The 130,887-nt window shown below is 38.8% G+C and overlaps 1 protein-coding gene across 1 annotated transcript; it reads right to left on the bottom strand.

Annotated features, from left to right (window-relative positions):
• Positions 1–61,272: 61,272 nt before the first annotated feature.
• Positions 61,273–126,851, bottom strand: LOC131053735 (uncharacterized). The gene is made up of 6 exons (XM_057988371.2): positions 126,697–126,851; positions 126,492–126,600; positions 62,933–64,814; positions 62,293–62,592; positions 61,900–62,159; positions 61,273–61,799 (listed from the first exon to the last, which is right to left on the bottom strand). Exons 1-6 carry the CDS (start codon positions 126,791–126,793, stop codon positions 61,541–61,543), a joined length of 2,907 nt encoding a protein of 968 aa, XP_057844354.2. The 5' UTR covers positions 126,794–126,851; the 3' UTR covers positions 61,273–61,540.
• Between the last annotated feature and the right edge of the window lie 4,036 nt (positions 126,852–130,887).

Genomic DNA, 130,887 nt, shown 5'->3' with positions numbered 1-130,887 from the left:
GAATGCCATAATATAGTCCATGAAGAAGAACTGGAAGAACATCAGAACGTACAAACATGAAAGTACAAGCAAATACAAAGGGTGTGCAAACCAGAGCACACACATATGAGAAAGGTATGAAGGCAAAACAAAGTAAAACATCAAACCCCCATGGCACTTTATATCATAGTGTGAGTACAATATGGCACAAAAATGATGTGCAAGATCTCATAATACATGTGCAATATAGAGGCACTTTATCTCAATGCGTTTGCAAAATAATAAGTGCTTACAATGAAAGCTCATAATGTCAAAAAATAGACACAAGATTAGAAATACATGAAGATCAATCAAAAACGAGTCATCCCATGCAAACGAGAAGATTCCACGAGCTCATATGTCCAAGTAATTCACTAGACTGTGAAAACACAAAAAATGAATAAAATGTACCTAGAATAAAATATGGAAAAAGTGCATGGACGGCTGTGTAGAGCTCTGAAACACAGTCCCAACATCACTGGAATCGCAAAAACAGAGAAATGGGTGAAAAGTTGTGAGCTCAGGATTAAAAATAACACCTTTGACTTCAAATGGTTGTAGAATGTACCACCAACAAAAACAAGTGATGAGACCCACATCACTAGAAAGTTGGCGAAACCACCTTTTCGACAATATCTTGTTTGCCCAATTTTGACTCCATATGACAAAGTTATGGCCAAAAGAAAAAAACCCTCTCTTTTAGGGCACAAAGAGGATCAAAGAGGCCATGCATGCTGACTGTATCGTTGACGTCATCAGAATATGCTGAAAAAATTCCCTTTTGCCGAAAAAAATCCTCACTAGAAAACATTGCCAAAAAAATATGTCGCCGGAAAAAATATTATGTCAAAAAAAGTTGGCAGCCAACAAAATTTGGCAAGTGGTCGGAAAAAGGTCATGGGTGTCGAAGGAGCGGCACGGTGGCGATCCGGTGACGGTTGGGCCACAAAAGAGTGGGGCGGGTGGGCAAATATCATCGACCTGCTATAGGTTCCATGGTTGCAGGTTGTACAACTGTAGTCTACGCAGACCTGCAAGGGCCGCTGACCCCCCTTTTGTTTGTAAGAAAAAAAACTTTTAAAATAAAGTTTTTTTTAATTGCTTTTTTCTTAAGTTTTTAAAATTTTTCTAGGAAAAATAAACCAGAAAGAAAAATTTTAAAATACCAATTTTTTTCGAAGCGCGTGCACAAGGGGTTGTACGACCATATAAGCAAAAAACATTTGCCTCAGAGGTCAACTACTCGGATTTCGACAATTTGACAGTCAATCTCAGGGTTTTTGGCTATTGCAGATGCAATGGTGAGGTTCGTTTGGGCTTAAAATGCCTCAAAATTGCAGGTACCCTCTAGATCTGGAAACACACAAAATCTTCAAACCCTCTCAGATCTAGCACCGTGAAGCCAAAATTGACAAACCATAGGTCAATCTTGACTAACTCAAGCATTGCAGACACAATGGAGAGGTAAAAATTGACTGAAAATGCACAAAAAACTCCTCTTTCAAGATAGGATCCCTCAAAAGATGAACAGGAAGCAGCAAATCTGAAGCTCTGATACCATGTTAAAGTTGTGAAATACAACCTCATAGAACCTAGTGAACACCTGCATGCAAATAACCTGTCATGTACAAGAGATACTGAAACACAAACAAGGTGCTCTGAAAGCCTGAAGCAAAAAACAATATGCAATAATAATAATTAGTGTAATGATTACAAAGGGATCAATCCTTATAAAAGGAGATCAAAACCTAAAAGTAAAAACCCTAGGATGAGTAATTAATAATTAATAATGAATTAATTATTAATGTACCTAAGTTTAGCTTAAGTGAAAAATAAAGTAAAAGGTGACTTAATTATTGAATCGAGATGATTTAATTAATTAAGTAAATAACCTTATTACTCCAACAATGATATTTTGGTTGTAAAAGTGTATAGTCTATAAAAAGAATTTAATAAAAATATTTATTATAAAATTAATTTTTATCATTAAAATTAGTTTAGTTGTATCAATGTAGTAGCTTTTTATGAGATCTTGAAAATTGATTGAAATTTATTTTTTGATCAATTACAACAAAAAAATATTTAAAGATCTTATAACAACACTAATTAAAGTTCCAAAATTTTACGAGTATTTAATTTACCAAAGACAATATAATTGACTCTTAATATATATTTTTAAAGTCCCCCTTCCAATTTTATTTGCATTGCAACCTATCCATCTCTTTATGATGGAATATACATATAAATTTATTTATTTATTTTGATATCATGAGATAACCTAGCGACCCAATTGGGTAACCCAACCACACATTACCTTAGTCTTACTTTTTTCCTTGAATTTTGGGGTATGTAGGGGGCAAGCTAAGGTGAGAATAACTCGATGGATGACTAAGCGAACGCAAACAAACCAGCTATACATTACCTCAGTCTTACTATTTTCCTCGAATTATGGGGTATGGAGGGGGTGAGCTGAGGTGAAAATAACTTGATGGATGACTAAGCGAGCTCAAACAACCCAACTGACAAGAGTTGAACCTTGGATCTACATGAGAAGAACCCAAAGCCTTGACACAACCTTAGCAATTGTTTGAGGTATGAGATGAAGCCTAAATTTAAATTTAAATATAAATTAAATACATCCCAAATATGTTTCATTATACCACCTAATTAACTAACTAACTGTTAATTCTATTTTTTTCCTAGATTGTGTTTTTACACTTTAAATGTGTCCTATGAAATGGATGTAAAAACCATAAAATGATATGAATATGTAAATAAATTAGCATACCTATATTTAAAGAAATATATGTAGAAGATGCTAAGAGATGTCCTTAAATCATTTATAACTTATCAACTTAATTAAACCATTTGAATAAGCAAGAATGTGTAAATATGCAAAATTAAATGAGAATTTGGGTGATTGTGAACTACATTAATATGGAGAAGAAGGATGTAGGCACATTGACATCCACATCTTGTTGTGTATTCTAGGAGGTTAGGAGTCTTAGAGGATAGTTGTGTTCTCAACTCAACTTTCATTTTGTAAATATACTTTAATATTGAAATTTTGATAATTAATGAGAAAGTAATTTGCAACATCGAAGCTTTATTTATGCCTAATATTTGAAGTTTGAAATTTGTATTAAGATACGATTATTAAGGTAAGATCATAATAGTCAATATTTTTCTTTTTATTTGATTCAAGAGGTTGGACTTTTCATATTGTATTTATTTCCCTATTCACTTGTTACCATACAATCCTTTGTAATGGTTCAATAATTATTTCAAATTTATTGCAAATTAAACTTTGAAAATATCCTTAATGTGTGCTTTGTATAAATTTAGTACTTTGTAGCTTTCAAGTTACAATTTTTTTTTGTTACAAATTAAAAGTGATTCTAAGGTATTATTATTATGCTAGGATCACAATAGTGAATATTTTTCTTTTTATTTGAAGTATAGAGTAAGATATTCAACTATTTAGTAAATAAGATTGCAAATAATTATATATTTATTTAATATTTACTAGTTGCCTATGAGGGCAATGTTTTCAATTTATAAAGTTAGAGATGTCACAAAGGGCGTCAACTAATCTTGGTTCCTTCCTTTTATAGAGAAGGAAATCATGGTCTTCCTCGTCTCACACATGTAGACAAATTTGTTTCTCGTGTTTCTTAAGAAGCTCAAATAAACGCGATTGTCTATCTTGTTGGTTCCTCCAAGTGATTTCCTAAAACCCTCTAAAGATTAGTCATGTCTCATTCTGAAAGGCTTTAGATTAGTTGCCAACAAATAAAAAGCAACCATAAAACCACCTTCCTCTACACTTTAGGTTCTACAAGACCAAGGGGGATTGCCTTTTGACAATACCAATTGATTTCCTCAATCAACTAGCGTTGTATTGTATGGCATAGATGCTCTCACACAATTAAACCAAGAAAAGATACAATGTACTTATACTCTAGCTCAAATTCTTGGACAAAAGCTTTGATGGCTCTAAGAACATAGTTAAAGATAGCTTAAGAAAACATAAAAACATGTGTACGATTTATCATTTTGCTTGTGATTTAGAACATTAGATACAAAACTCTTTGGATCGATGTCTTTCTAGGGATACAGAGTCAATTCATAAAATGCAAATGAACTCTATTAGCAAATTCACTACTAACCTGTGGATTCCAAACAAAAATGTATTACATTAACACCCCTACCTATGATATAAATCTGAATATACCACTCCACCTCTACCACACTAGAAACCATAGGAAAATCACCCTCTCTAAAACATTCGATAGTCTCATCACAATGAAGCCTTTCAACAAACTAGAAGCACTCAATCATTCTACAACGTGCAAATTACCTCACCATGAAGTTTCTAGAAACCCTGAGAAAATTGGAAACAACAAAGAGAAAAGCAACCACCCCCTCATTACCTTCAATAATAAACTTAGATTGACCTAAATTGACACAACCCCTTATTTTTTAAAATCCAAAACCTCATAACAAAAAAGCCACAACTGACCTCATTATTATTGATCGAAGAGTCAATCTTTATGAAAAGAAAAAATACCTTTTCTTAGCCCCCTAAATTGATCTCTCTCAACAATAATAGTTATATATTACTCCCTAATAGCCTCACATCCCTGCATCTTCAAATTAGCCTCCAAAAGTATATCAAGGAGCAGTTCAACCTCTTGCTTGGCCCATTCACTAGTCCAATTCTCCAGAGGAAGCCCAATATCAAAACCACCATCATCTACACATCCAAAACAACAACACACTCTTCCAAAACAACATCTATGAAAGAGAAAGTCATACTAGTCATGGCTGCAACATCTATTGACATCATGGAAGTAAAAACCTCCTTGTCAATCCATTTGCACATCCTATCGACCACCATAGCAAGCACTGCATTAAAATCTCCATCTTTTATGTTTGAATCACCATCCTCCTCATGAGAATCTACAACGCAGGAATTAGCCGCATCAGATGCGGCTAGAGTCTATGCGACTGCCACTCTTGTTTACATCCTTAGGTTCAATGCTTTGTTAGTTCAATTATTACATGCTAGAAATGCCTTGTAGCTTTAATGGTTATCTAGATTATGCAATTCTTCTCCTGGGTAATTTCAAAAAAGGGACATAATTTATATATCAATGACTGTATTGTATTGTATTGTTAATGAATTTCATATGTTCCCATATTTCTATCACTCCTTTCTTGTAGGAGAGCACCCTACGAGAATCTATTTCTCAAAGTTCTTTGAAATAGATCTCATTAAACAATAGTCTCTATTGAATGCTAAAGAATATTGTCAAATATTTATTTTATTTAATTATGATAATGGACTTAAGAATTTCTAGTTTGCTAATGAACTTACATTGTGAAACACATATATGTTGTATACTCTTGTGATTATATTTAAATATTGGCTAGAAAAGTCATATTTTGGGCCCACAAATCATGTTTTTGATTAAGTAAAAATAGGTTTTAAGGGACCCGAAACCCAATTACATTCAAAAGATATTCAAGAAGGAAACAAAACAAGACAGCTGCAAAAAACCAGCAAAAAAACCAGCAGCAGAGAAAAGGACAGCAAGAGGCCAGCAAGAGATTTACCCCAAGCCCAACATTACAAGACAATTAATAATTCTTCATAGTTTCCTCTGCATTCTGCACCAAGAGCATCATTGCCTTGGCTGCTTCCCTCAGGTTGTTGCTTTCCTATCCAATCTGACTCTCTTTCATTTTCATGTCCTTCTCAGCAGTAGTCTGCCTAGTTCTACGCCTAGGGTTCTGGTGGGTTGGGCTGGAAGTTGGAGCATCTTCTATAATTACCAGGTTCTTCTCCTGGTTTTTCTTTTCCAGATGATCTACCAGCACGTTCATATTCTGGGAAGAAAATTTAAGGACCTGGAGGCTGTGGTTCATAAGGCTTTTCAATGCTTTCTCATTACGGGCAATCTGGATGTTGACGTTGACATTGTCCTCCTCCACCTGTTCTTTCATAGTTCTAATAACGTCCTCCAAATGTTTCAGGTCGCCTTTTATCAAATCTTTCTCCAGCCAGTCCTCCATCTCCATTTCCTCCTCCGCTTCACTGTTTTTCATTTCCTCGTTCTGTTTCCCAGAGTCAAACATCTTAATCAGCTTATTGATCTTATCTTCTAGCTCCCTTTGCTTACCCTACATACTGGTGATGTTTTCAACAACCCATTTCTGGAAATTGAAGAATTCAAGGGTGCAGTTGCGGGCAGTGTCCAGGATGGTATCCGCAGAGTCCTTGCTTTGTTCAATCTCCTCAGCATTAGGGTTGTCACCCTCCTTAGGATTCAGAGCCTCATTCTCGCTTTCCGAACCCTTAGGGTTAGAGTGAGGGTTCTCAGAAATACCCTCTTCCTCCCCTTCACCATAGTTCTCATCCTTGTTTGGCTCCATTTCAGTATTAGTGTCCTTATCCTTTCCCTCTTCTTCATCACAATGCACCTCCTTTTCTTCGTGCTCTGTTTCAACTTTCCTTTTTTTATGGGTAGGGGTGCTGGGCTGATCCCCATTCGAATCAGAGTCTTTGCAATTCTCAGATATATGAGCGTTGAAGATCAAAGGATCATCCTTGGTTGCCCTAGCCTTATCCTTAATATGTTCATATATAAGCAGAATGAGCCCCTGGTGAGCTAAAGGGTAGGAACTAGGCTTTTTAGCATAGTCGGCAAGGCTCTCGTTTAGAGAGGATGCTAAATAAAAGGGCAAGGATATTTTAGCCCCATGACAGAAATGGTTTAGGATAGCAAAATGGTAGTTATAAATTTTTGTAAATCTGCCATCCACAATCAAATATTCCATTAAAGCCCTAAGAACTTTTTGTCAGAAAGGCTTTACTTGCTGGGGGGTGTAGTAGGATATGTTGTCCTTCTTCACAAGGTTGACCTTCTCATCCTCCATCTTCGGGAAATTTTTGAAAGCCTCAACCGCATACTTCCGATCCCTATAGAATTTTGTCCCCTCCATCTTGAGTCTCGTGACCTCTGCAATCAAGTTTTCATCGATTTGCCAAATCTCCCCAAACAGGGTAGCTCTGTTGTTACTCCAACTTTTAGCTAAACCATAAGACACAAAGTTTCTGCTTCCATGAAGCTTTTCCATATAATTAGTGAAGCCGTGTCTGTGGAGCCTTCTCCAAACCTTTCTTTCGCTCTTCCAATTCTCGCAACCTAGAGGCTCGTTCCTGTTTAGGTTGCCGCCCATTCTAATTTCCAAGTAAAGATACCCTCTGCTGCAATTCTCAATCCACAGATAAAACTTTGAAAACTTGTTATTTCTAGATTCCCCGTGTAATGACTCTTTCGTAGTTTTGAAGTTGCTACTCATGTCCACACAAACCCAACTATTATTATTATAATCTTTCGCACACATATGATCTTGGTTATGATGTCGAGGAACACTCATAATCTGATAGTTAATCCGCCCCCAAAATCTATCCTTGGAACTCGTTCCCCAGAAATAAATCATGAAATTAACTTGATCCATTGATGCGATCAAAGTATAATTGCTCTTTAATCTCCCGTTTGATGTGAGTTTCTCCAATGTATTTGACATCCTTCTCCAAATTAACCCCTTCATTGGCTAGGATATCTGCAACCTTATTGCCCTCTCTAAAGGTATGAGTTATACTAATGCTAACATAGTTATTTAGAATATCTTTAGCATTTTTAATTAAATTGGTAATATTCCAGGAAACAGAACTAGTACCTTTGAGGGCTTGAATGATGTTTAAAGAGTCCCCTTCAATCCAATTTTTTTTTATTTTGAATTCCTGAGCTAGTTGGAGGCTCTTTAGCATTGCCAGAGCTTCAACCACATGGTTATTTTGGGTCCCAAAAGGAGAAGCAAAAGCAGCAATGCAAATTCCTTGAGCATTTCTAATAAATCCTCCTCCACCAACCTTTCCAAGGTTCCCTTTAGCCGCCCCATCAAAATTAACCTTTATCCAGTCATAATCAGGAAACATCCATACAATGTTATCTCTCTTCTTCTTATTTTCCGATCTGTAGACCTTATGCATTAGGTTCCATTTAGTAAGGATGTATTTTTCCATATCATTCATATATGTAGTAGACCATTGTTGATTATTCTTGTGAGGAATGTTGATGTTCTCCTTTATAGCCCTGCATATTTTTTCAAAGACCACCTGAGTATTACACTTAACTTCCTTGAATATCCTATTATTCCGTTCTTTCCAAATATCCCAACATATCATAGGGAGGGTCAAAGACCAAAGGTTCTTGATGATTTGGCATTTGGTAGGAAAATTCCATTGCCAGATGATATCCTTGATGCTCTTGTTCATGACCCAGTTAATTTTCCATTTTTTCCACATTTTGCACCAAATATCCCAGGTAAAGGAGCAGTGGAAAAATAGGTGATCAACTGATTCCCCCTCCTTCCGGCAAAGCTCACATCTATTAGGGAATTTGAAACCCCTTTGGATTAAATTGTCAAGAGTAAGGGTGCTATTATTAGAAGCAAGCCAAAAGAAAATGTTGACTTTAGGGATCAAAATGTTGTTCTAAACTTTACTCCAAATGGGATTGCTGGTTTGAGAGAATGTGTTTTTATAGGCAGAAGAACCGTAAATTCACCCTTAGGATCACTTTTCCAGAGGAAAACATCATCATAGCCTTTGTTAGGGGAAAAGGACAACAACTCCTTCTAGAGAGAGGAAAATCCCACAAACCATGTTTCTTGGGGACATTACTTTGAGATTTTTTTGTCATATGTTCGTACTAAGAAAATGAAGATGTCTTGTAAACGTCCCTCACCATCTCTAAATTTATTTTCTTATCTACCCAAAAATGTGAGAATAGTCAAACATTCATAAGATGATTAGAGATATCAACGACATCCCATGAACGGCTAGTTATTTTAATATTTTTTGTGGGTCCGCATAACACACTTAACCCTAAAATATAAAAGAAATCTCACTTTCATTTTCATTCATTTTTATGTGCCAAAATTATGATAAGAGAAAAATAATCGTTTTGAACAAAGCTTGAAGATATAATTGAAGACATCAAAACAAGGGCTAGATCAGTGAGAAGTGAACAATAAGATAACAAAACAAGTAAAAGATATAAATAGCGCTCATTACTTGCTCCTTTCTCACCCCACCAGCCGCTTTTACTTCCCCTCCATCTGATCTTCATTTCGATCATGCAACCCTCTTCCCTTGAGCCAACAAGGAACCCTAAGATTTCCTCCAACCCCCCTTTTGTGAATAGTAGGCCCATGTAATTGTAGGGTTAATTAATCAACTTGCTAGCCCTCCTCTAATTATAGTTGATGGGATTCTTTCATTTATTTATATTATTTTCAAGTAGAGAACATAAAATGGAAGAAAAAAATGTTATTGTTTCAACTTCATTTGGGTGTTAATCCACAAAACCCATTTGAGTGCCCTTCCCTAATCTTAAAAACTTATGCAATTTCTCACTTTAATTAATTAAAAAACATATATATCTTTAATTTTTTGACATTGTTAAACAAAGACAAAGACAAAAAAATTTGGAAGCAATAGAGCGTAGTTGTATCATATTTGCAAGGCAATTTTAAAGAGAGATGGTATATTCTCATTTCTTGAGCATTACAAGGGATGGGTTTTAGGTGTGTCTAAATATAAAGACGATGAAAAGGTAGAGTTAATAGATTTCACATGGAGGTAGAAGCAAGACCTAAGAGTGTGTCAATACCATTATAGTATGCACAAATAACCACATCTATGCCAACCATGGTTTCTAGTGGTAGTGGTGATTTTTCTATGAGAGAGAAGCAAAAGACATTTGCAAGTATGTTCAATATGCAAGCATTGGATGTTGTAGAGTCATCAATTACCAATGTTTTCTATGTTGATGCCATCCCATTCACGTGGCATATTTTCTTTACTTCAAACAAATGTTCAAATTAGTAGTTTTTTGTTGTCCCTCATTGACCTCCCTTTCCCAAATAATATGAACTATGAACAACCCTCCATGAGAAAGAATATTCTAAGGTGAGTTTAGTGATGGAGGGCATGAGATACACTTGGATTAGGATGGGTTGATCTATTTCCATGGATAAGTGGACCAATATTAGACATTAGTCACACATCAACATTGTAGTTGTGCAAGTACTTCTTATTTCTTAAGCTATTAATTGTTCAAGGAAGCACAAGGATGCAAATTTATAATTTTATACTTCAAAAGATATATCATTGAAGCAATTGAAATCTCAAATGTTGTAAAAGTGATCACTAATTCAACACGTGCAAACAAATTAGTTGGTATAATAGTGAAGGGTGCTTACAAGAATATCATTTGGACCCCATGTTTTGTTATGCATTGCACAACACATTGAAAGACAAAAGAAGATAGATGAGTGAGTGGTGACAAAAGCTAGAGATATTCAAATGTTCATTTGCAATCCCCACACCTCACTTACTCACTTTAGGACATTTTTGGAAAAAAAAAATCAAGCAAAAGGAGATTTTATGTTAGTAAATTTCGAGTGGAGTAGAAAGCTTACTAACACTATTGAAGGAAAAATTATCAAAAAAAATCCCTTGATGACAATTGGTGATCCACTGAGGTGAAAAATTGTTGGTTTTTTATAAACTATTGAATTTGATAATAAATTATTGAGTTTATTAGTAAATTATTATTTTTTCATTTCTAAATTTTTAAATTGTCATTTGACTTTGAGTTGTATTTTTTTTAAGTTGTTTGAAAATTTGTTTGCTCCATCTCATATGTTGTAGATGTCATTAGATATGCTAATATGTACTCTCTCATCTTTAAGATATTTATGATATATTTAACATGCCTTAGTAGATGAAGCAAGCTATATGCAATAGTGATCCTAATTTGGGATTACATGAGCAACATATTAAATGTTATGATCACTCCTTTTCATATGATAGTCTTTGATCTAAATTTCAAATGGCATGCACAAAAGGTTAAGAGGACACCTCCTTAAGTTGATAAAGAGTTAAATAAGGGTTAATGAAGGCTCTTTGAAAGATGTATTTGAGGAGTTGGCCATACTTTTCTCACAATGGCTTGCTTTTACTATTCATTTATTCAAACAAATGCATTTAGTGAGGAGTTGGCTATTTGGGGAGTTGGCCATATTTTGCTCACAATAAATTGCCTTTACTATTCTTTTTGTCAAAAAATGCATTTAGTGAGGAGTTGGCTAAACTTAACTCGCAATGGCTTGCCTGTACTAATCTTTAATGTCCTATATTCAACAAACTAGAGATAAAGATAGAGCTACATTAGAAATCGACCATATTGTATGGTAAACATGATATGTCAAGGATACCATGTTGTCAATTCCGTTACAACAATAAGGCATTGGTCCACATACCTCATCGACTCAATTAAAAGGAATGTGCTTCTCTAAACAAGTGGAGAAGTTGGTGTCCACGCGTAGTGGTTTGCAACTTCAATAACGTTAAACTTGAAGCATTGACAAACTCTAGCTTTATAGTAGGATGTTAACATCGAACATGTCACCTAAGTTGATGAGGAGGCAAAAGAGGTATTGTTTGGGGTTCCATTGGACAAGGCAACCCCTCATAGTGACAAAGACTCATAGCCAACTCTTGATGCAATGTGGATAGATGTTGATTAAGGGCAACAAAATATTTTCTTTGACTTTGACATAATTTTGTAACTTGAACTTGTATCTTTTGGGCATTTTGTTGTATTTTTCAGTTTTAAATATTATATTAATGTATTATATGTACATTTATAATAAATTACGAAAGCAATTAAATTATGACATTTGTTAATGTGTTCAACTATCAAGTGACCTCTCAATTTAATTTTAGGGGAGAGGAGCCAGAACATGCACGAGGTCCGGAATGTGATATAGTTTGTGCGCTATCTAGGGCCCATGGTTGAGCGCCTAACTTGCTGAAACATGTCATAACCATCCTCAAAATATACAAATATTCAAATCAATAAACTTCCCACTAAAAACGCAACACATTTTAGTAACAAAGTGTTTCCATTACTAGTTAAATATAAAACACATAGAGAGTATTGTAATCGGTCAAACAAGTTGGACTGTTAATAACATGACCTCGACTGCCCACATGCACAATCCAACGTGCCAAAAAGTGGGTTGAATTATCAAAAATTAAGTGTCTTTATAAAAGCATAACCATAGAAAATATGTCACATTTACAGACCCCAACACCGACTAAATGAACAAAAACAATATCCTCATATTTCCACTCGTGCACACATGGACCCCAAAATGGTCCATCAAATAGCACCTAAATAGACGTTTAGGTCCATGTGTGCACAATGAAACGTGACAACATTAACACAGTTGCCAACCCTTCGTGCCATCTGTCTAGCTCGAACAATCATGTTGTGGTCACTTCATCGTGTGCATATTGGTCATGTCACAACCACTCCCACCTGCATCCACGACAAGAAATGTTTAAGGCCAGCATAATCCATACAAAATCAATCAAGTCGGGCTTAAATGAATTGCCTCTACAAATTTAATGGAGATTCAAATTTCAAATTCGAAACAATATAGACATTAAAGATGGCACCACAACATGTTTGTATAAAAAAGACAAGGTCTCATCTCATTGCAGTCATAAAGAAAGACACAAGAAGCATTGCAACAAGGGAAAGACACAACAAGCATTGAAGACGAGAAAACAAACACACCAAGCAAAGGATCTTGACCAAAAAGGCACAACACATCGAAGAGGACCAACAAGACAAAGGAGTAAGCAGACCCGAAGTGTTTTCTGAGTATTAATCTTCTTACTGACCTACATGTTCACAATCCTTCTTTACTGACCCTTGAATGAAAAATCATTTTGTCCATTCACTTTCGCAGTCGACTTTGTTCAAATAAATTGTTATGTTTATGTTTAAAAAATATACTATTACAAATCTTATCAAGAAAATGTGGAAAAAACCATCGTCATACGCCCGCACACCTTCAATTCTTCGAGACCATTCACCCAGAAGTCTCGCAAACTTTATTTTGGCTAGGGTGGTCACTGCTCTTCACAATCTTTCCCACCTGGACCTCTCTCTACCTCTGTTCCATGCCCATCAGGGCCAAACTCGTTCTCACATAGTAATTGTTCCAACAATATCCATCTCACATCCGCTTCCGCCCTTCTTGTCTCTCGGTCCTCCCCAATTCTGCATCTAATAAAGGGAAAGATGGTACTAAATCCACCATAGTTGGCCCCATTTAGAAGATCAAAACCAATACCTAGGATTGTTGTGAGGAGAAAACCATGGAGGCCATCAAGCCATTCCTCCCCCACGCATGCCTTCATCAGCCACTCTACCTTATCCGGCCTCTTCCCAATCTGCAGCCCCCATGCTACGATATCCACATTTGTGCGATACTTGTGACATGTTTGCATGAAGCAATCCCCAAGGAACATCTTCGAAGCAGTCAAAAATTTATCCTCATGGTACTTGAATATGGATTCAAACCTTTTATCAGATATGTTGCCAAGAAAAGCCAGCCGCTACTTCACTATGTAAAGGGTGAACGTGGCTTCCATTTTTCCTGCAACTTCCCAATAACCACCCGTCCACTATAGAGAAAAAGAAACCTACCAAAACTATCCATAAAATGCCTTCTTCACCCCTTTAAACTCTACCGACTTCTAAATTTAATGGTGACTTAAATGCTTTCGTTAAATGGTGGTGACCAAAATATAACATATCTCTTCGACTCAATGCGCACTTCCCATTTTGATTTTCCAAACACCACCTCATCCCATTACCACATGGAATTAATCGTCATATGCATTGTAATTTACAAAAGGACTTTGTATTTGTTATGATTTATGGGATTATTATTCCCTCACTCAATGTCTGTCATTTATGAAGCAACTAATATTGTCCCTTCGTAATTCTCATGTGTACACAATTAATTCCCATGCGAACACATTTACTTGGTTGTCTCCTATAGGGGAGAGGAGCCAAAACGTGCACACCCTACATTTGGGGGTCCACATGGCTACCACCTTTGACCGCTGGCTAGGTAGACAGTTGAGTTGGCTGCCCCAAATCAATATACATAATACATATGCATATACAAAATATAATATACATATATGTTATACACACACGCACATATACATATATGAACATGTGTACATACACAAACTTATTTACATACATGTATGTGCATACATAATTACAAACTTGTCTTTATATTTAAGTGTACATACATATATGTATTTGGGGTATATGTATATATACTTATATGTATATATACATGTAGACACATAAATTTGTTCACTTAAATTAAATAAATATTTGGTATTTATTTTATTATTTAACCATCAGTCAATAATTAATTAAATTGATATTTAATTAATTCATCTTAAACCTCTTCTTCTATTAATTAAATAAATTATTCAATTTATTTAAATTAATTTTTTTTTCACTAAAAGGGTAAAAACTTTATTGAGAATCAGAAACAAGCATTACAAAAAAGAATCAGAGCCTCGAGGCCCCAAAGAAGAACTACCAACCTAGCCACAGGTCAACCAGCTTCAAAGCCATCCATGTTTTCAGTGAGAATCTTCTGCAATTCTTGACAGTAATCCCCAGAGAGATGCTCCCAGCCTTCCACTTTCCACTCACTATCATGTTCTGATGCCCACTTGGCCAAACAGTCAGCCACTCCATTCCATTCGCGAGGAATATGGATGAAGGACACCTGCTCTATTAAAGAGCTAATTTGGAGAATCTGCTGAACAATTCCTGCCAACTGCCACTGAATCCCACTCACCTTCTGATCAGACAACAAGTTAACAACAATTTGTGAATCTGATTCACAAATCACCTTCCTAAAACCCCACACCAAAGCCCGCTCAAGTGCATAAATAATCACAAAACCCTCCATAAAATTATTAGACTGACACCCTTTATGCACCGAAAAGAAGAAAACAACCTCCCCCCTGCTATTCCTGCCAACACCCCCTATTCTAGCAGGGCTTGGGTTACCCCTAGATGAGCCATCAATGTTGATCTTGATATACTCATCCTGAGGGGGTATCCACCTTCCAACCCTTTGCACCTTCTTCATAGCTCGTCTACCTTTCCTGACACAAGCAGAGGCAGGAGACAACTCCTGCAAGCCAAGCCTACTCACAATATCCGCCTCATCTCTACCCAATGGGAAATTCACCTCATATTTAGCTTCCACTGTCTCCCAAATCATAGCAGTGATCCTATTCCAAACTTGTTGAAAAAATAGTTTGGCCTCCCGAAAGATCCTCCTATTCCTTTCGAGCCAGATCTGCCACAGAATGAAGATGGGCCCAATATACCAGACCGTCTGGAGGAAGGAGAATGGAATAGGAGGTCTGCCCAAACTGCTCCAAAACTCCACTAGAGAATCTGCATGGACACAAGGATGCTTCCACACCCCCCACCAATAGTGCTAGATAAGCATTGAGAAGGGGCATCCGAAGAACAGGTGTGAGGAGTCTTCCTCTCCATTACCACACAAAACACAAATAGAAGGCCCCAAGAATCCCTGCTTGCAGATATTGTCCCAAGTTAGACATCTATTCCAAGCCAAAGTCCAAGCAAAGCAATTACACTTCGGCCAAGAAGCATTATTCCACACCTGTTTCCACCAGTTTACTTCTACTCCCTCAAGTCTTTGACTCAACAATTCCCAGTAACCATTAGCCACAGAAAAGACGCCCTTAAGATTTGGAGACCAAGCAAGCCCATCCCTACCCTTAAGGGAGCTACAGTGTCTATTCGCTAAAATGCCTTGCAACTCTGCACACTCTTCCTCCATCCCAACAACCAGCCATTCATTAGGAGTCTTCCACCTCTCCAAATCCAACCAACTGCACCTATAGACAGCCTTAAAGTCACTCACCCTTGACCACCCAGCTTCCAAGAACCTCTGGCCCAGGTTTCCAAGGTTAGGAAACTGATCAAGGATGGGAGGGTATCCATCCCAAGAATCATTCCAGAAAAGAACCTCTTCCCCCCTTCTGCAAATCCAAAAAAGCCCTACCTTAATGAGAGAAGCCCCCCTCTTGAGAGTGTACCAGATCGATGAGCCCTTTCCTTCAAGCGGATATCTAGGGATTTCCTCCATCAGGATCCTCTGCATATATTTGTTGGCCAAAATCCTGGCCCAACCTCGGTCCTGCTCAACACACCACCTCCAGTACAATTTAGCTGCAAGTGCTTCCCCAAAAAGAATATACTGCCTTAACCCAAGCCCCCCGGACTCCTTTGGGCTACATACCAGGTCCCAATTGACCAGACTCCATTTGGAAGAGGTGAGATTACCTGCCCATAAGAATTTCCTAGCCGGAGAGTCCCAACCCTTCAAGAACCACTTAGGAGCTACCTGAAGCATACATCGATAGATCGAAAGAGCCTAAACAACCGGCTGAATCAGTAGAACCCTCCCCGCAAAGGACAACCATCTATGAGTCTAGTGTTCAACCTTGGAGCGGAATTTATCCAAGATCCTCTGCCACGACTCCCCAGGGGGGTTGCCAGGAGAAATAGGGATACCCAAATACGTCAAGGGCAGGGAGCCAACTTGGAATCTCAAGATAAGAGCAATCCTCCTCTGAATAGACTCAGGAGTGTTGAAAAAGAGGATAGAAGATTTATCCTCATTGATCATCTGGCCAGATGCTGCAAGATAAACATCTAAGACCTTACGCAGATTCGTAGCTTCGTTGATCCAAGCTAGCCCCATAAGAGTTGTATCATCCACAAACTGCAAGTGAGACTATGGCTACAAGTCATTACCCCATCTCCAACCCTGAATAGAAACCTGGTCCACATTATGCTTAATCAGCGTCCCTAGACCCTCAGCAAGAAGAATGAATAAATAAGGGGAGAGGGGATCTCCCTGGCGGAGATCCCTAGAAGCACCGAACAACTCAGTATGGTATCCATTGATAAGCACAGAGGAAGAGGTGGACGTAACACAACTCATAAGCCACTGGATCCACTCGTCTGCAAAACCAAAAGCCCTGAGGATCTTCTAAAGGAAATACCACTGAATTCTATCGTACGCCTTAGCCATATCCAGCTTGATAAACATAGCTTTTTCCTTAGAGGTTGCCATAGAATGAATGGTCTCCGTAGCAATGACCACCCCATCCAGAATTTGGCACCCTTCCACAAACCCACTCTGCTCCTCAAAAATAACATTCCCCAAGCACTTCTTCAATCTATCCACTATCAGCTTAGAGATGATCTTATAAATCACATTGCAGAGGGAGATCGGGCGAAACTGGCCTAACCAGTCGACCCCTGCACACTTGGGGATTAGAGCAATGAAGGTTGCATTCAATGCCCTAAGCATCTGTTTATTCCTCTGGGACTCCCGGACTACTTCCAATAAATCCAGCTTAATTATATCCCAGAACTCTTGAAAGAATTCAATCGAGAACCCATCCGGTCTAGGAGCCTTTCCTTTCCTCATGTGGAAGACAATCCTCTCAAGTTCTTCCAGAAAAATAGGACACAAAAGTTGCTCATTCATCTCCCTCGAGACAAGAGAAGGGATGCAATCCAGAACCAGATTCTCCTCCACTGTTTCCCCCTGAGAGTCCTCCCTAAAGAGGGACTGAAAAAACTAGGGAGACTCCCTAGACATCTCCTGCAAGGATAAGCACTGCTCACCTCTGTCATTAACCAGACTAGGAATGAAATTTCCGTGTCTTCTTGCTTTCACTGAGTTGAAGAAGAAAGCAGTGTTCTTGTCCCCCTCTTTCAGCCAGTCAATACGAGCTCTTTGCTTCCAATATATTTCTTCCTGAAGCTCCCATTCCTCTACCATCTTGATAGCCCTGTCTTCCTCTCTAAGCAGTTCCTCAGACAACCCATGCTCCCTAATTTCACTGGTGATCTCATTCAGTGCAATTTGAGCAGCTTTCTTCTCTTGAAAAATGTTCTCGAAACCTTGACGGTTCCACTATTTAAGCTTAAACTTAACAAATTGCAGCTGCTTGGCAAAAGAGTACATGGCAGTGCCAAAGGCCAGCCTCTCTTTCCTCCACCAGTCCGCAACAAGAACCTGCAAAGAAGTGTCCCGAAGCTACATAAGTTGGAATTTAGATGAAGGCGAATGGGCTACTCGAGCCAAAGACAAAACCAGCTTGATGGGCCAGTGATCCGACCCTCTCCAGTCAAGAATCTCATAACTTGTGGACCACCCCTCGCCGATCCAAAAACAGGAAACCAGAAAATGATCCAATCGTTCAGCAATCCAATTCTCTCCCACCCTCCTGTTGTTCCAAGTGAACAAACCATTGCTAGGCTTGATGTCAATCAGTTGTAGAAAGGATATACTATCCTGGAAAAGGAAAGAAGAAGGTTCCAACTGCATAACACCCCCCTTCTTTTCACTCAAATCTAGGATGGCATTGAAGTCTTTTGCCATAATCCAAGGATGAAAAGGGGCCAACCTTCGCATACCTGAAACATGAGACCATAATCTTTGCTTACCTTGAAAATCAGTGGGAGCATAGATATTCGAAAACAAGATGAATTCCCCAGTCTCAAGACTAGATAACACCCCGGATAATGAGGATCTGGAGGCAACCCACCAGACAGGGCGGACCCTTAAAGGGTTCCAAAGACAGACCACCCCTCCTGAGGAACCAGCTGCCCCAACACACTGACACTCACCTCGCCCCCATAGCTTTGGCACGAGACCCATCATACTCTCCACTGAAAGTTTAGTTTCTTGCAAGAAAAGGACATCAGGTGAATGATTCCTAATCAAATCCCGAACAACTTTTTGTCTAGGGCCGTTGTTCAAGCCCCTTACATTCCATGAAAGCACAATCATTTAGGAGGGTTGGAAAAGTGTGAATCCAAAGTCTTCACTGACCCTGAGTCAACCAAATTCTCCCCCATCAATTTGATCTTATCCAAATCCTTCTTTCTGCCAACCTTTGAGCTCTTCTCTGAAGCACTTTTCTTAATATCCCTCTGATGTAGACCCAGGTGAATGACTGACTTATTACTTTTAGCCCCAACCGCTTCCAATTTCAAAGCTATCGGAGAACCCTCCCCCTCAGCCAGGTTCACCTCAATACCAGGAGCCAGGCCCAATTGAAGCCCTACTATCTGGTCCATCTCCATATGCTGGCTTCCAACCACTAGTAGGGCCTGGGAAGATTCCTCCATTACACTTTCCAACACCCCTCCTGATGCACCCTGATCTAGAGGGGTTAACCCCGAATTAACTTCCTGATGGCTCAGGTTATCCAAGGCCTCAAATCTGTTAAAGTTATTCTCCTCACGTCTCTCCTGTAAGGGTCTCTTTTGTCCTTTGTTCCTGTTCTTTGTCTTAATTGAGACAAAACCATCAGCACCCTCTACCACACTCGACATGGCAACTTTCCCTTTCTCAACCCTATCAAGGCTCGGTTTTGACTGCTGAGGTTGTCGCACTACCGGTTTGTATCTAGGACACTTACGCTATAAATGACCATACTCATGACACAGACGACAACGAAATGGTAAAGTCTCGTAATCTAGCTGTTGAACCCATGAATAAGAGCCTGCACACATATCTATAGCATCTGGAAAGGGTTTACTAAGATCTATTTCAACACAGATACGTGCAAAGGTCATTACCTTTCTCCCTAGAGTTTGCAATGAGGATCCCACTGGCCTCCCAAGCAGAGCAACGAGCATCCATAGCACATCCTCCCGACAACATTCCACTGGAAGACGTGGTAACCGAACCCACACCGGAACCCTATTTGGGAGCTCCTCTTAGGATTAAACCCCGCATGCCAAGGTTTGATGAATAATCCCACCTGGTTGTGAAAATATGGACCTCCTTCAAAGACCCTATTGCGATCCTCCATACAATTGAACGCAACCATGAAATAGTTATTTGCCAAAAGCATAATCTCCATTTTGCCTTCCGGTGCCCATGTCCGTTGCGCCCAGTTTTCCAAAAATTGCAATGAAACCCTCATTCCCAAAAACATGCATTATAGCGAGTGATTTGAAAAGTATTCAATGTCTTTAGCTATTATCTCAGAAGGGATGATCAGCTTCGGCCTCTCACTGCACCTCTCCAGGCAACCATTAATTTTCACCATGCGAGAGCTACCAGCACTCCCAGATCCCGAATCAGAAGAGAATAGGTTATTGTTAAACATCTTCACATTTTGAAATGGGGGTTTTGAGCCCACCGCAGCACGGAAATCCATGGCTGGAACCGCCTGCGAGGCTTCCCCACCCAAAGTCGCCATCGGGGCACAAAAAATAAAAATAAATAACAAGGACAATGGCTGAGGGCCCACACCCCAAAGGTCTCCTCATGGGGGCTCGACACCCAAGGCCCCTCCCCTCACCCGCACCACCAAAGAACGGCCCGCCTAAAATCCCAATCACCCAAGATAGCCTTGGCCACAACAGCAGAAACCCCACCCCCGCGCAACCTTCACACCTCCCGACGACCACCCCCACAACCACCACCGAGCCCTACCAGCCCCTTCCTCCACCGTCTTCCCCCGACACCCTGCACTTCCCCCCCGCGCGAATCTACACCAGCACCGCCTGCGAGCTAGGGCCGCGAAACTCTAGCTCGGCCTCCTGCATGCACCCGCATGAACGCCATCTTCATTTTTTCAGGACTCTTTTGGCATAGTTAGATGCTACACTTTAGTTCAATTATAATTGTAATCATTTTGTAATAGCATGTAAGGCAGTCAATTTATTTAAATTAATTCACTAAACCATACTCTAACAATTAATTAAATAACTAAAGCATATTTGTTTAATTAACCCCTCTCCACATTGAAAATAAATAAATATTTATTTAAAAACTCTAAAACCCTCCCACTTGCATTTTCCTACAAATGCAAGTTGCACCAATAAATAGATTTTATTTCTAAATAAAATCCTATTTTCTCTCACCCACTTGCATCCTAAACCCCTTCTAGATTCTTCTAATCCATTTCAAATTAGCCTAATCCCCCTCCCTAATTATTGTCACATTCCTAAGCAAAGAGAAGTCACTTCTCAAAGCCTCTAAAGTCTTTGAAATGCATTGAAGGTTTTTTATCCTTCAACAAGTTAACCCCCAAAATCTTCTAAACCATTTATGACTCTTACATAACCATTTATGGCTCTTACATAACCATTAATGGTTAACTCAACTCACCCACATGGTTAGAGGCTTTTCTTCTAACTCAACCCTCATTTAACTCATGGGTATCTTCAAGCATTCATTGATTTGACCATGGTTATCTCCGCTAACTCTTGCACAAGAATTTATCCATTGGATAAAGGCATTATTCATTGGATAAAAGATTTATTCACTAACTCAAGCCTAACCAAACCCTCCCAAGGTAACCTTCATGTCATCTCAAACATTTAATGCTTCTTCCCTCTTCTCTCAAGCCATCTCATGTTGACACTTGTCATCATGGGATTGGGTTGAAAGCCATCACATGGATCATAAACCCATCAATCCTGGCCCTTGTTAAAATTACTCAATCTTGCCCATCCATTGCCCTATTTCCCCTATAAATAGAGCTCTTATTCTTCTTTTTTGAAAGGAGAAGTCTTTGTGCATCAAACTTATAGTCATTTTAGAGAGCATTAAGAAACATTTGCATTGTTATTATACTAAGATTCTTATAGACTAATTAGGAGCTTTCTGATAGTAAATCATTCACACTTGCATAAGCATTTGTATTCATTTTCACAACCATCTTGAATCTTCATAAGACATCCATGAATAGTGCAAAAAGTTGAGAGCTACACTCATGTGGGACTTGGAGAGGAAAGGAACAAGGGAGGAGTATCTATGAGCATTTTGAGGAGCATCTTAGGGGGTCTTCTTTCTCTTTTTCGTTTATGTATGCCTCTTGTTGTTTTCTTTATATCTCTCTTAATGTGCATGTTAAGGTTCTTAGGTTCATTTGCATTTGGTTTTGGTTGTGACTAACATATTAATGTTTGAACTATGCCTTGTGCCCCTTTTAGTGTGCATCATTTGGTGAACCCGACGTGAATCAAACACGCAACCTTCTGATTATTCAGTCTAACTTTTTTTGTGATTTTCTTATAATTTTCACACACAAGTTGCACTTTAGCACTTTCGTCTTGCATTTTGGCGCTCTTGTCAAAAGATTTTTAGCGCTTTGGTTCGAGTTTTAGCACTTTCACTATAGTTTTAGCACTTTAGTTATAGTTATAGCACTTTCGCTCATTTATTAACGTTGTTGTAATAATCTAGCGCTTTTGCGCTCTCTGTTTATTAGTTTTTTTAATTTTGTCAAACCCTTTTAAATTAGCGCTTTTGTTAATAGCTTAGCGTTGTTATTTGTTTTGCGCTTTTGTAAGTACTTCGGTGTTGTTGTCTGAAGTAGCGCTTTTGTAATAGAGAGCTCCAAAAAAAAAAATTGTAATCAAAAAATTAAACTTAGGCTTGTGGAAGCCCACTAAAAGATTTGACATTTCACTAACTTTTCTTCTTGCAGGTCACTAACAATTTCTTGCAGGATTGGAGGAGTTAGAATTAAGAGTTTGATTTCTTTCTAGCTTTTCAAGTTGAGTAAAAAGAATTCATTTTCCTTTGGTTTAAAAAGAGTCTCATCTTTCATTTTGGGCTAAAAATCAACCACATCTTCATTTGGGCTTAAAAAGAATCTCATTGTAAGGTAAAAAGAACAACAAATCAAACACTTTGCTTTCTTGCAAGTTAGAGAAAAACATTTCAATTTGGGCTTAAAAAGAACAACAATCTTTCATTTCTTGCAATGGTAAAATTCACAATCAACCTTTTATTTGCAAGTTAAAAAGAACAAACAACTTGTTCATTTATTTGCAAAAGCGATTTTCTTTTAAGCAAACATACTTTCATTTTGTTGACCATGATTTTACTTTTCTAGTTAGAAAACAAATTGCTTTGTGGAATAAAAAGAACATCATGTCTGTTGGAGCAACATCTCCAAATAGAAAATAGATCATATTGCAATAAAAAGGTTAAAAAGAACAAGTGTTTTTCATGTTTGGCACGCTTGTGCAAATCTGTAGAGTGGTCTCATTTTTAACACACACTATCCTCTCTCTTGGCTCTTGTGGTCCTAGGTGCAAGAGAAAAGTGTTAGTAATGCTCTAAATTTTCTATTTTTAAGAGAGGCTTGCCAAGAGACACATCACACTTGGGAACGACCTTGCACGGTAAATCCTTCGAGCCATTATAGAAATCAGGTGAGAACGAAAGTTGTAGCCTTAGGTGTAGTTGTTCCTACAGTGTAACTTGCCAAAAGGACATATGGGCCCCACCACAAGTTACAAGGCTCTTAAGTGAGTCACTACAGAATGAACTTACGTCCAAAGACATCGAACATTACTAGACACCTCTTATTTTAGAAGCTCACCCATTCTATTGATTGAGGATATTTGTGAACATTTCAGTGCAAGAGCATAGATGGTTTTGCTCCCAAGATACTCACCATACATATTTCCTTGAGTAGAAACAAGAATTTTTGAAAGGCTACTTGTAGCTTAATGAAAGTGGTGACTCCCCCATCATAGGGATCATCTATCTATTATGCTCGTGCAAGACTTAGTATATCACATCCTTACCTTCCACGACGGGATACATAAGGTATGTAGTACCAAAGTCGAAGAAATATCAAGATGTGCACTGAAAATATCGCAACTAGCCATGACCTTAGGGATAAAAAATGTTTGAGTTGTCTTCGTCTTGTTTAAGACTAGTAAAAATTTGGGCCAACTTTGGGCTTTGGGAACATAAAATACATTTCTAAGGGTCAAAAAGTTCATGATTGGGTTGATTTAGACCCACACTTGTTGCGCCTTTATTGAAAAAGGGCAAGATTATATGCTTGTGTGCTTGTTGTGTTTTCTTGTCAAAGGATTCAAAACAAATTGAAAAAAAGTATCCATACAACAAATCTACATCAACATTGCCAACAAATCTACATCAACATTGCAAAACAAATCTACATCCAACATTGACAAACAAATCTACATGAACACTTGATACAAAGTATCATTTTGTATGACCATCACTCATATCCTAAGAAAAAGGAGTCTTCATCAAAAGACCAAACTGAAGAAGAGACAAATTGGTTCAAAGGCTTTTATCAAGAAAAGGAAATTTTTTTATATCAATAGACTACTCTTTCTCTCACATAGAGTATTCTTGCGTCATATGCACTTGTACCTTCAGAGAAAATCCAATGAATTTGACAAAGAGCCTTTGAGAAATAGAGCTTTCACTCAGTATAGAGCTTTTGATTATCCACAAGAACAAAGGGGGCAAGATCAATCCTGCTTTCTTTCCTCAAATCTGTATCACATACAACAAAGCTCGAGGGGAACCACCAACCCCTGTAAGAGAGGAAGAATTAGAAACCCCCTTCATAATGGAATAATTTTATTGAGACACATATCATACCCACTTTCACATTCAAACATCGCAAATTCACTCAACTCTCAACACAAAGAGGTCTTGTCCTTAGTCCTTTCAGATATTGCTTAAACAAACCAACAAATCACTTTTAGGGTGTCTCTACATCTAGGATCAATCATCCTACGAGGCATTTCTACACATCTAGATAGGTTAAAACTAGTTTATGAGTGCATCCTCTTATTACTAGGTAGCTTGGATTGTAACACATCTCAAACCTTGCTATACCTCATCGCATCAAATTGTTGAAAAATACAAAAGCAATTCACAAAGAACTCTGTTGACAATCCAACCTTTAGTATTAGAGATCTATCTTCCACCAAACATTTCACAAAAACTTGTCTTCCATCAAACATTTCATCACCACCTCATAGTCATTTTCACAAACGTCAACTTTAAAAACCATGGCTCAAACAAGATCAATGAGAAATCGACAACCAGAAATTGAAGAGGAAGAAAACCTCAACTATTTTCATGTGGCCTTTGGAGGAGGCACTAATGATGAAGAACCCAACACTTCAACTCCAGAAGATATATAAAGAGCACAACATAATCCCAAATTCAACAGACTCTTTGATGAAATTCTTAGAAACAATGCCAATGCTCATTTCTTGAAACTCGCTCAAGAGGGTGCCAAACTACCCTCCAATTTTGATACAACACAATTATGACAAACATCCGAGCAACATAGCCATCACAATGATAGAAGAGGTAGAGAATACTTCTGCTATGACCCTAATCATCAAGGAAATCCTCCACCTCCTCCTCCTTCAGAAATTGACATGTTGAGACAACAAGTGGAAAATCTCGCCCAACAACTGAATAGTGGTATGAAGACCAATCGGTTCTCACTTAACGACATTTATCCCTATCCATTTGATAGGAACATGCTTATGCCACCTTTTCCCCAAGGGTTCAAAACACCCAAATTTGAAAAATATAGAGGCAAGGGAGATCTTAGGGACCATGTACGAGAATTTCACTCAGCTTATTTATAGGTGGCCTATGAGGACACATATCTGATGCACCTCTTTCCTCAAAGTTTGGGAGGCACAACCACACAATGGTTTTCATGATTGCCAGGTGGCATTAGAACATTTGAAGAACCGGTCCAAACATTCATAGCTCATTATGCACACAACATAGAATGTGACGTCACCATGGCAGATTTGTGCAACACAAAACAAAAACCAGGGGAGTTGTTCTTGACTTTCCTACAACGGTGGAGACAATTGTCTAGCAGATGCTCTCTTCATCTACCTGAGCATGAATTAGTGGAAATTTTCATTTCCAACTTAAATGATGAAATAGAATTTCATTTGGAAATGAAGGGCATAGAATCCTTTGAAGAAATGATCACTCAAGGGCTCAAATGTGAAAGAGCCCTCATAAAAAAGGGACTTATCAAAATTTATAATGAACCCAAAGATGGTCCTCGTCCACATTATAATAGCAGCAAACCAAAATTTTGGAACAAAAACAAGAACGTTGTCAATGACGGGATAGTGGACACAAGAATAGTAAAGATTGCACAGCCTGTGGTCAAGTTTGCAGGACAAAATCCCCCTCCTAACAACAACACCATCAATAATCCACAAAAACAAGGTTGCAATACACAACAAGAGGAACCAAAACAAAAGCAACAAAACTACAAGCCAAAACATACATATACACCCTTAGGGGAACCTATTGAAATGGTCTTACACCAATTAATATCCTCAAATCTTGTGACCTTACCAAAAAATCCAATTATGAGCCTCAAGTCAAGCCTCCATGGTGGCAAGATCATGAACATTGTGAATTTCACCAAGGAAGAGGGCATAAAACAAGCAACTGCCATCGGCTAAAAGATCTTGTTCAGGATCTTATCGATAGAGGAGAAATCAAAATTGAGGGACATGACCCAAAAACATCTAATGATGATCTTTTAATGTTCAAGACTCCACTTCCATCACATGATCAAAGGGGTCCTTCCACCTCAGGGAGAAACACAGATACCACAACCAATTACACACAAGTTGCATACAATTATACTGTGAATCACCTTTATGATGCAAATGAACAAGTTGCAACTCTTACCATAAAATATCCAGATCCTATAGGCAATAATGTTACGCATCGTAGCAAGATTACTATTTGAGCGACACTATAAGGAACGACACCCCTCCCCAAATAATATACCCCTCACATAAAACAATCTTGGATCAAGCTCTCCAAGAAGCGTTCATCCCCGCCAACCTCAACACAGATCAGTTTCAAGCCATGGTTGGTAGTCTAAAGTCATCACCATGTCTCACTTTTATCGAAAGTGACAACACATCCTTCCAACAACCCCATAATTCATCCCTCCATATTGAAGGATTCGTAAACCAACATAGAATCAAGCGAGTCTTGATTGACAATGGAGCCAACTTAAACATATGCACCTTGCAGTTAGTCACAACATTGGGTTATGCAATAGAATCAGTGGATGTCAGCAAAAAGATAACCATCAAAGCATATGATGATGCAAAACGTTCTTCCAGAGGAGCTGTTATATTACCCATCAGGGTTGGGCCTGTGGTGAAGCATATAGTTTTCAAGTTCTAGACCTTCCTTTGCCATACAATCTCTTGTTAGGGAGACCTTGGATACATGTCATGCAAGTAGTCCCATCTACCTATCACCAATGTATCAATTTTCCACATAATGAGGTAGAAATTACAACCCTCAACGATGCTAATCCATTTACATATTGTAATAATATTCACCATCAGCTAGAGATCACCATACCCAACAACAGAGAAGTTATCCCTTCCTCATCATATGTTAATCCAACCTCTCTTTCTACCTTAACAACCTCTACACCTAAACAAGAGAAATTGAAAATGAAAATGGCCGAGGAAGGTCCCGGGGAATATAATCTTAGCCAACTCTTTTGTGTTGGGAAGTTACTCACATTCCCTAAAACAAATGGCAAATCCCAAGGTTTACTTCAAATACCACTGGCCAAAATAACTTGCACTTTGGCACAATTCACCCCTGGTAAAAGTCAAGAGGAGGAAACCATGGATGAACACCTAGCAGAATGGATCTACATAGACCCTCCCAATAAAGAAAGCTCGAAGGCTAAGCTCCCCACTAGCAAATATGGCAAATGCTTCACTATAATGCAAAGAATGGGCTATGATTGCCATAGTGCTTTGGGATCTTACAAACAAGGATGACAAGAGCCCTTACAACCGGAGTTGAAACCAAGAGATAAAACTGGAGTAGGTTTTCAAAGAGAATATCTTCCCAAGCTTTGATTCAAAGGAAAACCTAGCAAACTCGCGTATCAACCAATTGCTCCAAGGATGCAATCTTTGACTATATCTGCAGCACCAACGACCCCATCAACAACATCAACAACACCAGCAACACCAACAACACCAACAACCCCACCTCCAAAAGTACATAAGCTAGTAACTAATGCACTATTCAATTCAAAAGACATCCCATCTTGGTACAATAATTAGATGCTAGAGAGTGATTCTGAGACAGACTCACATGAGCGGGAGTGGGATTCAGTGCATTTAAATACTTTAGACGAAGAAGAAACATCACCTCCCCCACCTTGTAAGGATATCCTAGTTTATGGAGAAGCATGTATTAAAAAAAATTGGGTTCTTGAGCTAGAAGCAACTTCCACAGGCCCTACGTCAAATCCCACACCTGAATCTGACAAGGAGAGTACCATCGATGAACTTCACGCCTCCATATTAACCCTCACTAATGCCTCCCATGAACTCAACTTAATCGATGAAGTAATGCCTATCATTCATCCCAAACTCATTGAATGGAACCAACGAAATCCCCCATTCCTTCACCATTTCCAAAACGATGAGGCACTCATAGACTTTCTGGAACTACAGGATAACATAGCAAACAGGGATCATAAAGCTGGGTTTGACATTGAACTTAACAGTACAACATACTTTGGGGCAGATGCCAAACCTTTCAGCTACAAAAATATTATAATAAAGCATGGATCTTCTAGTGAAAACCACACAATGGCCCTTTTTGATCCCAAAAGAGTAAAAACAAAGAGCGTATCCAAAGGTGAAAACCTCTCTGAGGCGCTTAAGGATGAAAGGTTTGACATCCTCCCCTTTAGTATGAATTAGGAGAGATCAACCATCCTAATAGAAGAAACAAAAGAATTCAATGTGGGGGCCCCTGAGACTCCTTACAAGAAACATTTGGCATCTCTATTAACTTTTGAAGAATAGCCAAAATTTGTGGAATTCTTCCAGAAACGCCAAATCAACTTTGCATGGTCTTATGCAGACATGCCTGGCTTAGATCTAGATTTGGTCATGCATCACCTAACTGTAGCAAAAGGAGCTAAACCTGTCAAACAAAAGTTCAGACAGATGCACCCACAAATTGTCGTTCTTGTCAAGGCTGAACTTAAAAAGCTCTTGGATGTTGGTTTCATCAAACCAGTTGATTATGCAGAGTGGATCTCCAATATTGTACCTATTGGTAAACCTAATGGGGGAATCTGTATCTGTACGGATTTAAGAGATTTAAACAAAGCATGTCCTAAAGATGACTTTCCCTTACCAAACATCGACATGATTGTTGATCTAACAACAGGTCATGTGATACTTTCTCTTATGGATGGCTTTTTAGGGTACAACCAGATTAAAATTTCTCCAAAGGATCAACACAAAACTGTTTTCACATGTCTGTGGGGAACATATTGTTGGAATGTGATGCCATTTGGTCTAAAGAATGCAGGGGCAACATATCAAAGAGACATGACTACCATCTTCCATGACATGATGCACACCATAATGGAAGATTATGTGGATGATTTACTAGCTAAATCATTAACAAGAGAGGGTCATCTTGTAGTACTAGATAAAATATTCAACAGATTAGAACAATACCACATCTATCTCAATCAAAAGAAATGTGTCTTTGGAGTAACTTCTGGGAAGCTCTTAGGATGCATTGTCTCAAGTAAAGGCATTGAGGTAGATCCTGTGAAAGTCAAGGCAATCATGGACATGACACCTCCAAATAATATCAGTCAATTGAGGACATTACAAGGGCAGCTAATATCCATTCGACGGTTCATTGCACAATTGGCTGATAAATGTCATCCCTTCACCCATCTGTTACATAAAAATATCTGCTTTCAATGGGACGCAAAATGCCAGCAATAATTCCAAATGCTTAAAGACTACCTAATGAATACACCATTGTTGATCCCACCAGATCCAAGCAGACCTCTATTGTTATACATTTTAGCTACAACCACGACATTGAGAGTATTGCTTGCACAATATAATACAAAAGGAAAAGAATGTGTTGTCTACTACATCTCTCAAACACTGGTAGGCTATGAACTCAATTACACGCCTATTGAGCAAGCTTGCCTAGCAGTTATCTTCGCAGCCACCAAATTAAGGCACTACATGCTAATGCACAAGGTACAACTTATTGCCAAGATAGATCCACTCAAGTACCTACTTAGCAAGGCAACATTGACAGGTCGCTTGGCCAAATGGGTTATGATCTTGAGTGAATTTGATATTGAGTATGTGGACCGCAAAGATATCAAGGGATAGGTTATTGCAGATCAGTTGGTTGATGCACCACTCAAAGGCGACCACCCTCTTATTTCCAAATTTCTGGATGAAGAAATTTTCATGATCATAGCTACACAACCCTAGAAGCTATATTTTGATGGCTCATACACTAGACATGGCTTGGGGGTAGGTATTCTTTTTATCACACCTCAAGGTGACAGCATCCCAAAGTCCTACAGACTCACTTTCCCATGCACAAATAATATAGCAGAATATGAGGCCTTGACCATAAGACTTCGATTGGCCACACAATGGAATCTAAAAGAGTTACAAGTATATGGAGATTCCCAGCTAGTCATCCAACAAGTCACTGATGAATACCAAACAAAGGATGATAAGCTCATGTTGTACAAAAGGATGGTAGATAGTTTCAAAGAATCATTTACAACTATCACATTTGAGAAAGTACCAAGAGATCATAATTGAGCTACCGACGCAATGGCTACAATTGCATCTCTCCGGGATCTTCCACCAAATTTGAAACGCTATGAGTTCTTAGTGGAACAACTTTGGATCCCCGCTTATGATATCCCTGAATCTGAAATGATATGTCACCTTACCAGTTCTGACTCCCCATGGTACAGTGAGTTTTTCACTTACTTACATGACCACACACTTCCCCCTAACCAATCAAACAACCAACGAAAAACCTTTGTCTGCCAAACTGCTACATACACCATCATTGTCGAAACCCTATACAGACGAAGTCTTGATGGTACTCTCCTTTGATGTTTGGAACAAGGTGAGATAACAAAAGCCTTGGAAGAGGTACATGAAGGAATTTGCGGGGCTCACTCAAGCGGTCCTTCACTAGCAAAGAAAATCATCCGAGCCAGATACTATTGGTCTTCCATGGAGAAGGAGTCCTACTGCTTTGTTAGAAAGTACAAGAAGTGCCAAGTTCACAGAGATCTGATACATGCCCCACCTCAGGAATTACAACCTATCACAACACCATGGCCCTTTGTCAATAGGGACTTGACCTTGTGGGTAAAATCTATCCATCTTCATCCAACGGTCATAAATTTATCATTACCGCTATAGAGTACTTCACCAAGTGGATAGAAGCCGTTCCACTCACCCAAGTCACCGGCAAGCAGATCACCTCATTCATTCTCAATTACATCATCTGTCGGTATGGTGTACCCATGTCCATCATCACTGATAATGGGATTCCTTTCAAAAATCAAGATGTTCGTGAACTCTGTGAGAAGTTTCATATCCAATACCATTTTTCCACCCCATATTACCCACAAGGCAATGGTCAAGCCAAAGCATCCAACAAGAATATATTGAGGATCCTCAAAAAGATAGTCAATAACATTGGTCATGATTGGCACATTCGTTTGAATTCAACACTATGGGTATATCGAACTATCATTCGAACCCCTACATGCACAACCCCCTACTCACTGGTTTATGGACCATAAACCATCTTACCTATTGAGGTTGAAATACCATCTCTACGGGTCTCCTTGCACAATCTGATAGATGATGAAGAATATCGAGTCTCACATCTTTAGGACTTGGAACTGCTTGATGAAAAACGACAAGCTGCCTACAACCACCTAAAAGCCTATCAACAGTGCATGAGAAGAAGCTAGAATCATCAGGTCAAACCTTGCACATTTGAAGTAGGAGATCTTATTCTCAGGGAGAATCCTCACAATCAACCGAACAAAGAACACCAGGGCAAATTTGAATCCAATTGGCTGGGTCCATATGTCATCACTACCGTCTTCAGTTCTGGGGCATATCAGTTAGCAACTTCAAAAGGAGAACCACTAGCAGATCCGATCAACAACGTGCATCTCAAAAAGTTTCATACATAAGATGTGCAGAGCATTAGGCTCATCCAATATCAAAAAATACCAAAAACATTCAGAAAATAGTCTTGAACAAAATACAAAAATACAAAAATACAAAAAATAAAGAAAATAGTAAAGAAAAATCATTCATCCAAACGGTGAAAACCACTCCAGTGGCACCTTGGATAAGTACGGTGGTGAAAACCTGGTAAATAGGCACCATTTGTAAAGGCTATGGCTCCATTGTCTTTCAGACTTGTTGCGATCACATCCATTACATCCGTCATTTATACCATGATTTGTTATTGATCTGCAATTAGGGTTATTACTTCATGTGTCCCACGTCACACTTTCATAGCGACATCTAACTGAGGGCAAATGTTCTTAAACCTACTAATGGAAGTGGATTCTCCATTGCTTGTGATTCAATTCGTTTCTCATTCAAAATGTCTTGAAATAAATACCAAAAACATTCACAACATTCAAAAAACCCAAAACCATGACAAAAACATTAAAATCCATCAAAAACATTACAATGTATATTATTCCTTGTACATACACATCGCAAAAGACACAAAAAAAACATTTTGAGCTACTCAAACAATGACCACCTATCAAATCGACCAACCAATCAAAACATTTGCACACAACCGTCTTCACAAAGATATATCATTCCTCACAAACAAGACATGGTAACATTTTCTTTGACAAGAAAATTTTGTTTGGCTGATAAGTACTTGGTTGATTTATTATTTGTTTATTTATATTAGGTTCCTACGCTACTCCAGGATATCCACAAGTGATTAGATTAGTCGAGATGGTTCCTGATATCTTTTTCTTTGTTTGTTGTCTACGGATTGTTCCAATGAAGTTCTGGGGCATATACTAATGGTGTCTACATGGGAAGTTCACTAAGCTACGCGATCCTATGCAAAAATACAGTCATGGATCACTATGGCTTACTGACTACAGAGTATACCTCGACCATTTGTACATGAACTAGAATGGAGGGGAACTTTCCTTGTTTGCGATGTTTGTTTACAAGTGAAACGTTCAACCTTGGTTTCTGCTACCTCGGCCAAGATCGATACTACCATGCTCGATGATGAAAATTAAGCATTGTGCCATGGATCGCCATTTTATCTTATCTATTTATATTGCATTCTATTGAATTCCATCCATCCATAAATCCATATCGATGCATATAATTCATACATAGTCATGACAATGGATACTCTCTTTTTCGATCTTCTTCCATAGGAATGAGTCCTAAAGTCCTACATACCTTCTATCTAACATTCAACCACCCCCCCTCACCCTCCCCATCTCGGTCATCAACATCACATAACCTACATCGTGTTCCATTAAACCAATCAAGCCATGTTCATCACCGTCCATCTCTAACAGAAGGGGCTGCATAACCTATGTTACCTAGGTCATCCTATAAGCAAAGCAAGTTACTCTGTCTACACAGGTTCATTGACTCACGCACACCTAGACTATAAATAGATACTTTTTTATCAAGTATCTTCAGGTCTCAACACATAATCAATTATGGCAATCCTAGACTACAACAGGCATTTACATCAATTGCCTAGTCTCAATAGGTACGCTAAGTCCAGCAAACGCCACACACAAACTAAAATGAAAACAATATCAATTGATCAATCAATAAAACACAATCAAAATAGACAATTACATCAATTGTCTAAGTCTCAATGAGTATTTTTCTTTAGATACCTTGACTTCATCGGGCAATTACATCAATTTATCTAAGTCTCATCAAGTCATTTTGACTCACTTACTCAAACTTTATCCTTTTGAAGCGAACAACTGACATCAATTGTCACGCTTTGACTCAGCCGGGGCAATTCAACTGATTGCACCAGATTATCCAACCAATTTTGATCAATTGTACAACATCAATCAAAAGCACAAACCCTACATTTGCACCGTATCTCTTGCATGACCTAAGAGTACTTCAGAGGCTTGCCATTTCTCCGTATTCACTTCGTCTTCTCCCATTCTTTCACCATTATTTCTAGTTTCTTCTATTTTACCTCCCCCTAAATTCTTTCTCTTTTTCGAGAGATCGCCCAATTTTTCAAAAAAAATCGGCCCATCTCTTGAGGGGGCATACCACCCACTAAATTAACATTTCTGGGGCATATTTCTCATACCTATCTTTCTTTATTTGAAACGACGCGATAATTTGCACCATCTCAAAGAGGGGCAAATGTAGACACATAGATTTGTCCACTTAATTAAATGAATATTTAGTAATTATTTGATTATTTAACCAGCAATCAACAGTTAATTAAATTGATATTTAATTAATTTTATTTTTTTTGATCGATAAAAGGCCGAAGCCAAAATTTATTTCTTTTATAATAAATATTACATCTCCATTCAGTGTGGGCACCGGTAGGAAAGAATGGAGAAAAGAAAACCTCCGGTCTAGCCCAGATCCCTTATGGGATCAGATATCATAAACAACTGTAATTTTTACAATTCCTCATCTGAGGATGGAGGCTGTCTTTTATAGATATTTTAGTTTCTTTCTATACATAGATTCTTGCAAATCTTTTCCCGGTTGGATCCATCCTCTCAGTTTTGGCGAAATCTCTTATACTTCGAGCTTTATCTTTTGTCCTGTATCCCGAATCTGCAAAACCTTATTGCATCTTACCCTGCCAGACTATTAGAAGCATAGTAAACATAATAACTTGCAACAATCATTCAATGATTATTAACATCTTTTCTATCTTATGTAGGAGGATTATAGCCTGGATATCCCTTAGCTTGAAACCATCTTAACCTTTTGGGTCTCAATTTAAGAGATTATCCAGGCTACAATTCTGCCTACACTAATGAAAAGGATCAATTTCTGTCAGTTCCTTAATTACTTCTAACTCTGCAGACATCTAATTCACCAAAAACATAAATATATTCATATGCATATGTATGTATATTGATATGCCTATATGCGAGTTAGTCTAGCATTGAGTCGGACAGTATTGTCATGAATATATACAGATGCACACAGATATATATATGTATGGAAAAAGGAATGAAATAACACAAGAGCAAAGAGCCTATCCAGATGCAGAACATATATAGTTCCTTCTATATATCTGTATACCTATCTGAACATATCCTCTTCTACCCTCCACAATACATCTAAAAAACATGCAACCCATACCTCAGATGTTTGTAAGAGCCCGAATGAACCTCATACTGTAAATAAAGGGCACCTCAAAAACCCTCGAAGATGTCAAACACTATGGCATACTATAAAAACCTCTTATACCATATAACCAACGTAGCTGTAACCAAAGATATCTGTCTCGTGTTTAAACAAAAGGCTTATATCCTATGCTATAATGATAACCAACACTATCCGATACATAGAATAAGGGTCTTAAGTGCCAAATTTCAAAAAACCAGTAATCTTAGCACGGAGACACATAACCTGTCAGTCCCCAATTGTCATTGGAAGGCATAATAGATTCCTCATAGATGTCAATTCCCTCGCTGTCTTGACCCAGTCTACTCGCTTTGGAGGGGAGACCTGCATGAGCCAGAGCAGGGATACCAGGCTACTTCCAATCTCCTCTCTTCTCGCCTGAAACATCCCTAATTCACCCACACACAGAATTGGGTGTCTAGGGACAGGTGAGGAGAGAAATATACAAACAGATATATGAATGTTCAAATACGGATAGATATAAATATATCTATATATATATACATATATATATTGTTTCTGTATATATATATATATATATATATATATATATATATATATATATCTGTGTGTGTGTGTGTGTGTGTAATTGTGTATGTGTCTATTTACACCCCCACACACACACATATATAGATATATATGAGTATATATATATATGAATATATATATACATATATACATATATATATATATATATATATATATATATATATATATGTATATATTTATATATATATGAATACATTATATATCATGAATCAAACCTTAAATACTCGAAGATAAATACATATGTGATTATATATATATATATATATATGTGAGTATATATATATATATATGTATATATATATATATATCTGAAGCTTAATATACCTATTATGCTGATATAAGGAAACGGTGACAGCACCTCCTAGAACTTATAAATGAGGGGCTTGGAGAGGAATAAGATGGAGGAGTGACACGGCCATCCCCCTAATTTAATCCGAAGGAATTCCCTTCCTATAGACATACGAATTGCCATCTGCCCCTAAATTGGCTAACTTGTCTGCTATAGTATTACCTTCCCTATAAATATGTTTAACTGAAGTTTCCTCAAAGTATTTGATCAAATCCAGGATACTTTTTAATTCTGCTTTCAGTTTCCAGTTTGACACTTCTCTAGTCCTGACTGCATTTATAGTTAAGGTCGAATCACCTTCAATTTCCAGATTTTTAATCTTGAGTGACTTAGCTATGATCAATCCCTCCCTCAACGCTGTAAACTCAACCATGTTGTTTGTAGCCTCACCAATGGGTTTATTAATACTAGCTATTAATGCTCCGTTATCTTGGTGAATAGCACACCCTATACCTGCTACACCAGGGTTCCCACGGGAAGCACCATCAAAGTTTAGCTTAGCCCAGCCCTTTCGGGGGGGTTCCCATTTTGTTAGCTTCCTATCTATCTCAGCCTGTCTACCTCCAATCCCAATAAACGGGGGAATTATCAAACCCATCCATTTAGAACGAAGTATCTCATCCCATCTGGTTAAATTAATAGACTTTTCCTGTGTATGTCTTAGTCTATTATTAACTTTTTCCACAATTGTTACCTCGATCTTATTTAGAAGAGATTCTACCCTCAATTTTGATTCTTTAAAGATTCGCCTGTTTCTCTCCTTCCATATTTCCCATATGAGGATTGCCGGTGCTATTGTCCACACTAAATGATATATATCCTTTGTGTGAGGAGGTTGCCAACTAAGCAGCCATTCTGAAATGTCCCTAGGTCTCGGTGTCTGCCAACCTAGGCTTGAGCAAAGCCAATCCCAACATCTTTGGCTGAAACTACATTTGAGAAGCAGATGATCCGCATTTTCTTCCTCTGATTCACATAGAGGGCATCTCGATGGACCTGCGAATCCTAATTTTGAGAACCAATCTGTGGTAAGAATCCTTTTTTGGGAAGCTGCCCATGAGAAGATTCCTGCTTTGGGGAGACCAATGTTATTCCAGCATAGGCTAATCAGAATATTAGGATTGGTTACAGCTCGTCTAAGTTTTAAAAGTGAATATCCTTCTTTGGCTTTATAAATGCCCGATGAACTACCCGCCCATATTATCCTGTCTTTCCCACTATGTAATGGTAAATGCCTATGCCTCAAATTATTCCAGAGGATATCCTTGTCTGCATTTGTCAAGTTCAGCTCGTCAAGGGGTTTCCACTCCCAACCCAAAGTGGGATCATTGGAGATTAGCTTAATATAATCCTTGACAAATCTACCCCTGATTGATTTGCAATGTTCTATAACATCTTCGCTTATACCTATTTTGTCTAAGGCTGTATAGCCCCCCCAAGAGTCTTCCCAAAACAGTGCCTCAGAACCTTCCGCAATATCCCATGTTAGATAATTACTGATCACCTCCCTACATTCTAGCATAAAATTCTAGACTTTGGATCCCTTGGGTAGTATTTCCGTCCTCAGTATACTATCAGGATTGGAGTTAGTAAGATATTTTGCTTTGAGGATTCTTACCCATTTAAGATCAGGTTCCGAATACATTTTCCAGACTAACTTCGCCCCCAGAGCCATGTTTTGTACCCCCAAATCTTTGATGCCAACTCCCCCTATACTGATAGGTTGGCTAATTTTATCCCAAGAAATTAAAGCAAATTTCTTTTTGTCTGAGGTCATATTCCAAAAGAACTTCCTCATCTTTTTTACCATTTCTAGTCTAGCTCCTTTAGGTAATTGCTGGCAGGACATTTGATATATCGGTATAGCCGCCATTACAGCTTTTAATAATGTAATCCTCCCAGCCGAAGAGAGGCATTTGTTCTTCCAAGAATTCAACCTGAAATCCATCTTTTCTAAGATGCCTTTCCATAATGAATTAATATTGTTACCCTTATCCATAGGAATCCCTAGATATTTACAAGGAAGTTTCCCTTTATCAAACCCTAAGATATTACAAATATCTGTCTCTATGCTTTGCGATGTGTTGAAGAAGAAGATTTCAGATTTACTCTTGTTTACTTCCTGACCAGAAGCTAATGCATAGATGTCAAGTATCCTTTTGAAAGCCATGGCTTCAGTCCTATTCGCACTTCCCATCAGCATTGTGTCATCAACAAACTGTTGATGGGTGATGGCCTCCATCCCTCCAGTAATTTTAATGCCTTTAATAATCTGATTCATTCGAGCACTAGAAATGATTCTCCCAAGGCCCTCTGCCATTATGATAAATAAGAAAGGGGATAAAGGATCTCCTTGTCTAATTCCTCTAGATATTTGGAAGAAGCCTGCTGGGGAACCATTTATAAGTATTGATACCCTGGGAGATGAGATGCATTCGAATATTAAGTTAATCCATTGTTTAGAAAAACCAAAGGATTCTAAACATTTACACAGAAATCTCCAATCAACTTTATCATATGCCTTCTTAATGTCTAATTTGATCATCATAGCAGCTGATCGATTCTGTTGTAACGAGTGCATGACTTCTTGAGCAATAATAATGCCATCAAAGATAGATCTCCCTGGTACAAATCCGGTCTGTTCTTCTGAAATAATGCAAGGGAGGATGCCTTTTAATCTATTAGCTAAAATTTTAGTAAATAGTTTGTAAATTGTGTTGCATAAGGAAATAGGTCGGAAGTCTTCAAAATTTCTTGATTCCTCCTTCTTTGGAATCAAGGTGATGAAAGTATTGTTGATCTCCATTAAAATACTTCCCGAATTTCTTACTGCTTCCAATGCTTCCACTACCTCCTTACCAATAATGTGCCAGCATTTTTGAAAAAAGCAAGCAGGAAAGCCATCGGGACTGGGGGCTTTATCAGGGTTAAGTTGCCCCAATGCTAATTTAACTTCTGATTCCGTAAATTTGTTGCTGAGCGCTTTGTTTTGGTTTTCAGATATGATCTTAGGAATATTCCTAAGCAAAGTTAAATTGGCGTCTAAAAGGGAAGATTCCGAACTGAACAGGGTTTTAAAATGGTTCACTGCTTCTGTAGCAATGTCCTTTTGATCTTCCAATAGAATACCATTATTACTCATGATCTTGTGAATACTATTAGTGTTCCTCCTGTTTTTTGTACTGTTGTGAAAGAACTTAGTATTCCTGTCCCCATTTTGTAGCCAATTCTCTCTTGACTTCTGTTTCCAAAATATTTCTTCCTTTGTTAACGTATCCTCATAAATCTCGAGAAGCTCCTTTTCTTTGAGGAAGCTATCATGATCCATTCCTAGTCTAAACACTTTTTCATTTAGGTCTGCGATTTCTTTTTCTAATGAAATTTTGGTTTCAAAAATGTTACCGAATACTTCACTATTCCATTTCAATAGCTTGCTCTTGATATGTTTTAGTTTATTTACTAGGCAAAACATCTTTGATCCCTGAAAATTTACCTCTGACCACCACCTGGAGACGAGATCATAGAAATCCGGATTTTGCATCCACATTTTTTCAAACTTAAAAGGGCAACACCTTGGTGTTGCCTCACCCTCAATGTTGAGGATGATAGGATAATGGTCAGATCCTGATGATGGGAGTAACGAAGCTGAGAGATTAACAGCTAGATCACTCAAGTTCCCCCTAAATAGGAATCTATCTAATCTCTCTGCGATTTGTGTAAAGCCTGATCTTCTATTGTACCAGGTATACACTCCATTATTAGTTTCTATATCTACCAGATTGTCATGAGCAACCCACTCTCTAAAATATTTTAAGGACTGCGGTTCCCTACGAATACCACCCTTTTTTTCTGATAAATTTAGGATAGCATTGAAGTCCCCTCCTAGAATAACAGGGGAAGAGGTGTCTAGCCCCATCATAAACGAGATTTCAGACCAAACTCTACGCTTTCCTGCATCTGGGATTGGGCCATAAATGTTTATTAGAGTAAATGTGAGATTGTTGTGTTTTCTAGTTACCTTTCCCAATAGCCAGTTTGTGTTTCCTACTATTGGACAAAATAATGTGCTACGCGGGTTCCAAATGATTCCTAAACCACCAGAAGCTCCCCTGGCTTCCACAAATTCACAGCTAAGAAGACCTAATTTCCTTTTAAAAGCCTCAGCTTCTACCTGGGCCAGTTTAGTCTCTTGTATGAGAACGATGTCATGTTTCCATTTTATAATGTTGCATCTAATTAGACGCTGTTTGTTAGGGGCATTCATGCCCCTAACATTCCATGAAGAGATTTTCATTGGACCGTGGGAAGGCCCTTCCCCTTCCCAGCATCAAAGAAGGCCGTTAATTTGCCTTGGTCCTTTGCATTTCCATCCTGCATTCTCAATTCGCTCAATGATTTTCTGCCTCTACTTTTAGCTTCTTTAGCGCAGTCAGGAAATTTTTTTCCGTCATAGATATTTGTTATTCCTAAGGTTTGCTGGGAAACTTTCACTTCCTCTCCATCATCCTCTCCCAGCTGGGACTGAGCTACTGTGTATTCATTATCAGGGAGAGGTATGATATCTCCTACCCTATTCTCATTATTATCTTCCTCATCCATAGAAGCCATGAGCTCCTGAATTAGATACCTCTTCTCGGCTTCCTCTTCAGGAGAAAGATTTTCAATTTCTTTATTATTGAAAACTCTAATACTGCAGCCATTCTAGAAGAAATTTCTTCTTGATCTACCTCATTTTCTTGTCCCATGTTTTCGACTGTCTTTGTTTCAGATGGTATTCTCAATGAATCCACCGAATCGGAGATTCTTTTTGACATCTCCACAAGGGCTTCTTCTTTTATAGAATTTTCCTCATCTATTATTTTATCAAGATCTCTGATATTACTGGTATTATTGTGTTTATTTTCAACTGCGTTAGCCACTAGAGGGCAATTAGCTTGTACAGGGGTTGAATTCAATATGATGTTATCATAATGTGCTGAAAGAGGGTTTTCCTTTCGATCGACACTTTTAACCAGTTCTGGACATGATTTCAACCATATATCAGTTTCATTTATGTCCCCATTGTAGAAGGTGGGATGAATGCTCCACTCCCCCCTGTTTGAGACTAACATGGTGGGTTCTAAGTCCGGAGAATTAATGGCTGATTCTACTAAGATTTTGATGTTCTTATTTAAAACCTCTCTATCTAATCCTTCACAGCCCAGAAAAGACCCAAAATGTTCCCCTATGCATTCTAAGATTTTGAAATTTATATATTCGACTGGTAATGCGCCCAGATTAATCCATCTTGGGCATTTATTTAAAATCTGAGAGTGTGGATCAAAATTCGGCATCCATTCACAGCGAAAGAAACCATATCCTTTATATAATTTTAACTTACCATAGAGAATGTCATTCCTTATATTTTGATTATCACACAGAATTGAGAGAAAATTATTTTCTAGGAGAGTAATACTTACCTGTCCCAGGTATAGGGCAAACCACCAATCGATAATCTTTTTTATATCTTCTCCAAATCCTGTCCATTTTGCAAAAACCCCACACTGGCTATATAGATTCCATTGGGGATCCAACAAATTTGCCGGGATGTTACATATTCGCCTCTGCCTTATTTTAGGTTTTGGCTTAAAAACTCTAATTTTCCCGAGCGGCACCAGATTAGCCCCAGATGTCGGAGTTTGTTTTGTGGCTATGCATTTGGGCCTTTCGAAGTTTAATGAAACATCTCTTCGTTTGCCCATCTTCCTCATGTCTTTTTTTGAGTGATATACCTGCCATTTTCCGTCGGAGGGTTGCGACTTAGCTTCGACTTTACCTGCCCTAATTTCTACATTTTTCCCAAATATGCCCGCTCCATAATCCGAATCCCACCTTGCGTTTAATATCGATTTATCTCTTGCAGGGTTTTTCTTGCATGGCGGACTGAACACAGTGATACTCCTCGGGCATGTGGCAAACACCTGTCTGCGCCCCCCCGACGGAAAACTTGGAAAACTCGCAGAGTTATAATTTCGCATATTTCGCAGAGCTATTTGTTATGATATTTAATTAATTCATCTTAAACCTCTTCTTCTATTAATTAAATAAATTATTCAATTTATTTAAATTAATTCATTAAACCATACTCTAACAATTAATTAAATAAATAAAGCATATTTGTTTAATTAACCCCTCTCCACATTGAAAATAAATAAATATTTATTTAAAAACTCTAAAACCCTCCCACTTGCATTTTCCTATAAATGCAAGTTGCACCAATAAATAGATTTTATTTCTAAATAAAATCCTATTTTCTCTCACCCACTTGCATCCTAAACCCCTTCTAGATTCTTCTAATCCATTTCAAATTAGCCTAATCCCCCTCCCTAATTATTGTCACATTCCTAAGCAAAGAGAAGTCACTTCTCAAAGCCTCCAAAGTCTTTGAAATGCATTGAAGACTTTTTATCCTTCGACAAGTTAACCCCCAAACTCTTCTAAACCATTTATGGCTCTTACATAACCATTAATGGTTAAACTCAACTCACCCACATGGTTAGAGGCTTTTCCTCTAACTCAACCCTCATTTAACTCATGGGTCTCTTCAAGAATTCATTGCTTTGACCATGGTTATCTCCACTAACTCTTGCACAAGAATTTATCCATTGGATAAAGGCATCATTCATTGGATAAAAGCTTTATTCACTAACTCAAGTCTAACCAAACCCTCCCAAGGTAACCTTCATGTCACTCAAACATTTAATGCTTCTTCCCTCTCTTCTCAAGCCATTTCTTGTTGACACTTGTCATCATGGGATTGGGTTGAAAGCCATCACATGGAAAATAAACCCATCAATCCTGGCCCTTGTTAATATTACTCAATCTTGACCATCCATTGCCCTATTTCCCCTATGAATAGAGCTATTATTCTTCATTTTTGAAAGGAGAAGTCTTTGTGCATCAAACTTATAGTCATTTTAGAGAGCATTAAGAAGCATTTGCATTGTTATTATACTCAGATTCACGTAGACTAACTAGGAGCTTTCTCATAGTAAATCATTCACACTTGCATAAGCATTTGTTTTCATTTTCACAACCATCTTGAATCTTCATAAGACATCCATGAATAATGCAAAAAGCTGAGAGCTACACTCATGTGGGACTTGGAGAGGAGAGGAACAAGGGAGGAGTATCTATGAGCATTTTAAAGAGAATCTTAGGGGGTCTTCTTTCCCTTTTTCGTTTATGTATGCTTCTTGTTGTTTTCTTTATATCTCTCTTGATGTGCATGTTAAGGTTTTTAGGCTCATTCGTATTTGGTTTTGGTTGTGACTAACATATTAATGTTTGAATTGTGCCTTGTGCCCCTTTTAGCATGCATCAATACATATATGTGTATTTACATTTATGTATGTCTTAAACTTTGTCCTTGAAACACAAACTCTTCTTTTGAATCCAAGAAATAGTGAAAATGAAAGCCTCCACCAAGGAAATTGAAACACTAAAACCCTTACTTTTTAACACTGACATACAAACAATGCATCCAACTGTGATTCAAAACACACCTACATTTATATACACATTTGTATATACATAAATGTATGTATATACAGATCCACATATAATGTATGGTGCCTTAAAATATAAAATTCACGATCCCTCTAACACTCATTCTTCAACCATTCACCAAGGAAATTGAAACATTAATCAAACACCAAATCAATCTTGTAATTCAAACTCTCAAGCTCTTCAATTGAATCCAAGAAACAGTGACAATGAAACCCTCAACCAAGGAATTTAAAATTCATAACCCTTAATTTTTAACAATGACATCTATATACACTTCAAAACTATTCAATTGAATCCCTTAAAGTAGTTTAGAATGAGACCCTTCATGCCATTTCAGATGGTGAAACGAATAGTAAACCAAAACAAATTTTACTTTGAACTATACAGATATGGAAATGAATATGTATGAAATTTGGAAATACAAGTGTATATAAAATCATGTATGTGTATGTGTGTGTGTGTGTGTGTGTGTGTGTGTGTGTGTGTGTGTGTACATATATGTATGTAAATACACAATTTCTTATAATATATTTCTTTTTGTTTTTGATTATATACCCTCATTGTTTGAATTACTCAAAATATTTCATCCTCATTATCCTTTCATCGTCACCCTCATGCTTAAGTTGTCATGTCCCTGTTTGTAAATGAGCACCCATTGTTGTACTATAAAGTAATGTTTTGAGGTTACATGATATATTTTTAATCTAAACTTTGATGCAGATGACTATGGACAATTGAGAATGATACATTCCAGACAATGCACATGGACACAACAAAGCATGGAAATGTCAAACACAGATCAACATTATCAGATTGTAAAAAATTATGAAAACGATAGGCTAAACTATTTGAAGGCCCATCACACACTAACAAGTCAAAGGCTTATTGCAACCCTCCCTCCAAATGATGCAAATTATGAAATCCTAAAATATTTCCGTGAATCTTTCCCCTCATCCCATTTAGCAATTCCACTCATAAAATGGCTAGTTCACATCCCATTTCCATGCATTCAAGCACAACAAGAGTGGACTGCGAGGCATGCTCATATTGTTCACCAACTCTTTGTCTATCCATACCCCTGGGATGATCTTATCTTCCCCATAAGATCTTGTTTCTATTCAAAATAATTCAATCTCAGGCTTGAATCATGGAAAACCAACTATATCAATAGGTTTTTCTTAGAAAACCATGGTCTTGAAGTTCGACAATGCTCTGAAAATTTATCATGGCAATAGATGCTTCGTACTATAGTCAATGCTCAAATCCCATCATGGATTTTTACTAAAGTATACATTCAACCTAATTGTAAGCCTAATATCCCTTCCTGACTATACAATCAAGCAATTATTTGGAAAGAACCCATTCTAGGTACACCACCACATCTAGTTGACCCCAAAGGTTTCGACCTTGAATCCCTAGCAGAATAAGTGTTGTGTTTTTATACAATTATTATTTTAAACCCCTACTGTAGAAGTGTCGAATATGCTAAACAAATAAACGGTTGTAGGCCTAACTCTAGACAAAATATTATGTTTTCTAAAAGGGAACCATAGTCCTACTATTCAAGAATCATTTTCATCTTGCACTCTATTGTCATTTGATATGAAAATGCACTTGACTTCCATAACAAGCATCAATGTTAGTAGTGATTAGTAGGCATCGATTTGCACCATCACATGGTTAGTTGGTTGCATCTTGCAACACTTGATTTCATATTGTATACTCGTTGCCTTGTGACATATAAAATTAAACATATCATTCATATTAGTGTTAGTTACTATTAATGTGCATAATTTAAATCATTTGACAACTACCATACATGTTCTTGTTGTTGTGTGCAGACGAGGAAGGCATACAAGATGGCTCCTCGTGGTGCAAAGAGAACAACATGCACAAGGTTGCATTCACATAAAAGAGGAGTCAGGTTCCCTGTGGAGCTAGAAACCCCCCTTATGTTGAGACCAATCCAGATCCTATACCATTGGCAGTGGAGGATCGCCATCAACAACCTATCTCACCCATGGGGAGGATTTTAGTCCACCTTCAATTGCAACAAAATTTTTGATGCAATAGAAGTTGTTGTTGGTAGCTGACATGGAAGGTGCACTCTGCGATGTTGATGACAATGACATGTCCATAAGGAGTGCATCAAAGAAATGGGGCATCCCAACTTCAACATTGTCGAAATGGTTGGGTGGTCTCACAACCACATCTAGGAAAGGTCCACCAACAATCCTCACCATTGAAGAAGAAGAACAAATTGTTCAGTGGTGCCAAGAGATGGCTGCAGTTGGTCATGGCCTCAAGATCGTCAACTTGAAGGCATATATGTATCATATTTTTTAGAGTAGACCAACCCTTTTCAAGGATGGCATGCCTAGGAAGTCATGGTGGTTTAGTTTCAAGGCCTGACATTCGGAACTCAGCTTGCGGACAACTGAAGGCCTCGAGAAAGACAAGGCACTAAGTCTGAGACCAGAAGTTGTGTTTTCTTTTTATGAAACGTTGTCAAAAGCCTTTGTCGCTAATCCATATGGTCCTGCTCATATATGGAACTATGACGAAACTGGTGTTAAGACTGGCAAAAATGGGGCTATGAGGGTGCTTGCGAGAAGAGGAGGTTGAAATGTGTCTTATATACTTCTGAAGAGCCATGAATAGATTACCATTCTTTGTTGTGTTAACGCTTTCAGGCAAAGCATTTCAGGCTTTTATTTGTTCAAAGGCAAGAAGCGCTTACATAATTACATCTCCAAATGCGAACTGGGTGCTTGCATGGCAACACAGAAATATGTGTGGATGATCAAGGAACTATTTATTAATTGGTTGCACCACTTCAAACGCTCTATTCTAGCGGGTGTATCACCCACCAATAGGCACTTGTTGATATTTGATGACCATGGCAACCATGTTGCACTGTCACCCATCTAGGAGGCAAGGATGCTAGGTATAGACTTGCTCACATTGCTGGCTCACACCTCTCATAAAACGCGGCCACTCGATGTGAGTGTGTTCTCTCCATTCAAGACCTACTTCAAATTAGAAAGGGTTGTGTGGATAGAAAGGTTTTTGAGTTTAGAAATCAGGAGAGCAGAATTAGCAAAAATAGGTGGCAAATATTTGGCCAAGGCATTGACTATTTCTAACATTGTAACACGATTTAGAAGGATTGGGATATGGCCCCTCAATCCTGATGTCGTCATGGACGACATGCAGCCCAACAACACATTTGACATTAACGATGGCGAAGATGCTTTTGCAGTGCAAAACATGCTCAGCGTTTCGGGTGTTGATGTGTCACTAGAATTGGTTGCAAAAGACATTGGTCTTATCACTCAATCAGATTCAAATGCACAAGTGGACAATGAACAACCAGCTGACAACATTGTTGCAATTGTAGTTGACATTGTGGATGATAGTCTTGGTCTTCCATTGGAGAGAATTGCACCATCGTGGGTGGTGGAAGGGGCAATGGATCTAGGTGTTGACTTGCAAGGGCAAGAAGAATAGAGAACATTCACCTTCCCTTCACCACCAATAGGTGTCATGCCAGAGGTGGTACACTACTATGCAGATTTTGGCCAATCTGATAGTGGAAATGATGCAAGTTTGACACAAGATACATCAGAAGCTAGTAATGTGGAAGACGAAATCTTGTCATCACAAGTAAGTGAGACGCCTGCCTCCCAACAAGAGACATCACTTACACGAAATCTCCCAGTTCACATTGTCAACAAGAAACATGGCAAGGGGGCTGGTAATGACATCCGCTTGAGTCAGTAATCACAGTTGTTGACTTCTGATGAGTACATGGATGCTTTCATGTTGTAGGAGACGAGGAAGAAAGAAATAGAGGACACAAAAGAAAGAAAGAAAGTGCAGACCAGAGTGAACAAGGCAACAAGTTTATTAGTGAAGTAAAAGAAGGAATAAGAGAGAAAGGAGAAGGTGATTCTGCCTAAGGAAAAGGAGATGCTAAAAGAACTAGAGAAGAAGGAAAAGGATGAAAGACAACAATGAGGGAAGGCAAGGATGGAACACGAGGCAGAGGAAAGGGCAATCGAGGAGAAGAGAATTATTTTGGCAAGAAAGAGGATGTTAAACAGTGAATCCAGTCCATACATGCCTTTGCTTGAACGACATCCCATAATGCAGGATCTGATAAACACAATCATGCCGAACTTTCCAACAGGGTTAAATTGTCCACCTACGTCCCCATCGCCTATGTTTTCTACTCCAAAATATATTGCAAGGGTGCCACCATATGGTGGCAGCCCCAAATATTACAACCCAATGCCAATTGAATTGAGTACTAATGAAGGAACATAAGGTGACGAGAACATGGTACCCATTGCAGCATCGAGGGCATCAACTGCAGGGCCAAGAACTTGCCTTGTTTTTTCAAATGACTTCTAAAAAGACATATCTTATTCTATTTTTTGGCTTTCTGATTTACAATTACACATAAGAATTGCAAATATATGTAATGAAGACATTCATTCGACATGTATTTGGGTATCTTTTTGTATGTCTATGCAATATAGGACACATAATGGGATGATTTAGTAAGTTGTGAACAAATGCATGCTTTTGTTTCCAATTACATGCATGTCAACAAATGGTTGTTTTTTGTTTACAATGTTGTGCATTTTGTATGTTTTACCTGTTGATGCAATTCACAACATGTAATGGGATGATTGAGCAAAGATGTCAACAACTACATGCTTCGTTTTGCATCAATTAAAAGGATTCAAGTTTTTATTACTTTGAAGTAATCAGTTTTCCACAATTGAGTTGGCTACCACAAATCAAAATTGTGGATGTTGAGTTGGCGTTTCGGCCATGTGTCCATGAGGAGCCCTCCCAATTGTCAAAATTATGCCACTTCGATGCTTCGACCAAAACGTGGTCGAGCCCAGACCCGAAACCTACTACGATTTACGTTCATACAGAACGGGATGGCCGCGAGGCAATTAACCACATGCACACCCAAACGACCACCTTGTCCGCCAAAATATCCTTCTGCCACCTTCAAACTTGTAGTGTAGTGGCATTAACTACGTGTCACCTCGCCTTACATGCACCTAAAGACTCGTGTTTATTGAGCCTTGCAGCATTCAATACGCCTGACTCAAAGACATGTTTTTCATCTTATGAGTATTGATCTCCATGATCAACTACAACAAGAACACACAACCATTTGAAGACCTTTATACTTGTGAATTGTGTTGCACGAAACATTCAATTTGAATGTTTTGATGCAACATAATTCATGAATACAAAGGTTTCAAATGACTACATGTCCTCATTGTGTAGGATTGTGATAATTGAAATCAAAAGACGATGGAGCTTTTCTAACCAATGCAACACTTGGTTGATTACATCAGTGTGAGGAAAAGTGACATTCACCTGTGTTGTACACAATCCATGTAAAGCTTATAATTGTGCAAATTGTAATGTATTGTTCTATCTTTGTGGGTTCTTGTTCAAATTGTGGAAGCTCTATGGGTTCTTGTTCCAATTGTTGACACCTTGGCTCAATCATCACATTACAAATGAGTGGTTTGGATAATAAACAAGAGTCTTATCAAAGATTAGTTTGTGGGCCTTTCAACTTCTGGCCCCCACCCCTAAAAGTATTTTTGATTTCTGCTAGTTTTGCCCTTCTGATATACATGCACATACAAAATTTTGATTCGGTGTAGGCAACACAGCGGTCTGCTTGGCCAACGGTCAAAGTTGGTATGTGGGTCCACGTGGCTTGCCTTGTGGACCTCTGAAGTTAGGGTGTGCACATTCTGGCTCCTCTCCCCTGTATATGTACATACATATATGTACATGCAGACATTTAGATACATACATGTACATGTCTAAATGTACATACATATAGTGAAAAACATATACATACGTATATGGAAATACATGTACATACATGTATGTGCACGCATAAATGTGTATACATGTACATACATTGAAATGTACATGCATTAGAGATATGTCAAACTTGGGTTTAAGGCTTTCATTTTCAGCACTAAGTTATGTACAGATATACATGTACATGCATACATGTACGTATAGACATGTACATGCATACATGTACATACTTGTACACACATATATGCATATACATGTACATACATTTATGCATAGACATGTCCATAAATATATACATGATATGTCAAACTTGGCTTTAAGGGTTTCAATTTCACAGTTAGAGGGATTCAATCTCATTCATATATATATTTATATGTATGTGTGTGTGTGTGGAGGAGTGGGGGAGGGGGGCGGTGGCTACTAAGACGACAGACAAGTTAGAATTATGGAACTATATTGAAGATGATATGAAGAAACATGGGGAGAGGATTATTCTAGAAGGGGACTTTAATGCGATCCTCTACATGGATGGCAAAATCGGTGGTCTGGGCAGGATGGGGCAAGTGCAGTTGGACTTTGCTAACTTTTTTAGGGATGGTGGTCTAACTGATATTGCTCTCTCAAACGGGAAATACATGTGGACAAACAAAAGGAAAGGCCTATCTAACATAGCAGAGAGGTTAGGTAGGTTTTTTATTTCAGATGATTGGAGTACCCAAGATGTTCAATTTAGCTCTTTGATTATTCCATGTCCCATTTTCGGACCATTTCCCTGTGGAACTCCTTGTTTCTGAAGATTCTAGACTAGTTAAAGTTCAATTCAAATTTTAGAGCATGTGGTTTAGATGGCCTAACTTCACTGAGTTGATGAAGGCATGGTGGGTGGAATTAGATCAATTCCATGGCACCAAGATGTTCGTTTTTTGCAAGAAATTGAAGGCATTTAAAGGAAAACTCAAAAGTTGGAACAAGACCCCTTTCAAAAACATTTTCAGCATAAAGAATCAGATAGAACAGGAAATGGAGGCACTCAGTGAATTTGCTATTCAGAATGGCATGTCTACAACAAAATTTCTCAAAGAGAAGGATTGGATCAAGGAATATGAGGAGATCCTAGCGAGGGAGGAGATCTATTGGAGGTCCAAATCGAGAGATGAATGGCTGAAAGATGGGGATCAAAACACGAATTTTTTTCACAATTCCACCAAGGCGAGGAGAAATTGGAATAAAATATCGAAGGTACTTAATCAAAACGGGCTTCTCTTGACAGAGAGAGAGAGAGGATATTGTAAAAGAAGGGACTAGGTTTTTCAAAGACCTTCTCAAAGGAGAAGGGAAATCAGACTGTTGGGGCACAAACATTTTGGAGGTTATCCTCGAATTAGTTTATGCGGATGATAATAAGTTTGTATGTGGTGCAGTCTCTGAAGAGGAGGTGAAGACAACCACTTTCCATTTGGTGTCGAGAAGGCCTCATGGCCCGATGGCTTCACCACCCAGGTATTTCAAAAATGTTGGAGCTTTATGGGGAGAGAAATCACAGGGGTGTTTGAGGAATCCAAGAGGAAGGGAGTTATTCTGAAGGAGTTGAACAATACTAATATTGCCTTAATTCCCCAAAAAACAGGATATATCAACCTTTGCAGACTTCAGGCCAATCTCTTTGTGCAATATGATTTACAAAATTATCTCAAAAGTGATGGCGAATAGGTTGAAGATTTTGTTACCCAATCTTATTTCTATTGAACAGAGTGACTTCGTGCAAGGCAGGAACATTGTTGATGGAGTCATCATTGCTCGTGAGGTTTTGCATTCGGTAAAGAAGGAGAACATGAAAGGTATGATCATTAAACTTGATATTCATAAAGCTTATGATAATGTTCAATGGAGATTTCTAATGTTGGTTTTGAAGAAATTTGGGGCTCTGTAAGAAATGACTTGACTGGGTGTGGGGTTGTATCTCCACACCAAGGTACTCTATTTTGGTAAATGGTAAGCCACGTGGTTTCTTTCAAGGAGTGAGGGAGCTGAGACAGGGGGATCCTCTGTCTCCCTTCTTGTTCATCTTGATGGCAAAATCCTTAAGGAGAAAGATAAATATGGGGATAGAGCAAAGGGATTGGATTGGTCTTCAGATTGTGTCATTGATGCCTCCTTTTACGCATCAACTATTTGTAGATGGCATGCTTATCTATGGGCAGTCTACTATGATAGAAGTAGTCAACATAAAGAGAACTCTAGATGAATATTGTGCAGTTTCCAGTTAGTCAATAAATAGAGAAAAGTCTTTTATTTATCTTTTTAATACAAGTGAGTAGGTGCAAAGGAGGATCGAAGCAATTTTGGGTTTTCCCTGAAAGAAGATCCCATCAGTATATTTGGGTGTGCCGCTCTTTAATGGCGTGTTTAGGAATGATCTCTGGCAAGATGCCATCAAGAAGATGAGTAAGAAGACTAAGTTGTGGAAGGGAAGATGGATAAAATATGTAGAAAGGATCACCATGATTAAATCGGTGATGGCTGCAATTCCTATTTACCTCCTATCCACCATGGAAATCATGAAGAAGGTTGTTGGGGAAATGAATAAACTACAAAGGAAATTTATGTGGGATGGTGCTTTGGATCAACATCGCATCCCACTATTGGCATTGGACTTGGTGAAAAAATCAAAAGAAGAGGGGGGAGCAGGGATTAGAGATATCATGTTTCAAAATAAGCTTTGGGGGCAAAAATGATATGGTGCATGGTGAACGAACCTATGTCAGTCTCATGGATGTAAACAAGAGCCTATTCTCGTCAGATCAAATTGAGAGAGCACAGGAGGTCATCAAGGCCATCGAATTCTTGCTGCACTCTCTTTGTGAATAATACGTATTCTTTTTTCTTATGAATACAATGGTAGCTACCCCTAGGTAGCAGTTATATATATATATATATATATATATATATATATATATATATAATGGCGTCCTCATTTATATGGAAGAGTGATACTTAACGAGAAGGGATGCATAGTTAATGCCACTGCAAGGGTGTACTGTATACCCTTAAACCAATGCAAGAAATTGTATACTCAAATGTGTTAAGGGTTTCAATTTCACTAATAATGTTTAAGGGTTTAAGGATTTCAATTTGACACTAAAATGTTTTCAATTTCACAATTAAAGTTGGGGTGAAGGTTTCCAATTTCACATGTGTGAATTAAACCTTTTTCATTACATTAAAGGTAATTGGTTGTTCATTCACTTCACAACTATTGAAGGAAATTGGATGTTCATTTGGTTCACAACTATAGAAGAAACATGGCAACTATTTATAAAAGTAATAAACAAAGAATTTCAACAATGAAACCAAGTATGAATTAAACTCTTTTCATTACATTAAAGCTAATTGGTTGTTCATTCACTTCACAACTATTGAAGGAAATAGGTCGTTCATTCAATTCACAACTGTAAAAGAAACATGACAACTGCTTATAAAAGTAATAAACAAAGAACATCAACAATGAAACCAAGTATAAATTAAACCCTTTTCATTACATTAAGGTAATTGGTCGTTCATTCACTTCACAACTATTTAAGGAAATTGGTCATTCATTCAGTTCACACTATAGAAGAAACATAGCAACTACTTATAAAAGTAATATACAAAGAACTTCAACAATGAAACCAAGAATGAATTAAACCCTTTTCATGACATTAAAGGTAATTGGTCATTCATTCACTTCACATGTAATAACCCACCATAATTAACTCAACAAAATTGACCATTCTTTTTTTTTGTGTTTAATTTAATCATTGTGTTTGATTCAATTGCATACTCTGGGCATCCATCCATTTGGATTAGGCATTCATCCATCTGGGATGAGCATCTAACCATATGGGTTAGGCATTTGTCCATACGGGACATAAGATTTCATCTATCCAATACGGGATAGGCATCTACCCATACGGGGTAGGCATCTATCCAATTGGGATAGGAGGTGCTCTGGCCAGAGACTTAGACTCATCGAGACCATTCAGGTCCTGAGCCACTCGCTAAGTACTACACTCTTCTAACAGAAGTGCACCGAGGTCGCCGTCCTTAGGAGTAACTGAATAACATAATACAAGCTTGAATTCCGCCTCGGAATTTGGCTTAAAGCCTCGGGAAGTCAAGCGAATCCATACGGGATTCCTTCCGAGTATGCATTGAATTACCTTTTTCCAATTTTAATTATCTTATCTTTCAAAATAGGATTCTTACTCAATCTTTCTTTTACCAAGCCTAGACCCCACCCACGAACGCCTGAGTACAAGGGACAACTTCGTCCCAAGACTACCTACATACCTGCTTCGGCACGGGATCAAGGCGTAAAGTATGTAGTTCTATTTTCTACTCTATGGTTTGATGTAAACTAATTAGTGGGTACGCAACCCTTTCTAGGGTCAATGTCCCAGACAGTTTCTCTGCGGTTGCTACCCACGATGGTAGCGCTTAAGCAAAGACTCAAGATGGCCTATTGCTTGTGGCCTAAAACAACTAGATCCTAATTTTTATCACGAGCGTCACCCTTGACCAATTGCCAATCGACAATAATTCTTCGAGATTAAATCAGTTTTATAAAAGCATTTCACTCATCATCCCTATAGGGGTTTACTCTAGTTTAACTCAGCAAATGAAAGATCATTTTAGAATTATCTTATTAAATTATCGATCCAAGGGGGATTACCCACCCCTTGGATTTAACTTTCAAGTGTCCCTTATTACTCCCTGACGATTTATAGAGACGATGCCACAGACGTTGTTGATGTAGCTTTATTAGGCGTTAAGTGCAATAGTTCAACACGACAGCATTACCCGTAAGCGTGACCCAGAGGCACTGTATATACCGAACGCTACTAGGTTTTGGTTTTCCAACTTCCTTTATTTAATTTTCTAACTTATGATAAACATCAAGCTTGAAAAATAATTATGAATTGAACGCGTATATTTAGACATTGCAAAGCTCAATTAATTGAAATAACTACTTGATGGATGACATGGAATAAAAACCATAACTAAAATTATTTATCGTTCAAAACTTGAATATAACTTGCATAAAAATGACAGTTAGATAACTTGCATACTAACAATTAAACGTATAATTTGCATGAAGAAGGGAACACCAATAATTGAAATCAATGTAAAGACATTAGCATGAAGCGAAGGTAGGGTAAGTTGCATGCGAGAATATCGCTTATAAACCCACTAATCCCAACATAGAATTTAGCTTCAAATCATTTAATTGCTAAGTGGATCTTAAGAAGATCTAAGTATCATTTAATATAAATTTGTTAAAACTAGTTATAAATCTAATAATTTCCTAAGTTTAAAAAAATAAATTATTAACTAAGATTTATATATATACAAAAAAAGAAGGAATTAAAATAAACTAAAATCTTACACATATATAAAAAAAAGAATTTCTTTTTAAAAGCTAACATTGCCTTCGAACTATGTTTGATTGGCATTAGTAAGGGTTTAATGGGAGTGGGACCCCACGGGTCCCCTCCACTACCCTGCGGCCACTACCGTAGCAGTGACTGCAGGCTAGTGGGGGGTACCATTATGGTACCACTCCTTGCGGAGTATTAACTCCATCCTCCACGTGCGAGCCGGTACGCACAGGCACTATATCGTGCAATATAAACATTAATCATTTCGCATAAATTTTATTAATACATAATGCATATATATATATATATATATATATATATATATATATATATATATATATATATATATATTTGTTCATTCCAGGATATTAAATTGAATATAAAGAGAATACATAAACAGGTATGAATACATAAGAAGATATTAATGTAAGAGAGAATATCATATTAATCCCAGGGACGAAATAAAACAGAGAAATAAAAATAACCAGAGAAGTAAATTTGCTCCAGTGATGCACAGATTATCCAGAAGTAGGTAGGTGTTTAAACTGAGAAATACAAGTTAACACAGAGGGATTATATTCTATTTCTCAACCAATGTCCAGAGAGGGGAATAGAGAGTTATTTATAGGAAAATTATTTATTTTCAGATTTCACAGGGAGAGAGTTTGTTTGACTGATATTCACAGAGATTCAGCTAATATTCACAAAGAAATTTATTCAACTCATTTAACTAATATTCACAGAGATTCAACTAATATTCATAGAGAAATTTTATTCAACTAATTTAACTAATATTCACAGAGGTTCAATCCAATATTCACAGAGAAATTTTATTTATTCATTCAGAGAGAGGGAGATTTATTTATTTTTATATTCAATATCATCTAAGAGAAAACAGAAAAGCAAATATCTGATTTTTTACCTTTTAAATTAGATTAAATAAGATATGCAAGAGAAATCTGCATTTGTAAAAAAAAGAAGAAACTATATCACTGCATTTCTTAAAGAAAACAAAAATAGGTTTTTTTCTCCCTATATAGAAATTGAGAAATGATTTCTTCAGAATACTATATTCAACCAAAGAATCTAAAAACTATATATTTGGATAATACAAATTCCTCATATGATAAAATGAGAGAACCTGGTTTACTGAAACTCGAAGTTGAATCCTCTAGCTATTCCTTGATCCTTCCTTGCAACTTTGAGAGAAACCTTCAACAACAACTTAAAAATTCCTGCAACGAAAATGAGACTAACAAAGAGAATCCTACTTCTAAACTTGGGAAATTTTTCTTCAAAACATAACCAACTCCCTTTTTTGAAACTTGCATATCATTTATAAGAAAAATCCCTCTATTCCACTATCTAGAAATTTTAATTAAAAAAAAGAGATTCTTTTCCAATATTGGACTCATGCAAATTGATTAAACTTAGTGGGGAAGTTACATACAAGGTGGTGGAGATTCATCTAGAAGCTTCTTATTCTTCCTACAACATGTGCCATAATTGGATGTGGAAAATAAATAAATAAAAATAATGTATATTTTCCATGTGTGTGTGTATTATTATTTTATCCTTATATAATATTCATTCAATCATTTAAATAGCTTATCCAAAAATATAATAGAGTTGTATTTTAAATCCAAAAGTGATAAAGGAGGGTTGTGACATCACAACTATTAAATGAAATTGATCGTTCATTCAATTCACAACTATTAAAGAAACATGACAACTACAAATAAAAGTTATAAACAAAGAGGTTCAACAATGAAACCAAGTATGAATTAAACCCTTTTCATTACAATAAATGTAATTGATCATTCATTCACTTCACAACTATTAAAGAAACATGGCAACTATTTATATAACACAATTGCAATGAAATGTAAACCCTTGTACAATTAATGTGAAAACCTTGATGCCATTTGAAACAGTGAGTTGCAGGCCCTCAAATAATTAAACAATAAAAGCGAATTTGTGGACCCTTAAACAACAATAGTGAAAAGTGAATCCCTCAAACAATTGAAATTGGGACCCTTCACCCCGAAGAAGTATATTCAAATTGTTCACCTACAAACATAAAGTAATGAATATCTAAACCCTTGGACAATCAAATTGAAACCATTGATGGCAATTGAAACAGTGATTTGGAATCCCTCAAACCCTTAAAGAAGAAAAGTGAAATTGTGAACCCTTAAACAGTAACAGTGAAAGTGAATTCCTCAATCAATTGAAATTGAAATCCTTCAACCCGAAGAGTAGATTCAAATAGCTAACATTGACCCATAAAAGAGTGGAAACGTGAACCCTTTGACAATGAAAATGAAACCGTTGATGCCAATTAAAACAGTGATTTGGAAGCCCTCAAACCCTTAAACAATAAAAGTGAATTTTTTAACCCTTAAACAATGACAGTGAAAGTAAATCCCTACAAAAATTGATATTGAAACGCTTAAACAGTGACAGTGAAAGTGAATCCCTACAAAAATTGAAATTGAAACCCTTCAAGCCAAGGACATGTTTCAAATATCTCAGCTTGACCCATTAAAGAGTAAAAGTGTAAACCCTTGATGTCAATTGATACAATGTTTTGGATTCTTTCAAACAGTGTAAATGTAAACCCTCGATGCAGTTTACATTGAAACCGTTGTTGCCATTTGAAACAATGAACTTTGAAGCCCTCAAACCCTCGCCAATAAAAGTGAAAATGTGAACCCATATACATTAACAATAAAACATTCAATTTGAAACCCTAAAACCCTCGAACATGAAGGGTAATATTGTCAATGCAAGGATTGGAACAAGTAAACCCAACATATTAAAAATATTTTAACCCCTATGAAGATTAATGAATGATGTGTAAACCCTTAAACATCACGAGTGCAATGAAATATACGCATAGTGAAAATGAAACCCTCAACTAGTTTTATCGAAAGGCTTTGAAAACCTTCAACCCTTTAAAGCCTTAAACATTAACCGTGAAATTGAAAACCCTTGAACCATTAAACCACAGTGATGCTCGAAATCGAAACCAAACATCCCAATATTAACAGTGATGCTCGAAATCGAAACCAAACATCCCAATATTAACAGTGATGCACGAAATGGAAACATTTTGTATTCAAAAGTCACCATACAAAATGACAGTAAAGCTTGAACAACAGAGGATTATGATTCCCTTTACATATGTATTTGTGTTCATGAACACAATATTTAGTGTTCACAAACACAAAGACATGCAGACATCTCGCAAGACATTCAAACAATAGTTTGAGGAGGACATGAGAGTTAGAAAAAAACCCAGTGCGATAAAAAAACGAAAATGATTAATGACGCAAACAAGGAATACAACACAAATGAAAAACAGTTGCAGGAAATTGGTGAGCCTTAGTGAGGAAATTTCCTCACTTGGGTCGAAGGGGAAAAGACCCAGTCCTCTATCAATCGTCGGCTTCTTTATGTCGTCGTCGCCATTCAGCTCGAAACTTGCAAAAATGGACGATGCGAGGAAGTAATGCATGTTGATGGGAAAAAAGATACCCCAAAAAACTATGCAACCCCAACAAAAAACCAGTGAATGCACAAAAGGAAGCACGTATTAACGATAGCAAGGTGCGCACGTTCTGGTCTGAAGTCAAAGTGGTAGCATCCCATGGCAAGTAGCTTCTGGAAGGAAAGAAAACCAACACCTGTTAATGCGCACGAAAGAAATGAGCAACAATTGGCTCATTCAGTGAGGAGTCACTCGAATTGAATGTTGTAAGGCTCGAGAAAAGTGAGCGTTTAGGTGCATGTAATGTGACATGACGAGTAGTTAATGCCACTATACTGCAAGTTTGAAGGTGGCGATGGGAGTTTTTGGCGAACAAGGTGGTCGTTTGGGTGTGCGAGTGGTTAATTGCCACACGGCATTTCCGTTCCATATGGACGAAAATCGTAGCAAGTTTCGGGTGTGGGCCTTGCCACGATGCACCGAAGTGGCATAATTTTGACGACACAGACGACTCATAACGGGACACGTGGCAAAACGCCTACTCAACATCCAGGGTTTTGATTTGGGGTAGCCAACTCAACGGTCTACCTGGCCAGCAGTCAAAGTTGGTCTTTGCCACGTGGACCCCCGAAGTTAGGGTGCACACGTTCTGGCTCCTCTCCACTAATGTTAAGTATTAATGTTTTTTCAGACCAGCCCTTATCTGATTTTGTTGTTTTTAGATGTATAATGTCTACCTTGTTGGTTATGACAAGTTTCCTAGTGTAAACTTACTTGTTCCCAGCCGCTCATAACAAACCACTTTGAGTGCTGTTCCTACTTTGACCAATCTCAACAGGTTTTCTCTTTGTTCTATGATGTATCATGTAGTCGGATCTAATATCTGTCAACTTGAGTTTGCTTTCTGTTTCTGACTCACATGGATACCCTTCCCTTGCTAGGTGTCCATGAAGATAGCAGATATAACATTGAAGGGCATATTCCCATAATCTACAGGATGATTCTGTTATATTCTTCCAATTCTGAGAACACTCAACTGGAAGAGGTTTCTTCAGATTAACACACAAATCTGGGCAACAATTAAGAATTACAGTCCAACAATGAGCTTAAACGCTGTAACATAGTCGCCAGCCAATTTTCCAATTTCTCTGATTGAAACTTCTGGAAAATTCATTTGGAGCCTAAGGCATTTAACTCACATGGCATTATATTAGAAAGATAATAATTTCCGCATACAATAATTTTGCAACATTGTTATCCCTGACATGCTTCATAGCACGAACTCCCACCCACTTGGTGAGGTAATCAGTGCAGACTGCAGACTAATATATATTCCTTGTTGAGGCAATCATTAGTCACATATATTCTTAGGCCCAAGATTTACTTCCATGAAGCAAAAAATCAAAGCTGCTTCCTCGACATACCATGATCTATGGACCCCATTTTCTCCATCAAAAATTGAATACAGGGGGCATCCATTTTTAAGCAGCATTCATTCTCCTTTCTTGCTAGAAAATAACACTTAGCAATTGTGTGTTGAGCTTGAACACAAAGAAAGCATAACACATCTTCACCTGAGGATGTCAGAATATCCTTAAAGGTAGTTTCATCTAAGCTCGAGGACTCATTAGACAGGAAGGCCATGGTTCCCTCCAAAGATTCCATCAACGTTTACTATCAGTCTAGATTGGAAATATTGATGGATGGTGACAGAAGCAGGTAAGAATGGGGTAAATTCAATATTTGTGAACAATATCCTTAAAAGAAAAAGCGTTATTTCACATTTGGTATTTTACTATGTATGTTCAATTACTTGTCATTTGATAGCTTTTTTACAAAAATTATCTCAAGGATCTCGTGTGTTATTGAACAGTAAGAAGATAGCCCATTTGCAGAGCACATCCCAAAGTTGAAGAAGATAAAAGAACAGTTCAAAAGAAATAAAATGGTAAAACTTACTAATTTTCAAAAAAAGTATTATTAGATGCTCTAGAAAAACACATCATTGATTCATTTTCTCAAATATAAGAATACAATTTTAAAATAACCATCTCCATTTCAAACCCTAGACTAGAAAAAATCTAAAAATCCTAAATCCCACACCCAAATGTCAATGACAAATAAGGATGGAGGACTGAAAAACTTGGCACTAGAGAAATGTCCTGGAGAATTTTAAGTTATTTGAGTCAATAAAATTTTCATACTGTTGTATCACGGGTAATTCAATATTTCCAGCACAAAACATTATTAGATGCTCTATAACACACACATAACTGATCCATTATGTTTGAAATAGCAGACGAAGATTACTCTTTTAAAATGAACATCTCCTTAATGATTCATTTTCTCGAATATAAGACTTCAATTTTAAAATAACCATCTCCATTTCAAACTCCTAGACTAAAAAAAATCTAAAAATCCTAAATCCCACACCCAAATGTCAATGACAAATAAGGATGGAAGACCGAAAAACTTGGCGCTGGAGAAAAGTCCTAGAGCATTTTAAGTTATTTGAGTCAATAAAATTTCATACTGTTGTATCAAGGGAAATTCAATTATTTCCAACACAAAACATTACTAGATGCTCTACAACATATCACTGGTCCATTATGTTTGAAATATCAGATGAAGATTACTCTTTTAAAATGAACATCTCCGTTACTGATCCATATTCTCAAATATAAGACTACAATTTTAAAAATGACCATCTCCATTTCAAACTACTAGACTAGGAAAAATCTAAAAATCCTAAATCCCACACCCAAATGTCTGACAAATAAGGATGGAGGACCGAAAACTTGGCGCTGGAGAAATGTCATAGATCATTTTAAGTTATTTGAGTCGATAAAATTTTCATACTGTTGTATCATAGGTAATTCAATATTTCCAACAAAAAACATTATTAGATGCTCTACAACACATCACTGATCCATAATGTTCGAAATAGCAAACAAAGATTACTCTTTTAAAATGAACACCTCCATTACCCACTTGCTAGCCTAAAAGAAAAATATAAATCCTGGTTCCCACACTCAAATGTTAGTGATTAATAAGGATACATGACTAAACATGCTACAACAGAATAGTCCTTGAGTACAAAGTATATCAGTCAGCACATGGTTCTCGCTGTTGGTATCAAAGGTTGTTTGGTACCACTGAATTCTTCTCTATAATATTGCGCTGCAAGTTCATGTAAATCGTTCTCATTGAAACAATTTTTATTGATGACCTTAAAAAGATTTTGAATGACTGATTGCAGATACTCTCTGCCATCATCTGAGCTCCATAAACTTTGTAGTGCTTCACGAGAGAAAACAGTTGCCAATTGAGCATGCCAGCGACATTCATTCATGAATACTCCATTTAGACTGTCATTAGACAACAAGCATGAAGAAATGACAAAACAGGGTTGAAATCAAATCCAGTACAAGAAAAGTCAAACAGCAGTGATGTGCAACAATATTATACCTGTCTAATATATCAAGCATGTTAACCAGTTCACTTTGATGGAAGTGCACATCTACTATATCTTGAGCCCTGCGGTGCAATCTCTTAACACATCCAAAAGAACTGCAAACATTTAGAATTTTCGAATTCCAAGTTTCTGAGCTCAGATTTGAAATCCTCACAACTGATGTTCTTGGAGTCTCAACTGTCCTGATCTGTAGTTGCTGCCCACCAATGCAAATCCAATGCGCCATAAGAGCCCTTTCCTTTGCATCATCTGTCTGCAAAATTAGAAAATATTTATCAAGATGCATAAAATTACATGGAAATTGGTTTAGTAACATGTTCTTATACATGGCATGCCATGAATCTTATTAAATAACTGAAGAACGAATGCTTAAGCATGATTGATACCTCAAATTCGACATATATAGTAGAATTTGATGGGCCCATCAAGAAGCGTGACACGTTTCCGAAAAAAGCCAATGCATTTTTGAGGTGCTTAAAACTGATAGCATGAGGCAAGCCTTTGATCATAATTGTACATCTAGGATTTTTTAGTTCAGCTAGAGGCACAGCAACATTCTCTGCCACTCTGGGAGCAGAATCTTGACATAAATTTTGATTAGATGAAAATGCCATTTTTACTAACAGTTCACTACCACAGACAAGAAGATTCTTCTTCGTTAATGCTTTCTGGAAAGTCTCTTCTGTCTGTAAACGGGGGACCAGTCAGAGATGAATTATTATACCAAACGAAACTTCAAAGGCAATGTAATAACCAAAAATATTTCCTAATCAAAACAAAAATTAAAAGAAATATAAACCAAATGCAATTGTACAAGAATTATAGATATATTTATGATCTTAGTCTCCACAAATGCTATAACTTTTAACAGATAATGATTTTAGCAAATATTGAATATTCCCATGCTATAAGACACCAGAACTTCATAATAGCAACATAACATACCTCAAAAATGGTTGTAATGGTTACCTAACAGTTTCTGAAAAAATGAAATGAAATACAGGGCCAGGACTGACAAGAACTTACCCTAAAGATGATAGATGCATAATTATATCTGCTTTCTTCTCTCTTTGATTGAATGATTTTGACTTCATCAATTTGCCCACAGTGACCAAATGCTTTGACTAGATCTTCTGCAGTGGCTGAGCATGGTAAGAACATTACTAGAAGACACTTACGATTTTTAGGTTCCGAAAACTTTTTCTGAGGGGTTACTCCTCTATCAGGTTCAGGGTAGTCAAATGCTGCAAAATCAGAATCATCTTCCCATTCATCATCACTATCTTTGTGATCAAGCAATGCAAATGCAGAAGGAAAATTTCTGCCACTTTGATTTTGCCCAAGTTGCTTTGTTTGATGCCATATTCTGGTTTGAGTGTTGGTATCTGTTCCCAGCGAACTCATAACTTTAGATACATCACTTCCTCTTCCTTTTTGTTTGTTGTCTACCTTAGGAGAGAGAGTGACACCTGGAGAATGCTGAGCGTATCCCACTTCTATGGACTGTTCAGACACGATCTTTTTTGGAGTGTTTGAAGCACATAAATTTCTCCCATTTGATGTAATGGCAGAGGTGTTGTCATTTACTTCCTTGTTTGCATTGTTTTCAAAATTTCTATCATCCAAGTTCGTAGATTCTACAACATTAAGTTCTCCTAACTTGTCCTGTTCCAGATGCTTTAAAATAAAGTTAGAACAATTTACTTCTTTATTTGAATTGTTTTTAACTGCTACTTCATCTAAATGTATAGATGCTGCAACAGGAATGCCTCCTCTCATTTTGTCCAGTTCTAGATTTTTTATTTTTGTGTTTGTAGAAGATGACCCCTTAGAATGAACAGATGAATATCCTTCATTATGTTGATTATTTTTTATCTTTTCTAATGCTATTTTGGGTTCCCATTTATTGTTTGAAGACTGTAATGAAGTTTTTTCTTGATTGCCAAGCAGAATTGTCCCCAATGACTCCTTAGGGGATGCTGGAGCAGTAGAACAATTTTTTTCATATTCATTATTTTCTACCTTCTCTCCAAATAATTTTTTCAAAAACTCTGGAAGCAACCTTTTGTCTGAAAAAGACTCTGAAATCGATTTCTCTTCTCTTGTAGACTGGGATAAAGTTCGTTTTTTATTTTCAGGTATATCATTTCCAAATATATTGCTGACACTCCAAGGAGCCTTTTGTTTCAAACTGTCAATTTCCAAGACAGTAGCATCATTTGATTTTGAATCTGTTGACAAATTTTCAGGTGCTATAGATTTTGCTGCCTCCTGTGCACCATCATTAACATCTGACAAAGACTCCATCCTTTTCTTTATTAACTGGGATAAAGTTTTATTTTGTTTTTTAGGTACATCATTTCCTGATATATTGTCGAAACTCAAGGAAGCCTTTTGTTTCAAACTGTCAATTTTCAAGTCAGTAGCACCATTTGATTTTGTATCTGTTGACAAATTTTCAGGTGCTTCAGACCTTGCTGCCTCCTGTGCTCCATCATTAACATCTGTACATAATTTTTCCAATGATAATGGAGGTGAACTTTGATCTGAAAATGATTGTGCAACTGATTCATTTTTTATAGATTGGGATAAAGTTTCTTGCTGACTTACAGCTGTATCAATTCCTGATATGTTGTCAGAACTCAACAGGACCTTTTGTTTCAAACTGTTGATTTCCATCGAAGTAGCAGCATTTAATTCTGCATCTGTTGACGAATTTTTAGGTGCTACAGATTTTGCTGCCTCATGTGCTCCTTCATCAACATCTGCCTTTTGCTTTTGGTCTTGAGACGTCTTCAAGCTTATTTTCAGTTCCGCAAGAAGCTTTCTGAGAACATCCGCAGAACCCCCCACTTCCTTCATGACAAGAGTAAAAGTAGGAAATTTTCCAGGAAACTGTAGCATATACCTGAACAGGACAAGATCTGCCTTTAAGAATCATATACCATAAATCGCATATTTACATAGATGAAAATAGAACCATTGCTGTATTAAAAAATATAATATTGTCAATGGGAATAAAGCATGCTTTTAGGATTTCCTTCAACATAACAAATAAGTAGCAGCAAGTGTAGCATTCAAGTCTGTCAAATTACTTCTTTCCTCTTGACTAATTAAGTTTTCTGTTCTTCATATTGCAGTCCAAAATAGAGCCAATTAATAATTCACACCAAGTTGAAGAATTTGTTTCAACACTTAATGAATAAAATGACCAGGGTACGCATGTACCTCACAATACAAAGATAAGGAAGGCTATACAACTTACAAGTTCAATGTTCAAAGTACCATATAGAAGTTAAAGTAGTTATCTATATTCAAAAGACAAGTTTATTTTCTAACGGATCACACATAATATAATCATCATTAAAGAAATATCAAACTAATACAAAGCCCTTTATTATCCAACTAGCTGTCTAGCACATTAGAATTCCAAATCATATGAAATTTTATCCAATTCCAGAACCAACCATTAATCATTTTCCTATAGTAACTAAGAATAATATGATAAGGTAAAGCACTACCAGTGTTTTTAGGGCTTCCCATGAGCTGTCCATATGTGCTTGTCTTTGTTGATAGACATTTTTTGTGGGCATATGCCATTGACATTCTAGAACAAAACGATTATATTGAGAGAAGATACAGCCTTGATGAATAAAGATCGTCACCACTTTCAATCGAAATACCACATAATATGATCATCATTAGAGAAATATCACACTAATATAAAGTTCTTTATCATCCAACTTGAACCTAGCACAATAAGTTTCCATATCATGTGAAATTTTATCCAATTCCATAGCCAACAACTAATCATTTGCCTATAATAGCTATGAAAAGAATAATTATGATAAGGAAGAGTACTGCTAGGGTTTTGGGCTTCCCATTGGTTGTCCAATGTCCATATGAGCTTGCCTTTTGGTGATAGACATTCTTTGTGGGCATATGCCATTGACATTCTAGACAAAAACAATTATATTGAGATAAGCTACAGCCATGATGAATAAAAGATGGTCACCACTTTCAAGCATAGATCTCTTCGTGGCGGTCAAAGATCTACTAGATTGATTATTGCTTTCTTTCAACCTGGTCACAAATGTTACAAAACAGGCATCAAGCACCCTTTGGATACTAATGATTTACATACAGATCGGGGGAAATTAGTTGGACACTCATCTTTACAATCTACTACAGCCAAGATTCGTCAGTATACAACTCTGATTCTAATGGTTGTACCTACATCTCTTCTTGACATCATCACCCCTCTAACATCCCTCTTTCAAAACACAAAACTCATGGGAAAGCTCACATTATCAAATTCTCCCTCCAACAATTCTTTAGATTTTTGTGTTAGGAAAAGTTCTATGCAAAATCAGTCACCTCCTAGGTCCAGCTCAGCCCCCTTAGCCCTGAACTTTCCCAACAAGCATTTCCAAACTCCGCATCTGTACCTTGACAATGATTTTATTGGCTCTCAGAGTTGTATTGCTCCTTAAACCCTAAAGACAAACCAGACCTATACCCCAAGGAAAGTCACCTCATAATGAATGGACCATTCATGAGTCAGGGCAACTTCTCTTTCTTCTCTAGGTTCTGCTAGGCCAAGGGAAGTATTCCCTAAGGTTTCAGCACAGGACCACTATAGAGAAATAAACGATAAAGTTATAAACCATATCCTATGTACCACAGAACTTCCTATAAAATTGATCTTGAAGATAAACCATATACTATCTACCACAAAACTTCATATAATTTATCACTGAGCTTCATCATGCTGAATTACCATTATCAAAGCCTCAATCCTCATTAAGTAGAAGGCAAATCTTACATGAGATGTAAGATATACCAAATTTTATCTCCTATAATGTGTTCAATCTAAGAGTGCACTTCATCGCTGCAAACAGGACAGCAAAAGCATACCTCTCTGAAGATTATGCTCATGTTAGTTTCCAAAGACATGGTATTGCTAGATCAATGAGATATGCAATGCTGGTAGTAATCCTAAGTTACACTACCAAGAACATTAGATAAATACATTATGATCAATGATTGCTTACTTGACCATCCAAACCGGTTCGTACTCCATTGAGGGAGGCTCAGCCAAAACATGCAAAGAGAAATAGGATATGCTTAAGTCAGCAATAGACACTGATGTGCACGTGTACATATCACAAAGATAAGTGACCTTATATATCAAATTACACATCCATTATCAATCTGAAAAAACTCGCATGCATTTAGATTTATGTGTTATATCTTTTCTTAACCCTAAAAATGGATGTCTTGCATGGATTTTATCTATATTATTATCTAACTTGCTTGCAGAATTCCAAAACAGACTTATCTCATCTTATTGTTGGGTGAGGATTATATCTCTAATTATATTATGTTCCTTGTCTCATTTGGATTTTATGAAATTTAGGCAAATTACAAGGTAATCCAGGAAAGGGGCATTACAAGTGGTATCAGAGCTTTGATCCTGCCAGCCAGCAGAGTAAAGCTAAAAGCAATGCATTCTAGTCAATAAAAAGGAACCTAACAATACGTGTATTTGTGTGTATGCTTTGTGTTTGCATATATCCATGTGTATGCTTTGTGTCTTTACGCATAGAATTATAAAATTAAAATACAAAAGAAAAAAAAACTAAAATTAAAATATAAAAGAATATTAATTAAGCTAATGAATGATCAAAAGACATGAAATGAAAAGTTGTGACTCCCTCAAAAATGAGATTAAAAGGGAGAAGAGAACCTCATTTGAGAGGGAAAGGAGAGAGAAAGAAAGAAGGGGACATTTAAATCAAGGAAAGATTAATGGAAGAAGAAAAGGAGTGGGAAGTAGATAAGGAAGTGGCTGCACTCTTTCAAAAGTTGCTAATTGTGAAAAGTTGTGTCTCGTGCTAAAAGGCATACATGATGAAGAGGTGTGACCTCTCCTTCACGTTGGGAGATATAAATCAGCAAAGGTCAAATCAAACAGTCTATCAATTAGCAAAGATCAATTCAACAAAGTGGATAAACAAGCAATAAAACATCATCAATCATCAATTCACATCTTGAAATCAGAACTCAATTATCAAATGTGTTTTAAGGAATCAATCAATTAATCATTCAACATCACTCTATCAAATCAACATTTGTTGAATCAACCACTCATTTGAATATCAATCATTCAACAACAATTCATCCATCGAACTACAGCTGAAGCACTCATTCACAGAATACAATAATTATAGTAGGGTATGAAAGGGAGTGCAAGGAGGGGGAACGACATACAAGCCTCACTAGGTATACCACCTTATCAGAATAGTTAAGGACCACATGAGGCCAAGGGGGACAGATTCTGCTCTTGGGCCTAGAGTCAAGGTAAGCGCACCCTATTGCAGTCTCCCCTACGAACCCTATATTGGTCAATTGTTAAGGTGAACTAGAAAGGATCCTTAATCATAAGAGTAGAGAAGGATGACATTGTAGAGGGGAATGGCGTATAAGCTCCACTAGGTACACCACCTAATGAGCATGGTTAAGGACCAAATGAGGCCAAGGGGGATAGAGTTTTCACTCTTAGGCCTAGGGTAGGAGATATGAGGGCACCTTATCATGTCCCTCCCATCTCAACCCTTATTGTGGTTGAACCCCCACATAATCATTTAGATTTATGTATTATCTTTTCTTAAACCTAAACGAGGATATATTACATGGATTTTATCTATATTATTAATATGTCCCACGGGAATGCATCCCTGACCTTGGTACCCCCATGCCCGTATCAAGGATGAAACAGGGACACACGGACGTTTTTTCCCGTACCCTATGTGTTTCCTACCAAGGGGACATTTCCTACAATGAGTGGAGACATTCTAATAAAAAATTTGTATTTCCTGATGGTCAACAGTCTGCAACAGACTTACCAATGTAGACTAAATGGTCCCATGTTCCTAGGCCTCCTAATTTTCAAACCATTGTATTGTCAAGGGCTATGGTTCGCCTGTCAATGCCATTGCAACAAACAGATGGCTTATCATCACAACTGAGTCATGCATCGCACACAATGGAGTCTGGCAATAGGTTTCACCATGTTCTTCCCTCTAAGCCAACATACAGTGGAACTTTCTCAACTATTGAAGCAGCTGCACAGTTTTTGGATAAACATGGATTGGGAGACTCAATTTCTAGTAATAATAGCTTTGTTTTGACATTACGCAATTTATCAAGTAGCCATGCTAATTACAACTCTGTACCATCAGCTAATGTTAAAGTTCAAAAAGGTAAGAGCTTGTCCAAGTCAACTTGATCTAGCAGTACTGGATGTAGAAGTGAGAGTAAAGCTTTAGCTATGGAAAAAATAATGTGGGAAAAATTCCCCTATTCTTTAATAGTCATCCCCTACTGTCCCCTCGAGAATTGCCCAAAAGTACCCTTGTACCGAAAACACGTCCCAACATCCCCTGCCATCATCGTCCCCAAAACTCAGTGGAACATAGTATTATTATCTAACTTGGTTGCAGAATTCCAAGACAGATTTATCTCATCTCATTCTTGGGTGAGGATCATATCTCTAATTATATTATGTTCCTTGTTTCATTTGGATTTTGTGAAATTAGGGCAAATTACAAGGTAATCTAGGAAAGAGACATTACAAGTGGTATCAAAGCTTTGATCCTACCAGCCTGCAAGGTAAAGCTAAAACAATGCATTCTAGTAAATAAGAAGGATCTAACAATACTTGTATTTGTGTGTATGCTCCGTGTTTGCATATATCCATGTGTATGCTTCATGTTTGGCTCATACCTGATGTGTTTCCAGCATGTTTATTCAATGTGTGTTCCCAAAGGCATTTCATATTGGGAATCGCTTTGAACACTCCATGATCATTGCTTGAGGACAAGCAATCTTGGGTGGAGTGGACTGTAATGTCCCCACTTTGAAATATAATTTAATAATAATAAAATAGAAAAAAAAACTACAATTACCATATAAAAGAATATAATAAATATAATTAAAATTTAATTAAGTTAATGAATGATCAAAATACATGAAATGAAAATTTGTGACTCCCTCAAAAATGAGATTAAAAGGGAGAAGAGAACCTCATTTGAGAGGGAAACGAGAGAGAAAGAAAAAAGGGAACATTTAAATAAGGGAAAGATTAATGGAAGAAAAAAAGGAATGGGAAGTACTGAAGTGGCTGTGCTCTTTCAAAAGGTTGCTAATTGTGAAAAGTTGCGTATCGTGCCAAAAGGCATACATGATGAAGAGGTGTGACCAAAGGGAAAAAGGTTCATTTGAGGAAGGGATTTAAGGGAGATCAAATTAGAGAATAATATATTATTATCAAAGGAAGCAACGGAAAGTCGTGACTCAATTCTTATGAAAGGCGGTGCCTCAATCCCTATGAAAGGTGGTGACTCTTTCACCAATTAAGTATGAAGGCGAGAACACTCCAAGCAAAGCTCAATACATCATCAGTCATCAAGAAATCAAGCAATCTATGAATCAGCAAAGGTCAAATGAAACAATCTATCAATTAGCAAAGATTAATTCAACAAAGTGGATAAACAAGCAATCAAAACATCATCAATCATCAATCACATCTTGAAATCAAAAATCAATCATCAAATGTGTTTTAAGGAATCAATCAATCTAGCAAATCAATCAATTCATTATTCAAGCGTCACTCTATTAAATCAACATTTGTTGAATCAATCACTCATTCAAATATCAATCATTCAACAACAATCCATCAATCCAACTTGAAGCACTCATTCACAGCAAACAATAATTAATCATAGTAGGGTGTGAAAGGGAGTCAAGGAAGGGGAACAACGTACAAGCCTCACTAGGTACACCACCTCATGAGAATGGTTAAGGATCACATGATTCCAAGGGGGATAGAGGTTGCATTCTTGGGCCTAGGGTCATGTTGATGAGTGTTTTGTGACCACACCAACACAGAATAAAGTTTCCAACGGTCACTCTATCCTCTCTTCAGCAAAGACCCCCTCGTATGCTAAGTTTGCGAAGATCATAGAGGCGACTCCAAGGTTCCTATTGCGTACTTGCGACTTTATGTTAAATATGAGATCATTTGGCTTGATGTTTTGCCAGTAATCCAAAGGGACTTACGTGCAATGAAAAGGACTTGAACAAATCAAGATTTCAAGGAGATTTTACGAATAGTTTGGCAATAGATAGCTCTTTTTTTGGAAATGTTTTCTCAATAAGATATGCAGAAATTAAATAGGAAGGGTTTAGAGAGATTCTAATCTAATCTAAGGAACTCAACAAATAACAGAGGCTCAAGTGAAATAGATTACCCTTTGTTTCGCCAACATTAGACAATGACATAAACGGTTGTGCAATCTTAAAAGGTTGTGCATAAGATTTTCATATCGCCAATGAATACCATCAAGATGAACAATATTCATTCGAGGATTGAAGTTAAACATACATATTTAAAAGGCTCAGTCCAACCTTGCACTGCAAGTAGAAATCATCTACTTACAAAAGGTATGAGTGTATGATTTCACTATAAAACAATGCTATCAATTCATCTAAGTACTTGGAAGCAAAGCTAATCTAAGAGAGGAAGAGAAACCATGCAACTTCACCAAGATCAATGAAGCACTCTTATTATCTTGACAACTTAAGCAACAATTTCTTACAAATTCTCCCTCCTTTTCCAAATGAAGGGTTGAACCCCTTTTATAAACCCCAAAATGGAAATAGACTACCTAGATTACATTAAGATCAATGGCTGAGATTCGCCCATGCAAAACCCTAATTAGGGTTTGACCCAAAAAGACTAAATATAGCGCCAAGTAGTGAGTATGGTCGTAAATGAAGAATCTCACCCACTTAGCATTAAATGCCCACTAACTCCTAAATATTTCATCCATCATGCAATAAATGACTCACCACACCATTATGAATTTAATAGATTCTCATCCAAAATACAATGACCATTATCCCTTTCATTGATGGCAAATGCAATGAATCTAGTTATGATGGCTTCGAGTTCCCCTATAGAGACACTTGGCACAATCTCCAATTTGAATTCCAGCATGGCAATATCCTTTTCACACTTGGAGAAAAACTTCTTCCAACCTGGCACAGCCTCCTAAGTCTTTCACATTGTGCTTGAGAACAAGGGAACATTTTCCAAATGTTCCTTTGAGAAGGATTCCACAAAGAAGAGTTCATGCAGCCTATTTTTTCAAGTTGTCCACAATCAGCTCTTCATCAATCAATCTTTTTGCAAACAAAGCCTCAACAACATTGAGGATTTCCTCCTAAACTTTCTTGACTGATGTCCTCAATAATTTTGACTCCTTGTTGGATCTTTCGAAGGATTCCTTCCTAGTGCTTACTACATAGAACCATCGAGGGAAATCATAAGCTTCATTTTCCCCAATGACCTTTCCATCTATCAATGCCTATCTTGAAGTTTCCATTAATGCCTCAAGACATGGGATAGTCAAGTCTTGACAAATGTGTGCATCTTCCCATGAATTGTCCATACTTTCCAACCTGCCTAGGATGGCTAGAATCCTCTAGTAGAAATCAGGCAAGTCCTCAATGAATTTGCAAGTTGTAGTGAAGACGTCTTCCACCCATTCCTTAGAGCATTGATCCATTTTCCTTATTCCTCCTTCAGAAGAGAAGAGGGAGGAACAAAGGATTGATCTTCCTCTCTGAATGAACACATCAAGCGTCGCACATACTGACATAAGGCTTTGTTTTCACTCTTCAACTTCTTGTTTTTCTCTTCTACTTTCTTCATCTGCTCATTCAATGCTAAGGAAGATTCATCAAACTCTTCTATCACTTGTGCCTTAGAGGAACACCCCAATGTTGTGACGTATTCACACATCGCTCCATTGCAAATGGCGACCCCCTCTTTTTTTCGCTTTCTAGGTTAGTTGTCTTATCTTAGTCGTTGGTAGTTGTCGTGTCTTTGTTGTTAGCCTCTTGCATGTAGTTGCTCAGGGGTCAATCAAGTCTCTCTTTAGGATGAAGTGAGGTACAACACTATCTTTGCCCTCCAAAGCTTCTAATGGTCAGCATTCTAAGATTAGACTCCAAGGTGAAGATTCCTTTTGTCCTAGAGCAATCCCAATCGCCATGACTAAGGATGATACTCATGAGTTAAGAGGTATGTAACAAAAGTGGAATAATCAAAATCTCTTGGCTTAGGTCAATTAGGGTTTGAAGAGAGCATGAGGAATGTGAATGAAGGTTTGCCTCAACTATGTTGAAATGTCAACACTTAATGCAAAGGAACCTAAGATGGTCGATTTGGTGAAGAAGGTTTTGATAAAGGATGAAGTTTTGAATCATGATTTGCCTTAGAAATGAGAATTTGGTAAAACTTAATTTCAAAATCTTGGCAAAACTGTGGAATGCAAATGGATTGTAAAGCTAGCAAAATTGGTTGATCCAACCACCAAGAGGCAAAGCTCTTTGAAAAAGCCACCTAAGTGATGAGTGGCAAAGGTGCTCTAAAAACCCGCCTATGAGGATGATTGGCAAAGGCCCTTCAAATTTCCGCCTTGATCAAATATGGCAAAGCTCTTTGAAAAAGCCGCCTAAGTGATAAGTGGCAAAGGTATCATGTAAATCCGATCACATCAAATATGGCAAAGGTCCTTCAAATTTCCGCCTTCAAGCACATCAACACCCAAGTCGACTACTGTAACATCATGCTCATCTAGAGTAATCTCATTTTGGTCCTTGTCGACTATGGGCACAGCTATGTGCAAAGTCCTAGATTCTAATTCATCTCTTGTAACTTTGGAAAATTTCTTCACCACTTTCTTCTTTGCTGGCTTGTTTATCCTATTCAGAAGTTCTTCACATTCTACCACAAGATCCATCTCTTTTTTTGGCTCTTTCCTCATTCTCTCTTTCAGCCAATCTGCAGCGGTCGCTTGCTGATCTTGCATCCCCAAATGTACTTGTTCTTGTGAAACTTCCTCAAAAGGTCCCAAGTCTCCCATGTTTGTTTCCTTGAAACAATCATGAACCTGTTGTTCTGGATTTGTAGGGTGTTCTTGTCTTTCGTTCCTTTGTTGAAAGGGTCTTCGGGAAGCACTAACACTAAGAATATCTTGCGCTTGTGAAATGTTTTGGTCATCCTCTTGTGTCTAATTTCTTGCCACTTCTCCTAAGAACACATCTACTCCATGCACGCTTGAAGAGCTGTCGGGTAACTCTGCTTCTTCCAACCTTGGCCTCTTCTATTGTGATTCTTCCTGCTGAACTTCCTTACTCTTCCTTGCCTATGAACTCCCAGGAACACTTTTCTCCTTTCTATACTCTATCCTTTCCCGTGGAATTGCTTCTTCCTAGACCTGAGCTCCTGATGACCCTTCAGTGGTCTCGTCCTGGGATTCCAAGTCTCCCATCAAATTGTAAGTCAGGGGAGCATTTTTCGCTTTCAACATAGCAATGTGACGTTCAACCCAGTGCCTAGTGAATTTCATAACTGGCATACTTAGCACATCTAAATCATCAACTTTTGGCTCTGACCAGTTAGACGCTTGAATTGGCTTATCCTTCTCCTTTTCATACTCCGGCTGAACAGAATTCACATCTATCTGATCTAGCACTTGTCTGATTTCACAAATTCTTATTAGCTTAAGAGGCAATTTGGAAAACATCCTCTTTCTGACTTCATAGTCATCTTTGGCGTTAGCCCAATAATCCTCCAGCTAAATCTTGTGCTTGTTCTTTACGCCAGCTACCATCCTTATCTTATCATACGGATCAAAGAATGTCCTTGCAGTATGAGGTGCTAAGTGGTAGAATATTAATTAATCCGCTAACTTCTCCACTGCCACCAATGATGGACACATTTCCTCATAATCTCCCATGACAATTGGAAATTCAAGCCCAAGCTTCTTCTTCTTTTGAATCTTGTCATAGGCAATCAGTTGTCTAGTAACTTCTAATACCATGTAATATCCCCACTTTGAAATAAAATTTAATGGTAAATGTTAATAATAAAATTTAAATTTAAAAGAATAAAAATAAAATTAAAATGAAAATATAAAATAATATAATTAAATAAAATTAAAAATTTAATTAAGTTAATGAATGGACAAAAGGCATGAAATGATAAGTTGTGACTCTCCCAAATACGAGGTATATGAGGGAGAAGAGAGCCTCATTTGAGAAGGGATAATTTGGGGAATTAGAAGTGCAGATCTGATTGTGAAAGGTTGTGTCCCTTTCAAAGAGCAGAAATAATGAAGAGTTGCACTCTTTCAAAGAGTGAAAGAGTGCTAAAGGTGAAAGAGTGTGTCTCTAGCCAAAGGGCATACATGATGAAGAGGTGTGACCTCTCCCTCACGTTGAGAGATACAATGGTAAGGAAGGAGAAAATAAAGGGAGATGTCAGCAGTACGAGGGTTTGGGCAATATGTGCTGAGGAAGATATTCAAACTGCCCGCAAGATAGGAAGGAAAAAGTAAGGGGCAGTGACAGGTAACTTTTCTGAGTTAATATTGAAAATAACAGTCAGCATTTTATATACATATTAAAATTCAATATGTACATTAATGAATATAAACCATTGTGGATAATCTTAATCAAATTGATGACCATTAATATGATATAAAATTGAGAAGGCAAATAATATATAATTATTCAAACAGCATTGAAATGACTACACACAACATCACTGTTAGACATAATACATGTACATATATCTGTTAATGAATCCAGAAAGAATAAGGCAAGTCAAATTCAGTTTGCATAAATTATAATACTGTAAATTCGTACAGTGCTAATATGGTAAGAAGAAGCCATGACAGATAATGAATAATTTTGATACAAAGTAGTACTAACAGAAAGCATGAGACACTAATGTAACATAATGTAATAGAATTGTAATAATTATGTCAAGTATAACTAATTATCATAATGGGTTGAGTTGAATAATAATAATAACTTCATTAGAATATCACCAATGGTTCATTGTACATGAGGGACCCTCTCTTAAGTATGCCACTCCATAGTGGATGCCTAACACCTGCCACGTGGAGCCAAGAGGGGAGTAGCATCTGCTCTTGGGCTTAAGGGGGAAGGTGGTTGTGATGAGGGGGAACGACGATAGGACGCCTCACTAGGTACGCCACTGCATGGTGGATGCTTAACACCTGCCACATGGAGCCAAGAGGGATGTAGCATCTGCTCTTGGGCCTAGGGTGAAGGGTCTCTTGGACACCCTATCCAACCAGCCTACCCCAGTGCACTAAAAAATTGGATAATAAAGAATGGCAACTAACCTACAATCTGATTTTATCTAACAAATATAATACTAATGGTAATTAATACATTAAAATTTTATATCACTCAATCTAATTCATTAGCATATGTTTCAATTTATAAGTATTACTTCATATATGTTCTCTAATTTTGTGTTGTAGGAAAACAGTATACAAAGGTACTCCCATAAACTTAATTACCTATTTTAGATTTGGGCAAATTTAGGTTAATTTAAAGTATAACTAATTAGGGGACATTACATAGCACCATCTTGTCCGTTTTGGGTATCTTGGAAGTTTATATGGTTGGGCAAAGAATCCTTGGACCTAGATGTAAGTAAATTTTGGAAATTGAATGTACCAAGTCCCATACTTCTTTACCAACTTCCTTGCCTCTTGCGACAACCTTGTGTGAAGTCCTTGCAAAGATCTGGTAATATGCATAGTGAAGGTGTCGCTTGCTTTCTTGAAAGTAGGATCATATAAGTGCAATTGTGGACAGCACTCATGGACCTTCAGTTGTCCTGGACCACATCGCATGGGTCCTTTGCCTAGTAGCCCATTGAATTTGCCCATTCTAGCCAACACGTAGACAATATATGAGCTCATGTAGAAAGACTAAGACCTGCTTTAAATTCCTCAACTGCTCGTCCAAGTTGTTGCTAATTATTCTTGCCCAGTCTACCACCTTTATGCCTTCCACTACTTCTCCAATGAAGTAATACATCCAAGATTCAAAGATGTAAGCTTGTGGACATCCCATAACCCGACTCATCATCAACACAAGATCGGCAAATTCTTGCTTGAAGTCCATGTTGGTGAGCTGCTTGGGCAACTTTGAAATGTGAGACTTCGGCTTCTGCATCCATATTCTATTGATGATTCCAGCACACCTCTCAAAGCTAAAATCATAAATCAAAGCCGCTCTTTCCTTGGTCTTATACATCATGGACTGGAATGTTGGGATTCCAAAAGCTTCACCAATTGATTTAGTGAGATTTGCCAAGAACTTGCCATCAAGTGCCAAAATTGCTCTTCTTTCAGAGTCATAATGTTTTGCACATTCCATGATCAATTCTGGGCACTGGATGGCAGGAGGGAAGCCGACAGCTACTACAATTCCACTTCTGACTATTTTATTGGCAGTGACTGATGGAGGATGTCCATCTGTTCCAAACTCTCTTTTTGAATTCTCCCAACTTGAAAGTTCCCAAGTTGGTATCGCTGACTTCTCTCCATTTTGAAATAATTTTTGTCTTCAGGAGGAATCGTCTTTGCTTGTTCTTAATCTGTGCTTGTCGGGAAGTATTCGCCATCTTGTTGGATTCCGCCATTCCTGCAAAAGAGTATAATTAACATTAGATTCCTGACAAGAATTTTAGAAATCCACCCAAGGAAGAATTCCATGTTGTCAATTCCAAACTTGGAATAAATATATAAACCTCCAAACTAAGAACTTCTAGATAATAATCAAACCCTAGCTTGTTCTTCACTTTGCTCTTGCTTCGATTTCTCAAAACGTTGTTGTGAAGAATGAATTCCAAATCCTTGTTTAAATAGAAAACGTCCAACAAGCTGCTAAGTAGGCAATGAGATAAATTTAGCAGTTATATTAATTCATTCCAATCATTTGTCATGTTTCCTTAATGAGAAGGAGACAACTTGCTATTCCAATGGACCCCACCATCATTCTTGAGTTCGAAAATAGGAACTTCCATAATTTCTCAAGTTACGCTTCATTAATGCAGAATATTCCATTTTGCATGTTGCCAACTCATCTCTTACAAGATTTTTCTATCCAGGGTGTATAAAGGATTTCTTGGAGGATTTTCTTGCCTTGGAGGAATTTTCACGATCTTTTCCATTTCTAAAGGATTCATGAGCACCTGTCAATCTTGGGGAAGGAAAATTCCTCATTGGTGAAATTTTGACATTTCGTGTTCTATGAATGCTTGTGCGTGCACTGCCCTAAAGAAAGAATTTTCTAACATTCAACCACTTTTTCTATTTTCCAGGAATTTTGTCCAGTTTGGAGTCCAGAGGAGAGAATTCTCAACACTTAGCCAATTTTTCATTTTCTTGGAATTATGCATACTTGGGCGCATTTTTGAGGTGGAGGAATGTTTGCTAAGAAGGAAAAATCCTCCTGTTCTTGGAATCTACGCCCTCCACCTTGTCTTGGGCGCATTTGAGGTGAAGAGGAATTTCTTGATAATGAAAAAATCCTCATTGACCAATGAAATGCGCTCTTCACCTAGTCCTATGTGCTCTTGATGGGTAATGGACAAATTTGGAGTTAAAAAAATCCTCCATGACATAACTTTTGCGCCCTCCCACCTGGCTTGAGCGCACTTTAGGGGTAGTGGAGGAATTTCTCCCTTAGGGAAGATTCCTCCTTGACATGGTTTTTGTGCCCTGATGCCTTCCTTGAGTGCTAATGGAGAAGGAATTTTTTGGAATTTGGAAAATCCTCCTTGTCTGGTGAAATGCGCCCTCCCTCGAGCCTGGGTGCCATTTGGAGATGAAGATAGAATTTTTAGTGAAGAATGAATTCCTCTATTGCTTGAATTTTGTGCCCAGGAATAGACTTCTCATGCCTTTGTCATTTCAGAATAGAATTCCAAACAGCCAAAATTTTGATTGTCTACCTGCTTTTCAAGTTTTTGGATTTAGAACTTGGCCAGCTGCCAAAGATAGACTTACTAAAAATAGTAGGTTCTTCCAATCACCAAATTAAGGCAAACTGGGACACAATGACAGTTACTAAAAATAGACAATAAAAATTGACATTGCAATAAAAATATTTTGTTTAAAAATGCAAAATTAGGCCAATCCAGGCTGCAATGAAACTTACTTAAAATAGGAAGTCCTCAGAATTCACTCAAATTTCACTGGTAGCTTCCTCAAAGAGTTCTCATTTTAATGTTTTGCTCAGGTTTCTCAAAACCTTAGGTTACTGATCTCATTTCTAAGTTTGAAGGGTAAAAACCCTAAAATAGACAATACAAGCTTCCAGACTTGACCAAATTTCCTCAAAACACTTGCAGACTTAGCCAAAATTTGCCAAAACACTTGGGGACTTGAGGAGATCGAAGAAATTGCTGCCAAACTACCCAAAAGGCCAAGTGGACAAAAATGTAGGTGGTCCCCATTTAGAATGGGGTGATGTGTGATTAGGTCACAATAGGTCAAGTTAAGGGCACCCTATTGCAGTCTCTCCTACAAGCACTATATTGGTCAATTGTTGAGGTGCACTAGAAAGGATCCTCAATCATAAGAGTAGAGAAGGATAGCATGGTACAGGGGAACAACATATAAGCTCCACTAGGTACACTATCTCATGAGCATGGTTAAGGACCACATGAGGCCAAGGGGGAAAAAGTTTCCACTCTTGGGCCTAGGGTAGGGGATATTTAAGGCTCCTTATCATGTTCCTCTGTTATGTCCCTCTTTGAGATTTTCCCTAATTCAGTCCTGAGACAACAATTTCAACTTACAGTGAGAATTATAATATATTTATAAATTAAATATTATCAAATCTGAGGACATTTCACTATAATATTTAACTTAATTTCTATAAGTAATTCAGAAGGTAGAACTTAAAAGAGGGTAGAACTTATTACTTAGACTTGATTTCTTATTTCAATATATACCTTTCCTTACCTTTACGTAGAAAGGATATGTCCATTGATAGTGCTTGTTCTTAACCATTAGTTATGATTTTATTTGATTTACCGATTCATGTCTTATTATAACTCTTGATTTGCTGTTTGTATTTATGTTAATTACGATATAAAATATAGTTTCATTAATTTATGTTGGGCATAACTAATGCCGATAACATACGTATATTTTACACAAACCTATTTGATGCTCCTTCATTTAATTATAATGGTCGATTCTTGTAATACCAACATAAACACTGCCTTCAAGTTACTACGTAGGATGATAGGTGGGCCCCATAACTTTTGTCTTTTAGAAGGGGGCTTTAGCATAAGGAGGTGAATTGGATTGTGTACGTAATGTTGCATGGGGTGAGATGTTAATTAATATAGAGGTAATATGGCAGGGCTCCCTGAGGAAGCATATGCTTAAGAAATAATATGTAATTTATAATTGTTCAACCTATGCGGGGAGAAGATAAAAATAATGCTATAGATCAACCGATGACTATTTACATTGAGATGATACGGTATAGCGGTGCTTGCCTTGAATGACAAAATTGCATATAAAAGAATGATATTAATGTTTTGGTCCCTCTTTGAAGCCAATCACCATGAGAATGTATAAAGAGAATATCTTTGTGTGCAACAAGAGATTGGAAGCTATAGTCTATCTTAACCTTGGAAAGCAAAACGAAGTTAGTCGGAAAATGATTAAATGTAAATTTGCCCACCTTCAAGCTATTCTCTTATTGTTTGAAGGAATATCATTGACTTGTTTTCTTAGATTGGTGAAATGCCTTTTTACTACTGCCGGGGTCATACATTTAGTTTAGATCTCATGATCAAGTGCTGTCTATTCCGTTAATTTTGCCATGAATTTGCACTTGGCCTCATCAATTAATACATAATAACACCGTGCACAGATGTTAGTTCGCATATGTTAACCAATTTTACACATTAACTTATCTTTACTCGTATGCACTCACCCGGTATTTATTTTATTATTATTATTTAATATTAAGCAATATAAATTTTATATTAAATTTTATTTGTTATTAATAAATAATGATCATATATAACATAAATAATAATCATAACAAATAATAAACATTAATAATTATATATTAGAGGAAAATAGTGAAGTCTCATAAATGAGACGATTTTCCAATATTATTAAATGTTAATTAATGAATGTTTTAATTATCGTATTTATTTAATCACAATAATCCAATGTCCAAAAGGGGTTATGACATCCTCCCATCTCAACCCTTGTTATGGTTGAACCCCCACGTAATCATTTAGATTTATGTGTTATATCTTTTCTTAACCCTACAAATGGATGTATTATATGGATTTTATCTATATTATTATCTAACTTGGTTGCAGGTTTCCAAGACAGACTTATCTCATCTTATTCTTGGGTGCGGATTATATCCCTAACTATACTATGTTCCTTGTTTCATTTGGATTTTGTGAAATTGGGGTAAATTACAAGGTAGTCTAGAAAAGAGGCATTACAATTTTAAAAACTGCATAAAGAGGGGGCAAAGTCCAATCAGCAGTAAAATCCAAGCAGCCTCTTCATTGAATTTGCTCATCTTGCAAATGGCAGGCAACCACTTGCCAGTAACAGAATCGACTTTCAAGATGTAGCCACCTACTTGAAAGCCATCTTAAAATCTGCAGGCCCACAAAAGTCTAAAATAATAAAAGTGTTAAAACATATGAAACAAAGCCCCCACGCATTTTTACCTTTTCTTCCATCTGCTAACTATGACCATTGATTTGGTGCCAAGACATAGGTTCAAATAGCAATTTTTACTCAGCCCCAAAACAGCCTGTAGACAAACCGAATTTCCATGCCAATCCATGGCCATGTTGAAGGAAATATAAAATAGTAAAAAATGGCCCTGTGTTTGGATGAAGGCATGAACATTTTGTCTTAAAATTCAGCCCTAAAATGTGTGGGACCTCTTTTTCATTCTTTTTTGAAATAAAACTTTAAACAAGGTGCCACAAAGGATTTAATTATTTGATCAGAAATAAGTCAGGATTTTCAATTAAATGAGATATTTTAATTTTCTGTCATGTCCCCTCCTTGATCATTATATATATATCCTTAAAAAGAAACAATTATTATTATTATTTAATATAGTAATTACTAATGAATGATTATTTGAAATTTATATATTTATACTATTATTTAATTAATATCTATTAATTGAAATATTCAAATAAAATAATAATAATAATAATATAAATAAAATAATATTAAGACAAGTAAAGGAGTGAGTTGAATATATAAACCGGTTGTTATGAAGTAATACGATTTGCCTACGGGAGGCATAGTTATGAAGAAACCGATCAAGAAGAGAGGTGACTGGTCAAACCTCAAAAGATGCCAACCCTTCGGTTTTGGAGGTATAAGAACAAGATCAGTTCATTCTATTTGTGGGGGAGATATGATAAAAAACCAGGATATTATCGAATGGATTTTAATTTGCCCTAGCCAAATGTGGCATCCCAAAAGCAATAGAAATTGAATGATAAATTACCAGCGACTATAATAATCTCTATATCATTACTGTTGGTGGTAATATTGTACGAGAATAACACCGTAGTTAATTAAGTAGTACTTGTCTTTGTTAGTATGGTAACCGAGGGATGGTAGTTACGGGTGCGACGGTTGCCCCCCGCACCCCTTGGTACCTTTATGGAAGGTAACTTGTAAGCACACATGATTATGAATGGAATAGTATTTCTTATATTTGCTTGATCTTATCTGGTATCTATGGCATTATTGTCTTTCGTTAAGCATTCTATTTGTATGTTCTAAACTGTTCACCCAGAGGGTAAACATTTGGCACCGTTGCCGAAATTTATCCGAAGCACGAGAGTATACTACATGGCACACGGATAATGGGACAACCATTGGCCAAAGGGACGAGCAATAACCCAGACGAAGAACCTAAAGAACTGTTCGAGGGAGAACTAGCACTCACGAAAGATTTCTCCTGCATCCTCCAGGTGGCGATTGAAACACACATACGAAGGGAAGCCACCACCGAGGATGTTCCAGAGGACGTTGTATGGAGTGCGCTTGGTGTAAGCCTGACAATAATCGATTGATGAGCAATTTGCCCAACCTTCTGGCACAGGGATTTTTGGCTCTCCAAAACCGCAAGGAAGAGACCTATCGGGAGAACCGACGCCAACAAATCCTACAGGAGTTTCATGAGCGCCAAGAGGAGGAGCACAATGAAAGCGACCGAGGGGTGAATAATCCCTAAATGTGTACGAGCGAAGGAGAATAAAACAACAACACCCCCACTATAGTGACATACATTGTATACCAGGGATGAATTAATAAAAGTGTTCTTTTCAATATGATGCCTTGTTCTATTGCATAAGGAGAATTTAGAATTAATGCCCAATCTGCTAAATAAGGACAAAAATAAGAAGGAATACATAGGGTACTCTGAAGCCACCCAACGAACATTAATTCTCGAACAACAAGTAGAACGAAGAAGAAGATTCAAGAGGATTGTCAAGGAAGGAAGTGGCGGAAATGATAGCAATGGCTCTGGCAAGGGCCAAGTTTCCACACTAATAGAAACCACCAGGAAACGGTTGGGGGACCTTTCCCTAACATTGGAGGAGATCGATGACGGGAGTACGATAGAGTTGTTCACGCCATACAGAGGTGTCGAGACCAGGAGGGAAGACGAGACAGAGACCGAGAACAGAGAGGCCGAGGATACCGGTGCGACCGAAGGTGTCAGGAGGACACAAGGTCACGGTAGTAGAAGCAATCTGTTCGGGGTAGGCTCATCACACCCTGGTAGTCAGACCAACTTGGTGGGACCCAACGGACCGAATCTTAGTGGAGTACCTTCGGGAGGACCAGTGTCTGGAGGAGGAGTTCCTGGAGGGTCAAATTCGAGTTATGGAGGGCAGACCAGGCTGCCGCCAAGAAACGTAATGGCGAATCAGCAAAAATTGCCGAAGTTCACCGGAGATGGGAAAGAAGACCCCATACGGCATTGTCGTACATCTAAAACAATCTGGTCGGCAAATGGCTTGGCTGATAGGGTGGAATGGATGGTGCAATTCCCCGCCACCCTACAAGGAGTAGCCATCGATTGGTACTCGGATGATGACAAAACCCAACTGACAACTTGGGATGAATTGCACAAAGCCTTCGAAAAGGAGTTTCGACTCCTCAGAGATGATAATGAAATCGTAGCAGAAATCCTAAGCACCAAGCAGGGGAAAACTGAGACCATCCGAGCATATAGCCGACGCCTCAAGAAATTGTTGGGAAGAATGGATAACCACCCCGGCGATGGGTTGAAGAAAAGGTGGTTTGTGGAGGGCTTAAAATCGTCACTCAGAAGGAAAATGAAAATTGTACCCCCCACATCCTACAACGATGCCTATAACTGGGTAATGGACCTGGAGAGTGAAGGGAAGACATCCAGGAAAAAGAAGGACAGATCCTCTGGAGAGGAGGACTCCTCCGACGGAAGTAGCAGTGATGAGGGGTCGAGTAAAAAGGTGCAAGCCCTTCAAAAGGATATGCACCGCATGATGAAGGAATTCAAGAGCATGAAGGGAAGCACCAGCAAAAATGAGGAAGTATGGTGCGCCAAATGTAAGGAGGAAGGTCATACAAAAGGCTCTTGTCCAAAAAAGGCCTTCTGCGATATTTGCCAAGTGTCGAGACACTCTACCAAAGAATGTCCCTACAACATGAAGACACACAGGAACCAAGTGCTCTTCACCCAAGAGCAGCCGTCAGTGACAGCAGGCACATCGCAGCCTCAAGCAAACACCACGGCATCATCTGGTGGTTACAGAGGTAACTGAAGGGGAGGAAGAGGCAACAACAATAATAGCAATAATCAGAGTCGAATGCAATATGATGCCAAGGGAGGACCGATGATTCAGTGTCGGGCATGCAACTAGTGGAGACATTTTGCACGGGATTGCCAGAAAGAGGAGGCACCCCAGCACTTGTGCAGATGGTGTGGTCCTGGAGAGCACGATGAGACAAATTGCCCCAAGCCAGGGGTTAACCTCCTCAACATTGAAAAGACTAGTGAGAAAGAAGTACTAGCAATCACCCATGCTCGGACCAAAAAGGCCACTTATCCCGACCCCCATACGGAGAAGGAGAGATTACGGGAGGCAAAAGCCAACATTCAACGTGAGATGACGGTTGAACGACAGAACAAAGAGGTGGTGAGTACATCATCCTGTACTGAAGCCGAGAATAACATAATTGGGCAAGTACTGCAGATGGAGGTGTCGATAAGGGTGAAGGACCTTCTAGACACAATGCCACAGCTGAGAACCGGCATTTTTAGTTCCATACAAACCACTGCGCAGGCACCTTTGGGTGCGACATGGGCGGAAGTTCCAGTTAGCCCCTCGGCTGACCCAATGTTGTTGGCCTTAAATAGTGGTCGGCACCCTGTGGTAGTAAAGATGGGAATTCTCAAGGCTATCCTCAAAGACACCATCGTGGACAGAGGTTCGGGGATGAATGTGCTGCCGGAGGATATGTGGAAGCAGCTTGGGAAGCCAACACTATGGGCACTCACATTCAACTTGGTAGGTGCAAACCAGCACGACATCAAGCCACTCGGCACCCTGATGGCCCAACCGATGACCATCGGCACACAACCCTTCCTACTAGATTTTGTGGTAATCCCACTCAAGAAGAAGGGGTATGACGCCATCTTAGGGAGAGGGTGGTGGGTTACAACAAAGGTGAACCATTACTGGAAGAAGAACACCCTTTCCATGGAGAAAGGGGGGCGGAAGTACACCATTAATTTGAGAACCCAGGTTGTCGGCGAGGAACTTGCGTCATCAGACTCGAATTCGAAGGATTCAAACAAATGGGAGTGGGACTCCTATGAAGGTAAAGACGAGAGGGAACCAAACGACGAAGGAGTGCTTGAACTCAGTGGATGCTCAAAAGATGACACTTCCTCATTGAATGGACTCTTCCACTGGCAAATAGAAGACTATGAAGTGTTTCACCCTGCTGGTCACATGCTACAGATTGAGGACGAGCCAAGCAAGAAGGAGGAGTTCCCGCCAGAGTACACGGAGTATAAGGAGGGAGACGCCAAAGTAGATGATGTCCCGGCGTACGAATTTTCAAAGGATAGACCAATGCGGTACGAAGACCCCACTGTGAAGGAGACGAACTTAGGAGACACTGCCAACCCTCGAAATATATGGGTAGGCAATGATTGGAGCTCGGTGCTGAAGGCTGCAGCATTCAAAATCTTCATGGAATACAAGGACGTATTAGCCTGGTCCTACAAGGATCTAAAGGGGGTCCCGCTAGAATTGTGCATCCACCGGATACCATTGGTCCCGGGAGCCCAACCGGTACGAAAGAGGCCGTATCGAATGAATAAGAACTATGTTGCCAAAGTGAACGAAGAGATCGAACGGATGCTGGAGGCCGGCATCATATTTCGGGTGGAGACAAGTGAGTGGGTCTCGCCGACTGTGATCTCACTCAAGAAGGAGGCCAACCAGATCTGCATCTGCGTGGATTTTCGGTGCCTCAACGTAGTCACCATCAAGGACCCATTTCCTATACCCTTCACAGACAACATCCTGGAGGAGGTGGCTGGCCATGAAATGTACTCATTTCTCGACGACTTTTCAGGATACAACCAAATTTCCATAGCTGAGGAGGACAAGTTGAAGACCACCTTTGTGGTAGAGGATGGAGTCCATGTGTACAACTGCATGCCGTTTGGGTTGTGCAATGCTCCCGCGACCTTCCAGAGGATAGTCCTTCACATCTTCGATAAGATGTCTGTGGGAAATTTTAAAGCTTTTTTGGATGACTGGTGGATTTTCAGTAGCGAAGACGCTCACTTGGTGGCACTGAGAGAGTGCATGGAGCGATGCCGAAGGACCAAGCTCGCATTAAACCCACGGAAATGCAGATTTATGGTACCACAAGGAAAGTTGTTAGGCCATATCGTTTGTAAAGTTGGATTGAAAACTGACCCGGATAAGGTACGGGTAATTGTAGAAATGGAGTCGCCCATTGATGTGACGGGAGTCAAGTCCTTCTTGGGACACATTGGATACTACCGGAAGTTCATCAAGAACTTTGCCCAACTTTCGTTCCCACTAGACAAACTGACAAGGAAGGGCAAACCGTACATATGGGAATCGGCACAAGGGGAAGAATTCAAGGAACTCAAGAGGAGACTGGTGGCAGCACCCATTCTGGCCTATCCAAACTGGGACCGAGAATTCCACGTACACGTGGATGCCTCGAACCATGCCATTGGGGCTACATTGGCGCAAGAAAGGGGGCATGGGTTGGATCATCCCATCTATTTTGCCAGTCGGTTGATGTCGAAAGCCGAGAAGAACTACAGTACCACCGAGAGGGAAGCCCTCGGAATGGTCTATGCTGTACAGAAATTTCGACATTACTTGCTGGCGACACCCTTCACTTTCTATGTGGATCACCAGGCTTTGATGTACCCGGTAAACAAACCCATCATCCAAGGTAGGATAAGCAGGTGGCTACTGCTCCTCCGGGAGTTTACATTCACAATAATTGTACGGCCAGGCAAGAGCCATGTCACTGTTGACAAGTTGTCTCGGATTAGGTCCGGAGAGCCGCCAGAGGGGGTGAATGATGACTTTTCAGATGCTCGCCTATTCAAGATCGCAGTACTGCCACCATGGTATATTGCCATCGGGGAATATCTCTCCACCTCCGTATTCCCCCAAGGTATGCCACCGGGAGAACGAAGAAAACTCGTGTTGAGAAGCCGCACGTTTCAGTTGATTAATGGATTGTTGTATAAAATGGGACTCGACCAGGTGTTACGTCGGTGTGTGATGGAGGAAGAGGTGCTAAGCATTCTGAGGGAGGCACATGAGGTGCCCATAGGAGGCCATGTGGGACTAGACACTATGGCAAGAAAGGTGTTGCTAGCAGGCCTGTGGTGGCCCATATTATATAATGATGCCAGAGAATGGGTAGTAGGTTATGATATGTGTCAGAGAGCAGGGAGGCCGCTCAAAAGGGATTTCATGCCCCTCAACCCTTCGCATGCTCAGGAACTATTCGAGCGCTGGGGGTTGGATTTTATCGAGCCACTCAAGGCCAGCCACGCTAGGAGGTGTCGCTACATTGTGGTAGCCACAGAATATTTAACCAAGTGGGTTGAAGCGCGGGCCCTGCTTGACAACTCGGCCGTAAGCACAGCAAGATTCATTTATGAGCAAATCATTACACGATATGGTATCCCTATGCAGTTGACCAGCGACAGGGGTGGACATTTTGTGAACCACGTCATCAAACTCCTCAATACTGAATTTGAAAATTTTCATTCATTGTCCAACCCCTATTATCCGCGAGCCAATGGGCAGGCTAAGGCAACCAACAAGATTATCGTGGGGGTAATTTACAAATCTTGCGGCGTCGAGGAAGAAGAATAGGAAGAAAAATTACCTTCGGTCTTGTGGGCCTACCGCACAACCTACAAGGTGACCACCATCCAGACTCTGTTCCAACTCATGTACGGGTAGGAAGCTGTTGTGCCAGCGGAATTCATGGTACCAAGCCTTCGCATTGCAATCGAGAACAGACTAGGGGACATGGAGAGCCTGAGGGAAAGATTGTATGTCTTGAACAAGTTGGATGAGAAAAGAATGATGGCCCAGTGGGCTACGGAGGCAGCCCAACAAAGGAGGAAGTTGTGGCATGACAAGCACTTGAAATGAATGAGGTTTGCTTTAGGACAACTGGTACTAAAATATAATGGGCGTAATGAGATTAAACCAGGCAAATTCAAGGTGCAATGGTTAGGACCATATAAAGTCTACGAGGTGGCAGAGAACAGGGCAGTGAAGTTGTGGACACTGGATGGACGGGAGGTTGCAAGTAGCACCAATGGGTTGAAATTAAAACTATATCACGAGCAGAGGCAATTGACCGACCCCAAATCCTCTTGAAGAAATAATAATTAAAAAAAAAAATTATTTAAAAAAAACGTATGGCAGGCAACTGTACGGCCATACAGGGCTATACGACAGGCGATCGTACGGAGCCAAAATAAAAAAAAATTAAAAAATAAAAATAAAAAATAAAAAAATGAAACGAAAAGAAAAGTGCACTGTATGGTGCGTGCCCACCGTGCGGTGGCACCACGTGATCACCGTACAGTGGAGCCCACGTGCTCACCGTGCGGTGGAGCCCGCGTGCCCACCATGCGGTGGCACGGCGTGCTCACCGTGCAGTGGCACAGCATGTCCATCGTGCGGTGGCACGGCGTGTCCACCATGCGATGGAGCTCGCATGCTCCCGCACGGTGGCACGACGTGCTCACCGTGCGGTGGAGCCCGTGCTCCCACGGTAGTGCGGTGAGCGGCGTTTTATACCCGTTTTTTATACCCACATAATCATTTATACCGCACCGTCGTACGGCCAATACGGCATAGACCCAGACAAGGAGAAAATAAAGGGCAGGATCATCGTACAACTGTCGTACACCAGGCAAGTTAGCAGAACAGTACGGTATAGGTACGGCAAGGCGACCGTACGGCAAAGAAGAGATTGGCACGTGCAAGGCGGTTAAATAGCAATAAAAGCGGATTAAAGTAATTAATCGGGGTTCAATGGACACAAACAAGAATAAGGCGGATTGGAGAAAACGGTTGCAACCGTTAGAAGAAAAGTTACAGGGAGGGCGAAGAACCTTTGAATCAAGTAAGGACACAAGCAAGAGAGTTTTGCCATTAGGTGTGCGTGTTCCAGGCAGCCTGGGGATGAGCAGCACTCAGAAAGGCAAAAAGCATCGTCCGAAGACCCAGTCGACAAAGGAGAAGGAAGAGTTAACAATGGACAACATCGTGTTTGAGGGTCTCAATGGACTAGATTGCAGGAATTGGTGGACGAAGACACCTCATGATGACCCAATAAAGAAAAATGTCCGCCAGGCACAGGTACATTGGGCTGTACAAATGCCAATTTTTTGTATAAAAGATTTTGAGGTAGTTTTGTGTGCCATGATTGGCACCTATGATAGACACCTCCACCAGTCCGTATTTGACTACCAGCACCAGCGGATAACTATTTCCTTCACGGCAAGCGAGTTCAGAAGGGTTTTTGGCATACTTGGAGTGAAGGGAAAAAAAATTGATACTTTGCTAAAAATCACTCCAGACGTTCGTGCCACCTTGCTACAATTGTTGTTGCGGGATAACCTCACACAAGTAGAAAAGGATAGCCTCAAAAGTGTTGGTAAGGGTAGGGGGGTCAAGAAATCATTTTTGGCAAAGGGAGATGGAGATGCTTGTTGTTCGTGGTGAAGAGTCGCCTTACAGGTGCCAGTCGCATGTCGGATATAGCTATTGCACAAATTGTCCTAGTGAATGGGCTACGCAATGAAGTGGTGTACAATTGGGCATCATTGCTGGCAGATAGGATGGAGGAATTCATGACCCTCCAGCATAAGAAATTCTACATGCCACATGTGATGTCCCCGATATAATTAAATAATAAATCTAATTACCTTGTTGTAAGGCCCCAAATTTAATAACAAATCTTTCGGGCCCCTTTTATTTAATTAGATTAGGCAAGTTTTGGTTGGTCGTGTCGGCCCGTTTGTAACCCTTCGGGAAGTTTCCCGGAGCCCATATATATGGCCGTGTTAGTCATTATTGTAGGCATGCGAATTTGGTATTTTTCCTTTATTTGTGCGAATTCCAGTTTGGAGTTCAGCTTGTCTATCATTTCGGAGGTGAGAGATCCTCCCTACTTGGCATCCGCAGTTTCGGTGGGAGTCCTCCTCACCCTAGTCTGCTTCTGTTCTGAATCTATGTAATCTACAGTGCGATCATTATCAATATAATTTCCCGTGCATGTGTGGATATTCATCATCAACTCTTAAGTCTCTTGTGCCTGTGATAATAATAAATTCCACTACGCTTTACAAATTGACTAAGTATCTAAAGGTCTCGAAGGCGGAGCATACCCACCGTACGCCTTACCTCCCACCGTACGCCATTCCTCCACCATACACCCACAGTACGCCTTACCTCTCACCGTACGCCCACCGTACACCTTAACTCCCACCGTATGCCATTCCTCCACCGTACACCCACTGTACGCCATACCTCCACCGTACGCCATTCCTCCACCATACGCCCACCGTACGCCTTCTGTACGCCCCATCGTATGCCTTACCTTCCACCGTAACCGTACGCCCCACCGTACGTCATTCCTCCATTGTACACCCTCACCTTCACCATACTGTCACACCCACACGCTCTCAATTTTGCCGTACATTGGCAAGGGAACATTACAGTGGTATCAGAGCTTGTGATCTTGCCAACCTGTCGTGTAGCGGATGCAAGTGTACACCAGAAGGAGGTACTTTTCAGTCGATCAAATGGGCGAACCTCAGGACCCTACAAGAGAAGTCATGGCACTATTAAGGGAGCTAACCAAAAGCCAAGCTCAACTCAACGACACCCTAACCAGAGGAGAGCAACGACAACAAATCATGGAGGAAACCTTACGACAATTGGCCTTGGGAAAAACGAATGGAGAACAGAATGGATAGGGCGATGATTCGGTCACGGGAAGGTCAAACGTCCAACGCTCGCATTCACGGCCGCTAATGCCGACTTTTCCTCAAAAATCAGAAGCACCACGGGGGGAGCCAGAACCCACCTTTCAGGAGATGCAAGCACAGTTGAGTCAAGATTGGAGGGATGCAAATCTCGAAGGGGACATATCCTTCAAGGATTATGTGGAGCTCCGGATGAAATACTCGGGCGGCAGAAGTCGGGGCTATTATGGACACTATAATAATGACGTCAAGCGGAAGGTTGGCAAGATCAACCTGTCATGCTTTGATGGGGCTGGAGCGACCTCAGCACGTGTCTGGGTTCAAAAAGCTGATACTTACTTCCAACTCAACCCGATGCCTGAAGATGAAGCTATCAAGTTTGCAGCACTCCACCTGGAAGGGGTCGCGCATGAATGGTGGCACCATGGAATGGTCACTCTTGGCCATGACCAGATAACTTCCTATGTCGAATTCACAAAGAAGCTCATAGATCGATTTGACGGGAAGGATCCAAAACTCAATTTCAAGGAGTTGGCACAACTAAAGCAGTCGGGATCTGTGGACAGTTACATCATAGAATTCCAGAGACTATCCGTGTTGGTGACTGACATCTCAGAGCGGAGATTGGTGGTCTTGTTCATGGACGGATTGATGGAACCACTGAAAGGTTGGGTGAAAGGGTTCAACCCAAACACGCTCACGGAAGCAATAAAAAAGGCCCGTAACATGGCAACATCTGCCTCTTCCAGAAGTTTTGCGCACACCAAACCACCTTTCGTTCCGAGGGAGAAGGATAATAAACCCTATCTGAAGGGGTCATCGCTCGATGAAGCCTCAAGACAGGAACTCAGAAGGAAGAAGCTGTGTTTCACTTGCAAAGAACCATGGGAACCAGGTCATCGATGTTTGGGCAAAGGAAAGATTCACTATATTGAAGTGATGTCCGATGGAGAAGAGGAGCATGAAGAAAGCGAAACTCCAAGGGAAGAATCAGTCGAAGAAACCAGCTTGGTAGAGAGAATCTCCAAATTGGTTCGGAGGGGGGGTATCATTGCCACACTAGCGGGTACCCCAAGGTGCAGTGTATTTAGAGTACGTGGCACACTAAAAGGGCAACGAGTTCTTGTTATGCTCGACAGTGGAGCCTCGCTCAACTTCATAAACTCGTCACTTGTCAACCGAAGGGCCTTGTGTACAAAGGAGCATGAAGGGTTCGATGTCAAGGTGGCAGGAGGCAATCTCCTATCATGCACTCACCTGGTTCCGCAACTGAGCATCACCATGGGAAATTACACGGTGACCGATGATTTCTTTGTGGTGGATCTGGATGACACAGATGTCATATTGGGCATTCAATGGATGGAGACCCTCGACCAGTACACACAGAGCTTCAAAAGGATGGAGTTCTCATTCGAGGTGGATGGTAGGAGGGTGGTTCTCAGGGGAATGTCGAATGGCGGCCCAAGGGAGATTTCCGCCAAAAGGATGGAAGCCATCTTCAGACATGATGAAGTAGTTTGGGCAACACATTGCTTGATCTCAACAAAACCTGTGAAAGGGCAACCGACTTACTACCAGGATGAGGAACTTCAGTCGGTTCTGGATGGGCATAGTTTGGTCTTTGCTGATATTCCACCTAGTATACCCCCACACCGAGGGTTTGAGCACACCATCGAGTTGGAGGAGGGAGCCAAGCCCGTTATCACCACACCCTATCGCCACCCGAAGAAGTTCAAAGATGAGATAGAAAAAATGATCCAGGAACTCCTCGATAAAGGATGGATCCGGCCCAGTTCTAGCCCCTTTGCATCCTCGGTGGTTCTGGTGAAGAAGAAGGACGGGACTCTCAGAATGTGTGTCGACTATCGTGCACTAAACAAGAAGACTATCAAGAATAGGTACCCCATTCCCAGGATCGATGAGCTATTGGACGAACTACATGGCGCCATCTATTTCTCCAAGATTGATCTCCGCTCCGGCTACCATCAGATCTATATGAGGGAGCAAGATGTGGAAAAGACAACCTTTCATTGCCATTACGGACACTATGAGTTCTTGGTTCTACCGTTTGGATTAACCAATGCTCCGGCCACTTTTCAGTCCTGCATGAACCACATCTTCAACAAGCAACTGCGTAAGTTCCTATTGGTATTCTTCGATGACATACTCATTTACAGCAAGACCTGGAAGAAACATGTGGGGCATTTGGATGAAGTATTGGGGATTATGGAATCACAATCACTGTATTCCAAAAGGTCCAAATGTGAATTTGGAATGATCGAGGTCATGTACTTGGGTCACGTCATCAGTGCCCAGGGGGTACAAGTTCACCAGGAGAAGATTCAGGCCATTCTGGATTGGCCTCCACCCAAGACTCTCTCGGAGCTGCGGGGATTTTTTGGGTTGTGTAGTTATTATAGAAGGTTTGTGAGAGGATTTTCACAGCTTGGGGCACCACTGACAGATCTAACAAAGAAAGGATCCTTCCATTGGAATGCGCAAGCGCAACAGACCTTCGACAAATTAAAAGAAGTTATGAGTACGTGTCCGGTTCTGGCACTACCAGACTTCACTCGCCCTTTCACCCTGGAGTGTGATGCCTCGGGGGAAGGCATTGGAGCGGTGGTGATGCAAGACCATCACCCCATTGCTTTCGAGAGTCGGAAGCTCTCTGGAGTTGAGCAATTATACTCCATCTACGACAAAGAGATGCTCGCCATCATACATGCACTGACAAAGTTTCGGCAGTACCTCGTCAGAGCAAAGTTTGTTGTGCGAACAGACCACAACAGCTTACGATACTTCTTGGAGCAGAGGGATCTGAATGAACGACAACAGAAATGGGTGAGCAAAGTCCAGGCATTTGATTTCGACATTGAATATGTGAAGGGAAAGAATAACGTGGTTGCTGATGCCTTGTCAAGAAGGCCTGCCGTATGTTCTTTATCTCAGATTTCGGTGGATTGGAAGGAATACCTGTTGGTTGAATACTCCAAGAACACTTTTGCCTGCGAACTAATGGATGGTCAAGTGCAGGATGACCGATACAAGGTGGTTGATGACATCATTTATTACAAGGACATAATTTATCTAGTACCCGAATCCAAGATGAAGGAAAAGGTTCTGAAGGAATTGCACGACTCTCCCTTGGCTGGACACCCGGGATACTTGAAAACCTACAGACAGATCCGTGAAAGGTTTTCCTGGAAGGGGCTTAAGAACGACGTCTTGCAGTATGTGCGGGAATGCTCCACCTGTCAGTAGAACAAATCTGAGCATAACCTACCGGCCGGACTGCTACAACCACTGCCAATTCCCGACCAGAAATGGGATAGCATCTCGATGGATTTCATTACTGGACTCCCCAGAGTGCAAGGAAAGGATTGTATTTTTGTCATAGTTGACCGATTGACCAAGTATGCACACTTTTTTGCCATCCCCACAGGATATCAAGCAGTTCAAGTAGCCGAGTTGTTCTTCCGTGAGGTGTTCCGCCTACATGGTTTACCGCGAAACATAGTTAGTGATAGGGATAGCCGTTTTCTGAGTACCTTCTGGATGGAGTTATTTCGGTTGGTAGGAACTGAGTTGTCACCCAGCACGAGCTACCATCCACAGACAGACGGACAGACCGAGATTGTGAACAAATGGCTGGAGGGTTATCTCAGGAACTACGTCTCAACGCAACATAAGGCTTGGGTTCGCTGGTTGCATTTGGGTGAACACTGTTACAACACCACTTATCACATGTCGATAGGCATGCCACCTTTCAAAGCACTGTACGGGTATGAGCCTTCTTCATTTGTTGACCTGACATTGGGAGACAGTCGTGCACCGATGGCCAAAGATTGGCTTCAGGAGAGTTTAGACATCCTGACATCTCTCAAAGACAACCTGCAGAGGGCTCAGAACCAACAAAAGATGTATGCTGACCGACACCGGATTGAGCGGAATTTTGAGGTTGGTGATCTGGTTTACCTCCGACTTCAACCGCACAAACAATCCTCCTTGAAGACAAGTGGTAAGGAGAAGCTGAAGCCGCGTTTCTATGGGCCCTACAGGGTGGTTCGGAGAGTGGGTGAAGTTGCCTACGAGTTGGAGCTTCCTGAGGGGAGTCGGATTCACAATGTTTTTCACGTGTCATGTCTGAAGAAGGCCGTCGGGCAGCGCGTCACAGTTTCCAGGGATCTGCCACCCATCGGCGAAGAAGGGCAACTAATTCTGGAGCCGGTTGAGATCATCGATGTCAGAGAAAAGAGGTTGAGGACACGCACAGTCAAAGAGTTCCTTATAAGCTGGAAGAATCTACCCATCGAGGATGCCACCTGGGAAGGCAAGCAAATTCTGGAGCATCCAAGTCTGCAATTGCTTGAGGGCAAGCAATTTTTGACCCGAGAGGACTATGATGTCCCCGATATAATTAAATAATAAATCTAATTACCTTGTTGTAAGGCCCCAAATTTAATAACAAATCTTTCGGGCCCCTTTTATTTAATTAGATTAGGCAAGTTTTGGTTGGTCGTGTCGGCCCGTTTGTAACCCTTCGGGAAGTTTCCCGGAGCCCATATATATGGCCGTGTTAGTCATTATTGTAGGCATGCGAATTTGGTATTTTTCCTTTATTTGTGCGAATTCTAGTTTGGAGTTCAGCTTGTCTGTCATTTCGGAGGTGAGAGATCCTCCCTACTTGGCATCCGCAGTTTCGGTGGGAGTCCTCCTCACCCTAGTCTGCTTCTGTTCTGAATCTATGTAATCTATAGTGCGATCATTATCAATATAATTTCCCGTGCATGTGTGGATATTCATCATCAACTCTTAAGTCTCTTGTGCCTGTGATAATAATAAATTCCACTACGCTTTACAAATTGACTAAGTATCTAAAGGTCTCGAAGGCGGAGCATACCCACCGTATGCCCATCGTACGCCTTACCTTCCACCGTACGCCTTACCTCCCACCGTACGCCATTCCTCCACCATACACCCACCGTACGCCTTACCTCTCATCGTACGCCCACTGTACGCCTTAACTCCCACCGTACGCCATACCTCCCCCCGTACGCCATTCCTCCACTGTACACACACCGTACGCCCACCGTACGCCTTACCTCCCACCGTATGCCATACCTCCACCGTACGCCATTCCTCCACCATACGCCCACCGTATGCCATACCTCCACCGTATGCCATTCCTTCACCGTACGCCTTCTGTACGCCCCATCGTACGCCTTACCTTCCACCGTAACCGTACGCCCCACCGTACGTCATTCCTCCATTGTACACCCTCACCTTCACCATACTGTCACACCCACACGCTCTCAATTTTGTCGTACATTGGCAAGGGAACATTACACCACATCATGCCATTGGGCTATTTCTTGATGCAGTTTGCACGTAGATTACCCCAGGCTCACAGCCATTGGAGCCACAGGGTCGTGTTGCACCTGACCAGCCACCTATATTTTACTGGTCGCATTTGGATGTCTTGACACATGGCGCTGAAGCATGTTTGGGCAAGAAAAGGAAGAAGCCTGCCATGTCAGAAACGGAGTCAGAGACAAAGGAGTCCGACGCAGATGAGGAGGATGTTAATAGTGGCAGGGAGGAATCCGTCGACACCTCCCAGGTGAGCGGAGGGAGTTTTCAATTGGCAGGTAGAGGGGGTGACCAATTGGCGGAGGAGGAGGTAATGGAATCGGTGGGCGTCGAAGGATCCTCACCAGCTAGCACTGCTCCAGCATCGAATCCAGCTAGGGTCCAGTTTACACCAGCATGCTGTTGACGTGTCTAAAGTCGCATTGCTACAAACTCCATCCGACCAACGCAGAATAGAATGATCTCACCGAGTATCCTATCCTCTTGAGATAAGGAAATCCCTAATGTTGTTTTTTGTTTGATCAAAGGGGACGACCTCAAGGTTTTGATTGTCAGGTCTTGACTGTGGGATTACTCAGTGGTTTGATGTGTTTTGTTGGAAACACAAAGGGGACTTACGGTGAGATGGACAATTGTTGGATGAGTTCCCTAAAATTCTAACAGTCTCGTTATCAGTTAATTTCAGTTGGATTGATACTAATTCAGTTGGACTGTGGGGTTTCTTGGTGAAAAAAGGAAAAAAGAGGGATAGGGAAAAGAGATATAGAAAATCTAACTATTTAACTAAGATAGCATGTTCAAGGAAAACAGACAAACACCTCCAAATAACCAAATTAAACACTGACAGCTATTTAAGCACAACGTTTGTAAGAATCTAGTGCGATCTTCAAGGAAAAATAAGTTTTCATGCTATTAAACATAACTTCAGAACTTTAACATTCGTTCATTAACTGTCTAATAACCGAACTAAGCATATGAGAGGGTTCAGATTAATCATGCGAAGGGAATGACAGTCAGTCAGTCCTTAATGGTATGAATAGCGAGGATTCTATCAGATGTTTTATCTAAAAATGCTATTGAAAAATAAATGAAATAACAGAATAATTTAAATGGTGAAGAAGGAGACCATGCACTCACAAATGAAATGAAAACAGCCTTAATTTTTCATTAATCCTGTGTAAATTTCGCCAAAGCTTTAGCAACAATCCTTGAACTTCTTACAAAAATGAGGGAAAACCAGTCCCTTTAAATAGATTACCAAAAATAGATGAATGGCCAAGATCTAAACTAAACAAGTGGCCCAGATTCATCTGTACAAAAGGGTACCCATACCCATAAATGGAAGGTAAATGTCAGCAACCACCCAAAAGGAGAGCAATAACTACGTAAAAAGGTAATTAAAAACTATCCATAAAAATTCAAAAAGTGCACATGCACAAAGTTTAAAGTTTACAGTTGACTTGACAGTCAAATATAGACTTTGGCCAAAAAGTGTTTTTTCAAATTTGAAAGAAAAATGCACTTTTAAGAAAGCACTTTTTCTTTTCCAGCTTCATATTCCTTTACTAAAAATTCATCTTCGTCATGCAAATACTCTTTCCAAAGGTCCTGACCTGCGGCACGTTCTTCACAAACATACTCTTGGAACCTGATGCACAGCTGGAACAGCACTTCGAACTGAGGCATAAGGGGATGACATATTTTATACTACATGCCTTCCAGATAACGATCTACGTGCTTCAAACCATCTTGCCAGCTGGATTGATGAGCCTCGAAACACAAAATGCCTGAATGTAGTTTACTGGCAAAATCCAGGTCCTCAGTGGAGTAGGCGATCTTGTCTGTTCTCAATCTTTTCACCCAGTCTGGTTGCACTACGTTATCGAACAAGTCATTTTTCCAACCCAAAACCATAGATCGGAGGATTGTCTTGCCAAGTTCCTCCATGTTCTTCAGGATTCCCTCGCATGCATCTTGCTCTTTGTCGATGATTTCTCGTCTCATTCTTCATAGTGATAGTCCAGTACCATTCTTTAAAAATGTTGATGTCGTGGGGGTCCAGGATGGCGGACAATGTGGGAATCTGTGCTTGGGTCCAAAAAAGAGCTCTTACGAGACGAAGAGTTGTAGCAGCTACCTCATGGACTTTGAGGCATTCCCGCTTTACCTCGAGCAGCTTGACCAGAATGGTCTCTCGATGGTGGGCCATTTCTTTTACCTCTTCAATGATTTGCTCTCCCCTCTCTTTAAAGCCTTGCATCCATTCCTTGACGGCCTTGGCAGTATCTCGTACTCCTTCAAATTCTGTGGTGGTCCTTTGCGCCAATGTTGTCGAAGGAATATGGGATTCGAGGGCATTATGCAATGGTCTCAGGAGTTGATCAATGTACCCCTCGGCCTGCTCAGCACGAACTCGATACATGTTCTTCTCAGCAGTTATCTCTTCGAGTTGTCTGAGCATGTTTTGCACAGAGTCCTTGAACTCTTCCCTTTCCTGTTCCTTGGTGGCTCGTCCAATTGGGACGGTTGTGATGCTATAATCAGCCAGTGTAATTTGATCTACTGGCTTATCGACAGGCGGGGTGGCGATATGGAGGGTACGGTTCCGTTGTTCATCTTTGGTTATTCGGGAATATGCTTTAGGCTTCTTCTTCCCCTTGGACTTGGCTTCGTCTATGCGCGAGAAAATGTCCTCCAAGTCAATGGGTGGCTTGGTGGCTGCCTTTTGCTGAGCTCGAGCAATTAACCAATCTTCAGGTATGGTATGCCCTGATGCTATGGTTAAATTCCCACTCTGCTCTTTAATGTTTTCAGTTGGCTCATCGCATATTTGTCGCTGCTCTGTTACAGGAGGAGTGGAGGAAGTGTCAAGTCCCTTGCTCGCAGCTGAATTCTCTCCTACCTCACTGAACAACTGTCTGGTATCTTCATGTGATGGTTGTTCTTCAATCCTTTCAGTCTCGTGGGTCTCATCTGTCCTTTGCTCTCCTTCAACAGTGGAGTCATCCTTGGCAGCACTATGCAGTTGTAATTCATGGCGGCTCCCCTGGGTGGGTTCATGCAATTCAAGCCCTTGGGTAGACGGAATTTCTCCTTCCTCCACTTGATTCTCAGGTTCGGCAGCTTCAATGACCCTCACCTCTGTATTTAGCATGTCAAGTGCAGGAGGATCATCAGCTTCGAATGCATCAACATCGCTCTGGGAAGGCGGAGCAGGTATATAATCTAGTTCTATTACATCATCAGATGAACTGGGGTCTTTTGATGATGAAGTGACCTCTAGTCTCCTAATAGGGATCTTCTCCCTTCTTATTCTTTTAGATGTCTGAGTCCCTCTGCTGGCTTTAGCCTTCTTCCTTTTTTCAGGCTTTTCAACCTCTTCCTTAGGTGCACTGGAGGTCCCCTCATCTTCAGAGGACTGAGAATCAAGATTACCCATCAAATGGTAGGTAAATTGGACTCCCTCATGAATCAGCCGCTCAATCTGTTGGTGTAACCACTGATCAATGTACCTTCCTGGGGCTGCCATAACTGCCTCAAAATCAGTGATTGGATCCTGTGACCAATCGATGCCTGGCAAGAGATGTCTTACTGCCTCAAATTCCTGGGCTTGTAAGCAATTTCCTGAATCCGTTAGCTGATTCAGGACCCGACGGTATTCATAGAGTCGCATTTGTTGCACACTCAGCCTCGAATACTTGCGTCGTCGGACTTCATAGTCATCAGAGCAGTTTTTCCAATAATCTTCAATTAATTCCTTTGCTTTGTAGCACCTGTCGTAGGCTCTCTTTGCCAGATTGTCGTGATCAAAGCATTTCCTTGGGAAATGCTTTTGTAGGCCATAAGAGGCTAGTTCTGCAAGGGATTCTTCTGCATGGGCTGGATTCTTTAGATGGACATCAAGGTTACCCAAAATCATAGGGAAGGCGAATCCAGACTGCTTCCTGTCTCTGAGTAAAGTGTTCGCCGGACGTGCCTGCCTTGCAACTTCCAGAAGAACTATTTTGTCAGTTGGATATCGTGGAAGTCGGAAAGGAGCGTCTTCAAAGCCAACTATTCAGATGTAGGAGAATCTTGGGAACTGGATGAACCAAGCGTCGTACCTCTGTACCAGAATAGTAGCCTGCTCTGAGAGCCTTATGTGTAGTCCTCCTTGCATCAGCCTGACCAAGCGCATTGTGAAAGCGTCATTGACACACTCATACTGACCAACTGCATAGGCAGAGTTGTTCTTTTCCCTTTGAGCTATGTCCTGATAGTGTAATTGTGGGTAGCAATCATACACCTTCACCTGATTGGGCCCATTCCCAATTTCACCCTTCATGATTAAACCTGGCAGTGGCCGGTTTCTGGCGAACATGTAGACTAGATAGGATGTCATGGTAAAGTACTTTTTTGCCTCAAGTTCGATCAACTAGGTATGGATGTTGTCACTTATGATCTGGGCCCAGTTGAACTTAGATTTCCCAATGAAGACCTGTTCTGTAAAGTAGAACATCCACTCTTCAAAGTAGTTGGATTGGGGGAGTCCCATAACCCTACCGAGCAATGTGACCATATCTCCATGCTCCTTGTGAAAGTCACTTCTGGGGGTCTTTTTCCCAATTCTGATGCTTGGAGGTCTTCTCTCCTTTTACCACTCCTCATTTATCAAAGCTCTACATTTGGTGGGGTTCGTATCATACGCCACTTGCGCTTCATCTATAGTTGTTGCTATGGGGTTGTTCGGGAAGGGGATATCAAACGCGTCGCCAATGGCTTCAGGAGTGAAGTCAGCGAGAACCATATTCTCAAGGAGTGCCAATCTGGTGTTTGGTTGGTAATGTCGAGCAGCCTCTACTACCAGCTCATAATTTTGCACTGACGGGGGAAATCCTGCTGCTTGGGCGATGCCACTTTCCATCATCCACCTAGGCCTGCCATAGGCATTTGGGGAGAATACTCTGTTTCTGAAATCTTGAATATCAATGTGGCCCAGGTCAGTATCGCCCACATTTTCCCATATACTTTGAACTTTTGATTCCCTCGGTCCTCCTCTCTGATACTGATATTTCATCTTTTCGACTCTGCGAGGGATGTCTAACTTGGATGCTCGGGACGTTTCGGCTGCACCAGGTGCTTTTGAGGATTCTACCACCGATTTAGGCATCTATCCTGCACGGTCGGACGCGGAATACGAGACAACATAAAGGAAACAAAGCGGGTTGATAAAAGGGATACGTTAGCATACAAGGATTAAATTTGAAAACTGAATTTAAAGAATAGCATGATACTTTTAGCTAAAGAGCTTGATTGATTTAGACATGAACATTATGAAGCTCTTCGATTACGAATTATTATTCAGCTGCGGTTTAAGAACTTAGGCGATTTTGACTGCTAAATTTACACTTAGATTTTAAGACCAATTTTCAAAATGAACGAGGTTTAAGATTTTCCCTAAGTTTGAAAATTGTGTTTTCTAGGTTGACTCCTGGGAACAGACTATGATTTCAATTGCTTTGCCTGACGCCTTATAAACGGGAAAAGATGCGGTTTAAAGATTTAATCATTTTAATCAATTTCACACAAACACCTCCATCCAATTCTGCATATATTTCAAACGATTTTAAGAGAGACAAAGCAAACTTACTTGGTGAAATGAATGGCGTGAATCCGCACAACCTGTCTTGCAAGAATGATTTCTCTTTGATTTTGAAAAAATGTTTGTCTTATGCCCTACGTTTTGAAAAGATAAATTCACAATTTGCAAATTTGGAATGGGAGAGCTCTGCAATTTCAAATTTTAACAGTTAACTCCCTATTCCTAATTTTTGCACCTAAATTTGGAGAGAAAAAAATGCAGTTTAAAAACTTAGACAGCGATTTTTACCTTGGCGATTGGGCGATTTACTTCCTGTGCGATTTATGCCTTAGGCGTTTTGGGTTAATGGCGATTTGCACTTCGCGGGGTTTTGCCAAACTTCGGGAGTTTGGAATGCCTTTTAACCTCAACGTGATTCTTCAAACGGCGTCAAAGATGGGCGTTTGGAAACTCTTTAAACCTCCACGTGATTCTTTCTTGGTGAGATTTTCGCGAATGGAGGGGGGAGTTTGGCGTGATTGCAATGCTTAGGGATCACGGTCTGCGTGGCTTGAAGGGCTTTAAACTTTTAATACTGAGCAACAATCGCGATTTACCCTTGGACTGTGATTTTCGGCAAAATGGAGCACTTTGAAAACTTATTTAACTTTAACACTTTATAACCACAATGCGAACTTCGGCGAATGAGAGGGGTTTGGAAATTTCGTGAAAAAAAGAATCGCGATCTTTAAATCATTTGCAAACTTTGGCGATTTGAAAAGGTTTGAAAACTTCGGAATTTTCGCACTTTCCCCTTATAATGCGATTTTCGGCATTTGAAGGTGTTTTGAAAACTTCGACATTTTAGTGTGCTTTTCAAACTTTTCAACTCTCTCACTTATCTCTTAGAATGCGATTTTCGGCGTTTTAGGGTGTTTTGAAAACTTCGGCATTTTAGTGTGCTTTTCAAACTTTTCAACTCTCACTTATCTCTTAGAATGCGATTTTCGACGTTTTAGGGTGTTTTGAAAACTTCGGCATTTTAGTGTGCTTTTCAAACTTTTCAACTCTCTCACTTATCTCTTAGAATGTGATTTTCGGTGTTTTAGGGTGTTTTGAAAACTTTGGCATTTTCGCACTTATCCCTCATAATGCGAATTTCGGGATTTGAAGGAGTTTTGCAAAGTTAGGAGTTTAAAGGGGGTTTGCAAACTTTGAAATTTTCGCACGTTTACCTTATAACGCAATTTTCGGAAATGGAGGGAGTTTGCCAAGTTTTACTTCTTGCATTTTATTCAACACTGGCGAATTTCGGGATTTTCACCCATTTTTGCAAACTCTTAGAAACCCATGCGATCTTCCCCCTTAGTGCGAAATTTGGCACTTTGGGTCCTTATGCGACCTTTAGACACTTTATCTTTTACTTGGGGAATTTTGCTAGCCTCTACCATTCCTCGCCTACCTCAGGCGATTTTACAAGTTTAAACGATCTCTTGGAACTTTTAAATGCTCGAAGGTTAAACTGATCTTGCAAATTCACAAGCTTTCACTCATGACATCATCATCTCATGGATTGATTACGGGCAAGCTCAAAGGATGCAAGACACCCTGCGCAGAACTCAACAAGGTGAAGGCGAAAAGACCAAAAAAAGAAGAGGGGGACCCTATCGGCGACAGGGAGCGTGTGCAACGCATAACACACGCCTACCAGAGACTTGCCAATTGGCAGTGCCACGTTCATTGGGGACAGTCTGTACAGTCGCCACCGTGCCAGTACCTGGTTTTGGGCAATCTCAAGTGACAATCGCTATGACACCACTGAGGGCCAAGACCACATCAGGGACCGATTCTATTACTATTGCAGTCCCTGTGGTGGACTCCGTAGAGCAGTCGGGTATCTTGGAGGGTGCAGGGGCCTCTATTCAGCAGGATGTGCCGAGTCATATACAGGAGGAAATGGTGGAAACAGGCGCATTCCAGGATGACCTCAGTGCCTGGTTGAGCCGCTATCAGCTCACACCCATGGCACCTGTAGGCGAGGCTACTCTATCTCCACGCAGGGAGATGCATTCTTTGGATATTATTGATCTCGAGGAAGGCAGTTCTCCTAGTAGTAGGGAGCTTCAGAGGGTTGCTTCACCCCCGACGGATGTAGTGACGAGTCCTTACAGAGATGAGGGGGTGACGGTTGGAGTACAGCAGGGTTTGGGAGAGTTTGAGCAGTTCATTGCCAATATGACTCTAGGGGCTCAGCGACTTGTGACCTCTGCGAGACTCCAGGAGGATGTCGTCGTGGTTGAACGGATGGAGAGGTTGTTGACTTTTGTCCGCATTGGATGCAAAGAAGAGTTTGCAAGGTGTTTTGAGTCTAGCGGGTGGCCTAAGACAGAGAACCTGGGGATGCTGGAGGCTTGGCGCCTCACTGGGGGAGTTGGAGAGACCCGAATGCAATCCTTATTGAGGTAGGTGGAGCAGGCCTTCCGAGAAGGCTACTTTGAGCTCTGGAGGACACAACATACGACATCCACCGCTGAGGCTTTGCGCGTAGCAGCAGTGATGGCTCGGGAGGAGCTGGCAGCCAGGTTTCAGGAGGTTGAGGCTACATTGGCATAGACTCGAGCAACAATGGACATTCTGGTAGTAGATAAGTCTGCCTTGGTTATGCAGCTAGAAGAGGAAAGGGCAACCAGGGCGAGGATGGAGATGCAGTTGGAGGAGAGAGCACCCCGAGCTCTATTAGAGACTCGATTGGTTAGCCATTAGTGCATTGGAGAGCATCGACAGGAAGGAGAAGGAGGTGTTGGAGGCAGCCTATATGGTTAAGACTGCAATGGAGAGGCAGATGGTGGCAGAACGAGATCTGAAGAGGAGGACTGAGTAGGTGTACGAGTTGCGTGGACGATTGGCTTCCACCACTACACCACCACCGGCGCCTTCTTCATCAGGGATGCCCTCTGCACCCCCTTAGTTTTTGATTTTGGGTTCTGTGGTAGCAATGTATTCCCCATTTTGTTGGTAAGTCATCCGGGTCATCCGGAGACGACCACCTTTTTTGGGGGGGGATGATGTTGGCGGTAATATTGTACGAGAATAAAACTGTAGTTAATTAAGTAGTACTTGTATTTGTTAGTATGGTAACCAAGGGATGGTAGTTACGGGTGCGAGGGGCAGTACCTTTATATACCATGGAAGGTAACTTGTAAGCACACATGATTATGAATGGAATAGTATTTCTTATATTTGCTTGATCTTATCTGGTATCTATGGCATTATTGTCTTTCGTTAAGCATTCTATCTGTATGTTCTAAACTGTTCACCCAGAGGGTAAACAATTACCGATCTGGATCATGCAGCAATTAGTACTTGGAATGGTACGATGTGGAGTATTCGTCCAATAGTCATACTCTAAAGAATATCCTAGTTTGTGCAGATCAAAGTAGAGCTTACCCACTAGCGGATAGAGGATTCCGATCATCTGTTCAGAGAGAGGTTAATTAGAGCCAGCAATCTAGAATCGCAAAAGCATCAAGCCATACTTCTGGAAAGAAAAGTGATTTCCTAAAAACAAATCATCGCCAATTACTACCTTAGTCAAGCACTCAGACTGGGTTGATCAGCAGTAGTGTAATTTGTATATACTCTGCATAAGATATTAGGAACAACATATACTCTTTGTTCCGTAACAAAGGCCATCACATATACACCAAGCAATCTCAGGAACAGCAGTCGCTATATATATTTTTTAATATAAATTCTTCAATCAAAGTACATACGATTACATTCGTAATAAGAAGGTAACAGAAAGAGCAATAACCTTACTCTTGACCAATATATCATATCAATAACTCATAGATAAGAGAGGAAGTTTGGTGTGGTGGGTCATGAAGATAGATAGTACAATAGTCGTGTATGAGGAAAATATATATATGTGTCATGGCAGATTCATGAGAAGAGTGTATACATTCAAGGAAGATTTGTATAGATCGTTTATGAAAGAAAAATAAGTTATCTTTTATACACTAGCAGATTTACATAAAGAGTATATAATACAAAGATTAATTAAAGGCAAGATTTGTGAAAGAATAAAGCAAATTTGTGAAAGCTTCATGAATACTCTATGGATAGATTCATGAAGGTTTTGGGTAGACATGTGAAAGAATTTAGAGAAGACTTGAAAGAAAGAAAGAATGCAGAGAAGATATAAAAATGAAAGCACATTTGTGAAGAATCTACTTCATTTTAATCTGAAGGTTCAGTTGAGGAGCAACAATTAATAAAATTGAGGCATATATTTTAAGTATACAAATCAAAGGAACCTATCAAGATAAGTTCTATCTTTCGAACTATTCTTAAAATTTTAAGTTAAATATCATAATCAGATGTCTTCGGTTTGGGTAAATTTTGTATTATGTTTCTCACCTTAAGTTGGAATTGCTGATTCAGGATTAAATTAAGGAAATTACCAAAAGGGGACATTACATTTTCAGTCAATTGAATTGACCTTTCAATTTTGGATCGTCCATTCAACTTCTAATGAAGACATAGATTTGATGAATAATGATGAACACTAAGGTCCTAACCAGTACTGAGAGGGGGGGCTGAATCAGTACACAAAAACTTGTTCAGACACTTTGACAAATCAAAACACAGCTGACCGGTTGTCTTCACCACTGAACTTAACCATAGCAATACCGGTTAAACAGAAGTACTTCAGACAGTTATACCGGTTAAACAAAAATACTTCAGACAGCATACACCAGATCTCAAATCTTGATGACTACTTCACTAATATAATCATGCATGAGTTGTATCAATAATACCATAACCATTTAACATTGCATGCATATCTAACTTAATCTAAATCACACAATCATCACATGAAAAACTCACAACCCATAACGCACAGATTTTTCACGTGGAAACCCAAATGGGAAAAACCACAGTGGGGATGAATACCCACAAGCTTGTTTGTGAACTCTTTTGAAGTCCGCTCTATTAGGAGCCTAGTCCGGTTAAAGACTTTACAATAAAGGTTTTGTTAGGAACCGATCCTGTAAGAGATCACCCGGTTAAGGGATGGCTATATACCCTATTAAAGGTTGAAACCCTGTTAAAGGTTACCTCGCTAGAGGATTTAAATAGCTCAATGAACTTGAGCCACCTGATTAGAGGATTTACAACAAAGTCTGTTAAAGCTACCCGGTCAAGGGATTTACCTTATGTTGAAATGGTTAGAAGACAACAGGTAAAACACTCCGATCTGATAACAACACTTCTTGCTAAGGTAGATCCTTTTCAGTTCCTCTCTTCTGAAATCACACTCTGCAGATTCCTCACTCTGGGTTGGCAAGTATCAAAACATGCGGACACACACACAACTTTTGCCAACTCCTCCAATAACAAGACTCATCAACCTTATAGACAACAATTAGGTCGGTAGCATAAACCCTAAACCCTAAACATTTTAGGTTTACAATTACAAGCGGTCCAATCCTGACCGTCAAATACATTACATAGGATGAAATGATCTAAAACAAATCTCAAGTCATTCTGCATCGTCCAATCTTCACTGCATCTGGAAAACAGTAACCCATCATGCGCTCTTCACATTCCACTAAGAAAAACGCACATTCCCGAGGTAGACATTCAATGCATTCGATCTTCACATGCAAGATCCTCAAAGAAATCCTTCACGTGCACACAACTGACGTGGCATCTAGATCCTTATCCTTGTTCTTAACTAACTCATCACAAAACCTCATTGGTTGCACCGCACAAGCCAAACCGGAAACCCTAGAGCTGAACTGAGACTACCAACCGTTAGTCACACTTAGTGAACCCCGACACTGGTTGACCATAACCGCTTCCAATCTTCATACCAGTGCATACCGGTTCACCTGCTTGAGCACTTATTGACATCAATGACAACATACATTGTCACCGCTTCATCATATGCCAACAAGATGTGGTGACCTTTCGGTTTCCTTGAAAATGTATAAAGAGGCTCAATTCAAAGCCAATAAGCAGAATGATAGGCATATATCTCTTAGAACAAGTTTGTCAAGTTGTGACATACATTTCATCTATCAAGTTTGCGAATTTGTACCAACTCTCATAAATGGAGTCCCACAAGCATGTTAAATTTAAGTGCTAAGATGTTAAACAAATTAATTAACCATAATCAGACTGTGAATAAACAGTAACAGTAGTAAAACACAAGACACAAGACACCAATACCCTAGGAAAACGTCCCTCTTGGAGGTGAAAAACCCAGCCTTAAACTATAAGATGTATTATATCAATTGTAGGCAATTACAATATAAAAGACTCATCTCTGATTGCTGTCCTACAGCAAGTTGCCATGATGATAGATGATGCAGCCCTGATCAGCAGTAGATGACCAAAGGAGCGGATCAGCAGAAGATGACTTCAACAGGCTGAAGCAGAATCTTGACAACTTCGCTTAATAAGTCCATGAGGATCGCCAAAGTGCAGACCAGCAGATTCGCTAAGGATAGAAGAATAGATCGCTTAACATAGAAGAGCAGAGATAGGAAGAGCAGATTGTTATTTGCAATGTAATGAATGTGTTGAACTTCATCTTTAAGTTGTTATATATATATACCCTTCTTTTGGCAGTGGCTCTCCTTAGGTCGGCTTGCAACAATATTAATTTATTGTTATATTGTCATTAACATTTACCACATTGGACATTTGGGTCCAGCCCAATGCCTTAGCACGTTACATTTTGGGCCCAGCCATATCACATATTGAATTGCCTTTCCCACGTCACATTTGGGTCTAACCCAATAATAGCTACATTGAAATAATACATACATATATTATTTACATAATCCGAACTTAGCTAATATTTTTCCAACAAAGCATACATCTCTCCAACGAGTTTGCTCAACTTGTATGGACTCAAGCATACATCTCTCCCACGAGTTTGCACAAATTGGATGGATTTAAGGGCATACATCTCTCTTATGAGTTTGCCCAAGTTTTATGGATTTTTCATATATTGAATAAAATGAATCTTTAACATGGATTATTGTGTTTACAATACCACCAATTCTTCTTTGATATTGTCCCCTAATTGACCAAATAATTCAGATCAGTGGTATCAGAGCCTCTTTTGATTATTTCAAGTGCATCTACAAGCAAGCAACATGTTTATTATCCTTATGTTGATAAGAAGTTCCATGGTGTTTCAGTTTAAGATGTTCAAATCGATGGTAGAAGAGTTTGAGTAAGATCTACCTAATATGTTATTCTTCTAAACTGGCCCTACCTCACATGATCTAACCAAGTAGGGGGCTCAACCAACATTGCGGCTCTAAGTCCTTGCAATCTTCAATTCACAAGATGGGAGATCATGAATGGCCTGTCGTATATAATGCTTTTGAATCATAAGTCGGTTCACCTCCCTCGCATCACTAGGCATCACGACCTTGTGAAACAAGTGCTCCTTGTTTCTTGCATTTGATTTTATTGATTTGCATTATTATTGTTGCTTCCTAGTGGTGTGGTCATCGAGGCCATAGCAACTCAATGATAACATCTTGATGGAAGCCATGATGCCAAATGATGAAAGATGTCCATTTATTAGCTCTTGCAAGTTCAGATCAATGAGTAAGATGATTTTCATTGCCTCTAAAAAAAATAGCTTTCATCGTAGGAAAGACAAGGACTAAACTTAAAATGATGAATCTGGAGCCAATGTTAGAGATAGCATAGTGCTTCTATGGAGTCACAACCTGCAACCTCAAGGAGGCCCATTTTTTTCTTGAAAGATGTAATTGGGAGTTGGATTCTGCTATCTATTCTTTCTACAAGAATAATACTAATTCACAACCTAGTTCTCCACTTGACGAGGCTATGTCGACATCAAATCTTAATCTATACCAACCAAGCCCACTGCACACAACAGCATTAGGATGCTCTCCAATGTTAATCACCCAACTAGCTTTAATAGTGATGATACCAAACTCCAGGAGTATTACACTAGCCACAAAAAGAGCAATATGCTTGTACAAGATCCATCAAAAGGAGAACCGGGAGAACCGACAGAAGAAGATCGATAATTTTATTACAAATAGCCCCTTCTATTTACCAACTCATCATCTAGAAGGCCAACCCGAACATGTCGTCGATTTTTTTCATCCAATTCATCATCAAAGAAGGGATGACGTTCGGTAAACAATGTTGTCTAGTCTAGTTATCATAATGTTTGCAGACGACATAGCTTTGTTAGTTGCGTGGATTGAGTTGGAGGAAATGCAAGCGACTACACAAAGGATTACTCATCTGTGGGTAATAAACACATTTTTAAGGAGTTCCATATTTTGGGTGTGAAAACTACTCTATTTCTATGAAACAAATCTTAGCCAAATTTGTTCTATTTGAACCCTATGCGGTATCTCCATTAGAAGTTCTTAATTGGACATACTCAACAATACTTTTGAGTTACATATTAACTTGAGCACCACCATGATAATCAAATGGGCGTAGTGGGGCCCATTGCCTCTCAAGGGGGGGAGGAATGATCAGAAATAAATCAAGGATTTCAATTAAGTGAGATATTTTAATCTTCAATCAACTGTAATGACCTTTCAATTTTCGGTTGTCCACTCGACTTCTAATGAAGACATAGATGTTGTGACCTTTTGGTTTCCTCGAAAATGTATAAAGAGGCTCAATTCGAAGCTAATAAGTAGAGTGATGGGTGTACAACTCTTAGGACGAGTTTGTCAAGTGATGAGTTCGTCAAGTTGTGACACATATTTCGTTTGTCGACTTTGCCAATTTTTTTTAACTCTCATAAATGAAGTCCCACGAGATTGTTTAACTTGTATGGACTCAAGCATACATCTCTCCTACAAGTTTTCCCAAACTAGATAGATTTAAGGGCATACATCTTGGTACAGGAGCACCTAGGCTACCATCAAGCCTCTATGAGGCAAATTTTGAATCTTTTGTGTTTTGAAGTATGAAAGTTGTAATAAGGTCTTGAAAGGCCATATAAGATGTAATAAGTCCATATATGATGTAATAAGGTCATTGAGACTAATGGTTTGTATATTGAGTCCTAATGGGGACCACGTTGGCACATATTGACAAAATTGACTTAATGTGGAAAATATGTCTCAATAGGTCAAGTATGATGTTTGATGGTGTCTAAGGGTCTTTATGGACCTATTTGAACCTATTTGTGTCATTTTTGAGTCATTGAAGTCATAGGTTGGGTCTAGGATTAAAGTTAGCCAAAGCTGTCAATATTGTCAAAAATTGCTCAATGCAACTTTTTGTGTTTAAAGGGGTGATTAGGTGTTGGTTAGTAATGAAAGATCAAATGTTGGTTATAACCGTTGGGGAAGGCATGAAGAACATGAAATAAGCCTTTCCACGGCTTGAGAAAAGGTTGATGTGTATTGGGGAAGAAGACAATCAATAAAAATTACATTGTTTACTACACTTTTCCTGAGAACTCCCACGTAACAGTCTGTTCAAACTCATCATTCACCATTAAAATGCATTGATCCACCCCTGGAGTTGATTGTGCATTGAAGGAGGGTGAATCTAGTTTAATTTGTCTTTTGTGGCATTTGATTTCATTAAGAATTGGAAGAGATGTCTTATTTTTTGGAAAAACTGTTTAAACCCTGATCTAGGGTAACCCGAGAGGGAAAAATCATGAGTTCAAAGCCATTCCACGTTCAATAATGCTCTTTTATGTGGTGGATGGCCTTGTTGTATTGTATTTTGTTTATTTTGTTTTGCAGGGACTCCATGTTCGTTTTGGCACATGCAAACCATGAGGAAAAGTCTGAAAACGCAGTCTCAGACTGTCAAAACTGATAATGAAGGAGGTGTGGGGGCATAAGAATGCTAAGTTTGGTTGTGAGAAGGCAAGACAAGGTTTAGTTGAGTGTGTAGAGGTATTCCACACATGCTCCAAGTGGTTAGGGGCCTGCCCATCCACAAAACTGTAGACATAAGTGACTGTCCCCAAAAGAAGTACATGACTGTCATATCTTGACAGTGAAGTGAGACATTTTCTTCCAATAAAAGTATCAATTAAGTGTTGATGTAGGATTGGTGTGTATGTGAGGTATTTGGAAGGCCTATAAGGTTCGTGTAATGGTTGAAGTGTTTGGAGGCCTGTTGACGTGTATTTTGTACACAATCATACACAGAATAAAATACCAATAGGCATCTTATCCTCTCTTGAGAAAATAGTCTCTAACTGCTGAAGATTCGCGTAATGGATCAGTTAGGTAGACTCCAAGGTTCTTTTAGTAGGGTCTCTACGTGTGGACAAGCTTTTTAGTGGCATGATGTGATTTGCTGTTTCCTCCAAGGGGTCTTACACATTCTAAAGCTCGAAGATTTTACTAAACTAAAAGGAACTTTCAAAAAATAGCAAAAAGATAGGGTTTAAAGAGGTCTAATCTAGCCTAACCCTATGAATGACTTAGTATGGACGAGATTTGGCAAGACTCAACCAACTTCAATTTTGCCATAAGATAACAACTCAATTGAAATTAGTGCGATCTTCTAAGGTAATATAATGGTATTCAATGCATCAAAGATCAGGGACACTACTACAAAGGTACATATCCAAGACACAATGATAATTGAAGATTAAGGATTCAAAGTGTTCTCCAGTCGACCACGCAAGGCGTTCCTACAATCAGCAAGAAGCTAGTGGTTTGGATTACGAATCCTACCAAATATCAAATCTCACACTTAGTCTTTCAAATTAACCAACTACTTCGATTGAGCACGATTCAAGTGTATCAAACAACCATGAAGATAACTCAAGAAATTTGCAACAAAACACCATAACTTCAATATTTTATTGATTTCCAAGTCATCATGTACAACAATTACTTGAATTTCTCTCTTCAAGACTCAATCTTACTACAAAATAAAATTGCTTCTAACTCTAATCTCTCTTACATCAACTATTGACTCTTACTCTATTGACTCTCTATTACACTATTCACTATTACCAAATGAAATGAAAAATGGGGGTATAAATAGCATCCCCAGTTACAATGAAAGGTCCAGATTGAAAGTAAATCAACGGACAAGATCATGACACCTAAACCCTAATTAGGGTTTGTTACAAATGACCTCCTTTTTACTGAACAATATTAAATACATAACCAAATATTAAATTTGGCACAAAAACCTAGGAGGTATCAACCAATGAGAAATAAGATGTCATGTCATCTGTAACAACCTTTCATCTAGAATCTTATTCCCTTTCCAATTCTCTTTCTTAGCATATGCAATGAATTTTGTCACGATTCCTTCGATTTCTGTGATTGGAATCTTGGGAAGATTCTTGATACTTTCTTCTAAGTGGATGATCTGATCGAATGCATCTAGAAGAGCTGCGTCCCAAGTAGGTTCAAGTTCCTTCGTTCTATCAATCAGGAGCATGGTGGCGTACATCTGATCATACTGTTCATCTGTAACATCTGCGTCCTTGCGAAAGATGATCTTGATTCTATCCTCAAATTCTTGCATATCCACATCTGTCTCGACCTCGATCCTTCTGCCAAGAATGGTACGAAGTACCTCAAATACTCTGTCCTGGATCGGATTGATCACCTCCTCAACTTGACCACATCTAGCACTGATGTCCTCGAAGAGAACACTCTTTATATGGAGTAAGGTTGACCACTGAAATAAACTGTGAGAATCACCTTCCAAGATCCTCTCCTGTGCTAAAATTCTTCTGGATGTATGTCTTATTACTTTCAAGACAGGGATGATAACGTCCTTGGTATGGGCAAATGCAGCTACTGATACCATCAATCTGTGGATTATCTCAAGAACTTGGATAGCCTGATGAATAATCTTCGTCATCCTTGTAACAAACTCTATGGCCACTGTATGAGATCTATCCATCCAACTACATGTACGCTGGACCAGGTTCCTGAATCATTCTGCTTCATTGATCGATTGAAGGGGCAATGCCTGCACTGGTGATCTAACTGGATCCTGACGTCCCAAAGGTTCATTGATGTGACTGAAATATGTCCTCCATGCACCGACCTCTCTCTCAAGCTTTCTATTCTTTTCCACTTCTTCTCTAAGCTTGTCCTTCAATGCTTCAAATGTGTCGGTGGCATCATCTAAAGTCTGCTCTGCGGTGGATGGTCCTAACTCAAAAGTCTGTATATCATATTCCTCTGCTAGGATTTCACCCTCATATTTGTCTGCTGCCGGTGTAGCTATCTGCAGTTTTCTGGATCTAGTCTCATCTCGAATCATCTTGGACATCTTGGTAGCCTTCTTCTTTTCTGTTACTTCATGTGAGCGTCCAACAAGGCTCTCTAAATCAATTGCATTGTCCTCGTCTTCTACTACGATCACCTTAGTCAATCTTTCCTTCAACCAATCTGGGATATTCGATCTTGTCTCTTGAACTTGAATCTCTTTATGCACTATTTCTTCTTGTCTGGGAGGAGATGTCATTTCATTGTCTTCTTTGTCTTCATCCAACTCATAGTCTTGGAGAGATCCATCTGACGAAACATGCTGTGCCTGTCCTTCCTCCTGTCTGTCATTCTGTACCATAGACTCCATGGATTCTTCTACTTGAATTGTTCTATTCTCTGATCTAGAAGAAGTACCTGGTGTTTGATCTTTGTTGGCACCTTGCTTTTTCTTGGAAGACTCTTTCTTTTCTGATCTTTCCTTTCTCTTCGAACCTCTCGGATGGAGATTGCCCTCACTGGCACATCGAAGGCTACCTTCACCTGAATTCCTAGGATTGGGATTGCCTTCACTCACACTTGCTCCACCTTCGGCTGGTTTCTCTTCCAAAGTAAAAGACATAGCTACGCCTTGTTCTCTCAACTTCTGATGCTGAACGTCTACCCATCTGCGAGTACAAGACAAGACTGGTGCCATCAAAGCATCTAAATCCACGACCTCGGGCTCATTCCAATCCAACCTTATTGTTTTGCTTTCTCTATCATAGGAAGACTGGATATGTCTGCCATTGTCCTGAGCTTGGTCGGCCACTCTGTAAATCCTGCATTTCCTGATGAAATCCAAAGGCAATCTAGAATGTATCTTTCGTTTCACTTCAAGATCATCTAGGAGGTTCATCATAAAATCCTCAATCTGATGCTCATGTCTAAATCTTCTACCGACCGTCTCCTCCAAATGTCCATGTGGATCAAAGCTATTTCTCCAAGCAAAAGATGAAAAAGAATACAAGGCTAACTCCTTCTCTGCGTCATCCATGGCTAAGACATTAGGACATACCTCAACTGAATTACCCAAAATAATAGGTACCTGAACTCCATTCTGATGTCTGTGTCTGAATGCCTTCACATATGCTGCCAACTGCCTTGTTACCTCAAGTAACACAATTCTGTCTGTCGGATACCTTGGCAACATGTACGGAGGTAAAGGACATCCATGCACTCTAATGTAAGTGAATTTGGGAAACTGAATGAACCAAGCACCGTACCTTTTGATGAATTCCTGGGCATCCTGAGATAATCGGTTGTGAATCCCACCTTGCAACGTCCTTGTGATGTTCATCGTGAAAGTATCATTAACTAACTTGTAGTTTTTCCCTGGCGGATGATGTAAGTAGGCATAGGATTCACAAGCTCTGACCTCGTCGAGTCCTCTTCCAATCACTCCTCTGTGAGATAGTCCTGCGTACTCAACATTCCTGATCAAAGCATAGATGACGTATGAACTCATGTGGAAGGACTTAGTAGCCCTGAGTCTCCTCAACTGTACGTCTAAGCAATGGCTAATTATCCTAGCCCAATGTATCGTACCCTTTCCTTGAACAATCACCTGGATGAAGTAAAACATCCACTTCTCAAAATAGAAGGCATGAGGTGCTCCTGTAACTCGGTTGAGCATAGTAATCAAATCTCTGTATTCCTCCTGGAAATCAATCCGGTGCGGTGTGTTCGGTACCTTGCTTAGACGGGGACGACTCTTGAGTAGCCAATTCTTGTTGATTATGCTTAGGCAAGCATCTGGATCATCATCGTACACTGATCTGGCTCCTTCAATGCTCTTATATATCATGTCCCTGTGCTCTGGAAGATGGAAAGCTTCACTTATAGCTTCCTCTGAAAGGTACGCCAAAGTGTTTCCCTCATTGGACACAATTGTCCTGGACTGTGGATTGTAGTGACGGGCACACTCGATCATCAACTCGTGGCACTGAATAGCTGGAGAAAAACCGGCCGCCTTGATGATGCCACTCTCTATTATTCTCCGGGCGACAGGTGATGGCTTGCCAATGTAAGGGACCTCTCGAAACTTCTTCGTGCTAAAGTTCCCCAAGTTTGTATCTCCAATGTTGCTCCACTTCGACACGATCTTGGTCTCCACTTCTTCGGTCTTCTGATCTTCTTTCATGAGAGCTGAGCGACTGGTGGATGCTCCCGCCTTCGGGGTCGCCATACCTACACAACATTTCATTATGAGAACTAGATTTTGCAATAAATAACATAGATTAGAGAGAGAAGTTTTTAGGAAACATCATGATAAGTCTCTAGAGTAAGTCTCTAGAGTTATCATTTCCTAAAAAAAAAAACAACGATGATTGAGCTAAGAGATTCAAAATTCAAAACTTAAAATATGACGATCAATAAAATAAAGCAATAAAATCAAATCGCCATACCTCAATAGAGAGCTAACTCTAGAATGCAAAAAGGAAAAGATCGCCTAGGCAAAATTGAGGTATAAATGATCTTCAATATTATCTCCTCAAAAGATCAACTTCGCCACCTTTGGATTAAACGTGATCTTCAATTGCATCCTTGACAAATTGCTCAAATGGATCCTCAAGTTCGCCTTTGACGTAGTCTTCAATCCTTGGCAAATTCGCTCCAATGAAGTCTTCAAGTTCGCACCACCCTAGATGATATTAGCGCCACCTTGGATGGAATTCGCACTCCTTCAAACACACCTCGCACTTCCTTCTTTCTCCTCAAGATCGCATGTAGAAGGCTAAAAATGATTATGTGAAAATGATTATTTTCACCCTCCATATATAGCGCTTGCATTGCAACTTACCCTCAAGGCCGACTTGGAAAATAAAACCATTTTTAAATGATTTTCAATAAAATAACAAGGCCGACTTACTTAAATGAGCGCTCCATGCGATTTTTTTTATTAATTAATTAATTAATTATTAAATGCCTTGCGTTTTTTAATTTGCAAATTTCGATTTTTAAATAAAGGCAAAAATAATTAATAAATGATCAACGCCATATTAAATGCTAGTTTAAATGGATTTTCAATTTTATCGAACTTAGCATTTAAGGAAAATTTGAAATGTTTATTTGGCGCCAAAATTATGAAAATGAAAGGGACGTACCTCATCGCCCTGGTCCCTTGGAGAGGGACAGGAGCGATCCAAGATTTTGTCATAATTCTTGCAATTTTAACGTTCATCTCCTTCCTTCCCACGTTCAATATCGATCATTTTGATGGATCCTTCGAATTTGATTGCCTTGCATGTGCGCATAAGTGCCTTTGGGTGTTCATCGCCCTGGTCCTTGTCTAAAGGACAGGAGCGATCTCCATGTTCTCACGTTCAATATGCATCTTTGATCTTCGATCTTTCATTTGTGAAGCGAATACCATCTTTGCTCATTTCTTCTACGCTTGTTCCATTTGTTTGCATGTGGTGTTTGGACATTTAGAGGGATCATCGCCCTTGTCCCTTGGAGAGGGACAGGAGCGATCCATGTCTTTCTCCATAATCTTAGTAACTTTAAACTTCAATCTTTGTTGTGATGCCTTCCAAACGCCGTCCTTTACCATGCCCATCCTTGCTTTGCCTCGACTTTGAAGGAATATGAGTGTTTTTGATGGGATCGCCTTGGTCCTTGTCCAAAGGACAGGAGCGATGTGAGCTTTTAGCATGTTTGACGATGTTTGGACGTTCAAAACACTTGCATGTGATCTTCAAATGATGTCTTGAACCTTGTATGATCTTGTGAAGTCTTGACTTAGCACGCATTTGAAACAAAATGGAGAGTCCAAGGCAAATCGCCCTGGTCCCTTGGAGAGGGACAGGAGCGATATGGTCCCTATGTTCATTTTGGTGATTATTTTACGTTTGAAATCTTCGTGTATCACCTTCCTATCATACCATGGACCTTCTACAATCTCGCAAAACTTTGACCTTACGTAAATCTTGCATGAAGTGGCCAATATATCCAACATCGCTCTGGTCCCTTCCTGAGGGACAAGAGCGAACTAGGTCTTAGGGTGCGAATTTCCTCATTGTGATGACCTTTAAGTGTTTGTGCTCGATGAAAATGCCTTGAAATGTCCTTTGCCTCCTTGTCCTGACTTGGATCGGTTTCAAACTTAAGTAAAAGACAATATAACCATTGTATCGCCCTGGTCCCTTGGAGAGGGACAGGAGCGATCCATCTCTTGTGGCCTTCATTCCATTTTGTCAGGTTCCAAATTTATATTCAATGGATTCATCATGGTCTACTCCATTCATCCATGCCTTGACATCGTTTGTAAGTTGGCAAGAAAATCAATTATAACAAAAATCGCTCTGGTCCCTTCCTGAGGGACAGGAGCGAACTGGATCTTTTGGGACCCATGTGGACGTTTAAAAATCTTCAATTTGTATTCAATGAGTTCATCTCATGCTTTTCCTTGCCTTTGAACGTAAACTTGCCTTGATTTTTGCCTGGATCTTGCCTAATGAAGGATATCGCTCTGGTCCCTGGGAGAGGGACGGGAGCTATAAGGTACTTCGCCCTGGTCCCTTCCTGAGGGACAGGAGCGAACTTTGCATTCTGGACCATTCTCCTCCATTTTTGCATCTCAAATTATATTCATTTGGTAAAGTATCTTCCTTTGGACCTCTTCAAATCATCAAGTCAACGAAATCTCGCAAGGACAAGGCAAAATCTGATTTGTAGCTCCGGTCCTTCACTGAGGGACAGGAGCGATTTTCCCCCTGGAGGCGTTTTGGTGCTCATGAAAATCTTCAATTTATATTCAATGGAAAGATCTCGCCGTTCTCCATCACTTCCAATTTGAAATCCGTCTTGACTCTGCAGGAATAGTGAGATATTTGAAAATGAGCTCCCGTCCTTCACTGAGGGACAGGAGCGATTTTGCTCCTACAGGGCAAAATAACATGATTTTTCACATTTTAACACTTCACAAGGGAAAAACAAACCATTTCCAATGCCCAGGATCAAAGATCAAAAAAGTCAAAATTTAGTCAAAATATTCAATTGGACAAAAATTCACACTTTTTCCTCAACACTTAGACAAATTTAAGCTCTGCATCAACATTCCAATTGAACATTAAACCATTCTGGCGAATTCATTGCATTCAAAATTTGCATCCTAGAAAAGGAAGCTCAAAAGCTCTCAAAAATGACTGGATTTTGGCCTGAAAAGACAAAAATAAAAACCCTAAGGCTTGACCCTAAATCCAGACAACTAACCGACTAACAAAATCCTAAAAACGAAAGCGAAAACGAACGAAAAACGAGCAAAAAGAGGGGTCCCCATTTGCGATGGGGCGATGTGTGAAATGGTCACAACAAGGCCCCATGAAGTGAGGAGAATCCACATAGTTTGTCTATCCCCACGTTTGTGTGACTGTCCTAAAAACAGTCACTCTGCAATAAACTTTGTTAAGACCTCTAGGGTGGATGGGAGGGGTAGGTTGGTGTTTGGACTAAGTAGAGGGGAGTCCTCAAGGGTGTTATGAAGTCCTTTGAAAGGGTGAGTAGTTACTTGGCTTGAGAGTTGAGACAATGCACAATTGGTAGACCTATTGGGAATGGTTCTTGTGTGAATGGAATTTAGTGGGTTTAGGTGTGATTTGGTTGTTGGAAGTCCTTAATGTGGACTTCGGCAAGTTGTACAAACCTAGTCCAAGATATATCAATGGTTGAAGAGATGTTAAGAAGCATGAGTGTGGTTTTGATGTATTGTACCTTGTGAGTACTAATAACCTTGTGAGGGGTCTTGTGAGGTTTTAGGGAGTTACCACCTTATCGTGTAGGTGAGTTGGGAGAAAGATCTCCCCTATTGATTGAGTTCCTTGGATGCTTTGCATCACATCTCTCTTATGGGTTTGCCCAAGTTGTATGGATTTTTCATATATTGAATAAAATGAATCTTTAACATGGATTATTATGTGTTTACGTTACCACCAAATCTTAGTCTGATATTGTCCCCCAATAGACAAAATAATTCAGATCATTATTTTAGGCATTGATTTAAAATTTTAAACAAGCTAATACCATTCTACGTGGCCCATTCCCCTTTTGATTTGGGAATTGCATAAGAATTAAAAAATACTACATTAAGTATTTTTGGTAACATCCGTCATTCCCAACTCATTTGTGTAGAATATTTCAATGAATATACAAGATATTTAATTAAAATGCTGATAGATAGATTATGTGATATGCAAGATTACAATTTTTTACTTCTACGGTGCTTGTTTCCAATATAAAATTAATTGTTGGCATGTTTAATTATTTGATGTCAATAATATATTATCGTTATTGATTAACAATGCTATGGTAGTATGTTGTGGCAAGATTATGTTGTGTGACTCATACAAATAAAAGAATTACTAATTAATTAAATAATTAAAAAATAAATAAGTTAATGGTGCACTAAGAATTGAATTAAGGGACATAATTAATTGATAAAAATAATTAATGGTGTGAATTAATTAATTAATTTCTTAAAAATAATTATTTTTAATTATCAGACAATTAGGGGTTCCTTCCATAGTGTGTTGTTTAAGTGGTGGTGATGTTGTTGTGGCCACAAAGGTTCAAACCCCCACTAGGCCATTGTGATCACAAGCTTGTGCCTTCGTCGATCCAATATGCTCATGGGTTCGAGCCTCTACATTGTTACTCGGGGATGAGGTCCCCTGTTTGTAACCTCACCAATTCATAGCTCTAGGTCAAAAGTGTCTCACGTGGTACCAGAGGACGTGTCATGCCAGCGTCACCAATCACGTTAAAAAGTTTACCAAACACTTTTTTAAAAAAATTAAAAAATTACCAAATAATAAATTTCCAATATTAATAGGAGATTAAATTTGAATTGATTCACAACTCAATTGATTTTTTAGTGTGCAAGGTCATAAATGGAAATTAAAAAAATAATTATATCATTTTTCTTTTGGAGCATTAAAGATATTAGGCTTTCTTTGTTTGAGTTATGCACGAGTTCAATGATAAATAAATTAGAAAAGCTATTAGTTTATAAGTTTTTTTTTTTTTTGAAAATCCATGAAACAGAAAAGTATATTTAATTAATAGTTTCTCTAAAATTAATAACTAAATATTATTGAGTGAATTGTAGTCCTACAAATAGAATGAAAATAAAAATAGGATTGTATTTATAAGGACAAGAATTTCTTTAGAAATGTATTGAATTCTAGGGAAAAAAAACAAAAATCAGGTTTGAAGAAAGAGGAATTGTGAAGTACTTTTACACTGAAGTTTAAAGGATTGTGATTGAAATTGTTTTGGGTTTTCTTTAATTTGTCGTCAATTTGCTAAGGAATCAAGGTAAGAATCTTGAATTTAAAAGATTCAGCAAAGATTTATTTTGGATTAACAATGAATGAAGGATTCTTGAAAGAAATGTTAATCTTGTTGGAGATTGATTGCTTGTGCAAAACAGACAAAATATATATGCAAAATTATAGATCTATTAAATTAGATCTTCTAATTAATTTGAGAAAGATTTGGATAGTTTGGTATTGTTTAAGGATGGATGGAAAAATAGAAGATGGAAACTCTAGTTTCTTGTGCATGAAAATATGTAATAGAAACTTTAAGGAAAAGAAAGAAAACTAGGAAGGAGGTTTTCTAGTGAAACAAGTGTTTGATGATTTGGAAATCGGTAGGAATGAATTTGCAATGTGCAATTGACTATTCATGAATATCTATAGCTGTTTTAAGACAGCATACTTATGACTTGTGTGGATTTAATAAAATTGAGGAAAACTGAAAAAATAAAATTGCTACAAAACTAACCAGTCTATTCTGTCAGTAATATTGCATTACCAACAAGTATAACATAAATATAAGTTAAACTGTAGAGTATCACTATGATACTTTGTATGAAACAACATCCATAAATTATATACACACATGAATTCAAGAAATTGTTGTCAAACAACCCAAGCACTATCTCAAAATTGACAATTAGGCCATAACTAATACATCGACTAGGAATAGGGAACTCAACCCATACAATTAGGCACTATTTGGCCTTAAATTGGACTCCAATTTACATTATCTAGTTATGGGCTAGGTTACTAATTTGTATCTCAAACAATTTTGTCATATCCTAACCCATTTCTAGCAAAATGTAATTAACATGTGCAATTCAAATATCCTACTTATGACAGCCAACCTATAAATAACATTATCATAACTAAGATGTATGAGTAAAATGACCAATTCAAACATTGATATGCACACAGACACTTTTCCACCATCAAAATGGTGATTCCTCAATCATCCATGGCTAGTCTCTATGATTGATGAGATGCATCAATAAACAAGGCGGTCTATAATCACAAAGTCATTTGTTCATAACTTCATATAATTATTGTTGAAATATGTAAGTCTTGAATTTATTAAACCATTAAGCTATAAACATACAAATGCAAACACAACACAATTACTAGTTACTAGCATGGCAAAGCCTCATGATAAGGTGGTAACTCCCTTCAACCTCACTTCAACCTCACTTCAAAATCACCAAAACATTACTCTTTAAATTCCTTAGTCAGCCATAGCATGAAAATGCCATTTTCCATGTTTCATTCAATGTGTCTCACAAAAGTCATGTATAGATGGAAGAAAATATCTATAAACTTATGAGCTGCCTCTACTGAATTACAAAGGAAGTCTCTTCTAATTGTGATGATCATAGGTACAGATTGATCAAGTAATCCATAATTTCTTCTTAAGTTCTTCCAATTCTCAAAAAATACAAATTTTCAAAAGGATTAATCAAATTTGTTTGCAATTTACTCACATATATATTATCTTGATATCCCAGTTGTGAGACGATGTATCTCTTCTTTTCATGTCATATTTCATTTGGCTTTGCAAACAAATCTTTTATTCCCAACTTCTTCCCATATACTTAATGTTTTTTAAAATTTTATATTAAGTGAACACTTTACTATTTCTAAAGCCACTTTTAAATATAAAGTGAAATGGAAAATTAACTTTGATACAATTATTGTCATAAGTGTCAATCATCGTGTCTTGTATTTGTGCCACAATCAAATGAACTGACCAAAGTCCCACTTTGTCAAAATGATGCCATATGAGTAGACACTAGGGAGCATTTTTCACGAGGAGCTCAGTTATGAAGCTTTCTCTACTCAAAAGGACCATCCATCTATGTAGCCTCTTCAATTAGTTGAAGATTTCCTTGTGGCTTAGTCTCCGAGGTATTTTGAAATTGGATTACCCTAGCAACATTACTTAGACCTAGGAAGAGGTGATTTAATTAAAAAGAGGATTATCCTAGCTTGTTGCTTTTATGATTCTGTTGTCAACAAAGACAGTAATTATTAGGCATGTGCTAAAAGCCTAAATCACGAGGGGAAATAAGTAGCTCACTTGTATATTAAAATTGCTTTGTAAGATCACCTAGCAACAAAGAGATTTGAATGACGGTCTGTTTTGGTGGTGAAAAGTTTTCTCTTTCCTTTTCTCTCTCACGTGGTGTTTATTTAGTTCAAGAGCTGATGGGTAGTGTTAAGTCTTCCCTATTTATAGCATGTCTTTGCAGTGAATTACAACTCAGGTGGAAAATAGTATCTTCATGCAACCATGGTAGAGATGAAGGACTCATCATATGGAGGAGCAATTTTTTATCAATGATTTGCAATTGGTCAGTGGAATGTTATGTTTTCAACAACCCAAGTGCTTATTCAGCAAAACTTTAGGCTCAAACTAGAGGACAAAATTATAGACATTCAGATGCTAGAGGACTTCCTGAAACTAGTTTTTCTTAAAGAATGGAAGCAAGATGGGATGTGAATGAGGAAAAGTTGCCAAACAGAAAGATGACAAGAGCTAATTCCAAGCCCTACACTAAGATATCCCAGCTATCCATGAAAAGAGGACGGAACCAAGCACCTTCTAAGACCTAGCGAAATAGATCAAGCACCTTGCATGATGTACCATGAAGGGAGGTTGGCTATCCTATGTCTACACCATGAGGAGAGGTTGGACATCCTACGTCTACACCATGCCAAGATTGGCAAAGGATGGCTCTAGAGCTGCAAAAAAATGAGCCTTCTATAAGTTGGAGTTTTGGTCCAAAGAATCCCAATAGTAGAAGTGGACAATCGAAGGGTAATAGGACTCCTGAGGCTAAAATCCCCTCCTCTCCCAATTGGTCTTTAGGCAATCATGAAGATAAACAGGTCATATTCCTTCAACAAAGAAGCCTAGCCCTTTCAAATAAATCCTTGCTATTGGTTGGAACAAGAAATGATGAAAGAAAACACGAATAGAATAAAGATTGAATGAATAAAATATATGTAAATACATACCATATAGGCTTCAGACACTTCATTTATCTAGTTGTATGTTTCCGAAGGCTCTAGTTTTGTAGCCCATTTTATATATGGCTCTAATGTCCAACATCTAGCTATCTGTGTCTGTGGGCTATGTATTTGTAGTCGTCAATCTTTAGATCACTTGATTGGTCTTTGGAACATGTGTAGCTATCTAGCTTTTTATTAAGTGTATACCCCAATAGAACCCACGTTTTACCTATCAAAGGAAATTTTATGTTACTCTATAATAAGTTGAGATAAATCTCAAGCGAAACCAAATGTACCCAAGTGAGAAATATCATATCATAACATAATCCATACATAAAATCCATTAGTATAACAAAATATACAAAAAACATTATAAACTACCATATGTTTCAAAGTTCATGTCTAAACAGCAATATGTCTCATATTCGTGCTAGTACGTGAACTGGAGATATGGTTTGATCTTATTACATTCTTAGTCAAGAGCTCAAATCGAAAGAGATAAAATATAAATAGCAGAAAGTAGAATCTTCCAAGGTTGAACCATATTCACGTCCACACTGATGTGAGAAGAAGAAATCACTGAAAACAATATGGAGGATAAAGTAACAGCTGTAACAATTTCAGTGGGGTAAGTAGGCGTACGAGGAACCAAAAGATAAAACTGTATCACACAAAATCTTCAATGAAGAATAACAATAAAAATCATATTTTGTGGTGGAATTGAACAGGGCATTTTCCAGGTACATATTGTTGCCCTCTTACTGATATGACAGGCCACAATGAATGAAAGGTATCCTCCAGCATGCAGGACAATGTAGAGCCTGAGCAAACCCAACGGTGAAGGTGTGTCTACTCCATAGAGAAGGCATAAGTTCAAATTTGAGAGAAGGGTGTCTGTACACCTGGAACAATATATGAGGTAAATAAATGTACTTGGAGAACTCTGAAAGGGATCACAGACACCAAGGTATTTGGCTAAGGGATTCATTATGCTCATTGCTTCCCCCTCAACCTCTTGATGTTTGGATTAATCCTCTCCAGACAAATGCAGGAAGAGGCTCTTATCTGATAGCAAGTGATCATAAATACCCTCCTCAACCTAAAGGTTTATCATCCTAAGGCCCTTGCAATTAACCGACACTCGCAAAATGAGTGTGCTTAAATTAACTGTGAACAGTTAATTGGCACTAACTCATCCCTCTCTGCTTGCCACAGCTCCTCCCACCCCCGAAATAGTAGAATAGCGTTTATCAGTTGAAGGCGTATTGGTGGGGGCCTTAAGAGACTACCCAAAGGCACTTAGCCATGATCTTAAAAACTACCCTTGCTTTTTAACTGATGTTCATGAATGAAACAATGCCCTGATTCTTCAAAACTTATTATAAAAAACAGAGTCGTTTTAAATCCAGCTAAGTATGTCATGGAGCAACAAATAAAGGCATGGAGGCAGGCATATTAGTGAGAAGAGATTAAATTACTGTTTAACAAAGGAGTTGACAGCTTCAGCTCGGTCCTCTTTGGACATAACCCTTCTCTTTCTCTCCCTTCCAGTGCTAAATAATCTCGTTTTTGCTGTGCATTTTTCATCTGCGCAGAGGGAAACCAAGTCCAATCATTTAATTAATAGTGTATACTATCGTTCATACATTCATCTTGATGTTAAAGAGGAAGAGAGAAGCTTACAGTGAAGCAGGCGCCCAAGGTATAAACGTGAACACCGACTTGCCATTTTAGCATAAGATTCAGCTGCAAGAGAGTTTAAATAAAAGCACTTAGCCATGATCTTTAATGGGCATGCCCAAATAGAGTTGAGGCTTGTGCAAAATTGCGGCTGTTGTTAGTTTTTAAAATTATTATTACAAATAAGAAGAGTTCGAACATTAGTTTAAAAAAATAATCATTATGAAAAGTTGTGATAGCCTTTAAGGTTTCTTCATGTAATGGTTAAAACTCCTGCACTTTTTCCATTCCTTTTTGGTTTAACTTTTTCCATTCCTTTTTGGTTTACTTTCAAGGTTGTTTTTGAAGATTAAGGTGTAAGTAGTGAAAGTTTGAAAATTAATTTTAATTTAAAGAAATGAATTTAGGCTGTATGTGTAATGAGATTTTAGAAATTTTGAATCTAAATTTTAATATTGATTTAAGTCAGCCTCTTCTTAATTAGTTGTTATATATTGACATGAACTTGGAACATTTCAAATTGTATATTGGGGTGTTAGACAAAAGGACAAATCTAATTCACTTTTATTATCCACAAGCTCTTTCTATAATTTGCATCATCATTTGTGGAGCTCTATATTGTGTCATTGCATCATTATTTCCATTAGCATATGTACTTAGGGACAAAGTAAACATCTTGTATGAAGTATATTGTCTTTATCCTTGTTCCAAAAAAAAATGAATCAAATCTTAAGGGTTTAACCAAAGGAGAAGGTCATTGTTTTACAAACTCCTCAAAGATGTTCATCAACATTGTTTGTTTTGTTGATTTCATATGCCAAGAGGCAATGTAAATGTTTTTTAGACAACTAGAACTTCACAAATCATTTTTGTGTGTGAAGGATAGCTACAGTAGCAATGTTCACTTTTGTGGACCAATTCATTTTCATGTGCATAGGTTCAACCCAAATCATAATAAAGGTTAAGTGTCACATCAAATGTGACATCAAAGCAAAATTTAGATCACTAAGCTAAAATCTATAGTTAAACATCATCAAACCCTATACAAAGCTAAGTCCTTGATCCCTTTTTATCATTTAAAATTTATGCTTATACATTTCAATTACCATTCCAACTCATTAATTTTACTTAAGTTCATTGCTTAGCCCTAGATTTATTTATGTAAAAGCATTTTATTCCCTTATTATTGAGTTTATGTGAAGATTTTTTGTCATAAAATTAATTTGAAAGATATTTTTAAAGGATTAAATAAAAAAATGAACATGATAATTGACAATAAACATATTTTTTATTGCATTTTTTTTACTGCAAATAGCTCTAACTCGCCCAATGGGCAATGAAAAATGCTCCAACAGTCAGATAGATTGTTATTAGATTAGTGATCTTCCTCTACATTTAAGGGGTGGGGGGTTCCTTATATGATTATTAATTAGAGTTTTTGGGGTAAGCTTTTAACCTAAAAATGGGAAATGCACTATAATAGATGGAAAATTAGGGTTTCACAAATTATGCTTTATAAACTAGGAAATGACCTAACTTTCACATGTAACACATTAAAAGGAGGATGCACTCAATAGATCCAACTGCAATCATATTAGGAAAAGGGTTGAATGTTGATTGGTCCTATTTCCTTTTGTTTGAGTTGAAAATGTGTTTGGAAGGATGTAAATTGAATGCCAAATCTAAGGTAAGAAGTTACATGCAATGAACTAGCAACTTAGACTAATTATGCTAACTGATAATGAAACAAAAACTTCTCAATAAGTATAGAATTGAATAGGGAATATGAATGTGCAGTTGTGACTGAAAATCTAATGTTGAATTAAGAGGACCAAGGCGTTGGGCGCCATGGTCTACTAAGTTGTGAACTAGGGGTATGAATCCTAATGCAACTTGAGCGGTGACTTGGAAATCTGAGGTTGATCAAGAAGGACCGGGGCATTGGGTGCCCTGGTCCCTAAGAACTAAGTTGAGATTCTGAGAGCAAACCTATACTTGCTTCTTAAGACTTCCGGAAGCTTTCCTACTCCACCAGATACTTGCACAAAAGAGGAAAGAAAGGGGGTTGTGGATAGAGGTTTGTCGTAGGTCAAACCTAAAGTTTGGAATTAACCCTAATTAAAATAGAAATTGAACTTGAACTAAATTGTAAAATCTTGCTTTTTGAGGGCAAGGCTAAAATGCTTGAATTTAGATGATTGTACCTTCAATAAATGATACAGTGTTCTTAGGACACATAAAATTCATCATGAAATCATAATTGAAACATAATATGAAGATGTCTTGATGTAATTTGTTGCCTTGAATCAGATTTACTCTTGAATTGATGATAATGTTAGCATAAGATGCAATTATGAAAATCAATTGAGAGGGGTGCCTTATATAAGGATTTCATAATTAAAAACACCATCAGGATGACTTAGATTTGATATATTTTCACATAGAGTGGGATTTGAATTAGATAGGAACACTAAATTATCCTCTCAAAATTTAGGAAAAAAAGTGTAGGACCGCGATGAATGTCTATTACATGGTCCTATCAACTTTTTTTCTAAATTTCTAGGGATGTGAGATAACAAGAATCTAATGTCGAATCTATATTAGTGGCTCAAACCATAATGCATACGTATACAAAATATTCTATGAGAGTTGAAATTAGGGTAAGATTAAGAATAAATTAGGATAAAATGATAAAGGGCACACCTAGAATTAAGGGCCCAAATAAGAGTGTGATGATGTAAAAAGTGGAATAAGACCATAATACTAAATTAAATCAATTAAGGTCCTATAATGCATAGAGGAAAGAGAAATACTAAAATAGGTGCTAGGAGAGTGCGGAATTGGACACAGTAATAAAGGTGTACAATTTATGACGCTATAGGTACATTAAAAAAAAAATTTAAAAAAAAAAAAGAGAAACACTAGATGAGAGACATAATTAAATCACCTAAACTTCTTAAGAATATACTTGAGATAAAAGTGTGTAGAAATAAACAATGACACAGAGTTCAACATTTTGTGCCCACAATAATACCTAATAAGATTGACAATTACTTTTTTCCAATATGTAAAAAAATGAGGAATTAACCATATATCATACATACGATTGATATGCAATCAAGAAAGGACACAATAAACTCAAAGCCTAATAATATTCCTTTGATTCATATAGCCCAAATGTGGTCATGCATAAAAGAGAATTATTAGGGAACCATTACAAAGTATTATAAGGAAAACCTGCAATCTCTAAAAGAAAACTAGACACAAAGTTTTGAAATAAACCTTCAAATCTTTAATGAAATGAGAATTCAAAGTATTCCAAAAAATCTTGTAGAATGGTTGTGTTAAAAAAATAGTCACTTTCAACCAAAAGTTCACAATTATAAACCCCTCTTACAAATATTTTTATATGAATCGCTCAAAAAATAATCTCAACCTTACAATTCAACCTTGTATATATATGTTTCCATGTATAATTATTGCTTGAAATGACCTTTGTTTTTTATTTTAGCTCTATTTTCTAACTAATTAAAATAAATGAGTATGCAAACTTAATAAATCTGACTTTTTTTATTAAATATCCAAGTCTTTCAATTGAAACCCAGTGCTCATACAATTGTCAAGGCATTACATTAAACAGTTTGTGTATTTTGAATCTTACATAGATCTAGAAAAACATACTAATGTTTTGTTATCTCTTATGATTTAACAAGAGCATCAAGTAGACAATTTCATGTGTAAAAATTGGGGTTCAACACTTTTTACATCATCTTCTCCATAATCAAGTATGCTTTATCTATGTTTCCTACTTTTCCAAACCCATCTACAAGAATACTAGATTAAAAACTATGCCTTTTGATTTTGCATCTTCAAAAAGCATATATGCTTCATCTAATTTATCAATCTTTGTGAGTTCATAAATAACATCTCCTAATAAATTAACATGTGATGATAACACTTTAATCTCATTTCTTCAATGAGTCGATAAGATTTTTTCATTTGTCCCAACTTGCAAAATCTATGAATGGTAGTGTTATATGCATGAGTATCAAATTCACAAATTTGATCTTCAGTACAACTTGTAGGTCTCATACATGTTTTCCTAGCTTTTATGAGACTATGCATTAGAATACAATATAATCTAACATCTAGAGAATGCCCATGCACGTCCATCTCCTCAAATCCATCTCCTCA

This window comes from Cryptomeria japonica, chromosome 6, assembly GCF_030272615.1.
Source record: "Cryptomeria japonica chromosome 6, Sugi_1.0, whole genome shotgun sequence".
NCBI classification, from domain to species: domain Eukaryota; kingdom Viridiplantae; phylum Streptophyta; class Pinopsida; order Cupressales; family Cupressaceae; genus Cryptomeria; species Cryptomeria japonica.
The sequence above is the reverse complement of the archived record's forward strand: the minus strand, read 5'-3'. Positions and strand labels throughout refer to the sequence as shown.

Excerpts from the sequence above, each read along its gene's own strand:
- LOC131053735 (XM_057988371.2), bottom strand. The coding sequence starts at position 126,793 with ATGGCTAAGTGCTTTTATTTAAACTCTCTTGCAGCTGAATCTTATGCT. Across the intron at positions 62,160-62,292 it reads CTATATATGTCGAATTTGAG|ACAGATGATGCAAAGGAAAG; the intron begins GTATCAATCATG and ends CTAATTTTGCAG. Across the intron at positions 61,800-61,899 it reads ATGCTTGATATATTAGACAG|TCTAAATGGAGTATTCATGA; the intron begins GTATAATATTGT and ends GTCTAATGACAG.